We start from the raw sequence: 130,395 nt of genomic DNA, 5'->3' as shown, positions 1-130,395 counted from the left end.
GGCAATGAGGAAAAAAATGGAAAAAGGTACGCCTGCATGTTCATGAGTGAGTGAGTGAGTGGAAGAGTGGAGGGAAAACACAATAAGAGACGGGGTATCAGTTATGAACAGGAACTGAAGGTCCAGATTGAGGGGCAACAGAACTGGCAGGTGGAGATGGAAGCAGCCTCTTGGGGGCTGTGTCAAGCTTCTCCATTTTCCATCCTGTAAAGGACAAAGGACACTTCCTACACAGTACCCACAGAGAAGAGGTGATGGGAGGGTTAGCCTGTGAGGATGGGAGAGCGAAGATGAGGGCAAAGAGTTTGCCAGTTAATAATTCTGCATGTCCCTGGGCCCCAGCCAGCTAGTTGGTATCCTCTTCCAAAGCAGGCTGGGACCTTGGCTGAAGGAACCAGGGCTGGAAAGACATCGGGCTGGCAGAGGGGAGAGACTGCATGCAAACATTCTTTGGATCTTCTGGAATTTGAGGGTTGGCCTGGACCCCTGAAAGGTCAGGGCCAATGTCTGATCCATCAGTGGGTAACCAGTGCCTACATACTATGGGTATCATTCACTGTTCATTGAACTGAACAAAAGAAACTTAGAAAGGGGGAAAGGGATGTGACAGAACCTGCAGGAAAAGCTCTGCAGAGAAAAAAGGAGAGGCTTTTTGTTAGGGGGCAAACCAGGGGATGCTATCAAGATGGAGGAAAGGGAGTTAGTAAGATCCAGAAGACACGGGAGAAGGACTAAGAGGGGAATGAGAAACTTATTATTCTATTAGTACTTTTTCTGGCAAGGATGAAACCAGCTGCGTTCCATATGTTCGAATGTTTCCATCCTGTAAGGTAAGTTCTATGATCACCTCTTAACAGATAAACTGAAATCAGAGGTTGAAGGCAATTTTTCCAAGGATGGGGGCTTGTGGGGTGATGTGGGGGGCAAGGGGCAGGGGGATGGTTTCAGGAGGAAACTGTTCCACCTCAGATCATCAGGCATTCGTTAGATTCTCATAAGGAGCGCACGACCTAGATCCCTTGCATGCACAGATCACAATAGGGCTCCCGCGCCTATGAGAATCTAATGCTGCTGCTGATCTGACAGGAGGAGGAGTTCAGGCGTTAATGCTTGCTCACTTGCCCACCACTCACCTTCTGCTATGTGGCCTGGTTCCTAACAGGCCACAGACCGGTACTGGTCCATGGCCCAGGGGTTGGGGACCCTTGGGCTAAAGGATATGGCTAATGAAAGGCCTTCATATGATAGAAGGTTAATGAGTGACCCCAGATCATGAAATGTTTTGAATTTTAAAAAATGAGTTTACTTTATATTGGGATGTCTCTGAAGATTTCTTTTTTTTTTTTTTTTTTTTCTGAGATGGAGTCTCACTCTGTCGCCCAGGCTGGAGTGTGGTGGCGCCATCTCGGCTCATTGCAAGCTCCACCTCCCGGGTTCACACCATTCTCCTGCCTCAACCTCCTGAGTAGCTGGGTCTACAGGCGCCCGCCACCACACCCGGCTAATTTTTTGTATTTTCAGTAGAGACGGGATTTCACTGTGTTAGCCAGGATGGTCTCAATCTCCTGACCTCGTGATCTGCCTGCCTCGGCCTCCCAAAGTGCTGGGATTACAGGTGTGAGCCACCGTGCCTGGCCCATCTCTGAAGATTTTAAGTGGCAGGCTGATATGATCCCCACTGTGCTTTAAAAAGACAAATTTGGGGATGGGCACAGTGGTTCACACCTATAATCCTAACACTTTGCGAGGCCAACATGGGTGGATCACTTGAGGTCAGGAGTTCGAGACCAGCCTGGACCAACATGGTGAAACCCCATCTCTACTAAAAATACAAAATTAGGTGGGCGTGGTGGCATGTGCCTGTAGTCCCAGCTACTTGGAAAGCTGAGGCAGGAGAATCGCTTGAACCTGGGAGGTGGCAGTTGCAGTGAGCCAAGATCGTACCACTGCACTCCAGCCTGGGTGACAGAGCAAGACTGTCTCAGAAAGAAAGAAAAAAAAGACAAACTTGGCAAGAGTAAGGTATATTATCAAGAGGAAAGCAGAAGAAGGCAGGGATACCAGCTGGGAGCCAGCTCAGAGGTCTGGGTGTGACATAACAAAGGCCTGACCTAGAAGAATGGCAGTGAGAAGGAAGAAAAGGGGATACAGCAGAAAGAAGACCCAGAACTAACAGCAGATGTCCAGCTGGATAACTCAGGTGGGGAAGGATGGAGAAAATGAATGCAGTTTGGGACATCCTGAGTTTGAGGTGAGATGGCCCATTCAACAAGCAATCTAAAACATAATACTGTGCATTCAGGAGAAAGGACGGAACTTGAGAAAAAAAATCTGAGGATTCTCTATATAGAGGTGAAACCACAAAAAGTGGACTGGAGTGTGGTAGCTCTAGTTTTGGCTGTATTCAGAAACTTTCCCATCCCCTGCTTTCATTTCCTTTGAGAAATTCCCTACCCCATTGGCTCATTAATGCTGGTATTCTTCCCTACTTCCTCCCAGTCCAAGCTCCTAACGGCACATAATCCAAGCGAAACCAGAGCTCTCCCATGAGATGAGTTCTAATAATGTAGAGTGGAGAAATGCAGACACAGAGAGTCCAGACAACATTTGAGCCTCTGAGCCCACCTAGAGCCATCCACATAACCCAAATACAGCTGATTCTTTTTTTTGTTTTGTTTTTTTATTAAGCCAGTTTAATTGTAATTTTTATTAGGCTAGTTTAATTATAATGTCTTGCAATCAAAACAGTCTACTAGACCATTACATAAAAATGAGATTGCTCAGGAGAAAGTAGAAGAGACTAACAGTTACCACTTGAGTGTTGACTATTTGCCTGAAGGGCCTTTTTAAGAAGCTTGGACTTTATCTGGTAGAAAATTAAGAGCTACTAACTTTAAATACGTTTTGTTGAAGGTGCTCTTTGAAGTTGGTACTATAATCCCATCCTATAGAGCTGGAAACTGAGGTTCTTGGAAGTGAAGTAACTTTCTAAGGCCACACAGTGGGTAAGTGTCCAAAGCAGGATATGAACTTGAAAATAAATAAACTGCAATAGAACAATGGGTGCGAGAATGGAAGTGTGTACGGGGCACAGGAGAGGTACAGTTTAAGAATGGTCAAGTGTACAGGAGAGGAAGTAGTAAAGACTTTACAGGAGTAGGTGACATTTGAACTAGAAGGATGAATTATTTATCAGGTGAATAAGGGGGTTGGAGCAGGAAAAAGAGAGGGCGTTCTGCGTAAGGCAGAGCATGTGTAAGCCCCGGAGGTATAAGGCAACACCTGACTCCCAGCTATGTCCTTATGGCTACAGCTGAGAGCACTTATGGCAAAGTGGCAAGAATCATGGAGTATGCCATGACAAAACAAAGTCTGAAGGACTGGTGGTCAATGTGGTGGGAAGAGAGGCAAGCATGGCACCAAAGAGCTCTGGTTTTGATCTCCAGTGAATTATACACAGCCACCCACAAAGAACTGAGCCCGTCCCAGCAAGCACAGACAAGTGAGGCAAGAATTCATCACAACTGCACAGAGAAAGCTATGAGTGGTGAAGGGCCCCCTTTAGGGACAGACTGTAGAAAGACTATGGAACTGAGTGGTTAGCTAGTTTAGACAGGGAAGAGATACAGTTCAGAAGGCATGAAAAACAATATTTCAGGTGAGAGGTCTTGTCATTTGGCCTCAAGTCAAAAGGATACAATTTCTTAATGAAAGAATGTAGGCAACAACTAGGTGGGAGAAATAAAAGTCACAAAACTAGATTTGAAATTGACTTATGTCAGGTAATCCAATGTAAAACTGCTCCAGTGCCTACTCTGCACGTTACTATGTTACTAGGGAGATACCATAGGGGATAAAGTATGCACAAAAAGCAGTCTTCTGAGGCTAAGCGCCTGAGACATGAGCACAGGGGAGCTGCAGAGGGAAGGAGAGGTTATGACCTCTTGGAGGAATTGGTCAATCGTTTATTCAAGCAATAATCACTGACAGCAGAGATTTCCAGATGTTACCCTATGGATATATAATATGTATTGAGCTTCTACTGTTGTCAGCATTATCCTAAGCACTTCATATGTATTAACCCATTTAAACTTCGCAGCAACCCTATGAAATAGCCATTGTTATCGACCCCAGGAATAAGGAAACAAAGGCATAGAGAAGTGAACTAACTTGCTCAAGGCCACACAGCTGGTAAGTTGCACAGCTAGCATTTGAACTGGGGCAGTCTGGCACAAGAACCTGCTTTTTAAACCAAAATGTTATTTTATACTACCTTCTCCAAAGACAAACAAATCATAATAGTAATAATAATAGTAGCACTACCATTTATGGTGTTTATGATGGGCTAGATGCTATAGTATGCCAGGCACACACATTATCTTGTCTAAGATCACTCAGCTCTCAGGTGGAAGAGCTGGGATTCAAACTTCAGGATGCTTGAACCTGGGAGACAATAAAGTGCACCAGGAGCTAGAATAAGTCTGTACAAGGTACAAATGTGGAGCATAAAAGAGGACATAATTAATCTTACCTTGGGAATAGTGTTGAGTTGTGGGTTACTAAAAAACTTCACATAGGGGTGACCTCTTTTTTTTTTTTTTTGGAGACAGGTCTGGCTCTGTTGCCCAGGCTGGAGTGCAGCGGCACAATCACAGCTCACTGCAGCCTTGACCTCCCAGGCCCAAGCAATCCTCTCATCTCAGCCTCCCAAGTGGCTGGGACCACAGGTGTATGCCACCACACCTGGCTAATTTTTTAGTAGAGACAGGGTCTTCCTCTGCTGTCCAGGCTGGTCTTGAACTCTTGGGCTCACACAGTCCTCATGCCTCAGCTCCCAAAGTGCTGGGATGACAGGCGTGAGCCACTGCACCAGCGAGAGTGGGGTGATTTGTGAGCTGAATTTTGAAAGATTGGGTATTTGTCAGACAGAATGATAGGGCAAAGTGTTCCTTGCAGAGGGAACAGTGGGAATAAAGGAATGGAGGTTTGAAAGAGCTGTCACATTCAGGAAACTGCAAGCAATGTGGACGGCCTGGGAATTGAGTGGGTGGCATGACACTAAGAAGGAGGCAGGGGGCTGCATCACACAGAATCTTACTTGCCTTTCCAGAAAATCTGAGCTATTTTTTAAGCTTTTCCAATGAGGTAAATGTAATGGCCAACATGAGTAAGTAAATATCCCTAGGGAATCTGGTGGCTTAGTCTGAAGCTGTTCAGACTAGTAGGAATTCTTTGAAGGCTATTTATCTTAATAATGCATGCATGCTGGCTGGGCATGGTGGCTCACGCCAATAATCCCAGCACTTTGGGAGGCTGAGGCAGGAGGATCACTTGAGCTCAGGAGTTTGAGACCAGCTTGGGCAACGTGGTGAAACCCCATCTCTACCAAAAATTCAAAAATTAGCCAGGTATGGTGGCATGCACCTGTAGTCACAGCTACTTGGGAGGCTGAGGTGGGAGGATCACTTGAGCCAGGAGGTGGAGGTTGCAGTGAGCCAAGATCACACCACTGCACTCTAACCTGTATGACACAGTGAGACAGTGTCTCAAAATAAAATAATAATAATAATGCATGCTAAATGTGTGGTCTCTGTTATAAATTACTCTTAAGTAAAATGAACATTCCAGGATAATTTTACCTTGTGATTTTCAGTATGCCTGGCACGCCCACCCCTACCAACCCACCCACCAGGTATGGTGGGTCCATATACCCCCACCTCTACCAAAAATACAAAAATTAGCCAGGTATAGTGGCACGTGCCTGCAGTCCCAGTACTTGGGAGGCTGAAGTGGGTGAAGGTTGCGGTGAGCCAAGATCACACCACTGCACTCTAGCCTGGGTGACAGTGAGACAGACCGTGTCTCAAAATAATAAAATAATAATAATACATGCTAAATGTGTATTGTTTTAAATTACCCTTAAAATGAACATTCCAGGATGATTTTATCTTGTGATTTTCAGTATGCCTGGCACACATGGGGAGTAAACTATCAAAAAGCTTTCAATCAAAGGAATAATGTGATCAGATCTGCAGTTCAGAAAGACCTATCTGGCAGCCTTTTGGAAGACAAGTTAAAGTGGGCAGGACTGAAGATAAAGGATTTTAATCAGGGGAGTAATTAGATCAGATCTGCAGTTTAGAAAGACCTAACAGCCTTTTGGAAGATGAGTTAGAGCGGGCACGGCTGGAGATACGGAGTCTGAACAATACTTTTAGTAAGAAAGGCCCAGAGCCTAAACTGTAGGACAAGGTGGAGACAGAATTGGTAGAATTTAGTACTGATTAGGTATGAGGGGGTTGGGGACCCAGAGGGAGAATAGTTTAGAATGGTTTCCATATTCCTGGCTTAGAAGAAAAACAGGTGTGTAGGCTAGAATAACTGGATTTGGACATTCAACCAGCTGTGGATCATATAGGTAGAGATATCCACTAGGAATCTGCAGCTCAGCAGAGGTCTGAGCTGAAAATAAAACTCACTTAAGTTATGCACATAAAAGTGGTGGTCACAGAGAAAGCAGGCAGAATAAGAAGAAAAGGGGGTTAAGGACAAGTGCTAGAGACTAACATTTAAGAAGCAGGCAGAAGTATAAAAATCCAAAAGCTGCAGAGAAGGAATGGCTAGAGAGGGGGATGAACAAGGAGAGCGTGTGCCATAGAAACCATGGGGGAGAAAGAGACTAAAGGAAATGGTCAGCATTAATGCTGCAGATACATTACTATGAGGATTGAAAAAACTCTGGGTTTAGTCATTAGGTCAACAGTGATCTCTGAGTTTCTGAGGAATGGTGGAAGTAGCCCAAACACAGGGTTTAAAAAGTGAATGGGAGGTAAAAGAAACAGTGATTCTAAGCACCGTGTTTCAAGAGCATGGCTGTGAGTGAGTCAGTGAGAGGGGATTTAGGGTCAAGAAGGATCTTTTAAAATGGACGAGACACTAAAATGGCACTATCTAGGGCCATGAAATGTAGCCCAGAGAAATTGGCAAAAAGAACAAAGGATAGACTGGGTGTGGTGGCTCACGCCTATAATCCCAGCACTTTGGGAGGCTGAAGTGGGAGGATCGCTTGAGCTCAGGAGTTTGAGACCAGCCTGGGCAACACTAGAGACCTTGTCTCTATTACAAATAATAATTTAAAAAATTAGGTGGGCATGGAAGCACATGCCTGTGGTCCCAGCTACTTGGGAGGCTGAGAGGGGGAAGGATCACTTGAGCCTGGAGGATCACCTGAGTTGCAGGATCACAGTAAGAGGTGGTCGTGCCACTGCACTCAAGCCTGGATGACAGAGTGAGACCTTGCCTCAAAAAAAAAAAAAAAAAAAAAAAAAAGAACAAAGGATGTCTACATGGGGAATGTGGGCAAGAAAAGATGAAGCATCAAAATGACCACAAACAAGGGAAATTAGGGTTAGAATTAGGGAAGGCATTGGAATGGTAGAGAAAACACAGGAAGACGAGCATCCCAAGGCACTTTATATTTGACTCACTAGGAAAGGTTATCTTCATGTGGAAAAAGTATAATTTATTGCCTCTACTGGAGGAGTGTCTTGGGTACATATATCTTGCCTGGGGAAAGAGAGATGTCTGAGAGTGGGAGGGTGACTTCTAACACACAAGGTATGTCAGAACTTGTAACTTGTGATAACTTTGTGGTAACGTACCATCTCTTTGATGAATCTTCACTTAGAGAAAGATGTTTAGAAAGCAGTTTCAATGTTGTGGTCTGAAGGATGTTGGTATGTTAAGGTGTAGGTGACAGTGAGGGAACATCAGGAACAGTTTATAGGAGTTTGAGGGACTTGGGGGCTCATCTAGGAAAATTTGGCCTATTTATGTAACAGTTATGCACCAAGGAAAACAAAACAAAACAAAACGCCTGGGGATAAATGGCTTTGAAAATCACTGCCACAGACTTTAGACCTAAAAAGGATCACTGGGACCACCAAGTGAGAAAACTGAGGCTCAGGGAAGTGAGATGCCTTGTCCATGATGTACTTAGGGAAGCTGCCATGTCCAAATGGCATGTGACTCATTGAGAGACCACAACAGGAATCCAAGAGCTGCCTCAGTGACACATGGAGCTCAAAAACAAGAGATGGTAGTTAAAGGCAAGAAGAAAGGAACTTTGTCTTGTGGGACAAAACACATGCTGAAGTGATGGGGCACCACGGTCTCGTCAGATGGGTTGGAGTTTGCCTTCTGTTTCAATTAGAAGGCCCCATCTGCACAGTGGCAAGCCCTTTCCAAGGGTTAGTCCCCGTGTGTTCAAGGTTCCAGGCAAGAGTCACACCGAGCCTCCATAAGTAGGCACTGTGAACCCTCAAGACTGAGCAGAAAAAGACCACAGTCCCTGTTCCTACTCCTGGCCCAATGCTACACTTCAGTAGACTATTCCCTAATTCTGGAGCAGATAGGAAAAGCAGATGGAAGAGAATGTACACCCCTTCGTAGTTCATCTGGACTGTAATCAGGAGCTGACCCAGGGTGGGCGTTTGGAAGGACTCAGCCTCCGTCCTGCCTGGTGCTGGGATCAGCTTACACAGCTCCTGTGTCCACAGGGCACAGAGAATACATTGTCCATAAGGAGGATTATTCTGTACAAGAAGCTCAGACAAAGGGAGAGGTTGTTTCCAGCTGCCTGGGGGAGGTGAGAAGGGGGTGGGAAAAGGGACCAGCCTCACACTGGGGCATTCCTGCAGAGTTCAGCTTCTTTTCTGCAGCAGCACAAGAGGAGGTGGGCAATTACACCCCCTCCAGCTCAATCCTAATGCTGGGACCCACTATGGAGTTGTAAGGAGCACTTGGCTACAACCTATCTATCTTGGCTGTTTCCCAAAAAACGACAGGGTTGAATGAGGTGGACCAGCTAAGTAGGGCAGCAATAAACACCAGAAGGGGAACAGAATGGGGTGACTGGCACAATGAGCAAAAGAGAGGTTCAGCAATGACTGAATCCCAGGCTCAGGGCAGGACTGGAGAGAGGTCCTAGGCAATGGGCCTTATGCTGACATTGATTGGATAAGCTTCCGCCTTCAGCAGGATGAACTCTGTCCTGTAGTAAGCTCTTGACGTTTCACAGCTGCTGCTTCTTTCTCCATCCTAGACACAAACCTAGGAGACAATGGCCTAATCTCTTTCTCCAGGGGACCCAAGAATAGGAGAAAGCACGATCTCCAAGCAAAACAGGGCAGTCAAAAACAGAGGCATGTTACCAGAGTAGGCCAATAGTCACCTTTTGCAAATCCTACATCTGAGGCAGTAAATAGGTCATGTCCCCCTCTTCAAAGGAAATTCTATATGTATTCCCTCCTGAGGGAATGAGTATGTTAGGGGTGGGAGATACATACTCTCTAGAGGCATTTACTAGACTGTATGGACCCCAAAGTGGGAGACACTCGTGAGATATGTGTACCCCAAATGATTGTTTTGAGGATGGGGGATAAAAATGAGAGCATGCACTCCTACAGTGCTGAATGTAGAGGAGTCCCTCTAGAGGAAGGAGTGTTTGCTTAGGGGAACAAGATGTAGGTGACATCCTGCATACGTTCCTGTTGGGGCAAGAGGACATTTCCATTCTTGGATGACAAGGAATCCATTTTAATAGTATGGTGGGGATGAAGTCAGTATTTGCCTGGGACACAAAAAAATCCTGCAGTTGGTGCCGTTCAATAGGAGGGAATGTTTTGGTGGAGTAAAGGGCAACAGTCACCAATAGATGCTCCAGGGGTTTCAGAGAAGCACAGCTCAAACTCTACCCAATATGCCACTTAGCTTTGACATTTCCAGTGGGAAGGGAAGAGGTGAGAAGATAGAGAGCACCTCAGCAGGCTGATGAGTTGGAACAGTTTTAAGTAGGGGAAAGGTCTGTCTTTGCCTCAGAGCTGGTGACCAGACTCCCCTACTGCTATGTATTGTGGTCAGTGAGCTTTGTGGATACCATTCCTCGTCTTGATGGAATGGTAACAGATGTGACATCCGGGACCACTTTTCCAGTCCTTTGCTGCCACAGCCTGGCAGAACTTTGGCACTGAACAAATGCCAAAGCACCAGTGTGTGATAGAAGAGAACAAAAAAAAAGGCAGCTGGAAGGTATGAGCAGGAGGGAAGTTGCAGGATTTTTAGATCAAAGCTAATTAAAGATATGAAAACTTTTTTATGGAGAGCAAATTAGAACTGCCTTGCAGCACTCTTGAAATTGCCTCTGATCCCTATGTAGTGCTCTCATAAATTACTGTCAGACAACCCTGAGCCAGTGAACATCAATTTAAATAACTTTATTCAGAGGAATCCCTTGGTCCACTTCTGCTGACTCAACCCCTGCCCATGCCGACAAACAAGTACTAAGAAAGGCAGATTAGCCTGAATGTCTAAATTCACTTTGTTCAACTTTATAAAAGCAGGCAAAGTTACTGGGGGTTGCCCCCTCCCACCATCAATCGGGTTCACCATTTGGGCCACAGGCTTAGGGAAATGAAGGAAAGCCATCCTGGCCAGTCGAGAAACTGGGTACCATTATGAGGTCAACTAAACCCTGATGGCAGTGTGAAGTGCAATTTCCTTCTCCCTCCAAAATAAGAAACACAAGTCCAGGGGAAGGGGCTTTTTCATGTGCTAAGAAAAAACCCTTTCCCACATAGTCCTGCCTGGCAAAGCCACTTCCTGAGAAAGCCTCGTGTGATAAGGGTGGGGTAAAGAATAGGGGACTTTATGACTATTTGCCAGGTAAGAGCCAAGTTGGCTTTTCAGAGCATAGAAAGGACAGCAGGCCCAAGCTTCACCAGAGCTGTAGGCGGGCATTTTTTTTTTCTTCCTGACCCAGAAGCTTCTTTACCTTGCACCTTAGAGGGATAGCCAGAATGAAAACCGGGCAGGAGGGCCTGCAAAGACAGTGTGCCTCTAAGAACACAGAGGTTGCTACAGTTTCTGGCAGCATAAAATAAGCAAAGCCTTATTTGATCTTGTGTCCATCAGCTCACCATTGACATGAGGCAGTATCAGATCAGGGTAAGTTCTGGATCAAGGACTGTGGAGGGTGGTGGGGAGAAGGATCTGTAGAAACTATCATTTATTGAATACCCATCATTTCATATACTGTGCTAAGTGCTTTACATTCATTTCCTCATTTTAATCCTCACAACAACTCTATGAGGTAGGTATTATCACCATTTACAAATAAGAAACAGGCTCAGAAAATTAGGTCACTTGTCCAAGGTCACACAGCTAGTCAGTGGTGGAAGTGGGATTTGTCTGTTGCTGAAAGCCCATGTTCTTTTTATTGTACCCATCTAGGTGAGCCTTGAGCAAAAGATAATTTCACTGCCCAACTCTGCAAAGAGCACCAGGGAGTCGAGGTTGCCAGCCACACTCACCGCTGGTAGGGATGCATTGAAGCCGACTTGATGTTGGTTTTTATTCCACTTGGCATTTTCCCTGAAAGGAACATGAAGAAAGACATCTCAAGCAAGGTAAGACTTTCACGACCAATCAGAAATGTGGTATCTCAGGTTCCCTCTGTCACCTCCTTTATCATCTCAGAACCTCTGTAGCATCTGACCTTGTTTGACAAAGGTCAGAAGTATGGTTCTTCACCCAGCTCTCTCCCTGAAGGTGTCCAGGAGGAAAGAAGTGATATGGGAGAATAGTCTGTTCATCCACTCCTAGAAAAGATAGCTAAACCTGTGTGACCCCCTTTTAATGTCACAGGTAAAAAGAGTACTTTCTCTCATTGTTTTTTTTTTTTTAATATCATAAGAACTGCAGAATCTTTGTTTTAATTGTCCCTTCTCCTAGACAGCTTGGAGGAAATAACTCTTCTAGCTGCCTCCATCTAGACTGTTCTAAAAATGAGTAGGAGAGAAAGCAGGAAGCCAAGAGCAAGAGAGGCATGATACAGAGAAAAGAATACATGTAGGACTGGAAAACTGGCCTGCGTGTCAATTCCTAATGCACCTACCAAACGGTCTTAAGATCTGACCGCTGATTTCTCTACCTAAGAAGAGACACTGACAACATATCTAATACCAGAATAAATGGGACCGAAGGATAGTTAACACAGAGATGTGAGATGGAGATGGGAAATGAGAGCAGTTTCTGTTACTCAAAGTTCTTCCTCACTCTCTGGTGCCTATGCAGAGTCTCAAATGAGATTTTTTTACTTCTGAAAATTATTTCCTGGGTCACAGTGCAAAGGAGAAATGGAGAAAATCTCTAGGTCTAGAGATGCTGGAGGCCCAGATAATCTAGCTTATTCCCTCCAACTCCCCTGCTCAAAGTCAACTTCATTTCAACCCCTGCCACCTTACCTGGTTGACCTGCTTGAGCCATTTGTACCCCACTGAGCATTGGCTGCTGCTGGCTTGGAGCTCCTGCCATCTGCACCTGCTGTAATCCTGAGGTTCCTGCAAGGATCGTCCCAGCTCCTGGCTGGCCTGGCTGGCCAGGACCACTGCTGCCTGAAGGTCTCCAGTTAGACAGTCCTTTCCCAAAGGCAACAGCTGCCACCAAGGCATTAGTGTCTGTAGGGTTAAAGGTCTGCTTGTTTGGCCGGAGACCTGAAGAAAAAGTAAGTGGGGATCCTCAAGTATGTTTCTGATGCAGGACTGAACGTGGCAGCTGGAAGACCAGTATGAGTGCCAGGGTTTAGAGTTCTGAATTCAGCAGCATCTAGACTTCCCTCACAGCCCATAAAAAGAGCCAGAGGACCCCCAAGCCTATCTCAGAATTCTCTCTTCTTACTTTGCCCATTTCCTCCACTGCTTCAGGGTTGGCCTTAAATACAAAAGGCTAACAGAATGGATGCCAACCCTAAAGCAGTTCACTCTTGTGTCCTAACTTCACTACTCTCGAAACAACCATTCCCATTCCAGTGATCTTATATACCTCTCCTTCTCTGTTTTGCCACCAGTCCACCATACCTCCACTCTCTGATTCTCGCTCCTCTTTGCTGATTTTCTCCAGAAGGTTTGAACACATTTTATTCAAGCTCTGGATCTGCTTCTGTAACACACAAATTTGTGCAGAGATTAGGGTAACTAGGAAACGATATGGACAAATTTATTCCTTGGGTTCTGCCAGAAGCAGCTTAGGTGCAACCAACTATGCATCCCTACTAGACAGGAATGGTAATGCCTAGCTTCTCATGATGGGATGGGGATGGGGCAGCAAGGCAGTGACTCAGTCCAACCTGGGCTGCATCTGCACCAACGCGGGCAGCATCTGTTGTCAGTTGCTTCTCCTGTTCTTCCACCTCAGGGTCAGGCTTGGTTCTCAGATGGTCAGGGACTACCTCATGGCTGAAAACGGGCACCCGTCCTTCAGTCTGCCGCTGCAACACACAGATTTTATTGATCCTACTATGCACTCCAAGAAGATTCTATCTGGCCTGATATACAGTCCCATCCACAGGCAAACAGTGCATTTTCAAGGAAAATACAACCTAAGACATAATATCTAGTTTCCTAGGACACAATCTTCTTTACTCCAGCCTTCATTTTTTGTGTCTTCTCACATCCCTATCTCTACCAGACCTAGAGGCAAATTAAACTATCACTGTCTACCACGTTTCAAAGACTGAAACAGACAAAGTCACCAAAGGGCAGATTTTGTGGCTTGAGACAGATGTTAGAGAAGGAAGGTACCAGCCTTGGTGACATACCCCTCAGGTTATTACAACACTATTTGGGAGTGGCTCTCCCACCTTCAGAAGAACAAAAAGCAAGGCCTCCAAAATTATTTCTAAGCTCTCAGCTAAGAACTTAATTTCCCTAAATAGTAAAGAAGCCTAAAAAACTCCTTAATTTCCCAAGTTGTATTCTTTTTCTGCTCTTACCATGAGATCTTCATCTCGGTCTGGAGACAACACCAGAGGGATGATGACCTGGTTACGGAACAGTGGTGTTTTTTCATGCTTCAAGACCTTGTTCAGAGTGTTCAACTGTCCAGAAAGCAAGGCAAAGCTGTCCAGGACAGATGGCCTGTTGGCAGTAAGAAGGTGTCAGAATGTTCCACCCCTTCCTTGGGTGGTTCTTAGTAAAATAGTCCTAGTTCCTTCAGGCTAGGAACACTCGGATTTACCCCCAAAAGTCTCATAGCCCTATGACTAGCCTAAGTGGGAAGAGACTAACAGGGATGACAGGGCTACGAAAGAGGGACATAGTTTCAGTTTATGAAACAGATGTAGAAAAAACCCAGTTCATTGTTTGAATGAGGTGAGGAACAAAATGGTGGCAAAATAGGACTATACTGTTATAACTAAAACTTCAGAAACCCGGTAAAATCCTTCTTTCCAGCCTGGAAATAGGATCCACACTTCAGAGTAGGTTGGATCTAAAGGACTCAGCCATATTTGTGGCAAGAGATCCAGCACAAATAGAGCTGTAATAGGAGGACCTCCTCACCAGAGAAGTCAAAGGGTAAGAATTGAAAGCTATAAAGAACTTGGGTTAGGAAACCGAGCATTTCTCTACTTCCTGGCCATGGAAGCCACTTGCTAAATGTTAGGAAACCCAGCTCTTTCCAAATCAAAAGATGTTTGTAAACTGATAAATGGTTACATCATTAGAAATGTCTTATTCATCAGGAGGCTAGGCCCCCCCACCCATAAGCCCTCCCTAGCTTGCCCTGGCAACCCTTACCAGGTCAGCCGGCCATACTCGTTCTCCAACTTGCAAATGAAACTTCCCAGTGAGTTCTTCAGATCAGCCACTTGACTCAGCAGTGCATCTAATGATGCCTCGAGCTGCTTCTCCTCTCTCTGCACCAATAGGAACAGGTTGGTTACCCAGATAAACGAGTATGACACAAAGAAAGGAGGGCTGAAAAGCCAAGGAGATGGTGTGCCAACACCAGTCAGGTAACAGGATCTCATTGGCATAGGATAACCAGGTTGTTTCCTATCTGTGGTATTTGGGTTATAGACAACATCAACCCTGAGACCTTTCAACCGTTTGCCTGACCCCAAGTACTTCTACCAACTGATTCCTTTTTCCCATCAGCTCCTAATCTATGCCTGGTTTTTCTCTGTATTAGGTACACCCTACACTCCCTCATTGAGACATTTTCGACAAACCTAATGCCAGATCATTATCTCATGTGCACCTCTGTAGCACATGTACTCCAGCTTCCTCCATCCTAGCATTTGTGAGCCTGGCTCTCTTGTCAGTCTCTGGGAAATCTGCCTACTCATGAAGACTTCTCTGAATACCAGCCCTGCTCTTCTCTTTCCCTCCCCCAACCAACCACTCCAGCTTTCCATCTGCTCTCATCATTTCATGTTTCAACCTTCTCCTCGCTGAATTAATATGCACCCATCTATCTCTGTGTCAATATTCCCGTGCCTCTTTCACAAGCTCGGTCAACCCATTAACATTTCTTGAGACTACCAGCTGCAGGAAACTAAGTGACAAATGAAAACCAAAACCACACATGCTTCTAAGCACTGAACAAACAAATTAAAATGCCAGGGGTCTGCAAAGCATTTCCTTCCCATCGGTGGTCTCCTGTTTTATTCCATTTCTTCACCCTTAACAACTATAGGGCACAGGCTGGGAAGAGTGATGCAAAACTGTCTTGCAAACCTGCTAAGGTGCCTGACAGGAACTTGATCCTGGGTTCCACCATGGCCTCACATTACAAGCTGCTTAGCTTTCGGACACCGAGGCCCACAATTCCCTCACTGCTTGGGCTTCTTTCCAATTAGATCCCCTGCTATATCGGCATCCAATAGCCTCCATCCAGCAGCTTAGGACAGGGCCTGAGCCAACCCACCACCTCTTGAGCCGCCTTCCTTGGACTGCATCTCGGCCTCCCCGTATTACAACCTAATCCTTTCCCACGCCAAGCAAGTCAGTGCTGCCTCCTCCCTCCGGATTTAGCCCGACCGCCTTCTGTCAGGCGAGCTCCACCCCCACCTCTCATCTGCGCCGCTCCCTCTCCAATTAACCTCGCCCCCCAACCCACGTTCCCTTATCAGCCGTGGGTTCTGCCCTCTCTTCTCAGTCCCAACTCTTCATTCTCCTTAGCCAGCCCACTCTGGCTCCCTCTAGCCGAAGCTTGCCAGCCGCTAGCACGCCCAACGCGGCTCTCACCTGCATTGCGGCGGCCGAGACGGCTGCAACGATTTCCACTTCCGGTTTTCCTGTCAGCAAACGCCTCTGAGAAGGCTTCGTCCACCAATCAGAAAACTGGAACTCGGCCCTCCCACCCACTTCCGGTTCCTTCCGGGTGCCGAGGTAGCCAGGTCAGGGGTCAAGAGTGGAACACACAGGCCCGGGCCGGCGCGAGAGGGCTTGTGTGATGGCCTCGGAGCGCCCCGAGCCGGAGGTGAGGGGCGGGCGGACGCAGCACTGGGCCCTGAGATCCGAGGGGGAGGGTCCGGCGGGCAGGCGTGGCGTTGGCCTCCTCTGGGTCTGGGGGTGGCCGGGCTGCGTAGCCTCGGCAGGGACCAGCCCAGCCCGGAAGGCCCGACTATGGTACCCCTGCGGACTATGGGACGCGGTCTGCAGTTTCCTCGGGGAGCTAAAGGAGTAACTCTTTTCGCTTTGTTTTGTTTACTGACGTGTCATCCGCGTCGTCAACTCTTTGACCTAATGATAGTGGTATTAACAAAATTTGTATTTTGACTTTCTGTTGCAGTTTCAATGGGCAACACGGCAGTAGATTTAGTTTGCCGGTTTTTGTATTTCTTTAGGCATTGGAATGCCGTAAACAGCATGAATTCATTTAGTTCTAGGGCCCATGCTTTTAGAAAAGCAGCTTTAATTTCATGAAAAGAACATTTGAGTCGGACTGAGACCTCGCTCCAATATTGGCGCTGTCATGTAGCTAATCTGTGCAAGCTCAGGCGAGTCTTCCCGGATCCTGTTTCCTTCTTTATAAAATATGTGTCTTACAGTGTGTTGTAAGGATCACATGTAATAAACCAGAAAGGGGATATGAGATATTCATTAGATGCTAAGGAACATTCAAGGAACCTTATATACGTTGTGTCATTCAGACTTCTGCAAGGAAGATGGCGTTTTCACAGAGGAGAAAACTGAAAAATGAGAAAGATTTAGTACCTTACTCAAATGCCACTCATCCAGGAAGTAGCAATTTGGAGTTAGAAGATCTGAGCTTAAAATCTCAGATTTGGATAAAACACCACCACTAGGAAAGGTGCCAGTATATTAGTAGGTGGAAAGGGTGAGAGATGTGTATAATGATACAAATAGTATTCATTACTGCATACATACTGCATGCTTGGCACCATTCTAAGCGCTTTATCAGTATCAGTTAATTCTGTCAGCCCTATGAAGTGGACACTGTTACCTCCTTGTTTTGGTTTAGGAACTGAGGCACAGAGATATTAAGAGTAACAAAGTAGGCTGGGCGCAGTGGCTCACACCTGTAATCCCAACACTTTGGGAGGCCGAGGTGGGCGGATCACCTGAGGTCAGGAGTTCGAGACCAGCCTGACCAATATGGAGACAGCCCGTCTGTACCAAAAATACACAATTAGCTGGGCATGGTGGTGCGGGCCTGTAATCCCAGCTACTCAAGAGGCTGAGGCAGAAGAATCGCTTGAACCAGGGAGGTAGAGGTTGCGATGAGCTGAGATCAGGCCATTGTACTCCAGCCTGGGCAACAAGAGTGAAACTCCTCCGTCTCAAAAAAAAAAAAAAAAAAAAAAGTAACAAAGTTACACAGCTGTTAAATATTATAGTCAGGACTCCAAAACAGATGGCCAGGCTCCAGTCCTTGTGTTCTTAACCATATTGTTCATAGTATAAATAATAAAGTAGCCACAGAATGGTAAATCTCCAGTTCACTGGGATTTGGTGTGATAAGACCCAACATTGAATATGGTGGTGGGAAACCATGCCTTATTTAAAATAGTCATGTTCACAGAGGTGGTAGAATAGCCCATGCATCAGAAATATCAGTCAAGATCAATCAGAAATATTAATACAAGAAAAACTATGAAACAGTTTAGAGGATGTTTCATTAGAAAGTGAAAGGACATGGAGGGATGTTGTGGGGAAATACAACCTACCTTTTAGGCAGATAGTCTAGAATGACACCGTCCTGTAGAAATCTGAAGCAAGCCATGTGTGTAATATTAGGTTTTCTGATAGCCACATAAAAAAATAAATGAAATAAATTTTAAAGATATATTTAACCCAAACTCCCAACATTTTCAAAATGTAATAAAATACAAAATATTGTGAGATATTTAACATTTTTTTGGTACCAAGTCTTTAAAATCTAGCGTTGTATTTTACACTTATAGCACATCCATTTTGGTCTAGCAACATTGTAGGTGCTCAGTAGCCCCATATGGTAGTCTTTACCATATAGAGCAGTACAGATCTAAAGTAATTTCAAGTCAAGACACACAATCCTGGGAGTCTCAGCCAAAAGGTAAGCTTTTTTTTTTTTTTTTTTTGAGATGAAGTCTTGCTCTGCTGCCCAAGCTGTAGTGCAGTGACGCCATCTTGGCTCACTGCAAGCTCCGCCTCCCGGGTTCACATCATTCTCCTGCCTAAGCATTCCGAGTAGCTGGGACTACAGGCGCCCACCACCATGCCCGGCTAATTTTTTGTATTTTTGGTAGAGACGGAGTTTCACCGTGTTAGCCAGGATGGTCTCGATCTCCTGACCTCGTCATCCTCCCACCTTGGCCTCCCAAAGTGCTCGATTACAGGCGGGGTGGGCCCGGCCTAAGTTGAGCATTTTTTAAGTTCCTGATTTGCATTTCTGAAAATTTTATCAGAAGGTAAAGAGACTGAAGAGTTCTGCCCTGTGATAAAGTGATTGACTTTTAGAGGCTGTTAGGATCCCAAGAGAGAAAGATTAGGTATAGTCAGATTTAGGAAATCATTCGTTCATCACACACTTGAAATATTTTACAAGTGCTGGTATGAGTCAGAATTGTGCTAAGTATCAGGGTGGATACACAGCAGTGTAAGACAGACATGGTCCCTATCTTTATGGAGAAAACAGGATTGAATTAGGATAATAAGTGCTGTAAAGGAGTGAATTAGGGTGTTTAACAGTGGTTCTCAACCTACCTTGTTAAGAAGTGGTTGTGAATCAGGAAGACTCAGAAGAATGACATTTAAACTGAAGCCTGAATAGGTAGAAGTTGTCTGAAAGAAGAGGCAGAGAGCGTTGCAGGCAAAGGGAATAGTGAAGATCTTCAGGTGAGGAGCCCATTGGAGCCTTCAGAGAACTAAGAGGAAGCAACTCCTAGTGTGGATGCAGTATGACAATGAGAATAGCTAGCACTTACTGAATGCTTCCTGAGTATCATCTGATACTCAAAAATTATCCGAAAATAAGCACTTTTATTATCCCAGTTTCACAGATGAGGAAACTAAGGCATAGAGAGTGTAAGTCTCTGCCAAAGCCGTATAGTTAATAATCAGCGGAACAAGCATTTGATCCTAGGTGCTGTAACACTGGAATACATGCATTTAACTGAGTGGGGATTGATGAGAGATAAGGCTGGAGAAGATGCAGCTTGAGGCCATGCTAAAGGCTCAGGACTTTGATGTATAGTGGTAAGAAGAGTTTAACCAGTTCAAGAGGGGAAATAATCCGCATTATTTTGTGGGAATGTGTTAACAAAAGACAGCACAAGGGTTAGAAAAGGCTAAACAAATCAGACCTTAATCACAAAGGGACAGGTACAAAAAGACAAAGCAACAAATTAATGAGATGGACTATGCTTCATTCATCCTGGTATACATGGTATGCAGCACAGTGCCTGGTAATGTTTTATTCATCTTGGTATAAATGGTATGTAGGCCTCAATAAATGTTCCAAAGAATGATAGCCTTCCTCTCCTGTTTAATTGCAACAACATCCCTATGAAGATAATCTTATCCACATGCTATCAATAAAGAAACTGAGGCCTGGAAAAATTAAGTAACTTGTCCAAGGTCACCTAGATAGCAAATGATAGAACCAGATTTGAATCCAGGTCCCTGACTCCGAAACTATTTTGTCTACCTTGCGAGACTACTCCAAGAGGAATGAACTTTAGACTCAAGAGGGATTAATATGAGGACTTGAAGCTCCATGTGAGTGTGGATGCTCTGAGAACTAATCCAGGGATTCTCAAGTGTTAACGTGGAAGAATCACTTGGAGACCTTGTTAGAATGTAGATTCTGGAGCCCATCAACTCTGGTTTTTTTTGTTTTTTTTTTTTTTGAGATGGAGTCTTGCACTGTCGCCCAGGCTGGAGTGCAGTGGCGTGATCTTGGCTCACCGCAACCTCCGCCTCCCAGGTTCAAGCAATTCTTGTGCCTCAGCCTCCCAAGTAGCTGGGACTACAGGTGTGAGCCACAGCACCCAGTCTGGAGCCCATCAACTGTTAATTCAGTTGGTCTGGGATGGTGCCTGGGACCCAACTCAGTATTTTCATAAGCACTTCAGGTGATTATTCATGCAGCTGGTCCTTGGATCGCACTTTGAAAAACACCATTCTAGCTGCTTAAATTATTAAGTCTTCTAGTTATGATAAATTACATCTTGAAGGTGAAGAGAACTTAGAAATGATGTTTTGAAAATATAGTTGTTGGGCTGGGTGCGGTGGCTCATGCCTGTAACTCCAACACTTTGGGAGGCCGAGGTGGGTGGATCATCTGAGGTCAGGAGTTCGAGACCAGCCTGACCAACATGGAGAAACCTCATCTCTACCAAAAATACAAAATTAGCCGGGCATGGTGGTGCATGCCTGTAGTCCCAGCTACTCTGAAGGCTGAGGCAGGAGAATAGCTTAAACCCAGGAGGCGGAGGTTGCAGTGAGCCAAGATGGCGCCATTACACTCTAGCCTGGGCAACAAGAGTGAAACTCCGTCTCAAAAAAAAAAAGAAAAAGAAAAAGAAAATATAGTTGTTGACTTTGAAGGATCATATGTGAAGGGGCATGTTGCAAGAAGGGTAGGCAAATGTTCAGCAAATGTTCCTGATTTCAGGAAGGTGGATTCTGTAAAAACTGATTGATGAACTAGACTTCATTGTGCCTTTGGAGAGTCAGTCCATCATTCAAAATAACGTTCAAGGAAAGGTGGGAAAAATGGAAGCTGTACAGTAGTAAAATTCAGTGGCCTACTAACTGGTAATCGGAAGAAAGCTTTCTAGTAGTCTGTGTCCTCCATCTTGTTTATCCCCATTCTCTCCTCACTTAACAAACACTGCTCAACCTTTAGCATCACTTTCTCTTAAGGTATTAGCCTGAATCAGGTTACTTTGTTACTTGCTTGCTTTTTTGTGGGGAGGGGGAGGTCAGGGAGTGGGGCATGTGGTCTCGCTCTGTCACCCAGGCTGGAGTGCAGTGGTACAGTCATGGCTCACTGAAGCCTCAACCTCTCTGGGCTCAGGCGATCCTCCCACCTTAGTTTCCTAAGTAGCTGGGACTACAGCCACATGACACCACACCCAGCTAATTTTCATAATTTTTTTGTAAAGACAGGGTTTTACCGTGTTGCCCAGGCTGGTCTCAGACTCCTGAGGCTCAAGTGATCTGCCCACTTTGGTCTTCCAAAGTGCTGGGATTGCAGGCATGAGCCACTGCACCTGGCTGTTACTTGTTTTTGTAGAACCACATTCTTATCCTTCAGAGCGCTTACTCAGTGTGTAATTACACAGTAGTTACAGTGATTATTTGATCAATGTTTTTGTCCTTCATTATAGAGTAAGTTTTATGAGAGCAGGGAATGCATGTTTTTGCTTTTCATTGTATCATTAGTACCTAGCCCAGTGCCTAGCATGTACCAGGCTTTTCATAAATTTGTTGAGTGAATGCATGCATGCTTACCTTGCCTTTGTTCTTTTTGGAGTTCAGTGAAGACATGATAGCACCCTGAACCAATTAGCATGGAAATCAAACTGGAGAGATTTAGTAGAAGAAGAAACAACACTCTAAGCTTCACTGTAAAATAATAGACTGAATTTATCCAATGTGACAGGACTAATTGAATAATTTTATGTGTCCAAAAAAGCCAGCTGCATGAGGATAAAATGGGAGATGTGTTTGGACAGCAGCACAAGTGAGAAAGTCATGGAGGTTTCCTGAGAAGTATAATGTAGGAGAAGCTGAATCTGTGATCTCACTTGAGTATTATGTTCCATTCTGGTCCCCACATTTTAAGTTGTAAAGTAGCCCAGCCAGAATTCATTCATGGGCACATAATCTAAGATATAAAATAGTGAGGAAACTTGAAACCATGCCATTTGAGAGATACTTAAAGAACCCAAAAGATGTTTATTTTAGAAAAGCAAAGACTCGGGGCTGTCATCACGTGTTTAATAGACTCTCATTTGGCAGAGGGTCAGATTCTCCCTGTGTGGCCTTAGAAGGTAAAACAAAAAGTGGGTTAGATATTTTCAAGACAACAGATTTTAAGCTTTCAAGATATTATCAAAAAGACAGATTCTGGCTCTATGTGAAGACATTCCCAACTCTGCCAACTAAACAGGTATGGGGAAAAAAAAAAAACTGAAGGGAATGGCTGTGCAGGACTTCTGATTCAAAGAAGCGAGGTAAACAGCAACACTTTGTTATTACTAATCTGTGCATTTATACACGTTACTTTTTACAAGGTGCTTTCACACATCATTGGGCTAGGTGGTATTTTTATACAGGAGGAAGCTCACCCAGAGTCTTAGCTATCAAATCACAACACTTTCTTTCCGTAACACTGTTCTTTCTAAAACAAAGCTAATGGAACGTAAAGCAAATCTGTTAGAACCCCCATTTGCACTCCCTCAGGGTTCCAGGAACAATAAAAAAGAAGATACTAGTGAAAACATGGTAAAAACAACATTTCTGGAAGCAAAGGAAAAACTCCAAAAATGGAATAGCTTACTTTTTCCATAAATGATTGAAAGATGAAGTGAATAAAGGACAGGAACTCTTCAGCAACAAAAACCATGTTCATAGAAGAGTGAAAAATTAGAAATTATTGGTAACAAATTAAAGATAGCTGGAAACAATAAATACAGCTTGTGAGATTAGTTTTCCTTGTTCGTACATGTATTCAACAATTATTATTGGAACACTTAGTATGTCTTGGCACTGTGCTAGGCGCTAGGGTTACAGTAGGAAACAATGTATAGGCCAGGTGTGGTGGCTTACAGCTGTAATCCCAGCACTTTGGGAGGCTGAGGCTGGTGGATCACCTGAGGTAGAAGTTCGAGACCAGCCTGGCTAACATGGCAAAACCCTGTCTTTACTGAAAATACAAAAATTAACTGAATGTGGTGGCACGTATTTATAGTCCCAGCTACTCAGGAGCCCGAGGCAGAAGAATCACTTGAACCCAAGAGGCAGAGGTTGCAGTGAGCCAAGGTGGCACCACTGCACTCCATCCTGGGTGACAGAGCAAGACTCCATCTCAAAAAACAAAAAACAAGAAAAGGCCGGGCGTGGTGGCTCACTCCTGTAATCCCAGCACTTCGGGAGGCCTAGACAGGCAGATCACGAGGTCAGGAGATCGAGACCATCCTGGCTGACATAGTGAAACCCCATCTCTACTAAAAATACAAAAAATTAGCCGGGTGTGGTGGTAGGCACCTGTAGTCCCAGCTACTCGGGAGGCTGAGGCAGGAGAATGGTGTGAACCCAGGAGGCGGAGCTTGCAGTGAGCTGGTATCACGCCACCACACTCCAGCCTGGGCGACAGAGCGAGACTCCATCTAAAAAAAAAAAAAAAGAGAGAAATAATATATAGAGATGGCCTCTACCTCACTAGATCTTCAGACTTATACGGGAAACAAACATTAAAGTATACAAATGGTTTTTTTTTTTTTTTAAGATGGAGAGATGGATGGAGTTTTGCTCTGTTGCCCAGGCTGGAGTGCAGTGGTGCAATCTTGGTTCACTGTAGCCTCCACCTCCTGGGTTCAAGCGATTCTCCTGTCTCGGTCCCCTGAGTAGCTGGGACTACAGATGTGCTCCACTATGCCCAGCTAATTCTTTTATTTTTTAGTAGAGGTGGGGTTTTGCCACGTTAGCCAGGCTTGTCTCGAGCTCTTGGCCTCCCAAAGTCCTAGGATTACAGGTGTGAGCCACTACGGCCAGCCCCTACAAATTCTTAATTATAAACTCTGGCAGGTGTCATGAAGAAAAAATACAGAGTGCTGTGTGAATGCCCAACATAGGACCCTAACTTAGTGCAGACAGTCATGGAAAGGTTCATTTATTAAACCTAGATTTGCCATGATTTTAGTCCTAGAAGATGAGGTGACCACGTGCCCAACTCTGTCCTTATAGTGCTGACCCATGACCACGTGCTCTTCCCCTTTTAACCCTGGCCTTATGTGGCCGAAGCGCTTTTCCTTGGTTTCTCCTTGCGTAGCTGAAACGGGCTGGCATCTGAAAAAAAAAAAAGTATTTAATACCAAAGAACAAAAGGAAAGTAGTATTGACACTAGTGTTAAGATGATCTCATCTTGAGAAAAGTTGTACTAATTATGATTAGTTTTAAATGTCCAGTTTGCTTTGCTTAGAACATGTAGTGAGAGGGGAGAAGGTGGTGGTGGGGAGAAAAAACCATAGCAAATTCACTTATTTAGCACAATTTTATTGAACATCCTATGTGCCAGGCACTGCACTGGGCTCTGGAGATAGAGTGATAAATGAATGGCTGCTGAATTAGGATAGCCTTCCTATTATGATAATGTTCGGAGCCCCAAACCATCCCTTAACAAAAATATTCTTTTTTAAAACTCCAGTAAGTCTCTTGTACATCCTTTTTTAGATAAGAACTTTGGCAGGATCCAGCATAATCAACACATAATATCCCACCCACACTAGCTAAGTGAAACCTGAAGGAGAGGTTGCCTGGTTTAGTATCCCACCTTAAAACCAAGGATCAGAGAAAGAAAGGGCAAGTAATGGCTGTGATTTCTTTCTTTGCCAATAAATAGACCTCTTTTCTGCTTTTAGGAGCATGGCAATAAGAGTATACAATTTGATGGGACTTTTCGATGGGGTGTGGTAGTCAGGAATAACTATCTAATTTTTGTAGCTAACTTAGAAATCATTTTGCAGTAGGTGGGGTGCGGTGGCTCACACCTGTATTCCCAGCACTTTGGGAGGTGGAGGCGGGCGGATCACGAGGTCAGGAGTTTGAGACCAGCCTGGCCAATATGGTGAAACACCATCTCTACTAAAAATGTAAAACATAGCCGGGCATGGTGGCACACGCCTGTAGTCCCAGCTGCTCAGGAGGCTGAGGTGGGAGAATCGCTTGAACTGGGAAGGCGGAAGTTGCAGTGAGCCAAGATCGCACCACTACACTCCAACCTGAGCAATAGAGCGAGACTCTGTCTCAAAAAAATATATATATCATTTTGCAGCATACTGGTTTCCAATGCTACTTTAATCATCCTTGACACCTTCCTTTTTGTTACTTTCCTCCTATGTCCTGACTTACAATTAATCACCAATTCTTTTCTGTCCTGTCCTAAAGATCCCTTGAAATGCAACTAAGTTCACTGTTCAGCTAACTTTTTGTTTTCCGTAATAAGACTTTCACAATGAAAGGCGGGTGGTTTTGCATCCTGGCATTATCTCATCAAGACCTGGTCTCACACAGTTCACAGAATGGCTAGTTTGAGTAGCTCTAGTCAAAGCCACTGTCATCTCCCCTAGTTGTTAGCGGTGGGGTGCTTTCTGAATCACACAGTAGCCAGAGGGAATTTTTTTGTTTTATTTTATTTTATTTTGAGATGGAGTCTTGCTAGGCTGGAGTGCAGTGGCGTGATGTCAGCTCACTGCAAGCTCCACCTCCCGGGTTCGTGCCATTCTCCTGCCTCAGCCTCCCGAGTAGCTGGGACTACAGGTGCCCACCACCATGCCCGGCTAATTTTTTGTGCTTTCAGTAGAGACAGGGTTTCACTGCATTAGCCAGAATGGTCTTGATCTGCTGACCTCGTGATCTGCCTGCCTCAGCCTCCCATAATGCTGGGATTACAGGCGTGAGCCACGGTGCCCAGCCACCAGAGGTAATTTTTTAAATGCAGATATAATGTTACTGTCTTGTGGAATCCCTTTAGTAGCTTAAACTCACTCAAAGGATGAATCCAAAAACCTAGCCAGGGCCTGTCTCAACACAGTGTTGGAAAGCAGTGTAGTAGAGAGTAGTATCTCCCAAGGTGTAATTTCATTTTATTATTTTTTTAAATTTATTTTTTGAGACAGAATCTTGCTCTTTTGCCCAGGCTGGAGTGCAGTGGTATGATCATAGCTCACTGCAACCTCAACCTCCCAGACTTAAGCAATGCTCCTACCTCAATCTCCCGAGTAGCTAGGACTACAGGTGCTCACCACCATGCTCAGCTAATTTTTGTATTTTATTTTTTAGAGATGGACTTTCACCATGTGGCCCAGACTGTTCTCAAACTGCTGGGCTTAAGTGATTTGCCCGCTTTGGCCTCCCAAAGTGCTGAAATTACAAGCCTGAGCCACAGTGTCTGGCCCTAAGATGTGATTTTAGATGTTATTGAGAGAGAATATAATACGCAATCGCAACATGTTGATATTTAACTTCTCTTTTTATCTTTCTGATTATGTCAAAACATCCTTTCTGCTAATTACCCACATTGTGTTCCTTTTCGTGACTAAATCTTTTATGCTCATGAGACCTCAGTTTTATCGATTTGTCACTCTCAGTAAGATGGTCTTTTGCAGCTCACCAGGCCTTGGTTTGACTTCTGAGCCTACACCTACTACTTATGTTAAATCACTTAACTTTTTGGGCCTCTGTTTTCTCCTGTTAAATGTTTTGTTGTGAATATTGAATGAGCTTACTTATGTAAAAAACTTAGTATAGGCTGGGCGTGGTGGCTCACGCTTGTAATCCCAGCACTTCGGGAGGCCAAGGCTGGTGAATCACCCGAGGTCAGGAGATCGAGACCATCCTGGCCAACATGGTGAAACCCCGTCTCTACTAAAAATACAAAAATTAGCTGGGCTTGTTGGCGAGCGCTTGTAATCCCAGCTACTTAAGAGGCTGAGGCAGGAGAATCACTTGAACCTGGGAGGCGGAGGTTGCAGTGAGCCGAGATCATGCCACTCCAGCCTGGACAATAAGAGCAAAACTGTGTCTTAAAAAAAAAAAAAGAACCTGGTATAGTGTTGTAATAGTTAACTGTAATAGTTGTCTTTTTTTTTTTTTTTTTTGGACAGGGTCTCACTCTGTTGCTCAGGCTGGAGTGCAGTGGTGCCATCATGGCTCACTACAGCCTCGACCTCTTGGGCTCAGGTGATCTTCCCATCTCAGCCTCCAGAGCAGCTGGGACTATAGGCGCGAGCCACTACGCCCGGCTAATTTTTGTGTTTTTTGTAGTAGAGTTGAGGTTTCATTGTGTTGCCCAGGCTGGTCTTGAACTCCTAGGTGCAAACGGTCTGCCCACCTCAGTCTCCCAAAGTGTTGGGGTTATAGGCTTGAACCGTTATGCCTAGCTGTTATTGTTAACTTTTACCAGGCATTGTACTGAGCACTTCATATGCATGATTTTCCTTGCTCCACAGAACAGTACTTTAGATTGATATTGTAATTATCTCTATTTTACAAAGGAGGACACTGAAGCTTAAAGAGGTGATACACCCTTCCCACTGTCTCACAGCTAATAAGAGGCTGAATTGGGATTCAAACCCAGACTTTCCGAACCTGAAATTCTTGAACTTGGCCTCTACAGAGTACTTTTTTTTTCTTACTTTTTATTTTATTTTATTTTTTTGAGATGGAGTCTCACTGTGTCGCCCAGACTGGAGGGCAGGGGTGTGATCTTGGCTCACTGCAACCTCCACCTCCTGGGTTCAAGCAATTCTCCTGCCTCAGCCTCTCAAGTAGCTGGGATTACAGGCGCCCGCCACCACGCCTAGCTAATTTTTGTATTTTTAGTAGAGATGGGGTTTGTTTCACCATGTTGGCCAGACTGGTCTCGAACTCCTGACCTCAGGTGGTCTACCCGCCTTGGCCTCCCAAAGTTCTGGGGTTATAGGCATGAGCCACTGCGCCCGGCCCTTTTTTTTTTTTTTCTTTTACAGAGTACTTTTGCATATATTTTAGGTGCTTAATAAATGTGAGTTCCTCTTTCTTGTCTTCTGCTATTATCCTTATCACTTTCCAGTACCTCTTTCTGTATCTTTTTACCCTTTTCTTCTGTCTTGGAGCAGAAGAAAGACTCTACAACTTCACAGCCATTGTGTCTCTGTTCTCCACTCTTTTCTCTGACATCAAAAACTCTTCATTATTGTTTTCCAGGGCTTTTTCAGTCTTCTCTCCATGCATATTTCCCCATTTTGGAAAAAAAAAATTCTTCCTTTCTTTCAACATCATGGTTCTCAACAGGCAGTTATTAACTTCTGTTTGTTTCTCCTCTACTACCTGCTCTTCAGTTCTTGCCACCTGGTGTTCTTCCCCTCATTAATCAGGGACACAGGAGGAGAAATTTGCCATTTTGTGTAGGACAGACAAGAGAAAGGGAGTAAGGAATGTGACAGATAAGGATTAATCAGGAAGAGACATTGGGGAGTTCAGACCAGTTGACCTTTGTTTCCTCTGTGAACTGTGGGCAAGTTTATCTGCTGGGAGGGGATTGAGGGATTGGAAAACCTCCTGTGGGGAACAGGAAAGACTGCTGGCCAGGAGAATTCAGAGGACTGGCAAAGTCCTGCTAGAGTGGGCACTGCTGGCAAGGTGACAAGTTTCTTTCTGTCCAAGCGCAGCTGCCATAGTATATGTATGGATAAGGGAAAATGTCAAATTCGTCCCGAGATAAGATTTGACAGGACTTGTGTAGTGGAAGGACAAGGACATGGGCAAGGGCATTGTTGAAGTGGCCACCTGTGAGGCAATGGAGGCAAGAACTAGAGGGCTGACAACTGAAAGTGCAGAGGTGGGGACTGTGACCCACACAGATTTGATTTTGAGGTATTCGGAAGGCTTGCTATTCCTTCGATGAAAATGTCTTCAGTGCCTGCTGTTACCAAGACTTGTTAGGAGTAACTATCTGGCATTCATGTAATGTATTAGGGCCTTGTCCTAGTATTTGCTGTGTTTGTAGCAATTTGCCAAGCACAGGGGCACAAAAATAGAATCAAGACGCAGCCCTTGCCCTCAAAATCTTATAGTTTATAGGTGAAACTCACATAAACTTTGTGGAAACAATATGGAAGGGTCACTTCATCTATATGGAGGTCTGTATCGAGCAAACAGGAACAGAGAGTTGAGAATTGACTCCCCGAGAACACCTTGCATGGAGGTTGCGGTAAACTTTTCACCTCTGCTGCTTTCCCTCTCACAGATGGTGAGTTCCTTGGGCAAGTTACTTGTACAGTGATCTGTGTGTTCCAGGTACTTGGTGACATTTTTTAAAGCTGTATTAATGGCTCTTTGTTCCCAGGTGGAAGAAGCTGGGCAGGTGTTCCTGTTAATGAAAAAGGATTATCGAATCTCCCGAAATGTTCGCCTGGCTTGGTTCCTCAATCATCTGCATCAAACTGTGCAGGCCACATCCCAGGAGGTGCTGGTGAGCCCTAGACACATGAAAGATGTGAGGGGCCAGCCCAAAAGGATCTGTTTTTTAGGAGAGTGCTGGAAACAGACAGGGAGGGAGACTAACTCTGAGGGCTCTAAGTCTGGTTAGGGCAAGGGACTGCCTACAAGATGATGGAAATTTAAAAAAATAATTTTTCCAGAGCGTGAGAGGAAGAGTATATGGTTAGATTGAAGGAGGTGGAGCCATTGATGTGTCATTTGGGATATAGAAGGCAGGTCCTGGGAAGAAAGGGGTACTTCCCTGATCCTTTCCTTTTCTTACCATCCTTATTTTCAGCTTCAGTCTGAACAGGAATTGGAAGTCCTCAGTGTCCTGCCCCCTGGGTGGCAACCAGATGAACCAGTGGTCCCAAGGCCATTCCTCCTTGTACCTTCCACCCGAGTCACCTTCCTGGCTTGGCAGTATCGGTTTGTCATTGAGCTGGACCTTAGCCCATCTACTGGCATTGTGGTAAAGGATTGAAGGGAGACTATGGGAAGAAAGGATAGGGTGGGGGGTGAGGAGAGGGAAAGGCCTGTGGGGAAGTGAAAAATGGTCCCAGCCTACCATTTTGGAGAGAAGACAGGCTTATAAAGGAATGGTGGGTGCTTAAAAACAGAACTGGGCCAACCGTGGTGGCTCATGCCTGCAATCGCGGCACTTTGGGAAGCCGAGGTGGGCTGATTGCTCGAGCTCAGGAGTTCGAGACTAGCCTGGGCCACAAGGCAAAACTCCCTCTCTATAAAAACTACAAAAATGAGCCAGGCATGCTAGCATGCACCTGTCCTAGCTACTCGGGAGACTAAGGTGGGTGGATTGCTTGAGCCCAGGAGGTCGAGGCTACAGTGAGCCAGGATCAGGCCACTGCGCTCCAGCCTGGGCAAGAAAGCAAGACCCTGGTTTTGTTGTTTTTGTTTCCAAAAAACATCCCAGAAACTGTTCCATGTATGGCACTGTATTTGGGTGTATGATCAGCCATAAGATAAGGGTCCTACTGACCCATGGAAGCTGCATGTTTCTGACCTCTGGTTAAGGCTGCCTTTGGACGCCCTTGAGCGCTCTTTCTCTGCCCTCAGGATGATTCCACAGGGGAGATCTTGTTTGATGAAGTTTTCCATGCCCTGTCCCGCTGCCTAGGCGGGCTGCTTCGGCCCTTCCGAGTGCCTGGATCTTGCATCGACTTCCAGCCTGAAATCTACATAACTATCCAGGCCTACTCCTCCATCATTGGACTGCAGTCCCACCAGGTATTGCATCATCTCTCCAAGTTTGTACCCTCAGACCAAATTTCTGTTAGTCCTCTGACCAAGTCCTTATCCTGTCTCTGCTGTTTGTCCCCAAAATCCCCAGCTCTGCTGGCTTCTTGAACCTGTTTTCTAGTCATTCTCATGAGTCTCTCTCCTCTTGAGAAGAACCAGTTCCTCTGGACTTAAAGGGCTTTCCCATAGACTTTGGGTCAGTTGGTGTTGATTGGACAACTGCCTTTTTCACCACTTCTGTAAATCTCTGGTTCTGACCACTGGATGTCTGTTTTCTCTGTTCCCCCCTTCTCCTTTAGTTCTATTGGATGGTTTGCTGATGTGCTGTACCCTCAGGAGATGGTCTTTTGGAAGAGTTTTGTGATTTTCAAAGACAACAAATCACCCAGAAATATAATTGGTTTCAACAATAGAGGAGGGTCATTTTTTGGTTTTTTTGTTTTTTGTTTTTTTGAGACAGAGTTTTGCTCTTTTCGCCCAGGCTGGAGTGCAATGTCACAATCTCGGCTCACTGCAACCTCTGCCCTCCAGGTTCAAGTGGTTCTCCTGCCTCAGCCTCCCGAGTAGCTGGGATTATAGGCACTCACCACCAGGCCCAGCTTATTTTTTTAATTTTTATTTTTTATTAAAGACGAGGTTTTGCCATATTGGCCAGGCTGGTCTTGAACTCCTGACCTCAGGTGATCTTCCTGCCTCGGCTTCCCAAAGTGCTGGGATTACAGGCGTGAGCCACCACGCCCAGTGTGGGTCATTTGTTTTTTTGAGGGCCATGTGAACTGTTGGGTATAATACTGACCCGCACAGATAATTACAGGGCTTATCCAGCACTCAAGGAGGCTATCACAAGACACTCCTTTTGGAGAATGGCCAAGTCTGTTACTGGAATATCTGTTTTTGACTTAGATAAGCATTGGCCCAGTTTCCCCTCATCTGCTTTTAACCACCCTTAACTCATTGGTAAAGGCTTTCCCTGAAACTGTCCCTGATGGCTGCATTGTCACCTTAGCTATCAAACTGGCTTTGAGAGAGAAGGTATTGTGAGCAGGATCTAAGGGTCTGAAACATAAATCTACAAAATTGGTACATACCTGGATCTCAGGGCAGGGATTGCCAACCCTCTGCGCTAGTTTAAAGTGCTTTCCTAGTATAGCTGTTAGGACTGTCAGTTGTGGGCTGCATCCCCAGATGGGGGCCAGGTTTTGCAGGCACTGATAGCCAAGGCAGGGAGAGCATGGATGTTAGATAATCACTCAAAACTTGGTTCAGGTTGGCAAACACTTAATGAAGCCTGATCTATACCAGGCCTGAGCAGGTCCTGAACACACAGATGAATCAGATCTTGTCTTTCTCCTGATGGGAAGAGTTGAGAGTTTAGTGGGAAAGACAGATATTAAAGGGAGGTAATTGCAGTTGAATGTGATAAGGGCACCGATGAGATGACTCAGGTGCTATTGGAGCACCAAGAGGGAGCACCCAACCAAGCATGGGGCCACAACAGAGAAATCTTTCAGACCAAGCAGCATTTGTTTTTTGTGTTTTTGAGACAGAGTCTTGCTCTGTTGCCCAGGCTAGAGTGCAGTGGTGCAACCTTGGCTCACTGCACCCTCCACCTTCTGGGTTCAAGTGATTCTCCTGCCTTAGCCTTTCAAGTAGCTGGGATTACAGGTGCCCACCAGCACGCCCAGCGAATTTTTTTTTTTTTTTTTTTTAGTAGAGACGGGGTTTCACCATGTTGGCCAAGCTGGCCTCGAACTTCTGACCTCAAGTGATCCACCTGCCTCTATCTCCCAAAGTGCTGGGATTACAGGCATGAGCTACTGTGTCTGGCCCAAAGCAGCATTTGAACTGAGTTTTGAAGAAAGAATTGAGGTTAACCATTCAAAGAAGGGGAAATGGACTTTTCTGACAGAGGGACCAGCAAAAACAAATACATGGTACTATGAACCTGTACTCTCAATCACAGGTATTTTAGGGAACTACATATTATTCAGTGTCAACAGAGTAAAATTTGAATGTGGAAAGGGATGGTAAAGAGACTGTAGACATAAGTGGGAGCTGGTTATGAAAGGCCATGAATGTGACGCTAAGGACTTTGTGCTTTATTCTATGGGGGAGTTCAGTGTGAAGAATAAGAGCACTGGATCTGGAATCACATTGCCTGTGTTTGCTTCCTGGTTGTACCACTTACTGGTCGTATGTCCTTCGCAAGTTACTTAACCTTTCTGTGCATCTGTGTCCTTTCTCCAAATGGGGATATTAACATTGCCTATATCATATGGTGATTGAATTAATTCATGTCAAGCACTTAGAACTGTGCTTGCTACATAGAAAATGTGCAAATGTTAGCTATTAAAATAATTAGTCATAGGTGGTGGAGAGCCATTGAAAGTTTTAAACGGACAGTAACAAGATCACATGTGTACATTGGGAAGATTACAGTATTTTGTGGCTAATATGGAGGATGGATTTGGGGACAAAGTCTGGATGGGAGAATAGGTGAAGATTATTGTAGCATGGGTGAGAGGAGGAGGCCTGAATAAGGACAGCAGCTATAGGGAAGGAGAGGATTTCGTCAGTTAAGCCCCAGGGCCACTTGGCCGCCCTGAGCCAGACTTTTCATTTTCTCTGTAGCTTCCTCAAGATGTATCCTGGCTGGGCACAGTGGCTCACGTCTGTAATCCTAACACTCTGGGAAGCCAAGGCAGATGGATCACATGAGGCCAAGCATTTGAGACCAGCCTGGCCAATGTGGCGAAACCCTGTCTACTAAAAATACAACAACAACAAAAAATTAGCTGGGTGTGGTGGTGCATATCTGTAATCCCTGCTGCTTGGGAGGCCAAATCATGAGAATCGCTTGAACCTGGGAGGCAGAGGTTGCCACGAGCCAAGATCACGCCACTGCACTCCAACCTGAGCAACAGAGTGAGACTGTCTACAAAAAAAAAAAAAAAAACAAGATGTATCCTGTTAAATCACAGCATAGCAGTGCATGCCTGTAATCCCAGCTACATAGGAGGCTGAGGCAAAAGGATTATTTGAGGCCAGGAGTTTGAGACTAGCCTGGGCCACAGAGTGAGACCCAAAAGTCTCAAAAAAGTTAGTTCATATATATAATACATGTTCATCAAAGAAGATTTGCAAAATACATTAAAATATAAAGAGAAAAACAAAACTCATCTATAATACAATACTCAGAAACAACAGCAGTTGTTTCTGGATATTGTATTAAATTCTAACCTTTTTGTTTTGTTTTGTTTTGTTTTGTTTTGTTTTGTTTTGTTTAAGACAGAGTCTCACTCTGTTACCCAGGCTGGAGTGCAGTGGTGCAATCTGGGCTCACTGCAACCTCCACCTCCTGGGTTCAAGTGATTCTCCTGCCTCAGCCTTTCAAGTAGCTGGTACTACAGGCACGTGCCAGCACGCCTGGCTAATTTTTTGTATTTTTAGTAGACACGGGCTTTTACCGTGTTGGCCAGGATGGTCTCCATCTCCTGACCTTGTGATCTGCCCGCTTCAGCCTCCCAAAGTGCTGGGATTGCAGGCGTGAGCCACTGTGCCTTGCTTAAATTCAAACATTTTATGGAATTTTCCTCCCTCACCTCCATCTCTTTACCCAAAGAGAAAGGGAGAATCAAGAGACTCATTCTAGACACATGATTTTATGTCCTGTTTTTTGTTCTGTTTAAGACATAGGGTCTCACTCTGTCACCCAGGCTGGAGTGCAGAGGCATGATCATAGCTCAATGTAATCTTGAACTTCTGGGCTTAAGTGATCTCCCACCTCAGCCTCCCAAATAGCTGGGACTGCAGGTGTGTGCCACCACACCCAACTAATTTTTAAAAATTTTTTTGTAGAGACAGGATCTTGTTATGTTGTCCAGGCTGGTCTCAAACTCCTGGCTTCAAGTGATCCTCTCACCTCAGCCTCCCAAAGTACTGGGATTACAGGCATGAGCTGCTGTGCCTAGCCTGTCCTGCTTTTTTTTTTTTTTTTTTAACATGTAGTATGGGCGTTCTTCTATGTCACTAAATATTATTTGAAAACGTGATTTTTAATGACCTGTTAACTTACTGTTTCATAATATTTTATCATATGTTTAGCCAGTCCCTTCTTGGCCACTTGGGTTGTCCCAATTTTCATTATTCTAAACAATATGAATAGGAACGTCTTTCTCACCTTTTTATGGCTCCAGTTCTGCTCATTTTCCTTCCCATGGGCCTGTAGAGTGAGACAATGTCCCGCTTTCCCTCTTCTGGCTCACTCCACCCACTTTCCAATTGGGAACAGGGAGTAAAAAAGTAGTTGTTCCATAGGGTCAGGGTCCGGGAGAAGTGGGCATGTGGGGCAGGTTGTAGGAGTGTGATGGGGAAAGAGAGGTGAGATCCTGAGGGCCACCACAGGGACTGCTGGGTCTATATACAATTTTAGGATAGGGACACTTATTTGTGTTTGAAGTAGAAGAAAAGGAACCCATGGAGAAATAATGAAGATATTAGAGAGACAAAAGGCTCAAGATTTAGATGGACAGATTAGCTATAGGGAAAATGAGGAGGAAGAGGAATCCTTTCTTCAGCACCTTGAAGGAAGAACAAAGACACAGATGTAAACATTCAGTAGACTTTGGGGATGCTTTCAGAGAGTTGGAGAGTAGTGTACTCTCCAGGTTGGGGTAAGCAGGGCATTTCTATTGACTGACTTCCTTTCTCTTCGAAGAGGGCACAGGGTGGGAGTTACCTGCTGAGGGTAAAGGGAAGGAAGGAGCATTCATTAGGGGGATAAGGAGAGGATTTTGAGCTTAAGAAAGAGAGAAGGGAAGTTCTACCTAGAATAGTCAGACAAGAGAAAGAAAGGGCATCCAAATTGGAAAAAAAGAAGTCAAATTATCCTTGTTTACAGATGATATGGTCTTTTATTTGGAAAAACCTAATGGCTCCACCAAAAAACTATTAGAACTGATAAACAAATTCAATAAAGTTGCAAGATGCAAAATCAGCATACAAAAAATCAGTAGCATTTCTGTATGCCAGCAGCAGACAATGTGAAGAAGAAATCAAGAAAGTAATCCCATTTACAATAGTTTAAAATAAAATACCTAGGAATTAACTTAACCAAAGAAGTGAAAGATCTCTACAACGAAAACTTTAAAACATTGATGAGAGAAATTGAAGTGGACTCCAAAAATTGGAACTATATTCCATGTTCATGGATTGGGAGAGTCGATATTGTTAAAATGCCCACACTGCCTAAAGCAGTCTACAGATTCAGTACAATTCCTATCAAAATACCAATGACATTCTTCATAGAAATAGAGAAAACAATCTTAAAACTTATATGGAACCACAAAAGACCCAGAATAGCTGAAGCTCTTCTGAGCAAAACAAACAAAACTAGAGGAATCACATTACCTGACTTCAAATTATACCACAAAGCTATAGTAATCAAAAACAGTGTGGTGCTGGCATAAAAACAGACAACATAGACAAATGGAACAGAATAGAGAATGCAGAAGCCATGTATCTACAGTGAACTCATTTTTGACAAAGATGCCAAGAACATACATTGGGGAAAGAACAGTCTCTTCAATAAATAGTTCTGGGAAGAATGGATTTTCATATGCAGAAGGATGAAACTAGACTCCTATCTCACAAAAATAAAATCAAAATGGATTAAAAACTTAAATGTGGTCGGGCACAGTGGCTTATGCTTGTAATCCCAGCACTTTGGGAGGCCAAGGTAGGTGGATCATGAGGTCAGGAGTTCAAGACCAGCCTGGCTAAGATGGTGAAACCCCATCTCTACTAAAAAACTACAAAAAAAAAAAAAAAATTAGCTGGGCGCGGTGGCAGGCACCTGTAATCCCAGCTACTCGGGAGGCTGAGGCAGGAGAATCGCTTGAACCTGGGCAGCAGAGGTTGCAGTGAGCCGAGATCGTGCCACTGTACTCTGGCCTGGCCTACAGAGTAAGACTCCATCTCAAGAAAAAAAAAAAAAAAGACTTAAATCTAAGACCTCAAACTATGAAACTACTAAAAAAAAAATTGGAGAAACGCTCATGACACTGGACTAGGCAAAGATTTCTTTTCTGTTTTTTTTTTAAACCACAATCTAGCAGATTAACTCAACATCCTGCTCTATTTAATACTGTTCAGCAGAAGGAAATAACTAATTTCAATTTTAAACAAACTCATAAAACAAAGGAAACAAAACCATCTCACTACAGGCCTTTGACAAAGAACGTGAGCCATTTGCTATAGCTGCCAGGCGTCAGTGTATGGCAAGGAACAGGGGCTTCAGGATGCCCAGGCAAGGCCTCTGAGGTGGGGTATATTGGGGTTTTGGGGGGTCTTGATAGCACTGAGTTGCTGAATCCTGTGCTGCCCTGCCTGAGTGGGGAGCAGGGTGAGGGAGGCCATTCCTCTTCTGTAGAAAACACCAACCCCCAGTCCAGGGACTGGCAGCTGAACTGGTGACTGTAAAGCCTGATCTATATGAAATCAAAGGCACATGTGGAAATCCACTCCCAGCAAAGGGGGAGTCCTTGGGGGAAGCCAGCTGGGCTTCTGGAGGGTCCCCTTTGAAATGTCAGCAATTGAAAAATACAACCTAAAAGTGATGGAGGACCTGCAGGGAACTTTATTCTCTCACTTCTGTCTTCACAGGGGGCGCTGCCCCTTGGAAAGACCAGGTTGGCTTCTGGCACAGGTATCCCCCATCTTCTTGGGCACATGTGGCATTGCCAGCAGGCCAGAGAGGGTGGCTGACAGTGTTGGCTCTAACCTGACCCAGGGGGCCCAGTTAGGATCCCCTCTACCCATGGCAGGGGTGATTGCTACTTCTCCATGGTTCATGCGTAAAGCTTCCAGCCCTTTCCAGCTCAGGGAACACATGCAGAATGACAGTCACCCAGCAGACTGGAAACTACCTCCTCTCCAAAAGTCTGGCTCCTGAACACCCTCCTCCCTGGGAAGGGCTTTTGCCCCTTTGTGATTGGGCAGGAACCAGAAGAACAGTTTCTCTGCTTTGCCATGTCTGCAACCCAGGGCTCAGCCAGCCCCACATCCTCTGTCAAGCACTGAGCTCCAGCACTGTCCACACAGTGGAAACCAAATGAAATGACTTTGGCTTGTGGAGGGGGAAGAATGCAAAACAAAAACAAAAGCAAAATCACCTGCCCACAAGATACAGCAGAAAAGTTCATCCACTATCTTTTTTTTTTTTTGAGACAGAGTCTCACTCTGTTGCCCGGGGTTAGAGTGCAGTGGTGTGATCTTGGTTCACTGCAACCTCCGCCTCCTGGGTTCAAGCAATTCCCCTGCCTCAGCCTCCTGAGTAGCTGGGATTACAGGTGCCTGCCACTAAGCCCAGCTAATTTTTGTATTTTAAGTAGAGACGGGGTTTCACCATGTTGGCCAGGCTGGTCTAGAACTCTTGACCTGGTGATTTGCCCGCCTCAGCCTCCCAAAGTGCTGGGATTACAGGCGTGAGCCACTGCCCCAGCAACTTCATCCATTGTCTATCCACCTCCCATGTAAGGTGGAACACCCAGCCCCCAAACAACCCCTAAAATGAGACCCAAACCAAAGACCTGATGTATAAGCCCCAAATCAGTAAACCTCTCCTGAAACAGGCAAAGGAACTGCCTGCCCAGAAATACCCACAATAGTCTGCAGATTATAAAGAGATCAACAGCTTCACCCACAGTCTGCATAAACTCTGGTACTGGCTCTGTTCTCCATGGAAGGTCTCGCTGTGTTTCCTAGGCTGGAGTGCAGTGGTGTGAACACAGCTCACTGCAGCCTTGATCTCTTGGGCTCAAGTGATTCTCCTGCCTCAGACTCCTGAGTAGCTGAGACCACAGGTGTATTTCACCACACTCAGCTAATTTTTAGGTTTTTTTTGTTGTTGTTTTTTGTTTTTTGTTTTTTTTTTTAATAGAGATGAGATCTCTACCGAGCTGGTCTCTAGCTCCTGGGCTCAAGCGATCTTCCCACCTTGGCCTCCCAAAGTGCTGGGATTACAGATGTGAACCACTGTGCTTAGCTCAAAGATTTCTTGATAATACCCTGCAAGCACAAGCATCCAAAGCAAAAATGGACAAACAGGATCATATCAAGTTAAAAAGCTTCTGCACAGCAAAGGAAACAATCAACAAAGTGAGGAAACAACTCACAGAATGGGAGAAAATATTTGCAAACCACCCGTCTAACAAGGATTAAAACCAGAATATATAAGGAGCTCAAACAACTCTATAAGAAAAAAATATATAATAATCTGATTTTAAAGTGGGATTTTTTTCTTAAAAAATCTCAATAGACATTTCTCAAAAGAAGGCATACATATGGCAAACAGGTATATGAAAAGGTGCTCAACATCATTGATCATCAAAGAAATGCAAATCAAAACTACAATGAGATATCATTTCACCCCAGTTAAAATGGTTTTTATCCAAAAGACAGGCAATAACAAATGCTGGTGAGGATGTGGAGAAAAGGTAACCTTGTGCACTGTTGGTAGAAATGTAAATTAGTACAATCACTATGAAGAACAGTTTGGAGGTTCCTCAAAAAACTGAAAATAGGCCGGGCGCGGTGGCTCACACCTGTAATCCCAGCACTTTGGGAGGCCGAGGTGGGTGGATCATGAGGTCGGGAGTTCAAGATCAGCCTGGCCAACATGGTGAAACCTCATCTCTACTGAAAATATAAAAATTAGTTGGGTGTGGTGGCAGATGCCTGTAATCCCAGCTACTTGGGAGCCTGAGGCAGAGAATTTGCTTAAATCTGGGAGACAGAGATTACAGTGAGCCGATTGCACTCCAGCTGGATGACAGAGTGAGACTCCATCTCAAACAAAAACAAAAACCCGAAAATGAGCTACCATATGACCTAGCAATCCTCACTCCTAGGTGTATACCGAAAAGAAAGGAAATCAGTATATGGAAGAGATATCTGCACTCCCATGTTTATTACAGCACTATTCACGATAGACAAGATCTGGAAGCAGCCTAAGTGTTCATTGACAGATGAATGGATAAAGAAAATGTGGTACATATACACAATGGAATACTATTCAGCCATAAAAAAGAATGAGATCCTGTCATTTGCAACAACATGGATGGAACTGGAGGACATTGTGTTAAGTGAAATAAGCCAGGCACAGAAAGACAAACTTGGCATGTTGGTACTTACTTGTGAGAGCTAAAAATTAAAGCAGTTGAACTCATGGAGAGTAGAACGATGGTTACCAAAGGCTGGGAAAGGTAGTTGGGGAGGTGGAAAGGGGAGATGGTTAATGGGTACAAAAATAGAGTTAGAACGAATGAATAAGATCTAGTACTTGATAGCACAGTAGACTGACTACAGTCAACAGTAATTTATTGTACATTTAAAAATAAAAGAGTAAAATTGGATTGTAACACAAAAAATAGGATAAATCCCTGAGCTGGGCTAGGCATGGTAGCTCATGCCTGTAATCCCAGCACTTTGGGAGGCCGAGGTGTGTGGATCACTTGAGGCCAGGAGTTTGAGACCAACCTGGCCAACATGGTGAAACCCCGTCTCTACTAAAAATACAAAAATTAGCTGGGTGTGGTGGCCCATGCCTGTAATCCCAGCTGAGGAAGTCTGAGGCACAAGAATCGCTTGAACCAGGAGGCGGAGGTTGCAGTGAGCCAAGATCACATCATTGCACTCAAGCCTGGGCGACAAAGCAAGGCTCTGTCTCAAAAAAAAAAAAAAAAAAGAATGGGCGATACCCCATTTACCATGATGTAATTGTTATTTGTATTCCTGTATCAAAATATCTCACGTGCCCCATAAATGTATACATCTTCTATATACCCACAAAAATTTAAAAAAAAATTTTTTTTTTTGATACAGAAAATTATCTGTAGCCCAGGCTGGAGTGCAGTGGCGTGATCTCTGCTCACTGCAACCTCCACCTTCCAAGTCCCGGTTAAGCAATTCTCTTGCCTCAGCCTCCCGAGTAGCTGGGATTACAGGTGCCCACCACCATGCCCAGCTAATTTTTGTAAAATTGAAAAGATCCAGAATAGCCTCTGTGTATACAGAAGGTAGGCGTCTCCATGGTGACAGCTGATCTTGGGCTGGTCAGTATGCTTAGAAATAAAAAAGCATTAAAAAGTATGAGAATAAAAGAGACTTTGCCAGGCTGAGGAGGGCAGCTCATAAGACATCCTGTAGACCAAGGTAGAAGAAGCTATTAATAGAAGATCTTATGGTGCCCATGTAGGGGTTGGGGAAGCCCAGTGTGGAGGACCCTAATCAGAGGGAAGTTGTGACCCCAGATAAAGATGACTAATGACTAGGGACCTGGGCGGAGGACTGATGGAGATTGGATAAGGGGGAAATTGGTTGTGGAATCATAGACCCTAGTTGGGTAGGAAGTCAGGATCGTCTAGATGGAGCTATGGAGAATAAACAGAGCAGAAGTGTAGTGGTCTGTGCCCCCCTGACCATCCTGTCTCAGTCTTTCCCTTGTGCTTCTTAGGTGCTGGTACAAGGCTGCCTCTTGGACCCGTCCCAGCAGGAGGTGTTCCTGCAGCAGATATATGAGCAGCTCTGCCTCTTTGAGGATAAGGTGGCCACCATGCTGCAGCAGCAGTATGATCCCCAGAGCCAGGTATGTAAGAGAGAAAGTGGGCAGAGGCAACTTAGAAAGAGGAGCAGCTAAGGACAGAGGGCAGAGAGGAGGGATAGTCCAAATAGGGCAGAAAAAGGCTAAGAGCTGGGACAAAGTGAGACAAGGATAAGCATGCTCATGACACGCTTCCTGTTGGAGCAGGACTCAGATATATTCCCCAAAACACAGATTCTTTCAGGGAGAAAATGTGAAATCCATTTGTTTGCATTTTTTTTTAGCCCCAGATCTTCTCCTCCAGTGTATCTGAGAAGGTGTCATGTGTGGCTTTGACCTCTAGTTAGCATTTTGTACAACCGGGGATAAAGCTGCCTGGGCCCACTAGACTTCCCTGTCTCATCACTTTGGGTACCTCAGAAGTAGCCAGGCAAATGGCAGTTCTGTGTGCCTGATGACTGGCATGTAATTTGATTGAGGTATAAAATATTTTGTAACAGTGATGGAAAAATATGGAAAGGGGCCCTTCTTGGCAAAAGATGGAGAAGCCTTACTTCAGTACAGTCTGAAGCTTCATCTGGTGCCGAACTCCCTTCGCCTCTGAAGTTCAGTATCTGAGCACACATGGGGAGGGAGCACAGTAAAGACTCAGTCACATAGTAGAGGAATTGGGGTCCTCACAGGATTCGGCCTGTCTGGCCTGAGAGGTGCTGAACTGTAAATTCTGGCTTTGCTATGGATGGGGCAGCAATGCCATCTGCCCCATTCTGTCTTTTCTGTAACTTGGGGCAGGCAGAAGACCAGTCCCCAGACTCAGGGGACCTACTGGGTCGGAAGGTAGGCGTCTCCATGGTGACAGCTGATCTTGGACTGGTCAGTATGATTCGTCAGGGCATCTTGGCGCTGCAGTTACTACCGTCAAACTCTAGTGCAGGTCAGTAGAAGGAATATTGGTGGGACTGGGGAAGCGGGGAAGAAGAGTGGGGCTAACTGCTAACAAAGATAGCAGTTCCAGGGAATCAGTGGGCCCCAGGGAAGAGGATCTGTTTCCTTGTTTGCAAAACGTATGTCTGTATTAGTGTGTATCAGGAACCCTCAGCTCTGACAACTCCCTAGAAGGAGTAGAGCTCCAAGGATATCACTTAGGGGAGGTTATGATCTGGCACTCAAGAGGAAGAAGCAGGAGGGTAAGGGAGAAGGAAAGGTGTTTGAAGTTTATAAATCTTCATAGTTTATAAAACTGCCCACATTGGTGGGAAGACACTGAGCCCTTCAGGGCCCTGTCAGTTGGGTGCCTTCCTGTGACTTTGGTCTGTCCAGTGTCTCCAGGTCTGATCTGGTGTTTCCTGCTCCAGGGATTATCGTGATCACGGATGGGGTGACCAGTGTTCCTGATGTTGCTGTCTGTGAGACGCTGCTGAACCAGCTTCGCAGTGGCACTGTGGCTTGTTCCTTTGTCCAGGTGAGGACTTTTTAGGAAGGATGAGAGAGAAATGGAATATCTCACACAAAGGTGGGATGGCTGGTTACTTTCTTACAGGCAGTGATTTCCCAGGTAAAGTCAATTACTTAGTTACATGGGGGGAAGGAGTCATGTCTGGAAGGTAGGTAGCATGGTAGGAGAGGACTTCATTTTTTTCCTCTTTCCTTGGGATTTTAGAAATAGATGTTAAAGCAGAAAGAATGCAGAATTTGAAATCTGACAGTCATTTCCAGTCCCACCTCATCCCGCAGATTAGTCATTATTGTTTTGAGTGCAAGGGTCAGAAAACCCGCTCAAACTAGCTTAAGCAAAGGGGTGAAAGGCATAGTCAGGGACTGTAGCTAAATTGGATTGATGGACTGTAGGGAAGGAGGTAAAAAGCTATGGGAAACAAGGCTGAAGGGGTAGGCACAGGCCAGAACATGAAAATCTGGTTCTGCTTTATTAATGAGATTAAGCATAACTCTGTGGGTGATGCAGATAGATGGAAGGAAAGTCATTAGTTGGGTTTATGTTTTATAAAGGTCACTTTTGCTGCTGGGTGAAGGACAGTGGGGAAGTCAGTGAGAGAGGATCAGGGCTTAAATTAGGGGTAAGAGGATTGAGAAAAATGAAGAGGCAGAGTCAACTTGACTTCATGATTAGCAAGATAGGGGTAGGAGATGAAAGAGAAGAGGGCTTAAAGATGTCTCCAAGTCTCTGACTCCAGTGATGACTGGGTAGCAGCAGCGCAAAAGGAAGAGAAGCAGTTGTGGTAGAGTGAGGATAAGATGATGAATGCAAGTTTGTGTATGTTGTGTTTGAGGTGCCTGTGGTTCAATACAGCCAGTTAAGAACATCACCTTTGGAGTTAGGCATGCTGGTCTAAATCCTGACTGCAGTTATTAACTGGGTGACATTGGGCACATTGCTTCACCTCTAGGTCAGATTCATTTGTAAATGGAGGTTGTAAAAGTACATAACTCACTGGGAGGTGAGATGCATTTAAAGTATTTAGCATTGTATATAATCACTTAATAAATGGCTGCTGTTTGTAGCAGATAGCGGTTGAATACACAGATCCTGATATTCAGGAGACGAATACTGCTTGAGAGGTAGAGATTTAAGATTTGTCAGGGTACAGATGGTAATTGAGAACAGAAGAGGGTCCTGGAAGAACTTTGGGGAACACCAGTGTTCGCAGTCTTTCATAGGAAGAGGGCCCAGCAAAGAATAAAGAATCAGCCAGGAGCCAGAAGATTGCAGTGTCAGAGAAGTCAGAATTTTTGGAAGAAAATTTTACTTGATCTTTCTGCTGCCTCTCACAATGGTAACTACACTGTGAGAAGCAGCAAAAAGATCAAGTAAAAACTGAGGAATGAAAAGTGCCCTTTGGATTTGGTGATTAGGAGGTCACGGGGATCTTTTTCAGAGCCATTTTAGTGAAGAGGTGGTGAGGGGATTGAAGAGTGGATAGAAGGAAGGAAATAGGGACAAGTGTTGACACAAGAAATTTGGCTATTGAGATCGAGAGCAGAGCAAGAGAGAGAATGGTAACCAGAGGGAAGTACAGGGTAAAGGAGTGTTTTGTTTTGTTTTTAAAGCTAGAGACTTAAGCATGTTTCTAAGGGTCTATAGTGAAGAAGAGTTTGAAAATAAAGAAAGGAAAAGGGAGGCTGGTGGAGTAAAGTCTCTGAATTGACAGGAGGGCATTGGCTTAAGAAACAGATTGAGGGATTCTTTTGGAGCAGGGAAGTGTCGTTTCTTTCTTTGAAACTAGAAAGTAGAAGTGAAGATGTAGATCAGCTCTGCGAAGGGCCTCTGATTTATCTCTGAAGTAAAAGGTGAAGCCGAGTACTGTAAGGAAGAGAGGCCAGAGTTGGGAAGAAGGAACAGTATTGAGGACTGCCCTGAAGGACTAGCTGAGTTGGGTGTCATATGTTTTAATGTGGTGCCAACCTACACAACTGTCAGTTTTTTCTGTTTGGGCACCACTGGCCAAGAACAGAGGCTGTGATCCTAGTTGGGGTTTTGAAGAAGCAGACGAGAGTGAAGAGGGCCAGGGATTTGAGAGCAATGCTTATGAAGTTGTCTGAATGTAGGGTCCAAGCTGGGTCGAGAAAGGAGGGTCAGGACAATGTGGATAGATTTGGAGAGAGCAGAGGTTCAAGGCCTGGCAGTCTCAGCGACGTCAAAGAGCAGCAGCAGGAGGAGGGTGGGAGGAACCTAAGGGTATAGTGCTGTATGTAATCAGTGGGTTGTGGCATTTTGAAATTGCAAAGATGAATTTGTTCCAGGTGAAGCCAAGAGCCAGCGTGTAGCCTACAGGCAGGTGAGCGGAATAGAGAAAGTTACTGGAGATAAGAGTTAAGGAACTGAGAGGGCAGGGACTTGAATGAGTCATCTGGAGCAGGTCTGTGAACACTGTCTGCAAAGGCCAGTTAACTTTTAAGCCTTGTGGACCAGCTCTGCTGTTGAAGCGTGAAAGCAGCCATAGACAATACAAAATGAATGTGTGTGGCTGTGTTCCAGTAAAACTCAATTCACAAAAATAGGTGATGGACTAGATTTGCCCCTCAGGGTATATGTAGTTTGCTAATTTCTCATCTACAGCTATTGTATTCAAAATGTAGTCCACAGACTAGCAGAAAGCTTGTTTGAAATCCAGAACCTCAGGCCCCACCGCAGACCTACTGCATTTTAACAAAATCCCCAGGTGTTTTTTATACACCCTGAAGTTTGAGAAGTGTTGATAAGCTGAAGCCTCTCAGGATGATGACAGGAAGTCAGTGAACCAGTTGCCAAAATCTTTAGTGAAGGAGGTGGTGGGCCTGGTGGGCCATTAGGTATCGAGGAGGAAGTGCAGAGGATGCTGTGGCCGGTTAGCATGGGCATCAGACAGAAGGGCTCAAAGAAGGAAAGACACAGACAGTGGTCTGTCCTAGGAAAACACTGGCTGGCTTCCCACTCTGTGGTCCAGGGAATGGGAGCAGCCACCTAGCCCAGTCTCTTTCTCTCCTGTTCTTCCTTCTCCTGTGCCTCTGTCAGAGCTAGGTCTTCAGTTGCTCACTTTTTCAGGTGGGAGGAGTTTACTCTTATGACTGCAGTTTTGGCCATGTGCCCAATGTGGAACTAATGAAGTTCATCGCAATGGCAACATTCGGGTCCTACCTGTCCACTTGTCCTGAGCCGGAGCCAGGCAACCTGGGTCTGACTGTCTACCACCGGGCGTTTCTCCTGTATTCCTTCCTGCGCAGTGGGGAAGCATTGAACCCTGAATATTACTGCGGTGAGAGGCACACTGAGGTGGGTGTGGGAAGGAGGGAATATAGAATGGGCCCAGAGATTATGGTGCCCTGGAGTACTGAAAGTGTAACTGGAGCTGGCTCCACTGGCACTGTTACCTCACAGTGATTTCAGCATAGCTCCTTCGCCCTACAGATCTGTCAGTTAGTTGGCAGATAGCCAGTTTCTCCTTCCCCATCCCCACTGATCTTCCAGGCTCTCAGCACCGACTGTTTAATGAGCACCTGGTCTCTGCAAGCAGCAACCCTGCCCTAGCCTTGCGCCGGAAGAAGCACACTGAGAAGGAGGTGCCAGCCGACTTGGTCAGCACCGTGTCTGTGCGACTTCGAGAGGGCTACAGTGTCCGAGAGGTCACACTGGCCAAAGGTAAGGGTCATTAACCTGCTGTAATCCCACAGATCTCTCAGGAATTTGTGTGTGGGAAGACCCACATGTATCACACATGAAAGAGTGTCACCATGAAAACCTTATCGCTTGAGACAGTGGGTTTTGAATTGTCATCAGGGCTTAATTCTCTTAGCATGGAGCTACCCAATTCCATCTCCTTTTGACCAAGGTGAACCAGCTGAGGGTGGTGTAGGGCCCTGAACTTGGCTTGGTTTTCAGATTGTTTCTACAAACTTGTGTTTGTGTCAGTTGGCCAGCTCTAGGCCTGAAACCTGTGGAAGCATGCTTGGAACCTTTGGCAGGGCTAGGTTCCATGAGATAGGTGGGGGTTTCAGATAGAACTCAATCCCAGGCGTAGAGTCCTATGCCTTCTCCTAACTGGCCCTCCCACTTCTCCCTAAGGAGGGTCTCAATTGGAGGTAAAGCTTGTGCTGCTGTGGAAACACAACATGCGCATTGAGTACGTGGCTATGGCACCCTGGCCTCTGGAGCCTGAGGGCCCTCGAGTAACACGGGTGGAAGTGACAATGGAAGGCGGCTACGACATTTTGCATGATGTGTCCTGTGCACTAAGGCAGCCCATCCGTTCATTGTATCGTACCCACGTTATCCGGCGTTTCTGGAACACGCTGCAGAGGTCAGTGAAGTCATCACTCAATGAGTGCTGCCCCATTTGTTGTGTGGAGGGACAGATTTGTGAAGGTGGGAGCTGGGGAGCATCACCCAGAGAACCAGGTTTATATCCAGGGTCCCAAATACCCCTAAGGCTACCCTTATCTGCACCCAGCAGAGTCAGATATGGCTCAGGCCTGGCCCTTATTCTACAGCATCAACCAGACAGACCAGATGCTTGCCCACCTTCAGTCCTTCTCCTCAGTGCCTGAGCATTTCACACTTCCTGACAGCACCAAGAGTGGAGTGCCACTCTTCTACATCCCTCCAGGCTCCACCACCCCGGTGAGTAGCTCTGAAGTGTAGTAGCCCCATTTCATGCCAACTTAGGTTGTACAGCGTCTGGAGCCCAGGACCACCACTTTCTATTGCTTTCTCTCTCACGTCTAAGGCACCTAAACCAGAAGCCCAAGCTTTAACCTTGAGAGCTTCTCTTCTCCCTCACCCTAAGGCCCCAGGGAAGAGGAGGATCTATAGAGACAGGCTGTCCTGAACAGAGCACAGGTGGCAGAGGCAAAGACTCACACAGTGTCTAGGTGGTGGTATCCCAGGCCCAGCAGACCATGAGCCCTTGCCCCATCTCCATGTGGCATACTTTGGGCTCCCCCAGTCACCTTTACCTGTGTGCATCCACCATCAGCCACCATGAACTGTGTACTTCCTGCAGACCACAGCTTCCTTGGTCCTGTGCTATCTTCACACTCAGTCCACGCTGTGAGCCTAACACTGATGGGCAGGTGACTTATGCTAGTATACAGTGGCCACATCATGAGGTCCTGCCACCATTCGGTGGCTTTTCTCCTAAGTCAGTGACATAAGCTGGGCTCATGGTTCCATCCTTCTCCTGGATTCAGCTTTAAAGGGCTACACAGTCTGTCCCTGGACTCAGTCATCCAAATCTAGCCTTCACAGTGGAAGCAGTTTTTGTCTCCACTGTGCTTTGTCTCAGGCTGGGCTGTAGCCTCAAGCCACTGCTGTCTGACTCTGAACGGAGTTCACCCATGGTTTTGTTCGCTCTTTGCAGTTTGTACCCTGGTCCTCTACAAATGCTCATATAGTGCTGTCCTTCCTGTCCCCAGGTGCTCTCCCTCCAGCCTAGTGGTTCTGACTCATCCCATGCCCAGTTTGCTGCCTACTGGAAGCCAGTGCTGTCCATGGATGCAAATTCCTGGCAGCGATGGCTGCACATGCATCGCCTGGTGCTAATCCTGGAGCACGACACGTGGGTGCCCTTAGGGCTGGGCCATAGTTGAGGTGGAGTATCAGGGTTGGGGAATAGGGAATGATGGGAAGGGGAGCAGCAGATGAGCTCTTACCAACTGTGGCCAAGGAAAAACTATAGCCTTTTCCTTGCCTCCCTGCTCATCAGTCCCCATAACCTCAGGCAAGGCCTAGAAGAGAGAGATAGTAGTCTATTCCTTTTCTCCAAGACTGGGGCCGGGAGGTCTAACCTCAGTCCACACCCCTCTTCCTAGACCAATCCCCAAGCACTTGCACACCCCGGGCAGCAATGGGCGCTACAGCACTATCCAGTGCAGGATCTCCCACTCCTCCCTGACCTCTCTGCTTCGGGACTGGAGCAGCTTCGTACTAGTCGAGGGTTATTCTTATGTCAAGCTGCTCTCCAGGTGGGCAAAGTGATGTCCCCTCACCCCTGCCCCCTCATCCCATGTCTCCCTCTAACCTCTAACCCCAGACCTCACTCCTACTTCCTGCCAACCTCGGACTGCTCACTGACTCCCATTTCTCCCCAGTGCCCCAGACCAGCCCCCCTCCTCCTTCTACATGGTCCGTATCATTTCCAAGGCCCCATGCATGGTTCTTCGCCTGGGTTTTCCCATTGGCACACCAGCACCGGCCCGACACAAGGTGAGCTGGGCCCTGACTGACTCTGACCAAGGAGCCCTGGGGTGTAGACTAGCTCCCTCTCCCCAAACCCCACAGGGCCAGGTCCAGTAGAGGGAGGAGTCCCCAGACCAAGGGAGACCTAGAGAAGAAGGCTGTGTCTCACCTTGTCTGTGGGCCCCTTCTCCCAGACCTGTAGGAGATGGGAGTAGGAGGATCTGACCACATTTTCCCCTCAGATTGTGTCAGGCTTGAGGGAAGAGATCCTGCAGCTGCGTTTCCCTCACCGGGTACAAAGCAAGGAGCCAACACCCAAGGTGAAACGAAAAGGGCTAGGGGGCGCTGGTGGGGGCAGCTCTCCCTCCAAGTCATCCCCCGTGCTGGGGCCACAGCAGGCCCTGTCTGACCGGCCCTGCCTTGTGGTCCTGCATAAGCCACTGGACAAACTGCTCATCAGGTTGGTACAGAGGTGTGGAAGGGTGTGGCTTAGTGGGGTATGAGTGGTACAGAGGTGTGGAATGGTCTGGCTTGACAGGGTATGAGTGCTACCACACAAAGGAAGGGTGTGGCTTAGCGGGGTGTGAGTGGTACAGAGGTGTGGAGGGTGTGGCTTGGCGGGGTATGAGTGGTGCAGAGGTGTGAAAGGGCGTGGCTTAGCGGGGTATGAGTGGTACAGAGGTGGAGGGCGTGGCTTAGCAGGGTATGAGTGGTACAGAGGTGTGGAAGGGCGTGGCTTAGTGAGGTATGGGTAGGTCAGAGGTGTGGAAGGATGTGGCTTAGCGGGTACAAGTGGTAGAGGTGTGGAGGGCGTGGCTTAGCCTGGTATGAGTCAGAGATGTGGAGGGCGTGTCTTAGTTGAGTATGAGTGGTATAGGTGTGGAAGGGCATGGCATAGCGGGGTATGAGTAGGTCAGAGATGTGGAAGGGTGTGGCTTAGCAGGGTATGAGTGGTATAGAGGTGTGGAAGGGCGTGGCTTAGTGGGGTATGAGTGGTACAGAGGTGTGAAGGGCGTGGCTTAGTGGGGTATGAGTAGGTCAGAGGTGTAGAAGGGCGTGGCTTAGCCTGGTATGAGTAGGTCAGAGGTGTGGAAGGGCGTGGCTTAGCAGAGTATGAGTGGTATAGAGGTGTGGAGGGTGCGGCTTAGCAGGGTATGAATGGTACAGAGGTGTGGAGGGCGTGGCTTAGCCTGGTATGAGTAGGTCCAGAGGTGTGGAGGGCGTGCCTTAGCAGGGTATGAGTGGTACAGAGGTGTGGAGGGCGTGCCTTAGCAGGGTATGAGTGGTACAGAGGTGTGGAAGGGTCTGGCTTAGCAGGATATGAGTGGTACAGAGGTGTGGAAGGGCGTGGCTTAGGAGGGTATGAGTGGTACAGAGGTGTAGAAAGGCGTAGCTTAGCGAGGTATAAGTAGGTCAGAGGTGTGGAAGGGCGTGGCTTAGCAGGGTATGAGTTGGTCAGAGGTGTGGAAGGCTGTAGCTTAGCGGGGTATGAGTAGTAAGGGGTGTGGAAGGGCGTGGCTTAGCGGGATATGAGTAGGTCAGAGGTGTGGAGGGTGTGGCTTAGCGTGGTATGAGTGGTACAGAGGTGTAGAAGGGTGTGGCTTAGCAGGGTATGAGTGGTACAGGTGTAGAAGGGTGTGGCTTAGCAGGGTATGAGTGGTACAGGTGTGGAAGGTCGTGGCTTAGCAGGGTATGAGTGGTACAGGTGTGGAAGGGCATGGCTTAGCCGGGTATGAGTGGTACAGGTGTGGAAGGGCATGGCTTAGCCGGGTATGAGTGGTACAGGTGTGGAAGGGCATGGCTTAGCCGGGTATGAGTGGTACAGGTGTGGAAGGGCATGGCTTAGCGGGATATGAGTAGTACGGAGGTGTGGAAGGGTGTGGCTTAGTGGGGCATGAGTAGTACAGAGGTATGGACGGGTGTGGCTTAGCCAGGGATGAGTAGAGATCGCTGGGGAGTTGTCCCATTTCCTAGGTATGAGAAGCTACCCTTGGACTACCGGGCACCCTTCTTGCTGACACTGGAGCCACCAGGTCCACTGCCCTTGGTGTCAGGCCGCTCAGCCTCTTCTAGCCTGGCATCACTGTCCCGCTACCTCTACCATCAGCGCTGGCTTTGGAGTGTCCCATCAGGACTGGCCCCTGCGCTGCCTCTCAGTGCCATTGCCCAGCTCCTCTCCATCCTCACTGAGTATGTCATCCAATCTGCCAGGCCACTCGGGGCAAGGAGAGAGCAAGTGTAGACTGGGACACTAGCAGAAAGCCTGTAGCACACACTTCCCCTCTAATTCCCAGTCTCAAGTATAGAGCACCATTTGCTACTGCCCTCCCTGTCTCCTCCCATCACCCGATTTATTTTGGCCTCTCTCATCCTCCTTGGACTTGTTATACCCTGAGGGACCGCCAGTTTGAGCAGGGCCACCAGCAGACTTGGCTCCTTGAGGACTGCTGGGAGGTGGGTGTGTGTGGGGAAAGCTTGTAGTCTCAGTGTCTCTTCTCTTACCTGGCCTTGCCTCGGCCTTTATGGGGCTTCAGAGTCCGACTTTCTGAAGGATTCCACTTTGCCTGCAGTGGAGAAGGAATCATCAACATGGTTCTGGAGCTTCCAATTCAGGTATGTGCCATCCCTCATGACACCTCCCTGCCAAGGTCTGTCATAATCCCAGGGACACTGGCCTCTGAGCTGGGTTGGGACTGCTGGAAACTCTGCCTCACAGGGACAGTGTGGCCAGAGGGTGCGAGGTTTGAGGCTGCAGTCAGGACAATGTGGTGAGGGAACTGAAATTCTGAGGGCCAGAGCTAAGCCAGGCCAGATCTCTGCCTTGGCTGGGATTTGCCCCAGATCTCCCATTTTGCCCACAGAATGAACCACCAGGGCAGGCTGCAGCTGAAGAGAAGCACACCTGTGTTGTCCAGTATATCCTCTTCCCCCCACACTCTACCTCCACCAAAGACAGGTGAGACAGGCCCTCTGTGAGGGCCGCCTCTGCAGAGTCACCCTTCTCCCCACCATCCCCTAGAGGTCTGGCTCCCATATCCTGAGATGATCTTGATCCCAAAGTCAGGGAGTGGGTGCGGTGTTTAGATGCTTCATCAGGCAGATGCTGGTCTGGGAAGGTCTTGTGTGACTCGTGGCTGCCCTCTGTGCCTGCCACCTTCCCTCCATGAGGTCCATTCCCTGCCATGAGGCTCTGCATTGGACTCAGAGCCCTTCTTCCTTTAGCTTCTCGACAGATGATGACAATGATGTGGAAGTGGAGGCCCTGGAGGGAGACTCAGAGCTCAATCTGGTCACCGAGGTGTGGGTGGAGCCACAGTATGGGCGAGTGGGACCTGGCCCTGGAAGCTGGAAGCACCTCCAGGACCTGACATATTCTGAGATCCCACAAGCTGTGAGTGTCCTCAGAACAGTACCCCGACCTCTCTCACTGGATTGGGGTGCCATCTCCTTTGGAGTACTGCAGTCTGTGGGCTTCCTGGTGCCTCTGAATGGCTGGGACTGTTGAAGCTTCCTGAAGAGCTGGAACCCAGGGTATCCTGGGCTAAGAGATGTTGACTCCTGACCTCTGATGTTCTTCCTGTAGCTCCATCCACGGGATGCTGCCTGCATAGGTTCCATGCTGAGCTTTGAATACCTGATACAGCTGTGCCAAAGCAAGGAATGGGGTCCTGTGCCCCCAGAGCCGAGGGTCTCTGACGGTGAATGAGGCAGGCGGCCCACTGGTGGAGCAGGGGAGTGGGTAGAGTAATCAGTGTTTCACTGTGTCCTGTCTTTCCTCCCTTGTAGGATTGGATCAGGGAGGAGACACCTGTGTCCATGAGATCCCTTTCCATTTTGACCTAATGGGATTGCTGCCACAGTGCCAGCAGCTCCAGATGTTCTTCCTCTTGCTTGCCAGAGGTGGGTGAACCTGGTACCCTTTCAGCCCACACCTAAAGGGCCAGCAAGCCTGGAAGTATTAGAAAATAACAAACAGATGGGTCAGCAAGTGAGCAGATGAGTGGCGGGGACAGGAGGAGCCCATGAGGCTGAAGGAGGGGCCTTGCTGGTCAGGGCTGAGCCGGGGGCACCGGGCAGCAGGAGGCTCTTGGTGCTGAGCAGAGTGTGTGTCGGGCAGAGCCAGAGGGTGTCCCTTTCGCCGAGGGGTCCTGTCCCGCCAACGACATGGTGCTGTGCCTGCTGCACAGCTGCCTGGGGCAGGAGCTGAGTGACCGGGAGATCCCACTGACACCCGTTGACCAGGCTGCCTTCTTGAGTGAGGTGCTGCGGCGGACCTGCCACGTTCCAGGTGAGTTCCCCACATCCTCCTGACACCAGACCCTGGCCCAGCCCTTTTCCCCCACCCTCACAGGGTGATTTCTGTCTTTGAGTTTTGGCCTTCCCCTTCCTCCCCCTTTCTTCAACCCAGAGTCCCACCTGTCTGCTGGCTCTGCCCTCTTTCACCCATCTCTACCCTGATTGTAGGTGCCGAGGGGCCACTACCAGGGGTTCATGGGATCCTGAAGGAGCAAGCATTCATCAGCACCCAGGCCACAGGAGACTCCACCGTTACTTCCCTGGTCAGCACCGATTCTTCTCCCTGAACCCTTGTCACACTGACCTCCTTCTAGCACCACATCTTCAGGCCCCAACCTTCTACCGCCATTGAGACTAAGTGGCATCTGCCAGTGACAGAATGCCATCATTTTCCATTGTCCTGGATCTTTCAAGCTGTACCTGAGTCAGCTCTAGGTTGGAGGAGGGGAACAGGGGTTGGACATTCCCTTATAGATTACTCTAATTTCTGTTTTTCTCTTACAGAGAGTAGGTCTTCCTGAAACTCTCAAGCCTCTCATCTCTGCCCAGCCCCCTCAGTGGCGCTGCTATGCAAGGCTTGTGAACCCCCAGCATGTGTTTCTGACTTTTCTCCCAGCTACCTTCTCAGGTGCCAGCCACTGACCTCCTCACGAACCCCCTCAGATACAAACCCCTGAGCTCCCGCACCAGCCCACCAGGCAGCTCTGATTTATTGTCTCATCCTCTTCAGATGTCCAGCGTCTGGCTGCCTGTGGCCTGGAGGGACCCCCTCAAGAGGAGACAAAGCCTAAGTTTGGGGATTGGAGTGGGGCTCCCAGTCTGAAAGATCTAGAAGGAACTGGCGTCAAAGCTACAAAGTCCCAAGTCCCTGTCCTCAGTGTAACCCTGGCTGATGGTAAGGCTGCCGACTCAAGGTGGGCAGGAGTGGGAGTGGGAAACAGACAGGGCTGGAAGACCACATGACACGTTTTCTTCACAGACAATGTCCAGAATCAAAGAGAGCTAAGCCCACCCTTCCGTCGAGACTTACAGGCTTATGCTGGGCGTCAGGCTTCCCAGACTGAGAGTACAGATGGGCCCCGGACCCGGTGTCCTGTCTACATCTACAGCTGTTCACTGGAAGCGCTGAGGGAACAAATGGTTGGCATGCAGCCCCCTCAGGCGCCCCGAGACCTCATCTTCCGGTGAGTGCCTTCAGTGTTGACCCATGTCCTCACCGGGCCGTGGCTCCCAGCCAAGAAGTAAGTACACACTAATGGGCATGGGCAGGTAAGTTGCCACATCCTGCTGGCTCCTTGCTTGATTTCCCCCAGCAAACCCTTGTTAGGCCATGAATACACTTGATATGTGTCTGTAGATGATCCATTGGAGTGTGGATGGCTAATGAGTCTGAGGTATCACTTAAGGGAGTTAGTCAAGCTCCATTTTCCCTCCCCTCCCTAGGACTCAGTTCCTTGACCACCCCTCCCCATCCTCAGCCTGGATGGAGCCCCGGTACAAGGAGGCAGCTAACCATTGTGCCCTGCTGCAGGAGCATGCACAGCGGTGCTATGTCCGTGGTGAGCAGGAGGGTGGTGGGAGGGAGGAGTGGGGCCCTGGGGGAGATACAGGGATTACAGGGTGGGGATTGGAGAGGCCATTCCAGAGCTTGAGCCTCATGGCCCCTTCCACTTCCATCAGGGCTATTCCGCAGCTTGCAGCAAGCACAGAGTGTGACCTCCCAGGATTTGCTGACAGCAGTAGATGCCTGTGAGGAGCTACTACAAGAAGTAGACATCACTCCATTTCTGCTTGCACTGTGTGGCCACACTTGGGGTTTGCCTCATGCACCCCCAAGCCCTGGGCCTCTCAGCCCTGGGCCCTTCAGCAGCAGCATGGAGGAGGGTGCTGAGCCTCGGGAACGAGCTATCCTAGCTTCTGAATCCAGGTTAGGATTGTACTTGAATGATGGATAAGGAGGTACACAGACCAAGTCCCTATAAACAAGGACTTTCCAGTCCAGGGGAATGACTGTCCAAGGTAGTATCTAAGCACCTGAGAAGCAGTGGTGCTCTGTCGCCGGCTCCCTGAGTGCCATGCAGCCTTCCTCCCACATTTGGCACAGGCAGCAGTCTCCCTCCCAGGCTCTCCCCATCTCCCCTGCTTTGGTGTTGAGTGATGAGCTAAGTCAGGGATAGGGAGTCCCCTGGTGCTAACCGTGAAAAGTAGAGACTTGTTCTGAGGACATCCACACAATAGTAGGAATCTCCCCAACCAATCTGTGAATTTCCTGGGGGCCAAAACTGTATTTTGCTCACTGCTAAGTCCCCAGCTCACCTTAGGGGCTCAGTAGGTCGCTGTTGAAGGGAGGAAGGGGAGGAGAGAAGGAGAAAGGCAAGCAGGCAGACAGCTATGGGTCTAGCATCTGCAGTGTGTTAGCATTGGGGAAACAAAAGAACCAGAAGGACGGATATGCTGATGACTCCTAGATTGGAACTCCAGTCCAGTTCTCTCTTTGGAGCTCTAGATACCCACTTTTCATGCACCCCAAATGAATGCATTTTCTTCCCACTAACCCTTGATTCTCCACCTTTCTTCTTCATTCATGGTGAAAGATATCACCCTCAACCTAGTGATCCAAGTCAGAAAACTGGGAGTTATCGCTACTCTGTTTCATAGAAATCCCCATCCATTAAGAAATGTGAAAGTTAAGGCCAGGTGCAGTGACTCACTCCTGTAATCCCAACACTTTGGGAGGCTGAGGCGGGAGGATCAGTTGAGCCCAGGAGTTCAAGACCAGCCTAAGCAACCAAGGGAGACTTTGTTTCTACAAAATAATTCAAAAATTAGCTGGGCGTGGTGGCACGTGCCTGTGGTCCCAGTTACTCAGAAGGCAAGCAGTGATGGCACCACTGCACTCCTACCTCAGCAACGGAGTAAAAGCCTGTCTCAAAAAAAAAAAAAAGGAAAGAAAAAAGAAAAAGCAATATGGAGATTAGAGCCAAAATGTGTATGTTGGTTCTCCTCGCCTCTTTCACCACCCATGCCATTATGCTAAGCACTCTTCCTATGGACAAAAAGGCTTTCTGTGCTGCTCCCTAGTTGGGAGGCAGGCTGCTTCAGAACTTGGTGGTTCTTAACACTTCAACATCCTTACCCCAACCATTCAGCATAGAGACCGAGGACCTAAGCGAGCCTGAGTGTCAGAGCACCCGTGTCCCTGGCAATCCAGACCCTGGGCCAGAGATCTCTCTGACAGATGTCTGCCAGCTCAGAGGAGAGGCCCATGGTGCCCTTCATAGCATCATCCAGGTGGGAAGCTTGGGCGAGGGTAGAAGAGGTGTAGAGTCCTGCCTGTGCAGAGGGACAGGATTCTCTCCTGGGTTGGTGGTATGCATGTGTCCTGCTCTAGCGTAGGGAGTAGTGTCCTGTTGAGGGGTGGCTGACATTCTAACCTCCTTCTAAACCCCATAACAGGAGAAGTTCCTAGAGATAAGTCGTCTCCACTTCCGCACAGTGCCTTCCAATCCCCACTACTTCTTCTATTGCCCTCCATCCAGCAGGCGAGAAGTGAGTGGCTCTCTTCCTTACCTCTCTTGTGCTCTCAACCCACAGTCCCAGAGGCCCACCCAGACCCTCTTGAGTCTTGGTTCCCTGAGACCTGGATGTTGCTCTTGTCTTGCCTTAGATCAAGCTGTCTCTTTCTTTTGCCTAGGATGAGGGGCCTCGGGACACAGTAGACAGAAAAATCAGCGACCTGGAGTTTTCAGAGGCTGAGCTTATGGGAGAAGAAGGTGTGTGGGCAAGTGAGTCAAGGTGGGGAAGGCTGCTTCACATGGAGATTCAGGGGCCTCCACTGCCAGCCTCTCCCATTGACCACGTGACATGCACTACTAGGAGACACATCTGCCTGCTGTGTGGTCACTGAGAGTGACCCAGAGCTAGAGGTAGAATACCGGGAGAGCCGTGAATCAGACCTGGGACCTGCTGGGCTAGACTCTGCTTCGCTGTCAGATGTAGACACTGTGAATCCTGATGAAGACTCCTTCAGTATCTTGGGGGACGACTCACCCACTGGGCCTGAGAGCCTCCTGCATGACCTGCCCCCACTCTTCCTGCACCTCACGTGCTCCGTGCGGCTGCGTGGGCAGCACAGCTCAGTACCTGTGTGCAGCCTGCCTACCTGCCTGGGTGAGTTTGAGGCAGCCCAAGGGAAAGCCAAAGGTTCTGGAACAGCCTGCCTGTATGGGCGTGGAGGGGAGCCTAGGGGTTATGTTTTTTAACACTTAGAGCTTGGAATCTGTGCTTATCTTAGAGCAGCCCTCAGCAACTGCTAACTTCCCTCCTCTCCCAGGCCAGGTGCTTTCCAGTCTGGAGGGCCCCCCAATTGGAGGCCGAGTTCCCTTGAGGGACCTCAGTGTGACTCTGGATGTCTTCGTGCTGACCTTGCCCCTGGAAGTGGAGCTCCCCACAGCCTCAGACCCTCAGCACCACCGGTGTGGCAGCAAATTTGGTGGGGGGTTTTGGAAGGGGGGTAGGGGGACCACTGAGGGAATCTAGAGCACTTGGGGACTAAGGAGACCTTGAGGAGTCCAAGAAAGGAGTGAGGAGGAGGCCCTGGTAGGATAGTAGCTCCTGACCTTTGACTTTTGTTCCAACCCTGTTCAGGTCAACATCTGAAAGCAGTGCTTCATTCCCACGATCCCCAGGGCAGCCATCATCTTTAAGGTCAGATGATGGCCTTGGGCCCCCACTGCCACCCCCAGAAGAAGAGAGGTACTTCCTTCTCTCCCTCTCAGAGTTCATTACTCCTTTTCAATTTCATTTGCTGGAAACCAATATCTTAACCTTTCTTCCAATTAGGCACCCAGGTCTATCCAATTTGGCCACGCCCCACAGACTGGCTATTGAGACCACCATGAATGAGGTGAGCCCCTCACCCCCAACACTGTCACTGATTCCCTTTCCATCAGGTGAGTGAGATAAGGTACCCTCTTTGTTCTGGGATAGAAGTGAGACTTCTCTCAGTCTGTGAGGCAAAGTATCTTCTAGTGTGGGTTGAGGGGATGCCCAAGGAAGCAAGGGAGGTGCCCTTGTCACTTGCTGTCTAACCGTAGATCCGCTGGTTGTTGGAAGATGAGATGGTGGGGGCACTCCGAAGAGGGGGCATCCCCCAGAGCCCTGCCCTGCACCGCGCAGCTGCCCATATCCATAGCTCTCCTGGACGCTCCACCTGCCTTCGCCAAACTCTGCCACTGAGTTTTGTATTTGGGCCAGAGCGTTCCCTCACACAATTCAAGGAGGTAAGTTGCCCTCAGAACACTGCAGGGTCATCTTGGGGCCCGTCCTTCCCTGGGTCCCAGGCACAGGACTGGAAGGCCCTCTGTTAGTTCGAGCTCGTAGAATTACCCCTCCTGTCTCCCTACTGACCACATCGTCTGCCCTCACCCCTGTGCTTGGCAGCCCAACTCAGTGGAAAGAAACCCAGCTCCCAACCTGGTCACTGCTCCTGTTGAACCTTAGGCAAGTCACTGAACCTTTTCTTACCTCAGCAGTGGGGATGCCAGCATCTGCTTTACCAGGTAGTTAGGAGCATCTCATGAGGAAGTGTAGCTCACCACGTGTAGGGAGGGGCCCTGCCTAAACTGTGATCTTGGCTCCTACTCTCTAGGAGTTCCGGCGCCTCCATCTCCCTGGCCATGTTCTTCTTGAAGACCCTGACAGTGGCTTCTTCTTTGTGGCAGCTGGCCAACAGCCAGGTGGGTCCCATGGGGAGCCTTCTTCAGCAGCCTGGGCTTGGCACAGTCACGAGGACAGGGCTGAAGGCATCGAAGGGGAGGTGAGTCTCACCTGGGAATGGAGGGGGGTGGTGGGTGTGTGGGGCCTATACCTCAGTCCTGACTTCCTATTTCTCAGACCCTGACAGCCAGCCCCCAAGCACCTGGGTCCCCAGAGGATTCTGAGGGTGTCCCCCTCATCAGCCTGCCCAGCGTGCCACAGGGAGGTAAGAGAGGACTTGGGCCGCAAAGTCTGGGGGCCAGGACCAGATCCCTGACCATGCTTCCATTTTTGGAGGGAGGCCCTAGACAGGATTGAGAGAGGCTCCAGGCATATTCTTTCTCTATCCAGGGAGTCAGCCTGAGCCCAGTCGGGGGCTAAGTCTCATGTCCAGTCAGGGCAGTGTGGACTCAGACCACTTAGGTAAGCTGGGGGGAGGGGGTGAAGGACTCTAAGCTGATGGGAGGTGGGCTTAGGGCTGCACTGGGAAAGGTTTGGGCAGGAGGTATCAGAAGGGACTAATCTGAAGTGCATCAAGCTGGATGCACCTGGAGGATCAGGTGAGTCGGGCCCAGCTTCGGATGGGATTGACCTTCAGTGCATCTGACACAGGTTATGATGGTGGCAGCAGTGGCTCAGACAGTGAGGGTCCCAATGACACCCTTGGTGAGAAGGCCCCCTTCACATTGCGGACTCCACCTGGGCCAGCACCTCCACAGCCTTCACTCTCAGGCCTCCCTGGGCCCTCCCTGCCTGACTTCTGGCTCATTGTCCGGGTCCTGCAGGACCGTGTGGAAGTGTATGCACATGCACGGTAAGTAGAAGCCAGGGCCTGCACCCTCACGCTCCCGTTAACCTCTTCTCTCTGCTCCCACAGTACCTCTCTCCAGTGTTAGAAGTAAGACTTGGGACTGAGAGCTTGGGTAGAGATCCAACTTGTATTCTTAGGTTGGTGGCTCCTGATCACTTTCCACATCTTACAGCTAAGCACATCACATTCAACTGTCTTATAGGAGTCAAAAAGCTGATGGAGATTCTGGCTTCTAGCTGAGCATTAACAATATCTAAGGTTCACAGCAGCTTCAGAAGTTCGTGTATAAAAATAAGGCATAATAAGGCTGGGCATGGTAGCTCATGCCTGTAATCCCAGGCATTTGGGAGGCCGAGGCAGGTGGATCACTTGAGGTCAGGAGTTCAAGACCAGCCTGGCCAACATGGTGAAACCCCGTCTCCATTAAAAATACAAAAATTAGTTGGGCGTGGTGGCAGGCACCTGTAGTCCCAGCTAATTGGGAGGCTGAGGCAGAAGAATCTTGAACCTGGGAGGTGGAGGTTGCAGTGAATGAGATTGTGCCACTCCACTCCAGCCAGGGCAACAGAGCAAGACACTGTCTCCAAAAAAAATAAATAAATAAGGCATAATAGCTAATATTTATCAAGTGCATACTGTGTGTTAGGCACTGTTCTGGTGCTTACATGAATCCACTCATTTGTCTACATAACAACCCTACGGCGTATTAATATCCTTATCATTTGGGTGAAGAAACTGAAGCACAGGTCAGTTAAATACTTGCCCAAGGCCATAGTAAGTGACAAAGCCAGGATTCCTGTATAGGCATCAGTTCACTACTGCTGTCATCTCAGGGGTGGGTGGGATGTGCAGGGTAAGGTGGGGTTGAGAAGAAAGGAAAACCGCCATTCTGACGAACACTTGAGAAGAAAGAAGAGGTACACAGCATAAAGGAGCCTCAGTGTGGTGCCCGTATGGGAGCTGGTGAAGCAAGTGTGGAGCCTCGGCATCCAGAACTGCTCTTGAGAATTCCATCTCTTCCATTTCCCACCAAGTTTACCTCTGTCCAAGCCTGCTCCCTTTTCATGGTTTCCCTTGGCCCCACCTCCGTGACTTTCCCTCCCCTTTGTGATACATATAACTGCAGTTATGTCACATATACATATCATGCCATTACATATAACTCCTCACTGCAGTTCTGGTCAGATTATCCTTCCTTCCCAGGAGCCTGATTCGGGAGGATGGGGGGCCAGGCACTGAGTGTCGCCACCTGCAGCAGCTCCTGGTGAGGCGAGTTGGGGAAATCTGCAGGGAGGTCAACCAGGTAAGGGGCAGGACTCTCCAGGCCCTGAGACAGAACAGATGAGAACCAAATTTCTAAGAACTTGATTTTCAGAGGCTATTGGTTCATTTCAGAATCAATAATTATGGAAAGTCTTTGACTCCCTCAGTTAGTAGGATGCTGTTTCTCCCCCAGCTCCCTACAACCTTGGGAGTGCTCCACAACCCACCCCCAGTAACAGTGGGTTACTCTCTCAAACCATCCCAGTAACCATGAGATACTCCCTCTCATTGCACTGTGCTAGCATTAGTGATATACTAGTGACCCAGACAGAGGGACGCTATAACTCTGTGGAGCTTGTGTAGAATGGGGGACAGTTGAACAACTGAATTACACAACTTATTTCAATTACAATTGTGAAGAATCCTAAAAGGAACAGTAGAAGCTGCTATGAAAGCATGTAACAGGAATCTGACCATCTGAAGTATCAGGGGAAGCTTCTTAGAGGAAGTGAGTTTTAAGCTGAGACCCGAAGGATGGTGAACAGATTCTGGCGCCAAAGGGACAAGTGTTCCTGACTAAGAATCCCTCTCAGAGGCCTGAGCTCTGACCTCTCAGTGATAACTGATACTCTTGTTGACCTCCAATCCCCAGTGATAGTGGTCATTCTCTCTGGCATTTGATCACCCCTGACCACCACCGCCCACTTAGGAGATATTTCCGTTCCCTGACCTTGTGCTCCTTCTCCCAGCGACTGCTTCTTCAAGACCTTCATGACAGCCACGTGTGTAACTCTCTTCTGGTGGCCGAGAGTGAAGAAGATCTGTGGCGCAGCGAGACTCCCTTCCACTCCCGCCAGCGGGCACCACTGCCCAGTGATGGTGAGATCCCACCCACAAGCCTCCCTCACAAGGCGGTGCTGCTGCCCTTTCTTTTACTGAATACTCTGGTGAAAGCTGAGGGCCGAGTCCTCATTACTTGGTCATCAGTGCCAGGTACTAGAGAGAGAGCAAGAAGGATGGGACAGGAAAGGATCACTGGACTTGGCTGCTGAACGTCATTGGCTGATGAACATCAGTGATTTTCATGGAAGTACTTTCAGTAGAGAGATGGGAATAGAAAGCAGATGAAATTAAAAGTGAAAGAGGGTGATAGGTGGGGCTGAGAATAACTACTCTTACAAGTAGCTTGGCAGTGAAGACAGAGAAAATAGATACGGCAGTAACTAAAGGAAGATGGGGGCAAGGAAGGAGCTTTAAAATAAAGTAGAGACATGAGCATGTTTATATTCTATAGGGAAAGAGCCAGTGGAGAGGGAGAGGTTGAAGAATACAGAAGAGGAGAGATCATTGAAGGGGCATCAGGCCATGATCCATCTTCCTAAGAGCCTGCCTCTGCCTGGCCCTGTCTTGTTACCCAGAATGACCATCTTTCCCTGGCAGGGAAATAGACAGGAATGAAGAGTTTGGGGGAGTGAGGACAAACAGGCCAGTTCCCATGTAAGAGAAATCCAGAGGGGAGGAGCCTGAAGGCCAGTAGAATTGGCCTTCTAATCGGCTGTTCCTCCAGACAGGCAGCCACAGGACTGCTTTGGGATTTCCAGTCATGGTAAGGGAACAAGATAATCCACTCAAGATAGTAACTGAAGTCTCAACACTTCTCCCTTCTCTTACTCCTGATGACCTCTCACCCAAACGGATAGAGGAAAAGCTGAACCATAACATTCCTTTGCAGTTCTTCTCTGGTTTAAAAGTAAAATCAGACTACTCATTATTTTTAACATTCTCAGCAAGTCTGTAGACAAATGTTTCTGACATCTGCAGGAGAGTGCATCTCTCAGCATGTTCTGGGATCTCCTCCTTATCAAAGCAGAGTCCCCATAATTAGTGAACTCCCATGGTTTCAAAGGCATCTATCTTCTGCAAATTGAAGATGAGCTAGGACAGGCGAACACTTTTACTTCAGAATGACTTCCGGCAGCCTGAGATGTAAAGCCAGTCAGAACCCAGACATAGCCCTTCCTCATTTTAGTCTCTCCAGACTTTTTCCCTGAAACCCTTAGCAACCAGCATTCCATTCCAGAGCCTCTGCCTCTACACAGAAACTGCAGCCTCCTGGGTAGCCTGTGTGCTGTTCACACTTGACAGCAGCTTCTCTGAGAGCAAAACTGCCACTTTGATCCACCGCAAGGCTCCCTGGAAACCTGAAAAGGGTCAAAGGAGGCATTGTACTGTGGCCATGGGCTCCTGTGTACTGCCACACTACCCTTTGGGTTTGTTGGCGCTTCTGTCCTCCAAAGCCCAGGACACAGTTTATCCCTCCTCTGCAGCTGGTGTGCATAAGCAGCCATACCCTTTTGGTTTTAATGAGGTTACTGTTGGAACTCCCCGGAGGACATAGTGCTACAGTGCTACTGACATATATTATGACAGGGTCAGAATCTCTTGCATGATCTTGAGGATTTCCTCATGCTTTGCCTGCCTTGTTACCTCTCCTTAGCTCCTTCTCTAAGTCTCCTTGAGATACCTGTAGAAACCTTTGTGCTATGACCTGTGTTCCTAAGGGCACGCGTCTGCCTGGCCCTGTCGTGTTACCCAAAATGATCATCGTTTCTCTGCAGTAATCAGGGACAGGTCTGGAGGAGTGAGGGCAAGTATGCCAGTTCCCAGGTGAGAAGTCTGTGGAGGGCAGAGGGTGGTGTGTCCCATTTCTAATCCCTGCTCCCCTTCCTCCAGATTATGCTGCTGATGAGAGCTGTGCGCCCCGAGGGTACCTGGCAGCCACAATGCAGTTTGTCCCTGGCCATTTCTCCTGTGACGTTGTGTGGGGAACTGTGATCCGAGTCCATTCACGCCTCAAAATGGGACCCAGCATGGGGGTCTCTCGGGGTATGTGATTGGCATGACAGGGCAGGTGAACATTGGAAGGATCTGGAAAAGGCAGTTTCCTGAGCCCACGTTACTTCCCCAGCCATCCAGGCCCTGCGCTCTGTGCTCAATGCCTTCTCTGTGGTGAACCGGAAAAACATGTTTGTTTATCAGGAACGAGCAACAAAGGCTGTGTACTATCTTCGGTACGTGGCCCTTGGAAGGTGGGTAGGGCATGAGTTAAGGATGGCATGGGAGGCATGTCCAAAGACATGCTGCTCTTTCCCAGGCTCCTGGAGACATCCTGCAGTGACCGACCATGGAAAGGGGATGCGCTGCCCCCTTCCCTCGCTCTGTCCCGAAGCCAAGAGCCCATCTACTCTGAGGAAGCCTCGGCATGTATCACTCCCACTGCCTGATGCCCCCGTGTGCCCCTTGCACTTTGCTCTCTGGAGCCAGGGCCCTGACCACAGTTTTCCCTGTAGGGTCCTCGTTCTCCCTTAGACATGGCCTCCAGCCGCAGTTCAGATGCTGCTCGTCCTGTGGGCCAAGTGGACAGACATATCCAGCTGCTGGTCCATGGTGTTGGGCAGGCAGGTAAGGTCTGAAGAGGGGGTAGGGGAGTGGCCACATGAGGCTCCAGAATCCTCTGGGACTTCTCTTAGAACCTTGCAAGCATTACACTGAAGTTATGTAACAGTTGCAGCCCAAGACCTGGCACATATTAAGTGAGCCATAAATACTAGCTGGAGGCTCCAGACCCTCTGGGACTTCTCTTAGAACCTCGTATTACTCTGCCCTGGGCCCCTCCTCTAGTTCCTGCTGTGCTCAGGGCCTTCCGCAAGCAGGAGCTGCATGGGGAGGGACTGGCTTCTGCCATGTTCAGGGATAGGACTGCAGTTGACTGAGGCGCAGCTTGGGGAAGGGGAGCTGGGGTGACTGGAGAACTGGTGGTGCCAGCGGCCTGATACCAGACTGGGTTCGGGGTGAAGAGGATGGTTATTTGGGATATATTTTGCCCAAGGTGTCTAGTAGGCAACTGGATTTTCCAACTAATATTTATAGCTCAGTTAACGTGCTGGTCTTGGGCTGAGACTGTTACATAACTTCTAGTGTAATTCTTGCAACAAACTTATGAGGATGATGCTATTATAATTCTTATTTTATGGATGAAAGCCCTGAGGTTTTGAGAGTAAAACTCAAAAAGTATCCACAGTCACATAGCAAGTAGCTTGGCAGAAATGGAACCTAGTGCTGGCTACCTCCAGAGCCAGCACTCCTAACGCTGCTTCTAGTATACAGGGAATTGTTTGAGTTTGGCATCTTAGGGTTGCTATGGGGGTAGCTGGTTCCTCTACCAGTGTCCCCACCTTCCCACCATGGCTGTGTCAAGGTCCTGAGATCACGGATGAGCTCGTACGAGTTCTGTGTCGGCGCCTGGATGAGGCCACACTGGACGTCATCACAGTCATGCTTGTTCGGAACTGCAAGCTAACACCAGCTGATGTGGAGGTCAGCTCCCCTCCAGGCACCAGCATCCTTCCCAGACTCAGCCACAGGTGCTGGGACAGTCTAGGCTGGAACTTCCGCATTCAGCTCTGCCCTCTTCTTCCCACTCTGCAGTTCATCCAGCCCCCTGGAAGTCTCCCCTCAGAGGTGCTGCATCTGGCCCTACCCACGTCCTGCAGGCCCTGGCTTCCAGCCTTGGCGTGGTACCTGCGGCAGAACTTGCTCATCTTCCTGCACTCTCCCAAGTACACAGATAGCAACAGCCGGAACCACTTCCAAGTGAGATTGCACTCATTTCTCTCCACACTCATGTGCACCCCTGCTGCCTGCCCCACGCACACCCTTACTGACTCTTTCCTCCAGATACCACTATATGTACCTTTGTCCATGGACCTGGGTATACCCGTGCCCCCTGGGGACCATTATTACCCACTTGTGTCTTCTCGTGCTCCCATGTCTACCTGCACCACGTTCCCCACTGTGGGCACCCATCCCTGAGGGTTTTGTCCATTTGCTTGGTCTTAGTGCTCTGTGGCTGTTCTTTCCCCAGCATCCACTCCCACCACAGGGTGGCCTCCCTGACTTGGACATCTACTTGTATAACAAGCCTGGTGGACAGGGCACTGGGGGCAAAGGTATGGTGCAGGGCACGGGCCTGTGGCATCACCAGGTGAGGAAAAGCCTTTTGCCATCCTGTTGCTGAGAGGGCCTTTCCCAGGCTTGCAGCTGAGTGGAGGGTCTTGGGAGGGGTGGTCTGCAAGTCCCACAGCTGAATCTTCCTATGGATTTCTACCCAGGGGTTGCCTGCATCACTCTAGCCTTTGTGGATGAAGGAGGGGCCCCCTTGTCAGTGGCGCTGTGGCCCCCCTCCTCTCCGGGACCCCCAGACCCACTGCGAGAGGAGGAATTTGAGCAGCTGACCCAGGTCATCCGCTGCCCGGTTGTTGTGGATGGTTCTTCAGGTGGGACAGCTTGGTCAGAGGATGAGGTGTTCAGTTATTGCTGTGGGAGGTAAGGGTGGTGAGTAGAGGGGGATCTAGGGTCCCCTGTTCTCCTTCCAGCTCAGAATGGGGCCCCACGGCTTCGACTGGATGTGTGGGAAAAGGGGAACATTAGTATTGTGCAGCTGGAGGAGAAGTTCCGAGGAGCAGCTCGTCAGGCCCTGGCCGATGCCATCATCGAACTTCAGCTGCTGCCAGCTTCACTATGTACAGAGGACACACCCCCAGGTACGCAAGTCAAGAGGTCCTTGGGGTCCAGAGAATGTCACAGATCCAGGCAGGACAGTGTGGCAGGTGAGGGTACAAAGATGGGGTTTAGGGGAAGCATGACAGAAAACTACTACATCAGAATCACTTACTTACAGTTGTCCATGAGCTTGTCTGTACATCATCCAGGTGCTATACTGGCAGCAGTGAATGGCTGCAGCTGCTCACCCACTTAGACAGGGCTGTTGCATGAGAAGCTCACTTCATACTAACACATGCGGTTGCACACTATCAGTTGTGTATACTGTCATTCACTGACAGGTAGAGTAGGAGGCAGGTCACTGTCATACCAGTCTTGAGATTCAGTTTTCTGGAATGGGGATTGATGATCAGTGATGGGTGTCTGTAATATCTGGTGTCCACAGGAAGTCTCAGGAACGGATCGTTGGAAACTAAGAGCTCTGCAGGCCGAGCTAGCACCTTTCCCCCTGCCCCTGTCCCTGGGGAGCCTGTGACTCCACCCAGCAAAGCTGGCCGGCGTAGCTTCTGGGATATGCTGGTAATGGGAGGAAGTGGTGAAGTGGGCATCTACCTTTCTGCCTGCCTCCTAGCTCCTCTTACACTCCCTCCTGCCTCCCAGTCCCCTATAGGCCTTGCCACAGTCTCCTTTCATATGAAACTGCTCTGTCCTGCCAGACACCATAGCATGTACCTTTAGTCCCAGCTCCTCAGGAGGATGAAGTAGGAGGATTTTGCTTCAGGCCAAGGTTCAAGGCTGTAGTACGTTGTGATCATGCCTGTTAATGGCCACTGCACTCCAGCCTGGGCAACATAGAAACACTCTCTTAAAAAAAACAAAACAAAAACTGCTCTGTCTTTTGGACTGGATTTTGCAGAATGTGGCAGTTCTCACTGATGTAGAGGGAGCCTTAACTTACTATGTGCCTTCACTTCCATTTTTCTTGTTGGATCCTCACAACAGCTTGCAAGATAAGTAGAGCTTTTACTGTGAGGAAGGTGAGGCTCAGGAAAGTTAAGTAACCTGCCCAGGGCTCCTTAGCCTGCCCCTGGGGAAGCCACGGTCTGAACCCAGACCTCTGAACCCTCCTAGCTCACTGCTGTTCCATAGTGCCTCCATCCCACACCTTTCCTCTTCCCAGTAGCCCTTCCTCATTCACTGCATTGCCCCCAGAGTAAAACAGAATGTGGGGATTTGGGTTCCCCCAAAACAACTGATGACATTGTCCTGGATCGGCCAGAAGACACTCGGGGCCGGAGGCGTCACAAAACCGAGAGTGTTCGGACTCCCGGTGGAGCTGAGCGGGCACCGGGCTCAGATTCTGGAGCCCAGAGACAAAGGTGTGTGTGTGGTGGTATTGTGCCCTGAGAGAGTATGGGCGTGAAGTCACAGATGGGCCGTGGTCTGTATAAACATACAAGTGTCATGTATGGACATGAGGCTCTTACTCCCACTGTCTTTCAGACGCCGGACCACACAGCTAGAAGAGGGTGAGGTCGGGACCCTTCATCCTGTGTTTGCCCGTGCTGCTCGGCGCTGGATGGAGTTTATGGTTCAGATTGGTGAGACCCCAGCCTCCCCTCCCATCCCTCAACCCCAGCCTGGTCTCCATCCTGCAGCTTCATAGTGACTCCTCTGCCTCCCAGGTTGTGCCTCAGTGTCCAGAAGCTCCACCCACATGGTGTCCCGGTTCCTCCTTCCATCCATCCTGTCTGAGTTCACCGCACTAGTCACCTCAATGGCTGGAGACACCAGTGTCCGCATCTTTGAGCAGCGTTTGTGAGTGTAGATCCTATAGAATTGAAGGGAACTCCCCTAGACTTGCTAAAAGCTGGGCCTATAGGAAGCCAAAACAGAGGAAACTGAGCTAGGAGAGGTGGAAACAAGGTCCAGGGAGGTGAAGACTAGGCCAGGGAGTGGTGTCATGGATGGCCTTTCTGTCTGCCCTCCCTTTCAATAGGGGTTCAGAGCCAGAGATCTTCAGCCCTTGTTCCCCTGGGCAACTGGGCCCCTCTCCCCGCCCTGCAGCTGAGCGGCGTCTGCTGCTTCTGGGAAGGAACTTCTTGCAGTGGAGGAGACCAACACAGCAGGGTGAGGGCATGGCCTGTGGGGGTAGGCTAAGAATAACTGGTGGGGTCTCCAACCTTGCAGAGGGGAGGGTGGGATCAAGGGGGATCTGTTCCCAGGCCCCTGTTGTGCCCCTCCCCCATCCTGTAGCTGCCAAAGCCATGCAGCGCTTCGAGCCAGGAGGTGATGGGAGCTCAGGGCGAAATGCTCCCCGGCAGAGGCTCTTGCTACTGGAGGTCGTGGACAAGAAGGTACATATGGGCCAGGGACTGGGTGGGAAGAGGGGTTCCATAATCTCACTGACCCTGACCCCCGACCTCCAGCTACAGCTGCTGACCTACAACTGGGCTCCAGACCTGGGGGCAGCATTGGGCCGAGCACTGGTTCGCCTGGTGCAGTGGCAGAATGCACGAGCCCATCTCATCTTCTGCCTACTCAGCCAGAAGCTTGGACTCTTCCATCATTATGGCCAGTTGGACTTCCCCGTGCGAGACGAAAAGGTGCCTGCTGCTGTGGCTCTTCCTATAGTTTTGGCCACTGAGTGGTCAGTTAAAGGAAAAACCAGCTCAGAAGCTGGAAAGATGGGACAGACTGAGGGCAGAGGTAGTGGGGAGGGAGTCTGAGAGAGGAAGCCATGGGATGAGAGAGAGGGTCCGAGGGCAAAGGCTGTGAACCCATTGCAATGCTCCGTCTCTCAGGAGCCAAACCCATTCCTGCTGCCAACCATGGAAGTGGAGACCCTCATCCGGAGTGCAAGTCCCCCGCTGAGCCGTGAGCAGGGCCGGCTGAGTGGGTCCTCTCGTGGTGGGGGTCCCCTTCCCCTGGACACATTCCCCTTTGACGAGGCCCTAAGGGATATCACGGCTGCGCGCCCCAGCTCCATACTTGGTCCTGTGCCCAGACCTCCTGATCCTGTCACCTACCATGGACAACAGTTCCTAGAGATCAAGATGGCAGAGCGCAGAGGTGAGGGTACTGGGACAGGCAGCAGGGACAGGAAATCTGTGGAGTCTGGGAGGAAGCGGGTGACAATGCCTGGGGCTACTACTGATGCCTTCAACCCTCAGAGCTGGAGCGCCAGATGAAGATGGAAAACCTGTTTGTAACCTGGCAGCAGCGTTCTACTCCAGCCACCATGCCCATCAGTGTGAGTGACCCCAGCTTGCATCTTCCTCGAGGATCTCTGATCCTGCCCCATCACTGCTTCATGCTCACTGCCCTGTTTCCCCAGGCTGGAGAGCTGGAGACCCTGAAGCAGTCATCTCGCCTGGTGCATTACTGTGCAACAGCCATGCTCTTTGACCCAGCTGCCTGGCTGCATGGGCCCCCAGAGACCTCTGGACTCCCTGAGGGGCAGGTGAGGCTGACTCCCAGACTTCTAGGAGACCTTTGCTTACCCCACAGTGACCCCCCTCTTCCATCCCCAGCAGGATGGTTGACAGTGGGGAGAATCTTCCTTGATCTTTACTCTCACAGCGGCGCCATCGCCCTGAGTCAGGGTCTGGGAGCCGAGAGGCCCCCACAAGCTGTGAATCCTTGGATGTGTCGCCCCCGGGAGCCCGTGAGGAGCCTTGGCTGAAGGAGCTGAGCTTGGCTTTCCTGCAGCAATATGTGCAGTATCTGCAGAGCATAGGTTTTGTGCTGGTACCACTGCGGCCCCCCTCACCTGCCCGCAGGTGAGCCCGTCCCTGCTTTCCCTTCTCTCTTCTCCTCCTGCACTGCAAGTGAGGCCCCACAGGCCCTTCCTCCTTTTACAAGGTCCTATGTTGACAAGTCGGGCTGGGCCCGTGCATGTTCATCCCACCAGGCTCGCACACGTGTGAGGGTTTTGGATACTTTCACACAGCCCTCGGACGTGTCCTGCAGAACTTGTATGCTTTGTGGAACTCATGATGACACTTGTACACAGAACTGTGTCCATTCTCACAAAGCTCATGCCCACACATATCTTGTACACTTACACGCTTGCATACATCTCCCCATGTGAATTTTTTTTGGAGATGGAATCTCGCTCCGTCGCCTAGGCTGGAGTACAGTGGCGTGATCTCGGCTCACTGCAACCTCCACCTCCTGGGTTTGAGCAATTCTTGTGCCTCAGTTTGCCAAGTAGCTGGGATTACAGGTGCACACCACCCTGCCTGGCTAATTTTTTGTATTTTAGTAGAGATGGGGTATCACCATGTTGCCTAAGCTGGTCTTGAACTCCTCAACTCAGGCAGTCTACCCACCTCAGCCTCCCAAAGTGCTAGGATTATAGTTGTGAGCCATTACGTCCGGCCTGCACATGTAAATCTTGTACATACTCCTAAGCCTCTGGATCTAGGCCTTAATGATTCCTGTCCTGATCATCCCACTGACCTCTCCTGAGATTTGATGTGGTTCTTGGCCCAGGGAAGTCCTTTTCTCACCAAGGACCTCTATGCTAGGCCTACTTGCATCACTGTCCTCGGCCTGTTCTTGGTCATGTTCACCCACTGGCCAGTACTGACAGGTCTGAGTCTTGGGAAGTAAGCAGCCCCTCTGTCACCACCTCCATTTCCCCTGAGCGCAGGGACAACTCTGCAGCCACCTTTTCATCCACGATTAAATCTCAGATTCCCATGGTTGTGGCCCGTGCTCTATGTTCCTCTCCAGATTCTGTGTTCCCTGCCCTTTCCCAGTAGCTGTATGCGAAAAATGAGCTGTTCACCTTACACACAGCTACTTTTGTGTCTCCAGATTTGTGAGTTTATCAAGGCATGTTCTCCCTCCTCTGTTTTCAGTTAGAACCTTTTCAAGCCAGTAGTCCAGAAAGCCAGTTCTAACTCTCCCATGTTTCTGTGCCCAGCTCTCCACTCCCCAGGTTTCCCTCTCTTCCAGGCATTAGGAAGAGAAGGCGTGCCTGCCTCTCCTGTGATCCCATCTCAGGCCAGGCTGGCCCCTCCTACCCTGGAGAGGAGCTTCACAGCTTGCTGCCTTGACAGTTCCCAGCTCTAGGGGTTTGTCTAAAGGACTTTAATTTGCACACTTGCCATCAGTTATGCTCTTCCCCCCAAATCTGAATTCCTTTTTAAAACAAGACACTGAGTTAAAAAAAAAAAAAAAGTTTCTGCAGCAAAATTTAAAGCCAGGCCTTCCCTTCCCACCAATCTTTAACAATCACTAAGTCTTGTCCCAGTTTCCTTGAGGTTTAAATGGGACACTTTTTCCGCCAGAGGTTTTGACCCCCAGCAAGAATTCTGGCAGTTTATAGCCCCTTGGTGTGAGTAGGTCCCCCTGACCCCTTCTGTTCTGTCCCTTCTTCCCAGTCCTTCCCCTGCTTCCCTTCTCCCCTATCCTCTGCACTAAACTGTGATGAGCAATATGCCTCTTAAAGCCTGGAACTGCCATCCCACAATCAAAAGACAGCAGCTTTTCCCTCAGAGGAAGGTACCTAACCAGGCATCAAGCATCTCCTTGAATTTTCCTAATCAAATCGTAGACATGCATCACCCTCCCCCTTCTCTCTCCTGCCCAGCACACACCCTCTCAGTAGCAGAGAGGCGTAGACTCCACCTCCCCACGGAGCACTGTTTTTGCCTCCCTTGAAGCAGCAGCTGCTGTGGAGAAAGCCCAGCCCTGCAGTCTAGACCGGGACTCCAGGCCCAGCCTTGCCACTCACAGTGGCACCTTTGTGGGCCTGTTTCCTCCCCTGCAAAATGATTCCATGTAAAACGGATTCTGGGTCTGATCACCGTGACTGCATGCCACTTGCCTGCCTCATCCTCTTATCCCTCCTCCTCTTCTACAGCACCAGCCGGCCACGGGCCATGGCTATCCTTGGAACAGAGGGTCGAGGCTCCTTCTCCTGCCCTAAAACCAAGACTGATGGGAGCCCCAAGGTAACTTGTCATATAATGGTAAAGTTACTGTTGCCGAATTACTTTCCCATGGCCTGAGGTCATTGACCCTGAGTGATGTACCGAGGTCACTGATCCCAGACTGACACCATTAAAGTCAGGATCTAAGGGACTTCCACCCTACTGATTCGAGGCTGGTGAGCCCCCAATCCTTGCCCCGTTTTTCCTTTCTTCAGAGTACTAGCTCTCCAGTAACCACCTACCACCTGCAGCGGGCACTGCCTGGGGGCATCATCCTCATGGAACTGGCATTCCAGGTAAGCAGGAAGAGCACTGAGTGGAGAGAGCCAGACCCACCTGTCTCTTGCCTTCCTGATCTCATCTTCACCTTCCCTCCAGGGCTGTTACTTCTGTGTCAAACAGTTTGCCCTGGAATGTTCCCGAATCCCAATGGGGCAGGCTGTCAACTCACAGGTATGTGGATGAGGTGTAGGCACAGTCAGTGCACCCCAGTGTCCTGTGGGCAGCATGGCTCCATGTCTCATTTGCTGGGCAGTAGAGTAATGCAGTGGGCAGGCTGGCTTAGTGACTGATGCAGTGCTGTGGCCTGGCTAGGTCAGTGCTCATTCTGGTGAGCTGCACTCACTACCAGGCTGACCCTGTCGGTCATCCAAAGTGTGTTCAGCTGTAGCCCTGAGGCAGCACAGTGCCTGGTCTGGCCTGTAGTCATCTAGGGTCTGTGGCAGACCCTAGTGGAATCTGGGATACAGCAGAATGGCCCAGTGTCTCAAAATGGCCCTAGTTTCATGGAAGTAGTTACAATACAGTATGAAAAAGGGAGGCCTTCCCACAGAAACCATTCTGGCAGAGGGCATTCCACTGGGCCACAGCAGCAGGGGAAAAATTGCACTTCTTTCCACAGAAGGAAGGAAACATGTATTGGGCAGCCAGTGCAGCCACACCCTAACCCTGTCTCCTGCTGCTGCCTCCCCAGCTGTCCATGCTGTTCACAGAGGAGTGTGACAAGGTGCGGGACCTGATGCACGTGCACTCGTTCAGCTATGACTTCCATCTGCGCCTCGTGCACCAGCACGTGCTAGGTGCCCACCTGGTGCTGCGGCACGGCTACCACCTCACCACCTTCCTGCGACACTTCCTGGCCCACCACCCCGATGGACCCCACTTCGGCCGCAATCACATTTACCAAGGTCAGTGCCCAAGGGCAAGCCAGTGAACCCAAAAAAGAACAGGCCACAGGTGCCTCCAGGTCAGGGCTGGTGGGACTACCTCCCTGGACAAGTGGTCCCATGTTGTTAATTACCTCATGTCACACATATCATGTCCCCATGTTTCTGTCCTGTGTCTTTCTTACCAGAGTTTGGACCCCATGTCACATGTTCCCTGCCCTCTGAGTTACTTTTGTCCCATCTCAGTGTTCCACAGGAATGCAGGAGCTCCTAAGGAAAGCAGACCCACTCTGCCTGCCAGTCAGAGCTTTAAAGACTCCCATCCCTGTGCCCCACCAGATCAGTGTGTCTGTCCTAGGCTTAGTGTCTGCTGTCTCCTGTTACTTACCCCTCAGGGACATTGGAGCTCCCCACACCACTCATCGCTGCCCACCAGCTGTACAACTACGTGGCTGACCATGCCAGCTCTTACCACATGAAGCCATTGCGAATGGCCCGGCCAGGGGGCCCAGAACACAATGAGTATGCCCTGGTGTCGGCATGGCACAGGTAAGGCTGGGAGGGGCATCCAGCATGCATGCTGCAGGAGCTGGGGCTGGGACATACTTGCAGTAGGGAGACCCGTGTTTTCTTGGGCAGGGTGAGGTTTGTTTCATTAGAACCCCAGAGTTGACATCTCCCCAACCTGTCCTGCACAGCTCTGGCTCCTACCTGGATTCTGAGGGACTTCGCCACCAGGATGACTTTGATGTGTCTCTGCTTGTCTGTCACTGTGCTGCACCCTTTGAGGAGCAAGGAGAGGCTGAGCGGCACGTTCTGCGGTCAGCAGATCCCCTACCTTGAACACGCCCATTTCCCAGCCTGCCCCACCCTGCCCTGTGTGTCTCTTGCTATGACCGCCACTCTCCTGCCCTGTTCCCCACTCCAGGCTACAGTTCTTCGTGGTGCTCACCAGCCAGCGAGAGCTCTTCCCCAGGCTCACTGCTGACATGCGCCGCTTCCGGAAGCCACCCAGACTGCCCCTTGAGCCAGAGGCTCCTGGGAGTTCAGCTGGCAGCCCTGGGGAGGCCTCAGGGCTTGTTCTAGCGCCAGGACCGGCTCCTCTGTTCCCACCACTGGCTGCAGAGGTGGGCATGGCACGGGCACGACTGGCTCAGCTGGTACGGCTGGCTGGAGGGCACTGCCGTCGGGACACCCTTTGGAAGCGCCTCTTCTTGCTGGAGCCACCAGGGCCTGATAGACTGCGGCTAGGGGGGCGCCTGGCCCTGGCAGAGCTGGAGGAGCTCCTAGAAGCAGTCCATACCAAATCCATTGGGGACATCGACCCCCAGCTGGTAAGGGACTGTGGGCTCCCGAAAGAGCTGGGGTAGATGCCAGGAATTCCACTGGCAGCCAGGGCAGAGAGCACAGGAATCTGAGGTGACTGGCACAGAAGACTCAGGCCTGTGGCTCCTCCCCCAGGACTGCTTCCTATCCATGACAGTCTCCTGGTACCAGAGCCTGATCAAAGTTCTCCTAAGCCGCTTCCCCCAGAGTTGTCGCCATTTCCAAAGCCCAGACTTGGGAACTCAGTACCTGGTAAGTCCCCTTGAGCTTCCTCTGAAAAGGACAACATAGCAGAAATCCTCACCAGACAGATGCGCCCCTCAGCCTGACCAAGCAAGCTCTGCTCTGGAGGGAGGCCTAGACAGAATGGGACTCCACAGATACATGTAAAACCCGTCCAGTACCGGGCGTCGAGCTACAGTATGTGATTCTCTGAGCAGCTCTGCCCTCAAAGACTCACCAAGAACACAAGCTTTGGCTTGAGATCCTGAGGGCCAGGCTCTGGAATTGACAACCCAAGGAGCTCTCAGAACTTTGTCAGTAGGCTGAAGCCCCAGAAAGGACCCCTTGGGCTTTGAAGCCTTGTTACTCAAAGTGTGGTCCACAGACCAGTAGCCGCAGCACCTGGGAGCTTGCTGAAACGCAGGCTCTCCGGCCACATCTGAGACTGCTGACTCGGGATCTGCGGGTTGTCAGTCTCCCCAGGTGATTTGTGTGCACACTGAAGTTTGAAAGCGCTGCTGTAAAGGACAGGTAGAGAGAGCTGTGGTGGTGGAGCATGGGGCATTAAGGAGCCCACAGAGATGGGCCCGGCCAGAGCTGAGGTTCAAGAGAAGAGGCGTTACGAGAGAAGATTTCAAGTGAGAAAGTAGGAGGTGGAGCCAGGTGAGGGGTCCTGCAGCACAGTGCTTGTGCAGAGGATTCATTTCAGGGTGCAGGAAGGGTCTCCCAGAGAAGCCGAGGTCACTTAGGATGAGGCTGCAGTAGTGTCAGCGGTTGTGAATAGAGGGGGGTGCCCCTGTGGGTGGTGGGAAGGCTGGAGCAGGAGTGGGTTTTGGGGAAGGGTGACAAGTCCAACCTGGGGGAAGTTGAGTCGGGGGTCCATAAGGCCCTTCACTGTCTGCAAGGTTTGTGGGTACCAGGGATTCAAGCTCAGGAGAGTCGTAGGCAGCAGCTCTGTGAACAGGTGGTAACCGAAGCCTTGGGAGAGCAAATCATCCCAGGATGGATCACTAAGCAGAGTGTTAGGGAGCAGACAGACATAAGGGGACAGGACAATCCCAGGGGTGGTCAGAGAGGAGTCCCAGGACAGGAGGCAAGGAGGTTGTGCCAGGGGTACAGCACTCTCCATTGATTGGCTTCAGCGTACCAGGCTGTGTGTGGGGCCTCCAGGATCTACTGTTACCCCTCATTCTGACGCAGCTCAGATGGGCTGACCGGCAAGCCAGCGAGGATGAGGACTGAGGCTCAATTTGGAGACATGGTTCTATGTGACCTTGGGGTACAGGCAGGGTGAGGTGTGGAGATGGAAGTAGGCCTCTCCTCATCCTCCCTTCACCTCAGGATGCCCTGTGGAAGGGTCTGTGTCACCTCGCAGGAGAGAGACCTCAGTCCCCTTCTCATCTTTTCACTGCAGGTTGTGCTGAATCAGAAGTTCACTGACTGCTTTGTGCTGGTGTTTCTGGACTCCCACTTAGGAAAGACGGTGAGAACAAGTCGGGGGATTTGTGTCAGCCTTGTGGAAGGCCGTGCCCCAAATGTACGGAGCCTGCTGGGTTGGGGTGCCCACCCTTTCTGAGCCCTGCCTCCTGTCCCCACCCATGCCCTCCTCTCACCAGCACACCCCCACCATGTTCCCCACAGTCTCTGACAGTGGTTTTTCGAGAGCCCTTCCCAGTACAGCCTCAGGACAGCGAGAGCCCCCCTGCCCAACTGGTCTCCACCTACCACCACCTGGAGTCTGTCATCAACACAGCCTGTTTCACCCTCTGGACCCGCCTCCTCTGAGAGAGTGGACTGGACCACTGCATGTCACTGTTCCTCGAATCGTGGGTCTACAAGATTGCCCGCCAGAGGCAGGACTGACTAGCCCTTCTGGGCCCCAGGGCACGTCAGACACTGAGTGACACCAAAGGCTTTGTAACTATGTCTTGGGGGTCTGCTGCCCCAGCCTGGCAGCAGGAACTGCCCTCCTCAAACACCCACAGCCAGTGACCCATCCAGGACTTCAGAGGGTCAGGTCAACCCAAGGACCCCTTGGGCCCTTCTGGGGTACTCCTTTCTGCCCACCTGGTAGTCTCGGGAGTTCACACGGGGTGGCAAAAACTTACCCCCTAGAGCTCCTTTACCTGATCCTGCCCTCCAGCCTTTGACTATGATCAGCCACCTGTGTCCCTTGAGCCCTCGGGTCTTCACCTCCCACTTGGACATCACTGCTGGACATTCCCATTGAGATGACAACTGGGTTCCAATCCCAGCTTTGCCTTTGAAGCACCTGTGGCCACTGTCAAGTCCCTTTGCTCTCAGACCCTGGGTTTCTCATCCTTTAATGAGAAGGTGGGCTCAGAAGCTCTCCCATCTCCACAGCAACCCTGGCGCTGGCTTCTCAATGGGAGGGAAGCAACAGAGAAACTGAAGTGTTAGACACTATGTGTCCCCCCACCCCATAACAGAGACATAAGACAATGTTCGGCGGGTCATCTTTAATGCAGAGGAGGAGATGGGATCTCACTCGCTGTCTGGAGGCATGTGGGTGGTGTGCAGGCCCTCACTGGCCACCTCGGGGTGGCCCCGCCTATCCCAGTATGAACGTAGCCAACTCAAGCCCTCTACTGTGTCTCCTGTAGGGAGAGGGAGGCCTGAGCATCTCAGCCCACAAGGAGAAAACAGCCCCTGTCCAGTCCCTCCAGAGCTCCCTTCCCCAGGGCCACCCCTCACCTCGAGGCTGATACTCGCAGCCCACAAAGCCTTTGTAGCCTTCATCTTCCAGCAGTTGAAACAGATAGGGGAAATTCAGCTCTCCGGGGCTGCTGGGCTCCCCTCGGCCTGGGACCTGTGCCACCTGCACATGCCCTGGGGACAGATGTGGACAAATGTGGGGTCTAGGCTCCTGCCAGGGCCTGAAGAACAGATGTGGGGATTGAAAGGGTGGGAGGGCACAGGAAGCTCCTCTCACCAACAATGGGCAGGAACTCCCGGATGTTTCCTGTCAGGTTCCCATCCATGATCTGCCAGTGGAATATGTCCTGGGGAAGAGGATACTACAGTCCAAGACCCCGCAGGCCCCACCCTCCTTCCAGTCTTCAAAGTACCCCCTTTCTTCCACTTACCATTTGTAATTGGAGGTTGGGTCTTCCCACCTTCTGTAAGATGGCTGCCGCTGTAAGAGAAGCCAGGGAGGGGGCCGTGAGCCTCGAGGAGAGCACAGGAATCAAAAGGGACAGAAAGAGACAGGGCTGGGGTCATACCCTGCTGGGGCGTGTCCAGGAAGTACTGGGGGTCAGTGATGCGGGTATTGATGGGCTCCAGCAGTCCCACGAGGTCCTCCTAGCAGCATGTCGGGTGCTGTGAATAGAGCTCCTTCCCAAGTTCGTCTCCCATCAGTCACTGGTCAAGGCCCTCACCTGTCCCTCTGACCTAGGCTGGCAGCCTCACGTGCTGTCCCCACTGTGCACCCCCTCCTCCGCACACCCACAAAGACATGTAAGTACATGTGTGTTTCCACCTTTCTCACCTCAGCCAAAACCCCAGCTGCATGCCTCAGGTTCTCCAGAAAAACCATCTCCATCTCAGCTTTGACTGCTATTCGATCAGCTCCCTGGGGTACTCGGCCAGCCATCAGGTGGATCCTGTGAGGAAGATGGACTGGAGGCCTTGCCTCCCTTGGCTCTCTGCACCTCTTCCAGGATTCCCTGACTCTGCTGGCCCTTGCCTGTCTCCCAGGTCTCCAGTCCATGGCACCTGAGCCACGATGCCCAGGCATCCCAGCACTTTTCAGAGACACTTCAGTAACGGCCGAGGGGAAGCCCTTTCCCAGACACCTCAGCGTCCACCCACCGCCCCCTGCCTCCAGTACTTTCCACCTTTCCTTCCCTCGGTCCTTCTCCTCAACCTATAACCTGCTAAAGTCTCACCTTTAAAAATTATCCTGACTCTTGCTTGCCCTTCTCAGGTATTCCGTGCTGCTGTCTCTACTTCCTCTCCTTGCATCTACTACTTAGACTCTTCCCATCTTTTTTCTGCCCCCACCATTGACCAGTAGTGATCCCCTCTTGCTAGTTCCTTCTGAGCCTGTTTGGCCTCTGCAGGATTTGACATTTGATCAGCCCCATTTGAGCTGTCCACCTCCTCCCATCATCCCCTGATTTTATCAGCCACAGCCAGCTCTGAACAGACATTCCAGGCCTCCCCACCCCAACAGGCTACATATATGTACAGCCTTAGGAACACTGCTGAACATACCAGGCTGCCTCTTGCCACAGCACCCTTGCCGGGAATACTTTACCTTCTGCCCATCAAGCAATGCCCACTCCTTGAAGACAGTCCAAGCATCACTACCTGTAAGCAGCTTTCTCTGATCCAGACAGGGTTAGGTGCCTACCCCTGCTCCCACAGCTTCCTGGAATAGGGCTGTCCTCAAATGGATCACTGCATATATTTACTCTCCTATCTTCCTAGGCAGACTGAGCTCCCAGCATGGGATCCCAGCATGGGGTGAGCATGAAAGAGTGGCAAACAGACTGGCACAGGACAGATAAAATACAAAAGGCAATTTACAAAGGACCAGGACCGCAGAGGCGGAGATAGGCCAGTGGGCTCAGACTTCTGGGCGTCTCAGACCTCAGGTCCTCGACTCCCTGAACCTGCGGCAGGGTCATGGGTCACAGAGGGGTGGGGCTTGGGGTGGAGGCGGGGTACCTGGGACAGCCCAGGGCCTTGGCGTATCGCACGGCCTGCTCCAGCCCCTCTCGGAAGGCCGCCTGTCTCCCGGGGACGGCCCCCAGCCCCATTTCCCCCTTCTCTTGGTCTCCTGCAGAGAGAACGGGCCTCAGCCCCCGACTCGGGCACTCCCCTGCCCGCGCCCCGTCCCCCACCAGCCTCCCGGCCCGCGGCGCACCTGGCGGCGTGTTGATCAGCACAAGCCGCAGCCCCGCTTCTCGCGCGGCGCGCGCCAGCGCCTCAGGCGGCTCCGCGTACGGCCAGGCCACCTCGACGGCCTCGAAGCCCGAGCTGCCCGCGGCCCGCAGCCGCGCAGGGAGGCCAGGGAGCTCGGGGAATAGCCAGGACAGATTGGCGGAGAAGCGCAGCGGCGCCATGCCTGGGGAGGCCGGGCCGGGCAGAGTCCGAGGGCGCCAAAGGCGGCGGGCGGGGCGGGGCGGGGCTCTCCTTGCTGGCCCTGCGAACAAACGTGCACTCTTCGGGGTTAGAAAAGCGAAGTGCTGTAAAAATCCGGGCCTTCGCGAAAAGCGCCTTCCGTGAGCGAGAGAGGGAGCGCGGGGAGAGGCGAAGGGGCGGGGCGAGGGCGGCCGGAAAAGGAGCGGGGCCCGCGCCGGGAGAAGGTGGAGAGGCCGGGCTCCCGGACCTGAAAGCCGGACGCGGGGCCAGAGAGAGCTGGCTGCCCGAGGGCCAGGTTGCAATGATGGGACGTGCACTTTAATACTGAGTCTTTCCTCTGTTTATAAAAATGCTATCTGTTCGTTAAGCAACATTTGAAAGCTGTATAACCAAATAAAGAAGCACTTTTATACCACGAGTTATCATACCACTAGCCTGTTAGCTTTCCCGTCCAAATTTTAAAATATGCAGTTTTTTTCTTTGGAAATTGTGATCATTCGGTATATGCGGTTTTATAACCCTTTTTCATGGAATATTATTTTGTGAGCATTTCCTCGTGTTTTCCAATAGCCTTCAAAATCTGTGCCTTCGCTGCTCATTGTTGCACACCTAAGCAGCAAGTCATTTATTGTACTTTGTGGTTGGATATTGTGTGTGTGCGCGCGCGCTGCAAGCGCACTTTCATGCACTTCTTAGTCCCTATCTCTGATTCTTTTTCAAGTCTTTTTCTAGAGATGTCCATCACAGTGTTGGCCCGTTCACACCGTTTGTCTTTTGCAAGGGAAACGGCACCATTGAGCAGCTATGGGTGAGCTGTCATCGCTTAGCCTTAGCCTCAGCTGATTGGACCAGGGAGGTCATCTGATCCCAGGACAGCCAATCCATAGACTGGTCAAAGACCTCTTACTTGCGTGGTTTGGAAAGATAACCAATCAAGAGTTCAAACAAAGAAATGCTGAGAGTCAACAGGTGGTGTTGCCAGAAGGTGACTGGGCTGTAGAAACGAAATAAGACAGAGTCCTATGGTAAAGAAAAGCTAGAGCGGAAAGGAGGGGAACCAAGTCCTGTGAATAGAGGTAGCACACTGAGAAACCCATGTCGTCCCAGGGGTGCCCAAACCCATAGCTGCCCCCAGGTCTGTGCACTTAAGGCTGGGATGCTTAGACTTTCCTGGGTTTCTTTGTCTGTATAGCATCTTAATGTTTCTTGAGATAATTTGAATGATTTTACTTTCATCTACAATAACCCACCTGATTGGGCAGGTTCTTAGGGGTAGAATTACATGGTCAAAAATAGGAACATATCTAAGTTATTGATGTCTTAAATTTCCTTTGAAAAATAGAAATCTATATCCCAACAGTTCATGAGTAAACGTCATCTTGATCTATCGTCTGTGCTAACTTTGACAGAAAAGCTGAAAGTACAACATTAGGAACACCCAGCTTCCACTGATTGTTCTGTCAACACTCAACTCCATCTCAAATGAGGCTAACTCAGACACCAGGGATCCAGCCTGATCCCGTGGTGAACCCAAATGCTTAGACGGTTCCATTTCTTCAGCTCTGCCTCCAAGAACAGACTGCTGCCAACTGACACTGATCACCTGATTTCTTGCTCATTTGCAACTGGTTTTATAAGGACCTTTGCCTTGTCTTGGAATGTGTTTCTTGGGTATCGTCCTGTCAAGATCTCACTAAGCTTAACATTGGAATCAATCCCAACTTTAGTGTGTGTGCAATCCAAAATCAACAATACAGAGTAACATCCAGAGGAAGTAATTCCTTTATTACCACCTCACTGTTGATCTCTGAGTATGCAAATTCCATTTATGATGTTGAAAGCACCACCATCTGCTGAGCTCTGCATCAGAAACAAAATGTGTCCAACTCCCAATGGTCCACCCCTTTTTTCCTTTGACATCCCTTAGGGCAGTAAAGATTATGTATAAACTAGACATACATGACTCACTTTCCCCTTAATTCCCTTACAACACCTTCACATAATATGCCCAAATAAATATATAAGGAGTGCAATGTCCATGAAAATTATTTGCTTTATTCACCTTTGGCTATATCTTATCCCACCTCGCAACACAGGCATGAGACTAAGTTATCACAAGTTTGGATTCTTTGCATTTGCCTTTTTTTCCGGCTTTATTGTACTTCACAGATATGTATTTAGCTTTTAACCAAATAATTTGCACAGGTGTGGTATTAAAGTAACAACAATTTATAAATAGTTGCATGGATAATGGCAAAAACTTTAGTACAGAGTTCAGAGTCTCATTTGATCACTGGATAACATTTGGCAATGCAGTAAAACATATTACGACTCATGTGAAATGCAAATCAAAACCTCAATGAAATTCTATTTTATGCCTTTCAGATTGGCAAAAAAAAAAAAAGACATTATCAAATATTGGATAGGATTTGGAACAACTGCTGATAGGAGTGTAAATCACTATAACCTCCTTGGAAAACAATTTGGCCTTGTCTCTTAAGGCTGATATGCCTTTGATCCAACAGTTCCTTTCCCAGGTGTATCCTCTGAAGAAAGTTTTGCACAAGTGGACCAGGCAAAAAGTAAAGTGATGTTCACAGCAGAACTACTTATGTAGCAAAAAGATGGAACTAACTCAAATGTCCATACATACATACATAGGTGAGTTGTGTAATAGTACAGTCATACCATGTTGTACAAGAGAAAGCTGGTGGCTCAAATGATAAAACTGAGTTTGTTCTTATTAACACAAGATTATGTATAAACTAGACATACATGACTCACTTACCCCTTAATTCCCTTACAACACTTTCACATAATATGCCCAAATAAATATATAAGGAGTGCAATGTCCATGAAAATTATTTGCTTTATTCACCTTCGGCTATGTCTTATCCCACCTTGCACACAGGACAATATCTGAAGAGCTTAGTGAAGTTTAACTGGAACTGAAAAACATCATTATGAAAGCATCAAATGGATACATCTCAGAAACATAATCTCTAGAGGAAGAAGCAAATCACAGAGAAATACATACAGCGTGATTCCATTGATAAAAAGTCAAAGGCAGGGAAAATCAACAGTATCTTGTGTAGGAATATGGATATCACTGGTAAAACAATGAAAAACAAGTGAATAATTATCACAAAATTCAGCATAATGGTGACGACCTCTAGAGGAGGACGGAAGAGGGTAGCATTGGAGCCTTTGAAAGCATTAGTTATCCTTTCTCTTACCTTGGATAGCACATTCATGTATGTTAACTTTACTACTCTTCTTTAGAGTTAACATATATTTTATAAATATCATTTTATATCTGTTTTATATTTAATAAAAACACATTTTTAAAACCTGTATGCATTTACTGCCGTCTGTTAGCACATTTGATATTAACATCCTCATTGTGGTATCATTATAATCTCAAGATTTTTCTACAGGTTCAGCTTGTTTGTATTGTTTGTCTGGTTTGAATTATAATGATCACTTCTTAGACTCAACTTGCCACTGCTCAGTATAGTGATCTTTTATTGTATTATCTGCCCAGAACCTATGGCAGGCAGCCTGTAAAATGGTCCCAATGGGTCAGAGCGGGTGGTTCACACCTGTAATCCCAGCCCTTTGGGAGGCTGAGGCAGGAGAATAACTTGAGCCCAGGAGTTTGAGACCAGCCTTTGCAACCTAGTGAAACCCCATCTCGACAAAAATATAAAAATTGGCCAAGCATGGTGGCATGTGTGTGTAGTCCCAGCTACTCCAGAGGCCGAGGTGGGAAGATCGTTTGAGTCTGGGGGGTCCAGGCTGCAGTGAGCCATAATTGCACCACTGCAGTCCAGCCTGGGTGACAGAGCAAAATCCTGTCACAAAAAATAATAAAATAAAATAAAATAAAATAAAATCGATAGACCGTTAGCAAGATTAACCAAGAAGAGTGAAAATCCAAATAACCTCACTAAGAAACAAAACAGGAAATATTACCACTGACACTGCAGAAATACAAAAGATCATTCAAGGCAACTATGAACATCTTTATGCACATAAACTAGAAAACCTAGAAGTGGATAAATTCCTGGAAAAATACAACCCTCCTTGCTTAAATCAGGAAGAATTAGATACTCTGAACAGAGCAATCAGCAAGATTGAAATGGTAATTTAAAAATTACCAACAAAATTAAGTCCAGGACCAGACGGATTCACAGCAGAATTCTACCAGACATTCCAAGAATTGGTGCCAATCCTTTTGACATTATTCCACAAGACAGAGAAGGAAGGAACACTCCCTAATTCATTCTATGAAGGCAGCATCACCCTAATACCAAAACCGGGAAAGGACACAACTAAAAAAGAAAACTACAGATGAATATCCTTGATGAACATAGATGCTAAAATCCTTAACAAAATACTAGCTAACCGAATCCAACAACATATCAAAAAGATAATCCACCACGATCAAGTGGGTTTCATTCCAGGGATGCAGGGATGGTTTAACATATGTAAGTCAATAAATGTGATACACCACATAAACAAGAATTAAAAACAAAAATCACATGATCATCTCAATAGATGCAGAAAAAGCATTCAACAAAATCCAGCATCCCTTTATGATTAAAACCCTCAGCAAAATTGGCATATGAGGGACATACTTTAATGTAATAAAAGCCATCTATGACAAACCCACAGCCAACATAATACTGAATGGGGAAAAGTTGAAAGCATTCCCTCTGAGAATGGAAACAAGACAAGGCTGCCCATTCTCACCACTCCTCTTCAGCATGGTCCTGGAAGTCCTAGCCAGAACAATCAGACAAGAGAAAGAAATAAAGGGCATCCACATTGGTAAAGAGGGAGTCATACTGTCCCTGTTTGCTAACAATATGGTTGTTTACCTTGAAAACCCTAAGGACTCCTCCAGAAAGCTCCTAGAACTGATTAAAGAATTCAGCAAAGTTTCCGGATACAAGATTAATGTACACAAATCAGTAGCTCTTCTATACACCAACAGTGACCAAGCAGAGAATCAAATCAAGATTTCAACCCCTTTTTACAATAGCTGAAAAAAAAAAAAAAAAAAAAAACAACTTAGGAATATACCTAACAAAGGAGTTCAAAGACCTCTACAAGGAAAACTACAAAACACTGCTGAAAGAAATTATAGATAACACAAACAAATGGAAACACATTTCATGTTCATGGATAGGTAGAATCAATATTGTGAAAATGATCATACTGTCAGCCAGATGCGGTGGCTCATGCCTATAATCCCAACACTTTGGGAGGCCAAGGAGGGCAGATCACTTAAGGTCAGGAGTTTGAGACCAGCCTGGCCAATATGGTGAAACCCCATCTCTACTCAAAATACAAAAATTAGCTGAACGTGGTGGTGCACGCCTGTAGCCCCAGGTACTAGGGAGGCTGAGGCAGGAGAATAGCTTGAACCTGGGAGGCGAATGTTGCAGTGAGCCGAGATCATGCCACTGCACTCCAGCCTGGACGACACAGCAAGACTCCGTCTCAAAAAAAAAAAAGAAAAAGAAAAAAAGAAAATGACCATACTACCAAAAGCAATCTACAAATTCAATGCAATCCCCATCAAAATACCACTATCATTCTTAACAGAGTTAGAAAAAACAATTCTAATATTCACAGGAACCAAAAATGAGCCCGCATAGCCAAAGCACGATTAAGCAAAGAGAAAAATTCTGGAGGCATCACACTACCTTATTTCAAACTATACTTTAAGGCCACAGTCATCAAAATAGCATGGTACTGGTATAAAAATAAACATATAGACCAATGGAATAGAATAGAGAACCCAGAAATAAACCCAAATACTTATATCCAACTGATCTTCGACAAAGTAAATAAAAACATAAACTGGGGAAAGGACACCCTTTTCAACAAATGGTGCTGGGATAATTGGCTAGCCACATGTAGGAGAATGAAACTGGATCCTCATCTCTCACCTTATTACAAAAATCAACTCAAGATGGATTAAGGACTTAAACCTAAGACCTGAAACTATAAAAACTTTAGAAGATAACATTGGAAAAACCCTTCTAGATGTTGACTTAGGCAAGGATTTCATGACCAAGAACCCAAAAGCCAATGCAATAAAAACAAAGACTAATAGCTGAGATCTAATTAAACTAAAGAGCTTTTGCATGGCAAAAGGAAGAGTCAGCAGAGTAAAGAGACAACCCACAGAGTGGGAGAAAATCTTTACAGTCTATACATCTGACAAAGGATTAATATCCAGAATCTACAACAAACTCAATCAAATCAGTAAGAAAAAAAAATCCCATCAAAAAGTAGGCTAAGGACATTAATAAACAATTCTCAAAAGAAGATATACAAATGGCCAACAAATATATGAAAAAATGCTCAACATCACCAATGATCAGGGAAATGCAAATCAAAACCACAATGTGATACCACCTTACTCTTGCAAGAATGGCCATAATCAAAAAATCAAAAAATAGTAGATGTTGGCATGGATGCGGTGAATAAGGAACACTTCTACACTGCTGGTAGGATGTAAACTAGTACAACCACAATGGAAAACAGTGTGGAGATTCCATAAAGAACTAAAAGTAGAACTACCATTTGATCCAGGAGTCCCACTACTGGGTATCTACCCAGAGGAAAAGAAATTACTATTCGAAAAATATACTGGCACACACATGTTTATAGCAGCACAATTCACAATTGCAAAATTGTGGAACCAACCCAAATGCCCATTAATCAACAAGTGGATAAAGAAACTGTGATATATATATATTATATTATATAGTATATATGTCTATAATATATATTGCATTATATAGTATATATGTCTATAATATATATTATATTATATATATATGGTGGAATATTACTCAGCCATAAAAAAGAATGAAGTAATAACATTTGCGGTGACCTGGATCAGATTGGAGACTTATTCTAAGTGGAATAACTCAGGAATGGAAAACCAAACATTGTATGTTCTCACTGATATGTGGGAGCTAAGTTACAAGGATGCAAAGGCATAAGAATGATACAATGGACTTTGGGGACTTGGGGGGAAGAGTGGGAGGAGGTGAGGGATAAAGGACTACAAATAGGGTGTAGCATATACTACTCATAAATCACCACTGAAGAATTTACTCATGTAACCAAATACCACCCATCCCCCAATAACTTATGAAAAATTTTAAAAAATTAAAATTAGCCAGGCGGGTGGCTCACACCTACAATCCCAACATTTTGGGAAGCTGAGGCGGGTGGATCACTTGAGGTCAGGAGTTCAAGATCTGCCTGGCCAACATGGGGAAACCCCATTTCTACTAAACATACAAAAATTAGCTGGGCGTGATGGTGCGTGCCTGTAATCTCAGCTACTCTGGAGACTGAGGCAGGACAATTGCTTGAACCTGGGAGGTGGAGGTTGTAGTGAGCAGAGATCACGCCTCTGTACTCCAGCCTGGGTAACAGAGTAAGACTCCATCTCAGAAAATAAATAAAGCAAACAAACAAAAAGTGGTTCCTTCTATCTCTGTCTCCTGGTATTCATGCCCCCATGTACCGCCTTTCCCTTGTTTGTGAGCTGGACCTAGCAACTCACTTCAAACAAGCAGAATATTACAGAAGTGGTGTGATGTCGTCTCAGAGACCACATTGCAAAAAGGCTGTGGCTTCTGTCTTGGCTCCTTTCACTCTTTCACTCACTTGTTCTGAGGAAAACCCACTGCCATGTTGTGAGCTGCCCTGTGGAAACACCTATGTGTCAAGGAACTGATGTTCTGGCTGTTATGGACTGAGTGTTTGCGTTTCCCCAAAATTCATATGTTGAAGTCCTAACCACTAATGTGATGGCATTTAGGAATGAGGCCTTTGGGAGGTGACTAGGTCTAGATAAGGTCATGGGAGTGGGATCCCATGATGGGATAAGTGTCCCTGTAAGAAGAGGAAGAGAAACCAGAGTTTGCTCGCCACCCCCCCCCCCCCTCTCTCTCTCTGGACACATTGAGAAGGCAGCATCTGCAAGCCAGGAAGAAAGCCATTACTAGGAACCAAATCTGCAGGCACCTTGGTGTTGGACTTCCCAGCCTCCAGAGCTGTGTGAAATTCATGACTATTGCTGAAGCCACCCAGTCTATGGTATTTTGTTATCACAGCCCAAGCTAATACACTAGCCAACAGCTGGCAAGAACCTGAGGCCTGCCAACAGCCACGTGAGTGAGCTCAGAAGCAGATCCTCCCTCGATTGAGCCTTAAAATCCCTGTCCCCTGGCCCACATTTTGCCTACAGCCTTGTAAGAGATACCCAGCTAAACTATACCTGGTCTCCTGACCCACAGAAACTCTTTGGTAGGAAATGTTTGCTGTTTTAAGTCACTGAGTCTCAGGGTAATTTATTAGTCACAATTGATTATTAATAGAGGATCTCTTTCTTTTTCTAGGAACAATTCCCTTGTTTGGGGGAACTATATCACTTTCACCACTTCCTCACCTTAATGTGTGAATGGAACTATCATCTTCTTATATGATTCTTTCTTCTGAGTCATAGTGATTAGTCAGTGAGTGGGCACCTGACCCAAGCTGGCCCAGCCACAATACCTCTTTCAGATGTTGCAGGTTGCCCATCTGATATATGTTTCCTCTTTTCTCCATCCTAATAGAACCATACTCATGGGGACAGTCAGCCAGAGCTAACTGTACAAAGAGAACTGGCAAAGAAAAAACAAGAGAGGCGTTGTGTTTAGCACTTGGAGCTTCTGTAAGGGAATCAACCAGGTTGGCCTTCTTTTTTTTATTATTTTATTTATTTATTTATTTATTTATTTATTTATTTATTTATTTTGAGATGGAGTCTCACTCTGTCGCCCAGGCTGGAGTGCAGTGGCACAATCTCAGCTCACTGCAAACTCCACCTCCCAGGTTCACGCCATTCTCCGGCCTCAGCCTCCTGAGTGGCTGGGATTACAGGTGCCCGCCACCACGCCTGGCTAATTTTTTGTATTTTTAGTAGAGACGGGGTTTCACCGTGTTCGCCAGGATGGTCTCGATCTCCTGACCTCGTGGTCTGCCTGCCTCGGCCTCCCCAAAGTGCTGGGATTACAGGCGTGAGCCACCGTGCCTGGCCAGGTTGGCCTTCTTACTTCATCTTAACTGTTTCCAAAATCAAGATAACCCAGAACTAACTTGCTTTTCCCATCCAAAGATCTAGCATTGTGCACATTGCAGGAAATACTTGGATCTCTCGGTAAAAAGAAATTTAAAGACCCAAAATCTGGGGCTTTGGAGCTATGTATTTATATCAATTTATGAATTTATATGATTTCATATAACTTACAGTGGAGGTTGGGACAGAGAATTAGGGACTTCAGTGTCTAAGAGCAATCTTTGTCTTTCACACATTATACTAATGTGTTTTATTTCATCCAGTCTTCTTTAAACTCTTTCCTATCTTGTTCTAAACAAGAGCATCCTCATTTCTATTCAACTTTCTTGTTTGAGCTACTAATCTTTCTACTACTTTCCTACAGTCTGCTCAAATCAGATTCCATATATCATGTTATACATTTTCACACCCAACCATGTGTTCAGTTATAGCTGTCTAGATTTAGGAATATCAACATTCAAGTGTCACTCTATTATTATTATTATTATTATTATTATTATTTGAGCCATTGAGCCTGCATTTCTGAAGCTTCGGAATTTTTCTTTCCTACTTTACTCAATTTTACCAGTAATAGTCCATATTATATGGATTCATGACAGCTTGTAACAATGTCAAAAAGGAAACTAAATCTTGGGTAAAATTTTTCTTTCATAGTTTTCTATTATATCCAAGCATTCATACGGGAATATCCATGGTACATCTACGTTAGAACTCTATAACTAAAATTTCAGTAGATTTAAACAGAATCATCTCACACACAGTACATTGAATAATAATAGCATTATACAAAACAGCATTGAGTCACTTTAGAAAATTTGTGCTTGCATGAGCTATCATCTATATTCTTAGAAGAATATTATAATATTTGCTGTTCCATGTTATACATTTTTGTCTTTAAAAGGAAGTTCCTATCACCGGCCCTGTATCTTTAGTTTATATTCTATTCCTGGATGGTAATATTCTGGATCTCATCCAGAAAGCTTTCTGGGCCCCTCCCTTACATTTGCATGCTGTTGGTAACACACAAAGGCCGTTGGCAGTCTCAACTTATGGAATGGTAACTAACGGCACACTCAACCACATGCAAACTTAAATACAACCAGCATTTATATAACTCAAAGGGTACAGGTGTAAACAGTTTTTACATTAAGTTTGTAATTTGGAAAAAATCTCAGTAACCCTGACTATACAATCCTATCCTTCCCTCGTTTAACGTTTACACTCATGAATTTTACCCATGGTGTTATGTATGTATTTTTTACAACTTGGTTTTTCCCCTTAGCAATATATATAGGAAGTCTTCCCTTAAAAAAATAAAATCAGGCCAGGCGCAGTGGCTCACGCCTGTAATCCCAGCACTTCGGAAGGCCAAGGTGGGTGGATTATCTGAGATCAGGAGTTTGAGACCAGCCTGGCCAACATGGTGAAACTCCGTCTTTACTAAAAATACAAAAATTAGCCAGGCGTGGTGGCACGCGCCTGTAGTCCCAGCTACTTGGGAGGCTGAGGCAGGAGAATCACTTGAACCTGAGAGGCAGAGGTTGCAGTGAGCTGAGATTGTGCCACTGTATTCCAGCCTGGATGACAGAGCAAGACTCCATCTCAAAAATAAAAAAATAAAATCAATTTACCTTATTGTGCTCTCTCCCTTTAGCCAGTCTTTTAACTGTGTTTATATTAAAGATATGTTTTTATTGTTTCCCTACTGATAGGTAACAATATTGTTTCCAAATCTTTACTATAACAAGCAATACACATCCTTGTATATGCTTTCTTGTGGCATACAAATATGCATATTTCTCCAACTTAGGTCCCCATAAGTGGACTTTCTGGGTCAAAAGATATGCACATTTAAGGTTCAAATTCACTACCAAATTGTCCTTCAGTTTTATCAACTTATATTCCTACTAAACAGCCCCTAAGAGTGTCTGTTTCCCCGTGTCTTCATCAACACTGGATAATGTCAGTCTTCAAAATGTTTACCAACCTGAAGGGGAAAAAACATTTGTAAGAATCAAGTCCTCAACTAGTCCTGAGGTTGAACATCTCTCCAGATATTTATTGGCCATTAGTATCTGGATAGATGTTCAACCTCAGGAGTAATAATAATAAAAATTCTGTGAGTTGCTTATTTGAAGTCTTCTTCCCCCTTCTTTTTTTTTTTTTTTTTTTTTTTTTTTGAGATAAGATTTCGCTCTGTAGCCCAGGCTGGAGTGCAGTGGCACAACTGTAACCTTGAACTCCTGGACTCAAGCGATCCTCCCTACTCAACTTCCGAAGTGGCTGAGATTACAGGAGCACACCAGCTAATTTTTATATTTTTTTGTAGAGATGGGGTCTTGCTATTTTTGCCCAGGCTAGTCTCAAACCCACTGGCCTCAAGTGATCCTCACACCTCAACCTCTCGAAGTGCTGTGATTACAGACGTGAGCCACTCTGCTTGGCTATCAGTTGGATTCTCAGTGTTTAATTAATCAGTTTAGAGGAGTCCTTTATAAAAACTCTGAATATTAAACGTTTAGTTGTTTTTGCTTATCTTTCGATTTTATTTAAAGTGTCATTCACTATCCAAAATATTGGCACTCTTGGGACTCTGTTCCTTTGTGGAAGGAGCCTTTGAGAATAAGGCTCCTGGCCTCTTGCCCCACCTTCCCAGTCTTACCCTGGGGATGGGAAGTGACTCAACTGGTGGGTAACTTTGGCAGAAGAAGAAGCCGAAACGCTCAGCTCAGCCACATCCTCCCTCCCCTCTGTGAAAAAGCATGCACCCTGCTCTGCCTCCATGCCTGCCCCTAAGTTTTACAGGAGCTGGCCCTTGCAGTTGACCTCAGGAGTGAAATATTAGCAAACCTGTCTGCCTAGCAGACCTAAGCCATATTGTCCAGTATCAGTTTTGATGGTAATAAAAGTAATATTTGTATTTCCATCTGCCACATTCCTGTGTCTATCTCTTAATAGGTTCTTGAATCAGTCAGAGTCCAAACAAAAAACAGATGGTACGCTCAAATTAGGATAATTCAGGAGATTTAATAACAGGACTATTTATGAAGGTGTAGGCAGAATCTAGAGGAGATACAGGGGATGCTGCAGCAACCTAGGGCCTCTGAGGCCTACAAGGGTGATGAGGGGCACAGGAGTTACTGGAATCCAGGAGGAGAGAGTCATAACTGTCCTCAGAGGAGCAGAAGCCCCCGGCTGTGGGAGACAGGTAGCCAAGGCAAGCCTACAGGGAGGAAGCCCGAGAAATAAATAACCTGACCTTACTCTCTTTTCTCCCTCTAATCTCCTCCTAGACCTCCCTGCTTGATAAAGCAAACAGAGTCAAAGGGCAAGGGAAGCCATTGATGTAATCAACACAGGTCCATCTACTTGGGCAGAGAGAGAAGAGGAAAGAGATCTGGGGGCATAAATAGAATATATCTGGCACAGTTCTCTTTCTTCCGTCAGTATACACTTTTATCTTTGATATGGGTGAAAAATTCGTGTCCTCATCAAAGGGAATGCACAAAGTCCCATTGGCTACTGTTTTACCAAGAGGCAAACTCAATCTGGCATAATTCCCCCTGAAACCTAAAGCATGACTTCCACTGGTGTTCTTCAAATAAGGAATTGGGTAAAAGTGAGGCATGGTGTGGTAGGCAGAATTCAGAGACAGCCTTTCCAAATTCCTGCACCCTGAAGTGCCACACACCTTCTCCCAGTTATTCAATCAAACACAAATCAAGGGGCTGCTGTGATAGGAGTTTGCAGAGGCAATTGAGTTCCCAAATCAGTTAGAAAAGGGAGGTTATCCTAGGTAAATCTGACCTAATTGGGTGAGCCTTTAAAAGAAACTGGGCTCTTCCTGGTGAAAGAGATTTGAAGTGTGATACATGAAAAACCCTCCATTGGTGGCCTTGAAGATGGAGAGGGCTTTGTGGCAAGAAGTGTGGGTGGTTTCAGTGAGCTAAGAGCAGCCCCCGGCTAACAGCCAGCAAGGAAATGGAGCCTCAGTTCTCTAGTCACAGGAACTGAATTCTGCCTCAACCATGTGAGCTTGGAGAAGGACCCTGAGCTCCAGATGAGAAGGCAGCCCATGCAGTACCTGGATTTTACTCCTGTGAGACCCTGAGCAGAGAATCCAGCCATGTACACCAGGCCTAGACTTCTGACGTACAAAACTGTGGACTAATAAATGGGTGTGGCTTTAGGCAGCTTAATTTGTGATAATTTGTTATATAACCCTGAAAACTAATACAGGAGGCCAGAAGCAATGGTTTATGCCTGTAATCCCCCAGCACTTTGGCAGGCCGACAGAGAAGGAGTTCTTGAACCCAGGAGTTCAAGACCAGCCTGAGCAACATAGTGAAACCCCATCTCTACAAAAAGAAAAAACATTAGCTGGGTGTGGTGGGGCACACCTCTAGTTCCAGCTACTTGGGAGGCTGAGGTGGGAAGATCACCTGAGCCTGAGAGGTTGAGGCTGCAGTGAGCCAAGATTGTACCACTGCATTCCAGCCTGGGTGACAGAGTGAGACTCTTTCTAAAAAGAAAAAAGAAGAAGAGGAAGAAGAAGAAAAAGAAGAAGAAGAGGAAGAAGAAGAAGAAGAAGAAGAAGAAGAAGAAGAAGAAGAAGAAGAAGAAGAAGAAGAAGAAGAAGAAGAAGGAGGAGGAGGAGGAGGAGGAGAAGAAGAAGAAGCAGCAGAAGCAACAGCAGCAGCAGCAGCAGAAGCAGCTAATACAGGAAGCAAACAGTAAGCTAACATAAAACCAGTTTTTATAGCCCCCATTTCCATAGCTGGGAATGGGGCCTAAACTGCTAATCACTTCTGCCTTCTTCCATCACTCGATCCAGGTTCCCTTTGTCCTCATCCAGCACCTCAGGTGGATGGGTGTCTTTACCTAGTGAAGTGACCGTAACATTCTTAACATTCTTTCTTGTAGGATCTGAATCTTTGATGGTCTTGACATTGTTGGGTTGTCACAGTTTTCCACTGACCAGGACTTTAGAGCAAGAGAGGACTAAGAGGTGCTCTGAACATCATTCTTCTGGCTCTACCATATACCAGCAACAAAATTATCCTCTGGGAATCAGGACCAATTGCCCCAGTGAAGAAAGAGGGCTTCTTATTTGTCTGTTCACTGGAACAACGGTCATTTTTCCTGGTAGAAGAATTACCACTTTGAACACTAGGACCTTCAGATCCATGGAGCCTAAGATTGCAAGGATAGTCTTTAAGTCTTTAAATGGATTATTAGGTATGATAGTGAGAGGGACCACTGCCACCACTATCCCTTTGTTCTTACACCTATGCAGCCTGGCTATAGGCACCATATATTGACTTCTGATTGAAAGCACACACTGTATCCTATGAGAGAGCACCCCAACATTGGAGGGTGTTGCCTTCCAGCAGGCACTGTAATGAACCTTTAGTAATCTGTTTCACCATTCTCTCAAGCTACTTGCTTCCAAGTTGTTGCAGGATCCCTGGGTGTTGCATTCCTGGCTGGAAGCCTCTGTGGCAAGTAATGCCTTTGCCCGAGTGTTGCTTGGGCCCACTGGGCTCATTCCTCCCACTCAACCTGGCAGGCTGCACTCAGCTCATGCCACTGACCTGGACGCCATGCCTGCCAAGGGCAAGCCAGGCGTGGAGTAGTAAACGGTATGTGAGTGAGCAAGCATGGAGTCTGGCCATTGCTTTCAGGCAAGCATGCTGGCTGCTGCAGTGGGGTGGGCAGCTCCAGGTGTCAGCACAGGTGCTGGCTCTCGGAAAGGCTGCAGCTGGACCAAGTGCACCACAAGCAGCTTCTACGGCTGGCACCAGAGAGCATGGTGGCACCTGGAAGCTTGGAGACTCCAGGAACTTCAGAGCCTCAAAGAGGGAGTCACAGCTCTGGCTCGGGGAGCTCCCAGGTCTGGGCTCCCCAAAGGGCCACAGCTCTTCTTTCCTCTTCTCCCGCAATGTGGTGAGCAAGGGGTGTGTTTCAGCCGCGTTTGTGTTACAGCTCTTTCAGCCCCACCATTTGGCAGGTCCTGCGTCCAGGAAGAATGAGGTATGCGGACAAGTGCAGGATGAGCAAGGCAAAGAGGAGCTGTATGGAACGACAGAATAGCTCAGAGGAGGCCCTGGAGTGGGAAGCTTCTCTCTACAGATGGTCATCCAGACATCTGTTCAGCTATGGCTAAGCCTGGGGCTTTTATGGGCCTCAGAGAGGTCAAAGTGTGGACTGGTTAGTCCATGGGCAGCCATGGGTGGGCCCAGAAAAGGCACCACAAGTTCAGACTGGCAGTCCCACCCCCAGCTTTTCCCTGGCCTGAAGGTGGAGCCTCACCACAAACCCATTCCCTTCTGTGCAGCAGGCCTTCTGTGCAGGAGCTTGTCTGCCTCCTGCTGCTGTTGATGGTGCCCAGGCTGTTTGTGCCAAGGAGCAGGCCTGTGCCAAGATGCCCTCAACTTCCCCTTGGCTTCCCTCCTGTACTGATTAGTGCCCAAAGTCTGGAGGGGGCCAAGGCGGCAGGGGGCTGGCATGTTAGCACTGCCCCAAGCGTTCGCACGCCCAGCCAGGCTATGACAGCACTCAGCCTTGGCCCCAACCTTGCTCTGAGATCGGAGCAGGCATGGGAGTGGGAAGAGGCTGGCAGTGGAAGCAGACACCTCTGAGCCTGCAGGGGAAGGGGGATGCTCCCAGGCCCCCGAGAGTGCCCAGATGCCTGGGTCCACAGCTGTGGCTTGGGCGGTTGCACCGACACCCAGATAGGTGAGGCTTCTGCCTGCTCCTGGACCCCCCAAGAGCACAGAGATGCCTGGGTCCACAGTCATGACTTGGGCAGTTGTAACTGTACCTGGAAGGGTGGGGCTTCTTCCTGCTCTGTGGAGTGAAAGGCCCGAGTCCGCAGCCACGACTTGGGCAGCTGCAGCTGCACCACCCAGGGAGCTCGTGCCCCACCAACGCAGAAGAGGCAGGGCTCCCACTTGTCCTCAGCTCCTGCTGGCTCTGTGGAGTGTGCAGCCCTGGCCGCACCTCCCTGCCACAGCCAGCATGATGATAGCAGCCACTCCAGACAGGCTGCCACTGCCATCAGAGTGATAAGTCACATCATAATACCAGAGAATTTTATGGGCGGGAGCCCACTGCCGTACTTCCTATGCTGTAAAATGGGTCCCCTTATCAGAGATGACGTTGTATTTGATTCTGTGATGAAGAATAAGGCATTCCATAAATCTACAAGTGATGCAGGAAGAAGCACTTCAGGCAGAGAAGACAAATGTGTACCCAGAATACGTGTTTACTGCATGAAAGAAAAACTCTATTCCTTTCACGATGGAGGAGTCCAAGGTCGGCTTCCTCCAAACCAAATGTGTCTCCATCATTGTGTTGTGAAATTCAAGGGCAAGCAACTTGTCTCCCACTTTAGAGAAGGATTACCCAGACCAATGACCCTCTAGAAACTTCACTTACATAATATGCCTCTTGGCCTCAGGCACACATATGTCTTACAAAGGCATCTAGAGTGCTTGATGCTTCCTACTCACCAGGTCCAGTTAACATAATTCCATCAATGTCATGGACCAGAATGACATCCTGTAGGGTATCAAGGTGATCAAGTTCCCATTACACAATATTATGACAGAGAAAAGGAAACTTGATATTGTCCTGGTGTAAGATAGCAGAGGTATACTATTTGCCCTGCTATGTAAATGCAAACTGCTTCAGATTTTCCTGGGGGGAAAAATGTTTTCTAGGTCAGAAGCTGAATGCCAGGTGTTATGGGCTGTGTGGAATTGCCACAGTAAATATTTCACATTTAGTGCTGCATCTGTGACTGACATCACTACGTGAATAAATGTACAAAGATCTCTTTCTCCATGCCCCGTCTGGCTTTTGCACTAGCCAGATAAGTAAGTTAAATGGGGATGTCCTGGGAATTGTCACGTTTGCATATCTCAAGTTTCTGGTGGTAGCATTAATCACTGTGGTTTCCCCCAGGTTGAAGTATCATTTTTGACTTTTTTGGTGTGGTAGGCATGGAAGTGAGCATTGGAGGGATCTCCACCAACAGGAGCTTCCACTTTGCCCTCCTTTTCACTACAAAAGCCTTCATTTCATTGGTCAAAGGACCCATCTAATCATTCTGCCAGTTATTACATATCTCCCTTTTCTCTACACATTCTAGGAGTCAGGGGAAAACATAGGATGAATACCTGATCCTGTGGACACCACGTTAGACAGACTAGGATGTATGGGCTAGGATTCCATACATCACCTGATTTTCATAAGTTCCAAATCTCACTAGTGGATGATGGTGGCACTTCAGGGTTCTGGGGATCAGAGTGAGTTCAGGGCTAATATCTATTAACCTTGGGAAGATCTAGTATATTTCCTTCTCACTCGTGTATAGCGGGTATTTCCCTGGTAAATGGCTGCAGGCCGTTCTGAGGAAGGCTTTGGAGAAGACACATAATATACATTCGTGACCACATTGCAGGGACCCTCCTCCGTTGAGGGTCTCCAAGTTTATGAACTGACTTAGGTCTAGGAATTGGGTAAAAGGCCGAGAATCCTCCTCTAGTTTCTACCCAGAAACCTAGAATGTTTCACCTGTATTTGTCAGGCAGCACCTTCACAGGCTGCCCAAGTATTTCATTTCTAGAGAGCTGCGCCACAATTCCCTACAGATCACAGCACTCTGATGGCCACTCTGCCTCTGTGGCTCGCAGGCGGCTACCTCCTCTCTGACCAGCAAGCATGGCCACCTTGCCTCATCTACTGTGGGGTCCCATTATTCTCTTTAAGATCAAGGAACTCAATTCCTTTGCATTGTCCCCAGCTCTCATCTCCAGCCTATAGATGACAGTCACCACAGAGCTCTTCAAGGACTTCCGAATACCTTAGTGAGGGAAGCGTCCTTCAGACCTTCTCGGGGGCCGTGGTGAGGGAGAAGTGAGCAGGTTTGCAGAGCACAGTGCTGCTCACAGTGCGGTGATTCTGAGCCATGTCAAAGTTCGAGAGCCACCGCTGTGGAACAGGCCTCTCCGACTTCAATGCGCATGCACAGCACCTGAGCATCTTTTAAAATGCAGAATCTGGCTTGGTAAGTCCAGGGGGGGGTCGAAGAGTTCTGCATTTTCTGATGCAGGTGATGCTGATGCCTCTGATCTGGGACAACAGCTCTGAGTAGCAATGCTGTAGAGCAAGGCGTCTGAAGACTCAGGAACATGGGAATCTAATGGATCTATTATGTCAGGGAGTGGGGGGTCTCAAACTTTAGTGCGAATCAGAATCACATGGAGGGCTTATTAAAATACAGATTTCTGGGTCTCACCCCTACAGTTTCTGATTCTGTAGATCTGAGGTTAGGCCTGAGAATTTGCATTTCTAACAAGTTCTCAGACGATGCTGATGCTGTCGGTCCAGGGACCACACCTAGAGAATCGGCGGTCTACCATCCTCCCAGTCCACTCCCTGACCTTTCCCTTGACTATCCTGACTGTCCACCTCGGCAAGGTTTTGCATGTCTTTAAGAGCACAGCTAGCTTTTTCTGGAGCAGGCCTTGTACTTTGTTATGGGCCTGAAGGTAATAAGAGGTAAGGGAGGGGACCTAAGGAGAATTAGCATTAGCTTATCGGGCAACTGCCCTGGGAACAATGATTGTAAGGTTTTTGTGCAGAGGAGAGATAGCTCCTTCAGCCAGAATAAAAGGTTCAGAGGACAACAGAGGTTCAAAAGTCTCAGCCCCATCAGGCCTGCCTTTCAGGCATCCTGTATCCCCTTCCTGTATCTGACAGTCCCACTCCTCCCCGAGAACTCTGCCTTGGCATAAGAGACTTGGCCGTGTTACGCATTTAATTGCTGCTGCAAATCTACAACTTTAACAGTCAGATCCTAGGCTTAGTTCTTAGCCATATTTACCCTTCAATTACCAGAAATAAGGAACCCCTCAGTGCCACCATAGAGGCATTCTGGTTTTCCACGCATCTTTTTAATTGTATTTCCATAGCTTTGATTTTCTCTTTTTCCCTATATAAACTTCTTAGGATAGTAAAAGAATCCAGTTGGTTCTACTATTTTTTAATCATCGTTGTTGCCATAGCAATTAAGTGCCAGCGCCACTTGATCTCTTAACACCTTGCCCATCACCTGCAATTCCTCCCGTGCTGCCACCATTGATAACGTGGGTGATGATGATGTCACCACATGCCATGGATTACTCATTTCCTCATTCTTCCCCAGCAAGGTTATCACTGTGTTCCTCAAATACATGAGCAACGGAATTCCAGAATCCCATTTTGAGGAACTATTTTCTGTTTTCACAATTGCTATGTCAGTCTGAGTTCAAATAGGAAACAGATGGCACACTGAAATTACTATAATTCAAGGAGGCTTTTATGAAGGGGCCATTTATGAAGGTTGGGACAGGGTATAGGGGACTCACAAAGGATAACGTGGTCATCCAGAACTAATAACAGCAGAATTACTGACCCCCCACTAGGCCTGAAGGGATGAAGACAGGGAATGGTTTCTGGAATCCAGAAGGAAATCCCTGTGGAGTGGGCCATGTGGAGAGCAGTGGTGACTTGTGGTCAAAGGATACAGCCAGCCCAGGACCTGTAAGGGAGCTCTCTGGCTGGGGATCTGTATTGGCTGAACCCAACACGAAGCCAGGAGGCAAGGACTCCACTGGCATAGTCCATGCGGGGGCTCTCCTAGGAAGGCGCAGGGGGAAGAAGAGTGGAGAGTGGATTTGGCGTGGTGAACGTTTCCCTAAACTTTTCCTGACACTGTTTCTTTTTCTTTACATTTAAATCTATCATCTTGCTCTTTGTTTTCTATTTGTCTCATCCGGTTTTTGTTCCTTTATTTCTCTGTCCTTGCCTTCTTCAGGACTAATTACTTTTGTTACTCTATTTTTTCCTCTATTACCTTGTTAATTTTATTAATACATTCTTTCCTTATTCTTCAAGCGGTTACTATAGAGATTAAAATATCTCCTTACATCACTATGAACTCATGTTTAGTTTAATATAGACACAAATAATTACATCTAGAAATATGTTTATATATCACACATACGTACATATATACATAGGACCTACATCATACATACTTATATATGACATACACATATACATACATGTGTGTGTACACAGGCTAGTGCACACACATAGCTTCCCTTACTCTGTCAGCTGAGAAGGCCTAGGAACAAAGAACACCCCTAGCATCCAGTTCTAATGCCATTCTCATAACAGCAAGCAGGGCTTCTCAGAGAAATGGATGGCTTAAGTTGAAACAGAAAATATACAGGAGGACCCTGAATCATATTGTAGCTCCAGAAAGTAAAGGAGTGTTAAAAAATGATGAGAGTATGCCAAAAGGACACAGAAGTCAAATGAAAGAGCTCCCAATGGGCAACACTGAAAATTTTTAAACAAAAAATAAATAAATAAATAAAATAATAAATAAAATAGTACTGAATTATAACTCAAAGTATAAAATAAATATCCATGACTCTGGACTGATATAAATGAATGACTAAATATATAAATAAATGGGAGAGGAGAAATCTCTCTTGCACAACAATTCCAAACAATTTATGTGGATACTCTGCCCTTGAAGAGGAGGGAAAGAATAATACCCCACTCCTTAATTATGGGGTGTACATAGTGACTTCCTTCCAAAGAGTACACTATTGAAAGGTGAAATAAAATAATTTTACAGTGGAGAAACCTGACAAACACTACCTCTGCTGGGTGATCAAGGTCAACATCGACAGCGATAGGTCGTGTGGATAGTGGGTTCCCCTTGATGGGATGTGATGCTAATGACAATTTACCACTAATCCTATCTTCCTTCCAAACAGATCCCCCCAATCTAATTATGAGAAAAACATCAGACAAATCCTAGCTGAGGGACATTCTGCAAAATACAAAACCAGTGCTGCTCAGAACTGTGAAAAACAAGGACACATGAATGTATATGTGTATGTCATATGCATATCCATTTGAGAGACTGTCACAGCCACAAGGAGCCTCAGCAGGCATAACAAGTAAATGTAATGTGGGATCCTTGATCAAATTCTGGACCAAAAAAAAAAAAAAAGGACAGTAGGTAAAAATTAGAGAAATGTAAATACAGTGTGAACCTTAGCTAATGTATCAATATTGATTCATTACTTGTGACAAATACATCATAATGTGAGATGTTAATAACGGGAAACTGGATGTGGGGCACAGGAAAGCCCTCTGCACTATCTTCTCAATGTTTCTGTAAATCTAAAACTATCTAAAATAACAAGTATATTTTAAAAATAGAACTCCTTGGCTCACTAGAGTTTGCCTTAAATTAGTACTTTTATCTTTTATTACTTCTCAAACAATGAAAGATACTTACAACAGTTTAATTCCATTTATCCTCCTCTTCCTCCCTTTTGTGTAATTTTTGTCATCTATGTTACTTCTTTTTTCTTTTTTTTTTTTTTTTGAGATGGAATGTTGCTCCATTGCCTAGGCAGGAGTGCAATGGCATGATCTCGGCCCACCGCAACCTCCATCTCCCAGGTTCAAGGGATTCTTGTGCCTCAGCTTTCCAAGTGGCTGGGATTATAGGTTCCTGCCATCATGCCTGGCTAATTTTTGTATTTTTAGTAGAGACGGGGTTTCACAATGTTGACCAGGCTGGTCTCAAACTCCTGACCTCAAGTGATCCATCCACCTCGGCCTCCCAAAGTGCTGGGATTACAGGGGTGAGACACTGCGCCCAGCCTGTTATTTCTACTTGTTTTAAACTCCACAAGACATTATTGTTGTTGTTTTAAACAATCCATATTCATTTAAACATACACTATATGTATGATATATGACAAATATATGAGGGGATATAGACAAATGGATATATATCATATAAATGTATATGCATATGTATATGAAAGATATAAAATACTCTTAGCAGGCACAGTGGCTCACGCTGTAATCCCAGCACTTTGGGAGACCAAGGTGGGTAGATTGCTTGAGCCCAGGAGTTCAACACTAGCCTAGGCAGTATGATGAGACTCTGTCTCTACGAAAAACACTAAAATTAGTTGGGCATGGTGGTACATGCCTGTAGTCCCAGCTACTCTGGAGGCTGAGGTGGGAGAATTGCTTGGGCCCGGGAGGTTGAGGCTGCAGTGAGCTGTGATCACACCACTGCACTCCAGCCTGGGCAACACAGAAAGACCCTGTCTAGAAAAAAAAAAAAAAAAATATATATATATATATATATATATATATACTCTCCACCCTTTCTTCCCCTTCCCTTTCCTAGGAGAGCCCCCGCATGGTCTATGCCAGTGGAGTCCTTGCCTACTGGCCTCATGTTGGGTTCAGTCAATGCAGATCCCCAGCCAGAGAGCTCCCTTACAGGTCCTGGGCTGGCTGTATCCTTTGACCACAAGTCACCACTGCTCTCCACATAGCCCCCTCTACAGGAATTTCCTTCTGGATTCCAGAAACCATTCCCTGCCTTCAACTAGGGGTGTCAGTAATTCTGCTGTTATTAGTTCTGGATGATTACATTATCCTTTGTGAGTCCCCTATACCCTGTCCCAACCTTCATAAATGGCCCCTTCATAAAAAGCCTCCTTGAATTATAGTAATTTCAGTGTGCCATCTGTTTCCTATTTGAACTCAGACTAACATAGCAATTGTGAAATCAGAAAATAGTTCCTCAAAATGGGATTCTGGAATTCCGTTGCTCATGTATTTGAGGAATACAGTGATAACCTTGCTGGGGAAGAATGAGGAAGTGAGTAATCCATGGCATGTGGTGACATCATCATCACCCACGTTATCAGTGGTGGGAGCATGCGAGGAATTGCAGGTGAAGGGCAAGGCCTTCTTTTGGACTGAATTAAGGTTTTTCTCTCATTGCATTTTTTCCTCTACAAGTTTTGAAAGCATGCATTCAAATTGTGTGCTTTTAATGGTTACTTTAAACCAGTTTAGCATTCATATTTCATCTCAAAATGTCTAAAGTCAATATCTGTATCATCCTCCCAATCAAGTCAAGGATTTGGGGATGTACGAACTCCAACTGCCCCACTTCAGACATACGTGCTACTGTCGTCCTATGTGTTAGATCTACCTTGTTGTCTTTAACCTCACAAATTTGACATCAACAAAATTTTGTAGTTTTATTTTTAGATTTATTCACATGCTTTTCATGTGTGTTCACAATTTTTTTCTTGCATTTAAGGTGCTGCTTTTGAAATTTGCGATGCTACCTTATGCCTGATACACATTCACTGGTGATGAGTAAACTGGCTCAGGGGTGGGGAAAGGGCCTGAATTGTAGTCAATTGCTGGTGTGGAAATGTACTCCCACCACGGCTTATTCCAAGCCATCAGCATAACATCATTGAATGTGCACGTGCAAAGAGATGTTCAAATTTTGTGGGCTCCAGCACAGCACTGAATTTTTTCTTTTTCTTTTCTTTTCTCTCTTTTTTTTTTTTTTTTACAGCTTTATTGAAGTGTAACTGATGTGCAATTAACTATATGTATTTAAATTAGGTAAGCTCTCACATCATCATCACCAAAATCAAGATAGTGAACATACCCATCACCTGCAAACGTTTCCTCATTTCCCTCTCACCTCTGCCTGAACCCACCTCATCCCCAGGTAATCACTGATGTTTTTCCATCACTAAAGATTAATTTGCATATTCTAGCATTTCGTGTGAATAGAATGATACAGAATGTCCTCTTTTTGGTCTGGCTTCTTTTAGCATAATTATTTTGAAGTTCATCCTTTTGTATGTATCAGTATTCATTTCTTTTTATTGCCAGATAATATTTACATGATATGTATATTCACAATTTATTTATATAGTCACCTGTTTATAGACTTTGGGTTGTTTCTAGTTTTTTGCAATTACAAACAAAGCTTCTGTAAACACTAGCATGTCTCTGTGTGGACAGATATTTGCGTCTTTCTTAGGTAAGTACCAAGGAATGTAATGACTGGACTATGTGGTAGATGCATGTTTAACTTTTTAAGAAAATGCCAAACTGTTCTCCAAAGTGCTTGTACCACTTTATATTTTCCATCAGCAGTGTATGAGAGTTTCAGTTGCTCCACTTTCTCACCAACACTTGATAAGGTCAGTCTTCATAAATTTTAGCCATTCCAGTAGGTATGTAGTGGTATCACTGTGGCATTAATTTGTATTTCCTTAATGATGAGTATGTCATGTGATTACCCTTTAGCAGTTTATTTAGTCAACTGAAAGTAAATACAGCATATTCTGGTTTTGTTTGCCTGAAAAATGCCTATATTTTGTCTTCCCTTTTGTTTTTATTTCTGGTTTTTAGAGACCGAGTCTCCTTATGTCACTCAGGCTGGAGTGCAGTGACACAATTATGGCTCACTGCAGCCTTGACTTCTTGGGCTCAAGTGATCCTCCCACCTCAGCCTCCTGAGTAACTGGGATTACAGGAGCGTGCTACCACACCTGGAAAAGTTTTGTGTGTTTTGTAGAGACAGCGTTTCACCATAACCACCCCAGGCTGATCTGGAATTCCTGGCCTCAAGGGATCCTCCCGCCTCGGCCTCCCATTGTGTTGGAATTACAGGTATGAGCCACCACACCCAGCCTGCACTCACTTTTGAACAAGATTTTGCTGAGCATACAATTGAACAAGTACTTTTTTCCAGTATTTTGCAGATAGTATTCTCCCCTCTTTTTCGTTTGTTTCTTTAAAAATGATATCTGTATTTTAAAAGTCTTAAAATAAAGAGACAATGATTAAACACATAGAATTAAAAATTAAGAGTCCTTGTGGTTCATCACAACAGTTAAATTTTGCCCTTTGTTTCTGGAAGAATGCCCTAAAACAGAAAATTTGAAAAATTTAAAAGTAACATAAAAGGGGCTGGGCACGGTGGCTCATTGGTAATCCCAGCACTTTAGGAGGTCAAGCCAGGTGAATCCTTGAGTTCCACAATTCAAGACCAGCCTAGGCAACATGAGGAAACCCCATCTCTACAAAACACACACACACACACACACACACACTACACACACACACAAATTAGCTGGGTGTGGTGGTGTGCACCCGTAGTTGGGAGACTGAGGCAGGAGGATCACTCAAGCCCAGGAGGTTGAGGCTACAGTGAGCTGAAATTGCACCACTGCACTCCAGCCTGGGCAATGCAGTGAGACCCTGTCTTAAAATTATATATATATATTATATATATACACACACACATATATATACATATAATAAAAAGGGAGCCAAATACCTGAAATTTTGAATAAAATAAAGCAAAAAAAGAAAAAAATTTATTGCAAGAGGTGGAATTTACAGTTTAAAGGCTTAAAATAACAGAGAAATTCACTGAACAACAGGCCCTTCAGAAAGATTACTGAAAAGAAAATGGCAAGTAGTTTGGGGACTATCAGATTCTGAGATATGGTGGAAAGTTCACAGTTTGGCACTGGTTGGACAGCTTTGTTTTCTTTTATTCTTTTTTTTTTTTTGAGATGAAGTCTTGCTCTGTCACCCAGTCTGAAGTGTAATGGCATGATCTTGGCTCACCGCAACCTCTGCCTCCGGGGTTCAAGTGATTCTCCTGTTGCAGCCTCCTGAGTAGCTGAGATTACAGGCGCCCGCCACCATGCCTGGCTAATTTTTGTATTTTTAGTAGAGACAGGGTTTCGCCATGTTGGCCAGGCTGGTCTCAAACTCCTGACCTCAGATAATCTGCCCTTCTCAGGCTCCCAAACTGTTGGGATTACAGGCACGAGTCACCACGCGCAGCCAGTGCTCCCATCTTTTAACTTCTACTGTGGCTATTGAAAAGTCAGCTTTTACTGTAATCCCAGCACTTTGGGAGGCCGAGACGGGCGGATCATGAGGTCAGGATATCGAGACCATCCTGGCTAACACAGTGAAACCCCGTCTCTACTAAAAAATACAAAAAAAACACTAGCCGGGCGAGGTGGCGGGCGCCTGTAGTCCCAGCTACTCGGGAGGCTGAGGCAGGAGAATGGCGCAAACCCGGGAGGCAGAGCTTGCAGTGAGCTGAGATCCGGCCACTGCACTCCAGCCTGGGCGACAGAGCGAGACTCCGTCTCAAAAAAAAAAAAAAAAAAAAAGAAAAGTCAGCTTTTAGTCTAATTATTTTCCTCATATAATAATCTGTCTTTTCTCTCTTCTCTTTATCTTTGATGTTCTACAGTTTCACTAAGATGTGTGCTGATGTATATTTCTTCTTATTTATACTGTCTGGGAATAGTGTGTCCTTATGAATCTGATATTGAGAATTAGCATATTTTATCTAGTATTGAAATTCTCAGCCACAGTCCCTGAATATTGCAGCCCCTGTTCCTTCTAGAATTCCTGTTAGGTTTGTGTGAGATCTTCTCATTCACTCCTCCATGTCTCTTAACCTTTCATATTTTCACTATCTTCATCTCCTCTTAATGCATTCTGGACAATTTCCCAGATTTATCTTCTTTCCACCTGTGTGTAAACTACCATTTTGACCTCTATTTTTTTCCCATTTTATTTTCAGTTTTCAGAAGTTCCGTTTGGTTTCTTTTCAACTCTGCTTAATCCCTCTCAATGGTCTGTTGTTCCATTGCCAAATCATCTAATAATTCTGGTAGCTATCATAGGTACAGGTCTGCTTCTGCTGTGTGTTGTTTCTGTTGATTCACACATAGTGGCTTATTATCTCCTATGTTTGAGGACTTTTTTTTTTTTTAAATGTGTGTGAACTCACATTCTTTGGAAATTTATCTGTGAGAATTGAGCCCTGGATGAAAATGTGTTCCTCCATGGAAGATTTATGTCTGTTTCTTTTTCTTTTTCCTTTTTGTTGAGACGGAGTCTTACTCTGTCACCCAGGCTGGAGTGCAGTGGCATGATCTCAGCTCACTGCAACCTCTGCCTCCCAGGTTCAAGTGATTCTTCCACCTCAGTTGCCTGAGTAGCTGGGGTTACAGGTGCCTGACACCAAACCTGGCTAATTTATGTATTTTTAGTAGTGATGGGGTTTTACCATGTTGGCCAGGCTGTTTTTGCTCCTAACCTCAAGTGATCCTCCCATCTCGGCCTCCCAACAGGCTAGGATTACAGGCGTGAGCCACTATGCCCAGCCAATTTATGTTTGTTTCTATGGGGCAGTTTGGGGCACTACAATCCCAGAATCACTTTAACTAAATCTTAGGCTTAAAGATTTTCTTTTTGAAGCACACAGTTATGAGGCATTGTGTGCAAGTGAGGACAGTGCCATGGTTAGAAAACAGGTAATCTTCATTGTCCTTTTCTGTTGGTGGGACTTTTTTAGTTTGCTCAATTCTCTAGTTTATCCTCAGGGAACCCCAGCTTTATGTGGGGAGTTCCAATCCAACCTTCCTGCCCCTTAAGCCTCACGCTTCAACTCCTGTCCTCTGCACTTTGCTAGTTCTCCAGGGATTGGCAGATGTCACCAGGCAAACACCAGCTCTGGCTGGAATTTTTCTGGAGTGGTGTTTTCTCCTTATTTCTGATAATTCTTCTTCCTTTTCTGACAACATTGCCATGCCTTTAAAAAGAAAGATGCTTCTTGTATTTCATCCAGCATGTTAAGTGCTCTATACTGGGAGGGTTTCTCCAGACAGCAGTTGCTTGAAATAAACTATTTATGTTTTTTACCCATCTGGAACTTATTTTTGTGTTGTACAAAACAGAGGTCTAAGAGTCCTGCTACCATTTTCACTGTTCCTTCTTTTTGTTCAGAAGTGATATCTTTGAATCAACTTTTAAAACAATATTTCCCCACTATTTTCTGTTGCTCATTGCCAGCTGGATATCTAAAAAAGTCATAGAAACCTGCTTTTAAGTGAAATATCCCAAAAACAAAATTATCATACTATTGACTGGCGCAGTGGCTCTGAGTTTTTTACTCTTGTGCATGGCTTTAAGAATTGGTCCAGCACAGTGGCTCATGCCTGTAATCCTAGCACTTCGGGAGGCCGAGGCAGGAGGATTGCTTGAGGCCAGAGGTTTGAGACCAGCCTGGCAACATGATGAAAACTCATCTCTACAAAAAATTAGCCGAATGTGGTGGCGTGCACCTGTAGTCCCAGCTACTTAGGAAACTGAGGTGGGAGGATCCCTGAACCCAGGAGGTCGAGGCTACAGTGGGCTGTGATGGTGCCGCTGTACTCCGGCCTGGGCAACAAAGTGAGAATCTAAAAGAATAAATAAATAAACAAACACACAAACAAATAAATCTCTTGAAATTTATATAACAAAAATTTTTTGCCCTAACAATCCAATTTTATCGTTTGATCAGAAAGAAAAGGGTTCTAGGTCCTCTCCTGACCTAGAGATGAAGCAAACACAGGTCAACAGCATTTTGCATTAAAAATTCATAACTGAAAGAAGAAAGAATTCGTAACTTTGTTTTCTCAAAAATTATACTGGAACAGAGTTTAATATCAGTTTGAAGACCAAGTCAACTTCATATCAGCCAAATTCATACCAAAGGAAAGAAAATTGAACATGTTGCAAAATAATTTACCATGTGTTTTTCATAAATGTTAATATAAATGGATTGAATTATACACTGCTCAGCCCCATTCACACATAGACAGACAGACGTTTAAAGGAAAACATCTGTTGCAGTTTTCACAACATAGATTTATAGCTTCAGTCATGTTAAATTGTTACTTGGAAAGCACAATCCCAAGGAAATAATAATTTCTGAAGCCCTATACATGCTGGATTTTATTTGATTAACTCTTCATCAAGCTAAAAATATCAAAGAAGACTTCTCGAACCAAGCTAATTTTTCAAAATTTCAATCCCCCTAAGAAGGAAAGATATGGAGAAAAGTTAAGCATATTCTTTAAAGATCCTTTTTTATTTTAATCAATGGATGCAACTTTTTTTTTTTTTTTTTTTTTTTTTTTTTTTTTTTTTTTTTGAGACAGAGTTTTACTCTGTCACCCAGGCTGGATTGCAGTGGCGTGATCTCTACTTACCGCAACCTCTACCTCTCAGATTTGAGCAATTCTCTTGCCTCAGCCTCCTGAGTAGTTGGGATTACAGGTATTTGCCACCACGCCCAGCTAATTTTTGTATTTTTAGTAGCGACAGGGTTTCACCTTGTTGGTCAGGCTGGTCTCAAACTCCTGACCACAAATGATCCACCCACCTCGGCCTTCCAAAGTGCTGGGATTACAGGTGTGAGCCACCGCGCCCATCCAAAAAGAAAAAAGTTATTTTATATTTAACTATATGCATACCCTTTCCAGTACTCTTTATTTCCCTGTAGATCCAGTTTTCTATCTGGTAATTCTTTCTTTCCAGCTGAAGAACTTCCTTTAGCACTTCATGTAGTGCAATTTGTGGGCAAAGAGTTCTCTCAACTTTTGCTTATCTGAAAATGTTTTTATTTCACTTTCATGTTTAAAATACATCTTTAGCCAGGCATAGTGGCTCATGCCTGTAATCCCAGCACTTTGGGAGGCCAAGGAGAGAGGATTGATTGAACCCAGGAGTTTGGGATCAGCCTAGACAACATAGTGAGACCTCATCTCTACAAAAGATAAACAAAATTACCTGGGTGTGGTGTGGGCACCTGCAGTCCCAGCCACTTGGGAGGCTGAAGTGGGAGGATCACTTGAACCTGGGAAGTTGAGGCTGTAAGTGAGCCATGATCATGTCACTGCACTCCAGCCTTGGCCACAGAGTGAGACCCTATCTCTAAATAAAATTTTAAAAATAAGATCTATTTTCACTCAATATAGAATTCTAGGTTGAACTTTTTCTTTCAGTACTTTAAAGATGCCATTCAATTGTCTTTTGAACTATATTGTTTCTCATGAGAACTTGGCTGACATTCTTATCATCGTTTCTCTATGTATAATGTGTCCATTTTCTCTGGTTGCTGTTAAGATTTTTTTCCTTTATTTCTGGCTTTCAACAGTTTGACCCTGATGTGCATTGGTGTTATTATTTTTGTATTTATCCAGCTTAGGAATTTCTGAGCTTTTTGGATCTTGAGTTGTTATACACTTTTATCAAATTTAGAACATTTTCAGGCAAACTTTTTTTTAATTTAAAAATTTTGGCCAGGCGTGGTGGTTCACGCCTGTAATCTCAGCACTTTGGGAGGCTGAGGCAGGTGGATCACGAGGTCAGGAGTTCAAGACCAGCCTGGCCAAGATGGTGAAACCCCGTCTCTACTAAAAATACAAAAAATTAGCTGGGTGTGGTGGTGGGCGCCTGTAATCCCAGCTACTCAGGAGGCTGAGGCAGATAATTGGTTGAACCTGGGAGGCGGAGGTTGCAGTGAATGAGACTCCATCTCAAAAAGAAAATTGTTTTATTTGTATAGATAGGGTCTCACTATGTTGCCCAGGCTGATCTGGAACTCCTGGGCTCAAGCAATCCTCCCTTCTCGGCCTCCCAAAGTGTTTGGATTACAGGCATCAGCCGCCACGTCCAGCCCAAAACTTCTTTTTCTTTTTTTCTTTTTTTGAGACAGAGTCTTGCTCTGTCACCCAGGCTGGAGGGCAGTGGCACAATCTCAGCTCACTGCAACTCCACCTCCCGGGTTCAAGCAATTCTCCTGCCTCAACCTCCTGAGTAGCTGGGATTACAGGCACCCACCATCACACCCAGCTAATACTTGTATTTTTAGTAGAGATGGGATTTCACCATGTTGCCCAGGCTGGTCTCAAACTCCTGACCTCACGTGGTCTGCCTGCCTGGGCCTCCCAAAGTGCTGGGATTACAGGCTTGAGCTGCCACACCTGGCCTCCAACACTTCTTTAAATGGAATCCAAACATGTTTTGTGCTCCACTCTATTTCTCTTCTCCTTATGGGACTTCAGTTACATGGGTGTTACCTTTTGATGCAATCTCACATTGCATCAGATCTCACATTGCTCATTGAAGAGCCCTTCTCTCATCTCTCTTTTCCTTTTTCCATCTCCATGCTTTGGTCTGGATTATTTATATTGATCTATCTTCAAGTTCCCTAATCTTTTATTTGATTGTGTCTAATCTGCTTATTTTTAACTGAGATGTAATTCACATACCATAACATTCACCTTTTTAAGTGTGCTATTAGTGGTTTTTAGTATATTCACAAAGTTGTGCAACTACCATCACTATTTAATTTTGGAACATTTCATCACCTTAAAAGGAAACTTTATCACCATTAGCAGTCACTTTTTATTCCCCCTTTCCACCATCCCTGGGCAACTAATCTACTCTCTGTCTCTATGGATTTGCCTATTTTGGGCATTTCATTTGAATGAAATCATAAAATATTTGACATTTTATGTCTGGCTTCTTTCACATATCATAATTTTTCAAAGTTCATCATATTGTAGTATGAATTAGCACTTCATTCCATGTATGCATGAATAATATTCTATTGTATGGATATATCACAATTTGCTTATCCATTATTTAGTTGATGGACATTTGCATAGTTTCCACCTTTAAGCTACTATGAATAATGCTGTTATTGACACTAATGTATAAGTTTTATGTGGACATATGTTTTCATTTCTCTTGGAAATATACCTAGAATAGAATTACTAGATCATAACTCTTGTGTTTATCTTTTTTTCTTTTTCTTTCTTCTTTTTTTTTTTTTTTTTTTGAGACAAGGTCTCACTCTGTTACCCAGGCTGGAATGCAGTAGTGTGATCACAGCTTACAGCAGCCTTGAACTCCTAGGCTCAAATGATCCTCCCACCTCAGCCTCCCAAGTAGCTGGGACTATAGGCATGTGCCACCATGCCTGGCTAATTTATTTATTTATAGAGATGGAGTCTCACTATGTTTCCCAGGCTGGTCTCAAACTCTGGGCTCAAAAGATCCTCCTTCCCTGGCATCCCAAAATGCTGATATTATAGGCATGAGCCACCTGTATTCGGTATTGAGCCTGTATATTTAACTTTTAAATAAACTGTCAAATTGTTTTCCACAGAAGCTATACCATTTTACATTTTACCAGCCTTGCATGAGTCTGAAATTTCTCCACAGCTGTGCCAATGCTTGCTATTGCTCTTTTAAAATTATTATTATAGCCTCATTCTAGTGGGTGTGAAGTGATATCTCATTGAGGCCTTGATTTGAATTTCCCTGATGACTAATGACATCAAGCCATTTGTAAACCTACTTTGGAGAAATACTTATTCAGATCCTTTGCCTTGTTTTTTTTTCTTTTTTTGTAATGGGTTTTTGCTCTGTTGCCCACACTGGAGTGCAGTGGCTTGATCATGGCTCACTGCAGCCTCAACCTCCCAGGCTCAAGCAATCCTCCCACCTCAGTGTCCCAAGTAGCTGGAACCACAGGCACAGGCCACCACATCCAGCTAATTTTTTTTTTTTTTTTTAGGGATGGGATCCCACTATATGGCCCAGTCTGGTCTTTAATTTCTGGCCTCAAGCCATGCTCCCATGTTGGCTTTCCAAAGTGCCAGGATTACAGACATGAGATGCCACATCCAGCCCCCATTTTAAAATTGGGTTGTCTTTTTTTTATTATTGAATTGTAGGAGTTATTTCTATTCTAGATACAAGTTACTTGTCAGATATGTAAATTACAAATATTTTCTCTCGTTCTGTGGGTTGTCTTTTCATTTTCCTGTGAGTGTCCTTTGATGCACAAAGGTTTTTAATTTTGAAGTCTAATTTATCTATTTTTTTATTTAATTGCTTGTGTTTTAGGTGTCATACCTAAGAAACTATTACCTAATCCAAGATCATGAAGATTTAGCCCTATATTTTCTTCCAAGGGCTTTATAGTTTTAGCTCTTAAGACCTTTGATCTGGCTGCTGGCACTGTGGCTCATGCCTATAATCCTAGCAATTTGGGAGGCAAAGGTGGGAGGATTGCTTGAGCCCAGGAGTTCAAGAATAGTCTGGGCAATATAGTGAAACCTTATCTCAAAAAAAAAAAAAAGACAATCTTCGATCCATTCTGATTTAGTTTTTTGTACATAGTGTGAGTCAGGGGTCCAAATTCATTCCCTTGCATGTGGATATCCAGTGTCCTACTATTATTTGTTGAAAAGATTGTTCTTTTGTTCTTTTCTCCATTGCATAGTCTTGGCATCCTTGTTGAAAATCAATTAACCATAGACTCTCACTTTTATTCCATTGATCTGTATGGCTGTCCTTTCCCAGTACTACACTGTCTTAATTACTGCAGCTTTACAGTAAGTTTTGAAAATCAGAAAGTGGGAGTCCTCCAACTTTGTTCCTTTTCAGGATTATATTGGCCCTTCTGGATCCTTTGCATTTTCATATGACTTTTAGGATCATCTTGTCAATTTCTGCAACAGAGGCAGTTGAAATTTTGATAGAAATTGCATTAAATCTGTATATCAATTTGGAGAATATTGCCATTGCAACAATATTAAGTCTTCCAACTTAAGAAAACAGGATGTTTTTCCATTTATTTAAATCTCCCTTAATTTCTTTCAACGGTGTTTTGTAGTCTTCAGTATAGAAGTTGTATTACACTATTCTCATGCTACTGTGAAGAAATACCAGAGACTGGGTAATTTATAAAGGAAATAGGTTTAATTGACTCACAGTTCCACATGGCTGGGGAGGCCTCAGGAAACTTACAAGCATGGCAGAAGGGGAAGCAAACACGTTCTTCTTCACATGGTGGCAGGAGAGAGAAGTGCCAAGCAAAAGTGGAAAAGTCTCTTATAAAACCATCAGATCTCATGAGAACCCACTCACTATCATGAGAACAGCATGGGGGTAACCGCCTCCATGATTCAATTACCTCCTGCCAGGTCCTTCCCATGACACATGGGGATTATGGGAACTACAATTCAAGATGAGATTTGGGTGTGGACACAGAAACAGACCATATTAGAAGTCTTGTACATCTTTTGTTAAATTTATACCTAAGTGTTTTATTCATGTTGATGTTATTATAAATAGAATTGTTTTCTTAATTTTATTTTCAGAGTTCATTACTAGTGTATATTTTATGAAATACAATTGATTTTTGCTTGGGTGTGGTGGCCCATGCCTGTAATCCCAGCACTTTGGGAGGCTGAGGTGGGCAGATCACTTGAGGTCAGAAGTTCAAGACCACACTGGCCAATACGGCGAAATCCCGTCGCTACCAAAAATACAAAAATTATCTGGGCATGGTGGCCTGCACCTGTGATCCTAGCAACTCAGGTTCTGAGGTGGGAGAATCACTTGAACCCGGAAGAAGGAGGGTTCAATGAGCCGAGATTGTGCCACTGCACTTCAGCCTGGGTGACAGAGTGAGACTCCATCTCAGAAAAAAAAAAAATACAATTGATTTTCGTATGTAATCTTAAATTCTGCAACCTTATGTATCTTGTTGATTATTTCTAATAGTTTTTAAGTGGATTCCTCAGGATTATCTATAACAGCATTATGTCATACCACTTACAAATAGAAATAGTTTTACTTCTTTCTTTTCAATCTTGATGACTTTTGTTTCTTTTTCTTGTCCAAATGCCCTGGATAGAACCTCTAGTACAATGTTGAGTATAAACAACAAAATGAGACACCTTTGTCTTGTTCCTGATCTTAGTAGGAAAACATCCAATATTTCACCATTAAATATGAAGTTAGATGTGGGTTTTTCATAGATGCCCCTTATCATGTGGAGGATGTGCTCTTCTACCCAAAAAAGACCAAATGCACTTTATTCTCAAGTGCACATGGACTATTCCCCAGGATACACCACATGTTAGGCATAAAACAAGTGTCAATAAATTTACAAAGATTGAACTCATACAATTGAACTCTCCAACCACAGTAGAATAAATTCAGACATTAATTTCTAGTTTGTTGAGTGTTTTATCATGAAAAGGGTTGGATTTTGTCAAATGTTTTTTCTGCACCTATTGAGATGATCATGAAATTTTGAGGATTTTACTCTAAAGTAAAATAGAATTTTACTCTATTGATACAGTGCATTATGGTAATTGATTTTCAGATATTAAACTAACTTTGCATGCCTGGGATAAATCTCACTTGGTCAAAGTGTATAATTGAGTTTATATGTTGCTGGATTCAGTTTATTATCTTGTTGAAGTTTTGCATCCATATTCATAAGCGGTATTGATCTGTGATTTTCTTGTCTTGTGATGTCTTCGTCTGGTTTTGATATCAGAGTAGTAGTGGCCTCACAAAATGATTTGGGAAGTGTTTACTTTTCTCCTATTTCTTGGAAGAGTTTGTGAAGAATTTGTATTAATTCTTTAAATGTTTGACAGAATTCACTAATGAAGCCATCTGGGATGGGATTTTCTTTGTGGATAGTATATTATTATTATTACTACTACTACTACTATTAATTCAATCTCTTTACTCGTTATTATGTCTATTGAGATTATTTGTTTCTTTTTGAGTCTGTTTCAGTAGTTTGTGTCTTTTTTTTCTTTTTTTTTTTTTTATACAAAGTCTCACTCTGTCACCAGGCTGGAGTGTAGTGGCATGATCTCGGCTCACTGCAACATCTACTTCCTGGGTTCAAGCGATTCTCCTGCTTCAGCCTCCCGAGTAGCTAGGATTGCAGGCATGCACCACCATGCCCAGCTAATTTTTGTATTTTTAGTAGACCATGTTGGTCAGGATGGCCTTGATCTCCTGACCTCGTTATCAGCCCACTTCAGCCTCCCAAAGTGCCGGGATTATAGGCATGAGCCACTGCGCCCAGCCTAGTTTGTGTCTTTCTATCAATTTCGTCTGGAATATCTAGCTTATTGACATAAAACTATAGTCCTTTTTTTATTTCTGTAAGGTCAGTAGTCCCCACTTTAATTCTTAATCTTAATAATTTGAGTCTTCTTTTTTTAAATCTGTCTAGTAAAGGTTTGTCAATTTTGTTGATCTTTTTAAAGAACTAACTTTTAATTTTGTTAATTTTCTCTATTATTTTTCTATAGTGTATTTTGTTTATTCCTGCTTTAATTTTTATTTTTGCCCTTTTTTACTTGCTTTGGATTTAATTTTCTTTTCTTTTTCTAGGTTTTCAAGGTGGAAGTTTGGGTTGTTGAATTGTGAGCTTCCTTCTTGTTTTATGTATGCCTTTAACAGCTATAAATTTCCCTCTAAACATTGTTTTTCCTAGATACCTTTTTTTTTTTTTTTTTGAGATGGAATCTCGCTCTGTTGCCCAGGCTGGAGTGCAGTGGCATGATCTTGGCTCCCTGCAAGCTCCGCCTCCGGGGTTCATGCCATTCTCCTGCCTCAGCCTCCTGAGTAGCTGGGACTACAGGCCCAGGTTAATTTTTTGTGTTTTTAGTAGAGACAGGATTTCACCATGTTAGCCAGAATGGTCTCGATCTCCTGACCTCTTGATCTGCCCGCCTTGGCTTCCCAAAATGCTGGGATCACAGGCGTGAGCCACTGCACCCGACCTTTTCCTGGATTTTCTAAGTTTTGTCATGTTGTGATTTTTTTTTTTCATTCTGTTCAAAGAAATTTTTAATTTCCCTTGTGATTTCTATTTTTTGAGATAGGCTCTTTCTATGTTGCCCATGCTGGTCTTGAACTCCTGCCCTCAAGTGATCCTCTTTCTTTGGCCTCCCAAGTAGCTGGGATTAGAGACACACACCACTCTGCCCAGTTCCCTGGTGATTTCTTGTTTGACTAATTGATTATTTAGGAGTGTGTTTAATTTTCACATATTTATGAATTTCCATATTCTTTTTGTTTTTGATTTCTAATTTCATTTTGTTATGGTTGAAGAACATATACTGTATAAGTTCAATCTTTGTAAGTTTATTGACACTTGTTTTATGGCCTAATATATGATCTATCCTCAGGAATAGTCCATATGCACCTAAGAAAAATGTGCATTCTGCTATTGTTGGGTGGAGTGTTCTATAGATGTCTACAGTGTTGTTTAATTCCTCTTTTTCTTTGCTGATCTTTTTTCTAATTGCCAATTTTTGCATTTGTAATTTGAAGCTATCTCCAAAATCACTATTTCTTCCATAAGATCAAAGTTCTTATTTAGCCCCTCTAGTGAATATTTTATTCTAGTTATGGTATTTTTCAACTCCAGAGTTTCCATTAAAAAAAAAAAAAAAAATTCTCAGCCAGGCGTGGTGGTTCATGCCTGTAATCCCAGCACTTTGGATGGCCAAGGTGGGTGGATGGCCTGAGCTCAGAAGTTTGAGACCAGCCTGGACAACATGACAAAACCCTATCTCTGCCAAAAATACAAAACATTAGCCAGATGTGGCGTGTGCCTGTGGTCCCAGCTACTTTGGAGGCTAAGGTGGGAGAATTGCTTGAGTCTGGGAAGCAGAGATTACAGTGAACTGAGATTGTGCCACTGCACTCCAACCTGGCTGACAGAGTAAAACCCTAGCTCAAAATAATAATAATAATAATAATTTATATCTCTCTATTGATATTTTATACCTGGTGATACATTACAGATACAGATACAGATATATTCTCATACTTTCCTGTAGTATGTAGTATTCAGACATAGATTTTTTTCAGTGTTTTGAACATATTTAAATAGCTGATTTAAAGTCTTTGCCTAGTAAGTCCAACATGTGGCTTTCTTCAGAGGCAATTTCTATGTATTCCTTTTTTCTTGTGAATACAATTTTGTTTCACAACGTTTTGTCGAAATTGGACTTTTTAAATGCTGTAATGTGGTAACCTGAAAGCCAGACTCTTCTCCCCTCTCCTGTGTTGTTGTTGTTACAGCTGTTTATTTATTCAGTGACTTCTCTGGATTAATTCTGTAAAGTCTACATTCTTTATTGTATGTGGCCAATGAAGTCTCTAGTCAGCCATCTTAGTGGTCAGTTAATGATTGGCCAGTGATTTCCTTTATTAACTAGAAGCAAAAAAGTCATCCAAGTCTTTACTGAGGGGCGCTGTGTGTGTGTGTGTGTGTGTGCGCGTGTGTGTGTTGGGACACACTTTTTTTTTTTTTGAGACAGAGTCTCACTCTGTCACCCAGGCTAGAGGGCAGGGGCATGTGATCTCGGCTCACTGCAGCCTCCACTTCCCATGTTCCAGTGATTCTCCTGCCTCAGCCTCCCAAGCAGCTGGGATTATGGCACCCACCACCATGCCCAGCTAATTTTTGTATTTTTGGTACAGACAGGGTTTCATTATGTTGGCCAGACTGGTCTCAAACTCCTGACCTCATGATCCACCCACTTTAGCCTCCCAAAGTGTTGGAATTACAGGCATGAGCCACCTCGCCCAGCCTAGGAGGCTGAGGCAGGAAGACTGTTTGAGCCCAGGAGTTCAAGTCCAGACTGGGCAACATAGTGAGAAGCAAGACCCTGTCTCAATAAATAAATAAATACTCATTGGACAGGATTAAAAGATTGGGAAAATAGCCTCCAAAAGACCCTCCAAAATGGTGAGCCACCTCGCCCAGCCTAGGACACACCTTTAACACTCAGCCAGGTAGTGTCCAACTGCACCTTAGCCTTCACTTCCTACTTGCACAGAAAATCAAAATCAGCCACAAGTGAGAGCTTAGAGCTTTCCCATTCTATCCTAAGCACACACACAGCCTTACACATGTGTGTCAGCTTGTAAATTTCCAGGAATATGGCAGAGTTCTTCGAGGCTCCTTTGGACATCTAATTTCCCAGCTTTTCCTTTTAAGCCTTTTAGTTAGTCTTAGTTTGTGGGGGATGGAAAGGAAGTTCTGTGTGTATGTGTGTGTGTGTGTGTGTGTGTGTGTGTGTGTGTGTGTGTCCCAACTGTTATTCATTGCTTCAGGCAGCCATGAGGTTAAAACATTGGCCTTTAATTGTTTCCAACAAACATTTCTTCCTACCCAGGAGGAAGGTAATTCACAATGGGCTAGCTTCAAGTCATCCTTGTAACTGGGGTCTTCCAAGGAACTACCAGATAGGCCAAATAATGACAATTTCCTTAAGCACAGGTCTTTGGAAGGGTTCCACCTCTATTTGCCTCCTCTAGTGGCTGCCAAGAGGACTTCCTAAGAGGGAATGCAAGCTGTTATTTTTCAAGGCTACTGCCAAACTGGTGAGTGGGGAATGAGACTAGGGTAAGTTAAAATGGCACACAGCTTGCTGTTCTTACTGAGATTCAACTTTTGTTTCTTCTAAGTACACTGTCCCCAAGTAGCTGCAAGCCTTTGGTTAATTTTCAGAATTTTGAAAAAGTTGATTCTACCTATTTTTGCCAGTTTTTGTTGTTGTTATCGTTGCTATTGCTGCTTATGGGGCCTGAAGGGGTAAAGTTTTGGAGGGTCTTTTGGAGGCCATTTCCCCAATCTTTTAATCCTGTTCAATGAGTATTTATTTATTTATTTATTTATTTATTTATTTATTTATTGAGACAGGGTCTTGCTTCTCACTATGTCGTCCAGTCTGGACTTGAACTCCTGGGCTCAAACAGTCCTTCTACCTCAGCCTCCTGGGTAGCTGGGACTACAAGTGTGCACCACCATGCCCAGTGCCAGCGTGTTGCTGATGGTTTCCATGTGAGTAAACGAAGGGGGATGAATGCAGAAATAAAGATAAATACAAGAGGATCTATTTTAAAAGAAGAGGTCAGGGGGCTCCTTGCTTCTAGTGAGCAAATGCAGCCCTGAGCTTCCACAGCCCTTCATATTTATGAGGTGGAAAGAGCAGGGAGGGAGAGGTAATGGTTGGTCAGTTGCTTGATTTATCACAGGTACACATAATTTCTTTTTTTGTACAACAGGCTTCAGATTTCCTATAGATAATCACACGGAACACTGTGCTGGGGGCGGGAAAGCCCTCAGTATCCCTTCTGGCGGCAGACGCAGTTGTCAGTTTTCCAACATCCTGCTTTCATGAAAACAGTTTTCCGTTTGCTCATATAGTCTCCAGTGGTATACTGAGTTGGTCACGACCCCCATTTTCTCGGCCTGTAACACCAATGAGTGTTTTTAGTTTAGTTAGTATGTTTTTAGTACAATAATTTTCATTAAGGTGTTTTGTTTTGTTTTGTTTTGTTTTTGAGATAAGGGTCTCACTCTGTTGCCCAAGCTGGAGTGCAGTGGTGTAATCATAGCTCTCTGCAGCCTCAACCCCCTGGACTCAAGTGATCCTCTCACTTCAGCCTCTTGAATAGCTGGAACTATAGGCATGTGCCACCACACCTGGCTAATTTTTTATTTTTTTGTAGAAATGAGGTCTACCTATGTTTCCCAGGCTGGTCTCACACTCTCGGGCTGGGATTACAGACATGAGCCACTGTACCAGGCCAGGCTTTTTTTCTTTTTAATATAATAGCTTTATTCAAACATAACTTATATACTATACAGTTCACTAGCTACAGTGTACAATTCAGTTCACATTTAGAGTTGTGGTATAATCACAGAGTTGTAGTTGTTTTTTTTTTTTTTTTAACCATTTTTATATCTCTATTGAAATTCCCCATCTCTTAACACAATATTTTTAACTTTTCCTATGGGATCTTTAACACATTTATCACTTATCTTGCCTGCTAATTCCAACATTGGATTATCTGATAATTTGTTTCTATTATCTTATTTTTTTCTTAACTAAGAGTCATGTTTTCCTGTTTCTCCACGTGTCTGGTAATGTATTATTGCGTACAGGATGTTGCAGGTAAAACATTGGGGAGATTCTGGATTCTATTACCTGCCTTCAAACAGAGTTGAGTTTTGTTCTAGCAGACAGGTAGATTACTGGCATATCACCCAGATCTAGTGGAGGCTTGGTTTTCACACTTTTTAGAATGCATTTATTTTAGTTTTGTCCTCATTCCTAAGGAGAATCTCTTGGACCTGGACATGGTCCCCCTGGGATGTCAATGGAAAGCCCGAGGTGTTTACCAAGCTCGCCTAACATAATGAGACTCAAACTCCAAACACTGTTTCCCCTGAAGTGCACAGGTACTGACATCTCTGCTCAGCAATTTCAGGCTTCCAGCTGTTATTTTCCCCTAATCTCTTTGGAATCTCCACTCATGTAGTTTAGGTGTCAGCCGCAGATTTGAGAAAAATGTGCACATAGATTTGGTGCTCTGCTTTTGTAGCTCCCTCCTGTCCGGTTTTACCTCCTCAATTTCATGCCACTCCAGCAATCTCCAACTCTGTCCTCCGACTCCTCAGGCTGCAACTTCTAGTTGTTCTGTGTCCCCATGTTCCACAAGAACTGGGAGGTGCTCTCCAAAGAAAGCTATAGAAATGTGGTTCTCACCCAGCATGGTTCCTTTCTTTTAAGAATTAAATCCCATCAAGTTTCTGCCTGTTTTGTTTTTGTTTTCTTGTCATTCTCCAGCAGCTTCATACCATTTAAAAAAATATTTAGATCAGAGTTTATCACTGTTATCTTAAAGAGGACTAGTCTGGTATAAGCCACTCTGCTAATACCAAAAGTTAAGACCTTGTTGCAGAACTGTTACCCTTGTACTATGTTATTAGGTATTTATTACCTATTTTATTGTACAAGTAATAAATACTCATATATTTAAAAATTGCCAAATGATACAGAAATATACAAAAGAAAATTTAATTTTTAAGTAGTTAAAAAATTAATCACTTTAATTATTTCCATCCCACTCCCCTCTCCATGATAATTTGGCATGCATCCTTACAAACACACACAGACACATACATGGCTTTTACATCAATGGTATGATTTTATGTGCATTATTTGGTAATCTACCTTGTTTTCACTTAGTATGTTTTTTAGCGATTTTCTGTGAGTACATATTTATTCTTTCATTAGGTATTCATAAAGCATTTGCTATGTATCAGGCACTGTTCTAAGTCCTGGAGATAAATCAGTGAACCAAACTTGCCTTCATGGAGGTTATAGTCTATCTAGGGTGGGAGGAGGTGAATCAGAAACAAACAATTAACAAAATAAATAAGGTGTTACATGCTGTGGAGAAAAATTAAGTGGGAAAGGCAATAGGATTGCTAACCATCTGGGAAGAGAAGGTGTTTGCAAATTATTTAAAGAGTGAACAAGGAAGGCGACGTTTGAGCGGCTCAGAAGAAGTGAGGTGGTATGAGAAAACAACTCTCCAGGCACTGGGAACAGCAGGAGGGAGGACTTGGCAGGTGCCTGCCAGTGTGTTTGGGGGAACAGTCAAGGCCAGTGTTTGTGATGTGGAGTGAGCAGGTGCAGTAAGAGATAAGGTCACATTGCTGTAGAGGCCCAAGTGGTACCGCGCCTTGGAGACCACTGTAGTTTCCTGTCTCTACATGTCATTCTGTGAAAGTGGGTTAGCTGGATCCCCTTTCACTTCAGCTGGCACCACAGGGTGTTCCTGTTGAGCCCCGTCCCCCACAGTCTGATGAATGTGTCTCTCCTCTGTGCTTTCTTGCTAGCCTGAGTCTTTCTTAGTGGTGCTGCAACTTAGCTATAGATTCTCAAAACAGCTTTCCCTGTGATTTCTTGGATACTTGCTTTGAGTCCAGATTCTCCCTTCATGGTGATTTCCCCACTGGAAACCATGGTGTGTTCTCCTGCCAGCAGACCTACTTCAGGATCAGGCTTCCCCTGACCAGGTCTCTCCCCAATCTCAAATATCAGAGAAGAGGGACTAAAATGACCATCTACTCCTTCCCGGAAGGCCTTGGACTTCTTTGCAAACCTGTTCACCTTCTCCTCAAAAACCAAGTCTACATATTGAAGACATATGTAAGAATCCTGCTTTTATGAAGCCATAAAAGGCTCCATTTCACCATTCTCTTAGGGCAAGGAGTCCCTATCTAATGTACACTGCCATAAATAACAGATACCACTAAAGTTATCCTACCCTGAAAGGAAGAGACCTGTTTCAAGGTGAAACATTCAATCCATGCAAGCAGAGCAGAGGGGCAGCCCCTTGGCACTCTCTTACATATGGATGTACTATAATTTAATTGGTCGTTCCTCTACTTTTGAATATTTCTTTTCCTCCTTTCTTATTATTATAAATAATTCTGCAATGAATATCTTGGCATGAGTGGAAAATATTTCTTGAGACTAGATTCTTGAAAGCAGAATGTTGAGTCAAAAGACATAAGCATTTAAATTTAAAACATTCCCAAATTGCCCTACAAAAATGATTTACCAATTTTTATTCCCATAGGAATGTCTGCTCCCCCCTCCATCACCATCACTAAATATTAAGAATCATTTTTCACCTTTGATATTAGTATTGTTTCAATTTCCATATCTCTGGTTGCTAGTGAGGTGGAACTTTTTTTACATTTATTGGCTGTTTTTCTTTTTCTGTAAACTGACTATTCATAACCTTTGCTTTCTATTGGATTGTTTGTCATTTCCTTATCTTGCACATGTTGCTTTAAGTTTATTCCTAGGTATTTTGAAGTTGTTTTAAATGATTACTACAGATGAATAGAAAAGCTATTGATTTTTAGTACATCAGTCTTATTTCTGGCATTCTTCCTGAACATTTTTCTTGATTTTAATAGTTTTACAATTGATTATCTTTTTTGCCTAGGGAGACTATCGTATCATTTGCAATAATGGTTTATTGTGATTACTGATGTATTTGGACTTATGCCTACTATTTTTATTATGTGTATATATATATATACGGTTTTTTAATTTATTTTTATTTTTATTTTTGAGGCAGTTTCTCTCTTATTGCCCAGGCTAGAGAGTGCAATGGTGCTATCTTTGCTCACTACAACCTCCGCCACCTGGGTTCAAGTGATTCTCCTGCCTCAGCTTCCTGAGTAGCTGGGATCACAGGCACCTGCCACCACGACCGGCAATTTTTTTTTTTTTTTCAGATGGAGTCTCGCTCTGTCCTGGAGTGCAGTGGTGCAAGCTTGGCTCACCGCAAACTCCGCCTCCCGGGTTCACGCCATTCTCCTGCCTCAGCCTCCTGTGTAACTGGGACTACAGGCACCTGCCACCACGCCCGGCTAATTTTTTATAATTTTAGTAGAGACAGGATTTCATCGTGTTAGCCAGTATGGTCTCGATCTCCTGATCTCGTGATCCGCCTGCCTTGGCCTCCCAAAGTGCTGGGATTACAGGCGTGAGCCACCGCGTCTGGCTATACCTGGCTAATTTTTTGTATTTTTGGTAGAGACGGGGTTTCGCCATGTTGGCTGGGCTGGTCTCGAACTTCTGACTTCAAGTGATTCACGCGCCTCGGCCTCCCAAAATGCTGGGATTACAGGCTTGAGCCACCGCACCTGGCCTCTATTCTATATTTTCTTCCATTGACCATGCTTTCTGGTTTCTTTTTTCATTGCCTGCCTGTTGAGGTTTGGTAGCATTTCTTTGTTCCTTTTGTGGTCTGTAAGTTCTGTGTTCTGTTTCTATTGCTCTTGCATATTTTGTTAAATACTGAAACAAATTTTTCTGTCAATGTCAGAAATCCAATCAATTCATAAGCCCCCTAAACAAAATAAAATCATTGATACACTTGAACCCAACTTCCCAGGCCTCATTTCCCTTGTTTTATTAAAATAATTTGAGATCTTAGTACTAGATTGGGTTTTTTAAAATCTTTTTTCACATTGTGTCTCTATTACTTAGGGATACTTTATTTTTTGCTTTTTGCTATATAGAAGTTATATTTTCTTTTGTCATCTCCCATGATTTAAAAGATAGTAATCCTGTTTTTAATTTTACTACTGATCGACTTTTATATTCATGAAATTTCTCTAATGATGAAAGGTAAAAACAATCAATATCTCCTAACTCCCTTACTTGATGTCAAATGAAGGTTTTAATGTACCTTTACCCGCCTTGCCCACTTCTCACTCGTTTCCCAGTCTTTTAAAGTTTACTGTGGGTTTATAAATCCAACTAGCATTATAATTATGTGCATCTTCTTTAAGAATAGATTTTTTGTTCAATTCCTATGATTTACTTAGTTGGTTTTAATGCTTGCAACCACTCTTCTATATTACAATGTTCGTATTTCCAAGATTTAATTTTAATTTCTCTCTCGAGTAGCTGAAGTTTGTCTTCAAGTTGTTTACTTAGGGAGAACACGTTTCTACATCATTCTTCATAAATCTGGATGATATTTCTGTTGTTTTCGCACAACAATGACAACTTGTTGGGTACAAAATTTTCATGACCATCTTTTGTACTCAAAACTATAACCATTGCTGCCTATCTTCTGGTGTTTAGCAAAACCTAAGGCCAACCTAAATTTCCTGCTTTGTAACACACTTTCGTGTATGGATTCATTTTTTTTTTGAGACGGAGTCTCGTTCTACTCCCTAGGCTGGAGTGGAGTGGTGCAATCTCAGCTCACCACAACCTCGGCCTTCCGGGTTCAGGTGATTCTCCTGCCTTAGCCTCCCAAGTACCTGGGACTAGAGGCGCACGCCACCATGTCTGGCTAATTTTTTTTTTTTTTTTTTTTTTTTTTTTGTATTTTTAGTAGAGACGGAGTTTCACTATGTTGGCCAGGCTAGTCTTGAACTCCTAACCTCATGATCCACCTGCCTCGGCATCCCAAAGTGCTGAGATTGCAGATGTGAGCCACCGCACCTAGACAGATTCATTTAATATTTTTCCTTCATCTTGGAAAAATTCTTTTTCTTTTTAGAGACAGGGTCTCATTCTCTCACCCAGGCTGCAGTACAGTGGCATGATTATAGTTCACTTTAGACTCAAACTCCTGGGCTCAGGTGATCCTCCCACCGCAGTCACCCAAATAGCTGGGACTACAGGCATGTGCCACCCCACCCCCAAAAAAACACAAAATTTTTGTATTTTTTTGTAGAGATGGGTTTTTACCATGTCGCCCAGGCTAGTCTCGAACTCCTGGACTCAAGTGATCTGCTTGCCTCAGCCTCCCAAAGTGCTGGGATTATAGGGGTGAGCCACCACACCCCCAGCTGAAAAGACTTTTTTCAGTAAGGCTAGGTCCTGGTATATAATCCTGTATAAATTTTCTCTGGAACTTATTGATTAGTTTACCCAATCATTTTCAGCTCAGGAAATCACTTCCTCTTGGGTATGTGACTATTACATCTGTTTGTTTGGTTGTCTTGATCACTAATATCTCTTGGCTGTGCCCTCCTCTCCATCAGCTCCCACCAGAGGAACACAACAGCCTTCAGATGGATCTCTCTGATTTCCTTCAGCCCACTTCTCCCTTTTCTGTCAATATCAGGAAACAAATCAATTCATAACCTCCCTTAAACAAGAAAACATCATTAATACACTTGAACCCAATTTCCCAGGCCTCATGTCCCTTGTTTTATTGAAATCATTTGAGATCTTAGTACCAGTTTTTTGTTTGTTTCTTTGTTTTGTTTTTCTTGGAGATGGAGTCTTGCTCTGTCACCCAGGCTGGAGTGCAATGGCGTGATCTCGGCTCACTGCAGCCGCAAGCCTCTTGGGTTCAAGAGATCTCCTGTCTCAGCCTCTTGAATAGCTGGATTACAGGGGTCCGCCACCAAGCCCGGCTAATTTTTGTATTTTTAGGAGAGACAGGATTTCGCCATGTTAGCCAGGCTGGTCTCAAACTCCTGACCTCAAGTGATCCACTTGCCTTGGCCTCCCAAAGTGCAGGGATTACAGGCGTGAGCCACCGCGCCTGGCCAGTACCAGGTTCTTTTTAAATCTTTTTTCACATTGCATCTCTATTACCTAGGAATACTTTATTTTCTGCTTTTTGCTATATGGAATGTTCTATTTCTTTTGTCATCTCCCGAGATTGAAAAGACACTAATTTTCTCCACTTCCATTCATTACTTTTGAGGGCAATGCCCCTGACGGCTTCACTTACTACTGCTAATGTTGGCTGTCTACGGCTCTCATAATATGACCCAAACTCCTTAGCGCGGCCATGGCAGCCTCTGGTGAGTGTCCCCAACCTTAGTGGCCTCACCAGCCATGACACTCCTCCCTGCTGCCTGTGATGTAGCTGCACTGGCCTCCTCTTTCTCCTTCACAGACACCTGTGCCCTCCTGCCTTCTCTTCACTTTCTGTTCCTTCTGCCTTCATGGTCTGGCCAACCCCTGAGGGTTGTTTAGATGTCAGCTTAAATGTTGCTTCCTCAGGAAAACTCGCCCTAACGCCTCCACCTCTACTCCTCTTGATGTTCTGTTACGGCTCCCTAAACTTTGTCTTTCATTCCTTTTTCCACATAAGTATTTATTGAGTGCCTACTATGTGCCAGGCACCATTCTAGACATCAAGGATACTGCCATGAATGAAAGAGACTAAGGATTCTGCCCTCACGGAGCTTAATTTCACGGATGCTCCTTCATAGCATTTCTCAGGCTTATTATTTAAACTAATTGATCGTGGAATTGTTTTTGTTCTGTCTCCCCCACAAAACAGTAAGCTCTATGAGGGCAGGGACCCAATCCACTTGTTGAGTCTTGTAATCCTAGGATATAAGATCATGCCTGGTATATAATAGACGTTTGATGGGTGAATTAATGCTATTTGTGGAAGTCAGGACTCTTTCACGTTGCAATCCATCTCAAACTAGCTACAGCAAAGAAAAAAAAAGAACAAGGGGTGGATTTATCAGCTCACTAGCTGGGAAGGCTGTGGGCAGCTCTAGCATCCGGCACAGCTGGGTCTGGAGTCTTGCTCAGTGCCAGCAGGGCTCCCTCTGCTCCCCTGCGTGTGCTGATCTTATTTTCTCCAGCTCTAGATGGATTTCCTCCATGTTGCCAGGGGAGATGGGTACTGACAGTTCCAAATTCACATATCCTCAGCTTAGCAACACCAGGGGAAAAAAAAAAAAAAGAAGAAAGAAAAGAAAAGCACTTGCTTCTCTCAGCATCTGTATATACACAGGGCCCAGACACCTGGGGACTGGTCCAGCTTACATCCCCTGGTGTTTTTGCTCTGTCCAAAAGAAAAAACCATTCTGATTGGCCAGGTCTGGGTGGTCCACCGCTCCCTAAGGGTCTGGGAAAGTCAGGTAGGCAGGGCAGCACAGTTGACCTTTGCCCCAGGAAGTCTCAGAGTTCAGGAGGTATTAACAGGTATTACAGGTATTACCAACAAGAAGAAAGAAGTGTACCACCTGGACAAACGCAGTAGCTCCCCCATTTTTTGCATAATGGGCTTCTTGCCTTCCTTACTCTCTGCAGCCAGTGCTTTTCACATCTCCCTCCCTCTCAGCCTGCCTTTCTGTCTTTTCGTTAGTAACAGTTTCCTGAAGGTGCTGACTTCGTGCTGAGGGTGAGAAATGGAGGAGTCCACGGCACCTTGTACCTGCTCTACACAAAGCTACATTTTGAGGACAAGGGCCTCAGGTGGCGTCCTCATACTTTGGGAAGCTCTGCATCATGGGCACCATCGTCATGATCCACCGGAGAAGAGCTACACAGACTCTATCAAGTCATTCAAGTCATTTTGCCCTACTAAGCCTGAAAAGCAGGTTAGTAGAACCGCCCCCGCCCCCGATAACCCTCTGATTTCAGGTGTAGAGAAGTTAGCGTTTCATCTAGAGAGGGGCTGCCCACATGCCCACTTCCCTGGCTGTGTTCAAGGGCCAGGCCACAGACTAGAGCACCCCTTCATGCATGTGCAGTGCCCTCAGCATTCGCGGCATCAGTTTAGAGGCTCCAAGTCCCAGGACCACACGGTTCTGAGGACACCACACACTGTTTTCATATAACGCAGAGTTAGGGTCTAGATTCAGATCATTATAAGCAGGTTTGGCACTTAGATGGAAGTCCAGCGTGATATTCCCAAGTCAGGCAGGATATGGAGCCATTCTCCACTGTGCAGGATCGTCCCGGGCTCCCAGAGCATCCAGCGTCCCTGGCCCCTGACCACTAAATGCCAATGGCACACACCCCTTTAATCATTGTGACCACCAAAAAGTGACCCCAAAATTTTCTAAGTGCATGCTGTGGGATTGTCTACACATGGTTTCTCATCTTTTGAAGGCTTTGAACCTGGATTTACTGCTCCCCATACCTCCTAGACCTGCCAGTACCCCGAGCCACTTCACTCCCTCATGGATCCCCTCTCCAGGAACGCGGTAACTACAATGTAGATCAAGGGAAGAGTGACCTTTGTTTTGCTTAGAACTTTTCCAATAGTTGCTCAGCATTTCGGAAAACCACTGGGAGCAAAGCCCCTTGAGGTACTTTCGTGCCAACACATCACAGTGTCTCAGGCTGCATTTATACCTGTGATTGCCTGTGATGTTCAGTGACTGTACATCCACATATAAGCCTGTGGCCCCTGCATGATGTCTACAGTGTGGTCATGATTGACATCTAATCCTGTATCATGTTCCCTTTATGTCACCTTTATGTTACTGTGGGGCCCTTATTTGGATATTTTGACATTTGAACATGTTAGATGTTTGAAACTATATACATAGTAGGTAATATTATTTATGCATTTGTTTCTTCTTTTTTTTTTTTTTTTTTTTGAGAAGAAGTCTTGCTCTGTTGCCTAGGCTGGAGTGCAGGGGTATGATCTCGGCTCACTGCAACCTCCACCTCCTAGGTTCAAGCAATTCTTCTGTCTCAGCCTTCTCAGTAGCTAGGACTACAAGTGCCCGCCACCATGCCCGGCTAATTTTTGTATTTTAATAGAGATGGAGTTTCATCATGTTGGTCAGGCTGGCCTCGAACTCCTGACCTCAAATGATCCGCCTGCCTCAGCCTCCCAAAGTGCTCGGATTACAGGCATGAGCCACCACGCCCAGCCTATTTATGTATTTATTTCAAGATGGTAAAGAGAATGTTATTTAGTTGGTGCAAAACATTTGTTATAAATATGAATTGGGTGTGATAGACTTGAG

The 130,395-nt window shown here is 46.2% G+C and overlaps 3 protein-coding genes across 6 annotated transcripts; 1 reads left to right on the top strand and 2 right to left on the bottom strand.

Annotated features, from left to right (window-relative positions):
- Positions 1-10,259: 10,259 nt before the first annotated feature.
- MED8 (mediator complex subunit 8) lies at positions 10,260-16,163 on the bottom strand. Its single transcript, XM_007979092.3, has 7 exons — positions 16,086-16,163; positions 14,634-14,752; positions 13,829-13,973; positions 13,184-13,324; positions 12,915-12,996; positions 12,303-12,551; positions 10,260-11,430 (listed from the first exon to the last, which is right to left on the bottom strand). Exons 1-7 carry the CDS (start codon positions 16,089-16,091, stop codon positions 11,366-11,368), a joined length of 807 nt encoding a protein of 268 aa, XP_007977283.1. The 5' UTR covers positions 16,092-16,163; the 3' UTR covers positions 10,260-11,365.
- Positions 16,164-16,205: 42 nt separating this feature from the next.
- Positions 16,206-77,877, top strand: SZT2 (SZT2 subunit of KICSTOR complex). 4 transcript variants are annotated; one of them, XR_012089685.1, is made up of 73 exons: positions 16,206-16,320; positions 29,402-29,527; positions 29,834-30,007; positions 30,613-30,783; positions 41,309-41,440; positions 42,188-42,329; positions 42,751-42,857; positions 45,936-46,146; positions 46,359-46,529; positions 46,953-47,187; positions 47,378-47,507; positions 48,302-48,444; positions 48,698-48,850; positions 48,977-49,091; positions 49,307-49,524; positions 51,039-51,254; positions 51,599-51,677; positions 51,926-52,020; positions 52,287-52,455; positions 52,648-52,762; positions 52,851-52,964; positions 53,182-53,352; positions 53,529-53,623; positions 53,865-53,988; positions 54,091-54,255; positions 54,340-54,544; positions 54,804-54,919; positions 55,041-55,287; positions 56,510-56,651; positions 56,817-56,909; positions 57,055-57,145; positions 57,237-57,530; positions 57,694-57,835; positions 58,008-58,115; positions 58,203-58,266; positions 58,457-58,642; positions 59,011-59,178; positions 59,256-59,343; positions 59,469-59,540; positions 59,730-59,931; positions 61,132-61,231; positions 61,941-62,070; positions 63,925-64,077; positions 64,160-64,262; positions 64,346-64,451; positions 64,542-64,653; positions 65,450-65,568; positions 65,680-65,844; positions 66,116-66,200; positions 66,363-66,527; positions 66,627-66,794; positions 67,199-67,332; positions 67,966-68,132; positions 68,257-68,354; positions 68,439-68,571; positions 68,753-68,883; positions 69,010-69,110; positions 69,183-69,359; positions 69,558-69,825; positions 69,927-70,006; positions 70,091-70,216; positions 70,336-70,535; positions 72,629-72,719; positions 72,914-72,994; positions 73,077-73,151; positions 73,672-73,885; positions 74,260-74,413; positions 74,563-74,685; positions 74,793-75,198; positions 75,326-75,442; positions 75,887-76,075; positions 76,827-76,895; positions 77,054-77,080. XR_012089685.1 is itself a non-coding variant. In XM_037998110.2 (72 exons), the coding sequence occupies exons 1-72, from the start codon at positions 16,294-16,296 to the stop codon at positions 77,195-77,197; spliced, it is 10,305 nt and encodes a 3,434-aa protein (XP_037854038.1). In that variant the 5' UTR covers positions 16,206-16,293; the 3' UTR covers positions 77,198-77,877. The 4 variants fall into 4 exon arrangements, 3 of the variants coding, with proteins under 3 accessions (XP_037854038.1, XP_037854041.1, XP_007977287.2); XM_037998110.2 differs by lacking the exon at positions 75,887-76,075 and having other exon boundaries at positions 29,402-29,521; positions 77,054-77,877; XM_037998113.2 differs by lacking the exon at positions 75,887-76,075 and having other exon boundaries at positions 57,055-57,133; positions 77,054-77,877.
- HYI (hydroxypyruvate isomerase (putative)) lies at positions 77,878-80,719 on the bottom strand. Its single transcript, XM_007979098.3, has 8 exons — positions 80,307-80,719; positions 80,108-80,219; positions 78,924-79,038; positions 78,658-78,736; positions 78,520-78,569; positions 78,366-78,435; positions 78,128-78,262; positions 77,878-78,030 (listed from the first exon to the last, which is right to left on the bottom strand). Exons 1-8 carry the CDS (start codon positions 80,503-80,505, stop codon positions 77,918-77,920), a joined length of 873 nt encoding a protein of 290 aa, XP_007977289.1. The 5' UTR covers positions 80,506-80,719; the 3' UTR covers positions 77,878-77,917.
- Between the last annotated feature and the right edge of the window lie 49,676 nt (positions 80,720-130,395).

This window comes from Chlorocebus sabaeus, chromosome 20 (assembly GCF_047675955.1).
Source record: "Chlorocebus sabaeus isolate Y175 chromosome 20, mChlSab1.0.hap1, whole genome shotgun sequence".
Classification (NCBI taxonomy): Eukaryota; Metazoa; Chordata; class Mammalia; order Primates; family Cercopithecidae; genus Chlorocebus; species Chlorocebus sabaeus.
The sequence above is the reverse complement of the archived record's forward strand: the minus strand, read 5'-3'. Positions and strand labels throughout refer to the sequence as shown.

Coding starts and splice junctions, on each gene's coding strand:
- MED8 (XM_007979092.3), bottom strand. Junction 13,974..14,633: donor GAGTATGGCCGGCTGACCTG/GTAAGGGTTGCC, acceptor TACTGCCAACAG/GCCATCTGTCCTGGACAGCT. Junction 13,325..13,828: donor ACCGAGATGAAGATCTCATG/GTAAGAGCAGAA, acceptor TGTGTGTTGCAG/CGGCAGACTGAAGGACGGGT.
- SZT2 (XM_007979096.3), top strand. CDS start 16,294: ATGGCCTCGGAGCGCCCCGAGCCGGAG. Junction 62,071..63,924: donor GGCACCACTGCCCAGTGATG/GTGAGATCCCAC, acceptor CCCTTCCTCCAG/ATTATGCTGCTGATGAGAGC. Junction 64,654..65,449: donor CCATGGTGTTGGGCAGGCAG/GTAAGGTCTGAA, acceptor GGCTGTGTCAAG/GTCCTGAGATCACGGATGAG.
- HYI (XM_007979098.3), bottom strand. CDS start 80,505: ATGGCGCCGCTGCGCTTCTCCGCCAATCTGTCCTGGCTATTCCCCGAG. Junction 78,737..78,923: donor CAGCTGGGGTTTTGGCTGAG/GTGAGAAAGGTG, acceptor ACATGCTGCTAG/GAGGACCTCGTGGGACTGCT. Junction 78,263..78,365: donor GGAGTTCCTGCCCATTGTTG/GTGAGAGGAGCT, acceptor ATCTGTCCCCAG/GGCATGTGCAGGTGGCACAG.